Below are 120,755 nucleotides of genomic sequence, written 5' to 3' on the forward strand. Positions count from 1 at the left end.
AAGGACTGCAAAAAACCATAAAACGAACAAAATTTTAACATTCACGAAGATTTAATATTAAAAAAATACTCAAGTCTTCAAACCGTTAGATTTTGATTGAAACCATTGAACAAGTAAGTAACATGAAAGCAAGTATTGACATAGTTGATGAAACGGTTACAGTCAAAACCATAAACAATTCGAGGAAATGAATATTTTGGCATTACGTTTAGTTACTTATCCACATTGTTTTTGAGGATGCAGAAGGCAAACGTCTGAGTTTGAATGGAATTAGTTAGTTCAGCTTTAGCGATCTTAAAAATGAGTTTACTGTCGTAGTTTTTAGTCCTATTGATTAAAAGCTCTGATATTTCTAACATTCTTTATGCATAAAAACTTCTAAAACATTGAAAAATTTGCAGGTCAAGCACGTTGAATATGTTATATGTAATAGCGGGCTCTTGAAGCTTGAAGTGCAGAAACTTTTCGGGTCCAGTATAAAATGGTTGTGTAGAGCTATAGTCCTGTCTTACAAATGGGTTAGGCTGTAGTCCAGCAAAAAAACTTGGGTCGAGCTAAAGTCAAGCATGTCTTTTCATACTGTTTAATTCGAGCATGGTGCTTGCATACCACTTTTAGGTCGAGCTTTTATGCTCTTTTTATAAGTCGAGGCCTTGAAGGTGGGAGTTAAAATCACCAAATGATTTCTGATTATTTTAAAAGGAATAAGGAATGCTCTTTAAGGTAGTGCAATGTGTTTTCAGATGACTAAGCATGCTCAAGTTGAAACAGATTAAATGAACATTATATCATTGTTCTTTTCAGGTTAATTGCTTTAAATTTATAACGGAGAAGTGAGCAAGCTCTTGAATTATTTGCATTAAATTATTGTACACAAATATTTTCGAGCGCAGTTGCACTTTATGGAAACTCCGCTGTGACAGACAAGTGCGGGAAAACTTCAGTTAATCAGGGATAAGTTTATATAATATTTTTTGAAATTCTATTTAATTCAGACTTTTTAATTCGGATGAGTGATAGTCTCTTTTATGGTGATAGTTTGCACTGTTCGGGAAATAAATATTTGAGACACATTCGAGTAGCATAATAAAGGAAAAGTGATTTTTCGAAACTAATTTTGGGTTCTGAGTTTGCAATTCAGGGAAGTTCGCCTCCAATGACTCGTCTGCCAGCCGAGGGAACTCTCAACACCTCGGCAGTTACCACTTTGTTGTTGAGATTGTTGGCGTTGTTGTTGCTTGAAAGTCCTGCTGCTCCTGGTTGTTGCGGCGCTTTCTTAGGTTTCATGAACGTCTTTCTAAAATATCTCAATTTATTAAACAGATGATGTTGAATTGTGAAAATAAGTTACTTAACCGCTTGTGGGGGGAGGAACTATATACTCAAATGGATTTTTTTGTTCAGTCAATTTTGGCCGATCGATATTCATCGTAGAGAGTTGAGACTGGTATCATTAGAAAGCCCGTCCAGCTTAGAATACCGAATTAAAAAGATGTTTTTGATTTTCGTTTTTGATTTTCAATAAGACATTTTTGATTTTCGTTTTTTACAGGGAGTTATCGAGGTTTAAAATTTTGGGAAAAGTAGAGTAAATTCCGTTGTTTTTATTCACGTTTTCCAAAATTTTTGATCAAATTTCCGTCAATTTTGCTAAAATCTTTTTAATATTTTTAAATACAATGTAATTCGTTTTACGTTTAACCATAAAGAAGACTCGCCAATTTGTTTCATCCAAGTTTTTTATTAATATTTTATTAAATTTTTCGAATGTGAGACTTTTTTAAATCAAAAATCGCTTCAAACACGCTTTTGTATCCTATTTCTTTTAAATTTGCAGGAAGTCGAGACCTGGCATCTGCTGCCACAAACTTTGAGAACTCCAAAAAAGGATAGCTGTAAATTCGCTTCTTATAGGAGTTTTCTGGAAATAAATTTTTGCTGTTTTTTCGAAAAATAAATCTAAGTTACACAAAATTCTTAACTTATTCGTGGCTTATTGAAATATTTCATTTGCTAATTGATCAACTTTGCAAACAAATGGAACAAACAATTGTTCTTGTTAGACGCACAGAAAAATCAGGGCTAGATTAGGACTCATCTCGGATTCTTACAATCAATAATTATTCGGATTATATTAGGGCGCGGTCTTTTTCAAAACGTTTTCCCAATTTTAACTTTTGTTCTGTTGATTACTGTCGAGAGTGATTTCAAATCACGGCCAAGTCAATGGCAGATACTATTTACAACAAGATAAGTTTATATGAAAATAAAGTTTGTTTCCAGAGAAAAGCTCATAGTTTTTATGGCTTTCACAATGTATTTTCGTAAACTTTAAATAATTTCTTTTGCGTTGCATTCATTTAACACACGTTTTGCAGCCTGATGACTACGTCTTGTTAACGTAAAAGATTCAATTGAGTTCTAAAAGAGCTACCAGTGAGCCCATGCAAGGCCTTCAGTTGTTTGCTAATGCCTTTTATGACTTTAGAGGTTTTGAAATTTGTCATTCGTTAAAATCGTATTGCTGTACACATGTACTTTAGTATCAATATCTTCAGGGTAAAACTTATTCCAAGTAAAGAAAAAATATTCTTTATAATGGTTTAGCATTTAATCAATTGGTTTCGGTTTTCTTACTTCGAAATTTCGAAAAAGTTTTTTTGAATTTTTGAATAATTTCCTGCAGTTGAGGTTGTTATTATTTGTTACTTTTTCAAGTAATCATATCAGAGATAGCTTGAATTAGCATTGCAAGAATGGGCAGAATAGACCTTTTGAATGATTTCCGTTAATAGCTAATAGTTAACTAACGACTGCGAAGCCCTTATCTCACGAAACTTGTTGGTTTTTTGTCTTTGCCTGTAATTGTGGTTCTTTTTGTTGTCGTACGGCATATTCCTCTCAATCAAACATCCTATTTGCTTCTACTGATGTTTAATTGAATCTTTTTGCTCACTTTGGACCAAGGCTAACGGTTTTGACGACTTCCAATTAACTTTTTTTTAAAGAAAATAATTTCGTATTTCCCAATATTTGCATATTTTCCTGTTTTTGGGGTTTTTATTTGTTCTCGTTTCAACTTATCTTAATAAAGATAGCTCCAATTGGCATGGGAAGAATGCGCAAAGGAATCTTTTTAAAAATTTCATGAATAGTCTATGTTGTTAACGGCTGCGAATCCGTGCTCTCCCAAAATTTAAAGTATTTTTTGTTTTTGCCTCTAATTGTCGTTCTTTTTGTTTCCATTCGGCATATTCATGACAATCAAGGATCTTGATTGTTTTGACGGAAGTTTAATTGAATCTAATTCCTGGTTTCAGTTTTTAGCTAACGGTTTTTAAGATTTTCAATCAATTTTTTTCAAAAAAAGTAATTTTTGTTGTTCCCGTTTTTGATCTCTTTGTCGTGACCAAGTAACTAAATCTTATTATTGACACGGCTCATCAATCTTCGCTTGCTTTAAACAATATGTATGTTTGACTGATGCCTGTCATACATCATAAATTAGTTCAGTGCAGTAAATTTATACGATGTACTTAATTTATTTTAGCGTACTTATTCCTGAAGTGCATGTGTATAAGTCAATGTTATTTCACATGCTAGTCTGTTATTCCCATCTCCCATAGCGGGAAATTATTGTTCATGTTTGTTATGACTTCTGTAATACCAGTTGCCTTAATACTCACTCTTTTAGTTTTGCACTTCGCGAACAGTTGCCCAATTTAACTTATTCTTCATTAACTGTCTTTACTAATCAAGTAAAGTAGACTAATAATTACCAAGCGATTCGCTAAGCGGATTCATTTAGAAATTGTGTAAAGCGCACTCGCCGCGCAAGTTAGGATATAAAACATAATCGTCACTCTCGACTCAAGATTAAGTACGCAATCTCATATGCGTACGACATGGCGCAGTCAGCAACTCAGAAGCGGACCCCACTTGGCATTGAGCCATTTTGGGATAAACCTAGTGCAGACCCTCCGTTGAAATGGGAAAAGTGGCAGATGCAGGCCAAGTTAGCTCTTCTTGCGAAGGAAAATATTACACTAGACACTTTATTGGAACCAAAACCCGAAACAGTACAACTACCTTTTGAACCTATCTATGAGGATACGATAACAGAATCATCGGCACAATCGGAGAGGGAAAGATTGGCGAGGAAAGCTCAATCAAAAATGAACTGGGAGAATCGGTGTCAGAAACAACTGGAGATAGGAGTAATGTGTGGAGATAAACCGTGGGCACAGGCCGATCGAAAGACTCTGTCAATGCTATATCTCAGTTTGGGCACCGAAGGACGTCGAATTGTTTGTAGCCGAAACCCACACCTCAAGATGGACATTCTAACAAAAGCAGAACTTTGGACAATCATGGAATCAGCATTTATTCGTCAGCGCAATATCACATTTGCTATGTACGTACTTCTCACTACAAAACAGACAAGAGGAGAGTCTATCGAACATTTCTTTGGAAAATTGAAAGAACTTTCTGAAAATTGTGAACTCGGGAGTCAAGAAGATACTCTTATCAGAGATTTATTTATTGCGAATATGTTAGATCCGGAAATCCAACGGGAATTGTTGCGAGAAACTCTAGAACCAGCTCAAGCATTACGTTTGCCATAAATATGGAATTAGGTCAAAGAAATCAACTACAAATTACAAACTCGCAATCTGCTCCGCAGGTTAATGCAGTAATTCCTCAACGACCTTTTCGACCACCGAGTCAACGGCCGACTACATCTAGTTTTACTCGACCACCAAATCAACTCTGCAGAAACTGTGGTTTAACTTGGTCAGCAAATCATAAAGTCAAGTGTATTGCGAGAGGCAAGACTTGCAATAACTGTGGTCTACAAAATCATTTTTCGCGAGTGTGCAGAAAACCGAAGTCATCATCAAATAAACCCATCCGATCTAATGTTAACTCTGTTGAAGAAACTTCAACTGACCAAACGGTAAATGCCATACAAAGTATGAATTATAAACCGCAATGCGAATCAGATTAGGATAGCTCAGATGATAATATGGTCGCCAGCATTGCAAGTAACGCAATACATATTGAACCAAAGAACACCATCTTGCAAATTGGTAATACCCAAGTTGGACTTCTCATTGATTCAGGCAGTGTATGCAGTATTTTACCCGAGTCTCTTGCTTCGGAAATAGTGGAAAATTCTCCCCTTGCTCGATGGTTGATGATAGCGCCTCCCCAGGAACTCAAAACATTTTCAAACGAACCCATAAACGTGACGGGTATGATACAGGCACCAATTGCGAGCAATGGATGGCGATTTGAAGAAGCTGAATTTGTGGTAGTCCGTGACGGGCTAAAACCACTAATTGGTAGAGACCTATTTGACGCTCTCGGAATCTCAGTAACTCAAATCCCAAAATATGAAGGTAGTATGGTCAACACTATCACATCCCAATGTCCATTTAAAACACGTATTGCAAAACAATTTCCTCAACTTATTACAAGTATTGGTCGCTCAAAAATACACATTGTTAAATCTAAATTCCATCGAAATTTTCAACCAAAACATCAAAAGGGTAGAAGAGTACCATTAATTTACAAGAACGAGTAAATAATGAAATTAAAAAACTTCTTGAAGACGGACACATAGAAAAATTGAATAACTGTTCTGATCAATATTTTTCACCTATTGTAATCACAGTTAAACGAGATCAAACAATAAAGTTAGCATTGGATTCCAAAACTCTTAATAAAGCAATACACAAGAATAAATATCAGATGCCAAATATTGAAACTTTCATGGATTCCATATCACAAATAATAACAAACTACAAAACAGAACCAGCGGATAAAATATACTTCTCTACTATAGATCTTAAATATGCATACAGCTAACTAAATCTACACCCTGAAACTGCTAAACACTGTAAAATTTCAATATTGTAAGTGGTGACATGACAGGCACATATCGTTTCAAAACGGGATTTTATGGTCTTACAGACATGCCAGTTTCAGAAGGCAAGTGATTACACTTTGATTGGCCTTAAAAATACATTTTGTTTTCTAGACGACATCTTAATTGTAAGTAAAGGTTCTGAAGATGATCACTTCCAACTTGTATTAGATTGTCTTAAAAAATTGGACGCAGATAATCTCCGAATTAACCTTCCTAAATGCCATTTTGCGAAGCAAAAAATTTCCTGGTTAAGATATAATATAACTCAATCTGGGATATCACCACTCGAATCTAAAACATCCTCTATTATGTCATTACAACCACCTAATACACTTTAAAAATTACGCTCATTTCTCGGTTCGGTCCACTATATTAGTAAATTTATTCCCAATTTAGCTCAACTCTACCATCCTTTAAGACCTCTACTTCGTAAGTCAACTAAATACATTTGGAGTGACGCTCATACTCTACATTTTAATGCCAAAAAAACTCACATAGCAAATCATACAGAAAACATTCACTATAAACCTCAACTCGAAACACGAATCAAATGTGATGCTTCTCGCTCCGGATTGGGAGCAGCACTAGAACAACTAACAGTTGATGGTTGGAAGCCGATCTCTTTTGCATCAAGATTTTTAAATAGTAGTGAAGAACGTTATAGTATTAACGAATTGGAACTTCTTGGGGTAGTATGGTCCATAGAATATTTTAAAAATTATTTGTATGGTAAAGAGTTCACTATTATCACTGATCACCGCGCATTACTTTCTATTTTAAAAGAACATCGATCAAATAAAAGTTACAATAGTAGAATATCACGATGGGTTGATCGTCTTTTGCCTTATCAATTCCCAATAGAGCATCTGCCCGGCGCGAAGAAGGGACTAGTTGATTACATCTCTCGAAATCCATATCAACCAGCAAAAAGTGTTTCAAAATATGATGAGGAATTTTTAGTCGCAACATTATCAAGCATACACTCTGATGCTCAATTACTTCAACAAAAACACAACCTTTTAGCTCATTCACTTAATAAATTATATATTGATATTGATGGTGAAAATAAAAATTCCACCACTAATACTGAACAAGTTTTAAATATAGATTATGTCAAACCAAATCCTCAAACAAAAGTTAACGAATTGTTCGCCCCGCGAAACAATAGTTTAAAATTATTCTCAAAACAAACTTCTAACTTTGACATAAAGTCCGCCCAGCGTGTACGCTTAACAAATGTTAGTTCAAATCTCGCGGCGCCAAAATACAACTCTAATGTAACCTCCCTTAGATTCAATAATCAGTATAGTAAACACGCCTCGCGCGTACACTTAACTCATAATATTAAATCACTCGCGGATCAAAAGTATAACTCGATTTTTAATCCCACTAATAGTATTAATGTACTAGTGCACATGATCAGCGAGTACATTCAACTCAAAATGAATCAGTATTCGCACATAAATATCCTACTTCAAAAGTAAACACTTCCAAATTAATTAATACCAATTCTGATCTCGCATCGCGAGTACGCTTTTCATTTAACAAATTAACACCCGCAAGGCGTAATACTTTATTAAATACTCAAAAGACTAAATTGCATTCTTCAGATGCCTCTTTTGCAAAGCAAGTTACTAAATACCAAATTCATTCTAAATTTGCGTCACGTAGTCTACCATTTACAATTAAACCTTTACAAATTGAGTCTCAAATGCTTGTAGAAACAGGAAAAGCGTCACTCGCTTACCAAAATACTCCTAAATTTGCTTCAATAAGTTATTCTCACTTGTCAATCAATAATCAGTCTCAAATTTCTACCTTCTTTAGTAAGCCACACTCAAATACTTTAAATAACTCACGTGCTCAATTAACAAACAACAAACAAGTGCTTTTTGCCCAAACTCAACCTGAAATTCAGTTGTCTTCCTCTTTGTCAATCAATTTAATTGAAAAAACTCAACTCTCATCAACAATGAGTCAACAAGCTTCATCTCTAAAGGGAAAATCCATCTCATCCCGAACAACAGGAGCTTCGCCCCGCGTATCATTTACGGATAATGCAACAACAAGCACGCCACGCAGATCATCATCTCATTCAAATCTAAGCACCCCACTCACGGATAGCCCCCAAGTAGTGTCCTTTGAGAAAGTGGTGGGCAAGGTGTTCAACAAAGGGCTAATCGCATCCCTAACAAGCAAGGATGCAGTTCTGAAGGAGGTTCGGGACTGCATAATCAGGGGAGATGAAGAACGATTAAAGGCCCTCAACCCGTATCTCCATAGCTATTGGCGGGACCTCCATGTGACTGGCGGATCTGTTACGAGAAGGTAGCCATACCGAACGCGCTCAAAGATGCACTCATTGAAGATTTGCATGCGAGTCACCCAGGTAGCTGGGGGATAGTATGTATGGCTCAGCACTGCTGGTGGCCATACATTAATCGTGATTGGCTCGTCAAAGCAATAGAGTGCAAATCTTGCACTGCTATCGGTAAAAATTTAAAATCTGTTATTCCCGCAAAACAATTTAAAGCACATACACCATGTATAGTTCCGAACCAAGAAATACAAATAGATTTTGCAGGACCCATTAATAACGAAAAAGAACATGAAATATACATTTTAACATGTATTGATAGATTTTCAAAATATCCTTCAGCAGAATTAGTTGATAATGCAAATGCATCGAATGTAATAAAATTTTTTGATAATTATATACAAATTCATGGAGTCCCTCGTTCCTTAAGAATAGACCAAGCTCGTTGTCTTGTAGGTAACCAAGTAAAAAATTTTTGTATGAAAAAAATATCACATTAATACCAGCTCCGGCGAATGACCATCGTGCAATAGGACTAGTTGAAAGACTTATTGGTACTATTAAACAACGCTTAGCATGTATAAAAGAAGCAAATAAAGAATTAAATTCATTCACCATTAAAGCAGCATTAAAATCAATTATATACCAGCTTCGCATATGTAAACATAAAACAACTAAGCTTTCGCCATTCGAATCTCACTTTGAGCGCAAAGCCAATACAACGCTTAGTAATATAAGTACTCCAAAGTCATTATTTAGATGAATCATTATTTAGATGAAGAAACAGTAACTCCTAATGAATTGTTGCCGGAGGACCACTGGAGACACAGCCGTAGCGACGATGAAATCGAGCGCAACATGTGCAAAGCAACAAAGGACGCTACCACACGTGAACATCTAGCAACAGACAATGAATCCCGTTTCCTTCGCACCACAAAAGCGCATCGTCCACTACCTCTAAAAGAACACGCCGTACAGTTGAACATTGCTCGGAAGAAACATCTCCATAAAAGATCCAAGAAAAATCTTGATGGTTTGTATGAGGTGTTGGCTCCAGGATCGGTGGTACAAAAGACCGATCAATACACTTCTGTGATTCGCGCACCGGGGAAAATGGAAGTAACAGTGCGCAATAGTGATATTGCCAAATTTGGTACTCGGGAAGAACGGAAAACAAAATTAACCGAATATATTAACCGTTGAGGACCCCGCACGCATGAGAAGACAACTGAGGCTAAGATACTTAGCCACATAAAAGAGTCCACGCGCATACAAAAGGGAGACCGAAAAATGAAGCATCGCAAGCGAGAAACTGGAAGCGGTGTCTCATCAAATAAATCAAACATTGCTCGCGCAATGCGAGTACGTATGCCCAAAATTGCGGAAAATTTCGCTCCCCAAGTATTACCCGAAATTCACGAGGCTGCTCCCGAACAGCAAATCATAAATGGAGAAGTATTAATCGCACCGCCTCCTACAAATAACCAACCATTAATCTTATCATCTACATCGGCTCCAGCAATAGCTTTACCACAAATACCGACAAGAGCAACAAAACGGACTAAAAAAAGTCCTAAATATTATGGATACGATAAAGAAGACTCGTCTGGCGAATCTACTAATTCGTGTCCCCCAAACTTTGCTCCACCCCGCAGGAAACAACGCGTAGGAGATATTGAATCGATACAACCTTCAGTTGTACAAACAATTGTAGAAACAGCAACGCGGGTTGAACCCTTAGAAAATGACTTCCCATCGCCTATCATAGGACAGGTATCACTAACTGATCCTCGTATACGACCAGCGGATCACAGTACATCAAATGAGCTCATAATTGATGAAGAAGACTTGTGAAAACTTTGAATAATTAAAAACTTGATACATTATTATTTATGACTAGCTATGATAACCAGTAAATATATTGTTGATACTATTTAACCGGTGAATAAGTATTAATATTATCCATATTGTTATTAAAATTTTATTTTACGCAATTTTAATTTTCATTGAAGCGGGAGAAATGTCATACATCATAAATTAATTCAGTGCAGTAAATTTATTATACGATGTACTTAATTTATTTTAGCGTACTTATTCCTGAAAGGCATGTGTATAAGTCAATGTTATTTCACATGCTAGTCTGTTATTCCCATCTCCCATAGCGGGAAAATATTGTTCATGTTTGTTATGACTTCTGTAATACCAGTTGCCTTAATACTCACTCTTTTAGTTTTGCACTTCGCGAACAGTTGCCCAATTTAATTTATTCTTCATTAATTGTCTTTACTAATCAAGTAAAGTAGACTAATAATTACCAAGCGATTCGCTAAGCGGATTCATTTAGAAATTGTGTAAAGCGCACTCGCCGCGCAAGTTAGGATATAAAACATAATCGTCATTCGCGACTCAAGATTAAGTACGCAATCTCATATGCGTACGACAATGGCTATAGAACTTAAAATATGTTTTAATGGGTTTCATGAGTTTTCGATACTGGTAATTATTTTCGGTTCTTTTTCCACAAAGACCCTGTACCTAGAAGACCCAGTTAAAATCAAAAGAGAGCGAAGCAAATCATTCAGCCCTTTTGCAAGTTTAAAATTTTAAGTGTTTTTCAAAGTTTTTTAAATGAAATAAGGGCTTCAAAAGTGTAACTTCAATAAATTGTTTGAATTTTTGAGTTTTTCCATATTTGCTGTTTTTGTTGTCCTATGAATCGATCTCAATAATAACAAGCATAACTGTTTTCCTGATTAGTAGCAAATTGATATGTTTCTGTTTTAGATTGAACGCTTTTGGTTTGTTTGAGTTTTTGAAATAACTTTTAAAAAAATCAGTGGATTGTTGAGCTTTGTCACTTTTAGCTTACTTCCTTCAATTTCGCAGATTGGTCTCTGTAACGACAGGGGACAGGTTGCATGCTCTTTCCAGTAAACCAAGATCCGAATTTTATAATACTTTTGTCTCAACTAATGGTTTCTTGACTTTGGTACTGTTAAAAATTACATTTTTATTAGATGAGTGATTTTTCGATATTTGCCATTCTGAGTTTTTGTTTCCTTCCCACATTATCACATTTTTGTGCGGGCCAATTGGCATTGAAAAGTGCAAAATTAACAATTTTTTGTTTTTCTCCGTGCTTAGCTTATGGTTTTAACGGTTGCTTCACCGCGTTCTTGTTAAATTCCTTTTTTACATCGTTTTTGCCGTTATTTTTGCAGTCGTCCGACATATTACGAAAAACGTCAAGTATCAATTGCTTCCCATGACGTATAAATCGACCTCCTTACTGAGGCGAGTAGATACGAAGCAGTTGCAATCAATTTTCATAAAGAGAAACGTAGTTTTGAACTTGGCACTTTCTCCTCTTCTTTGTCGGCCTGTTGTTATTATCTATGTTTTTAAATTTAGGTATTGAGTTTTAGTCGTAATTTATGTTTGCTATTATTTGTTTTTTTTTAGTCTTATCCAGTACTCTTATTGATGGCAAGTCGGATCGGCTCTCTAATCCAGCATTATTTTTTCACCTAATTGTTTGTTGAAATATATGTGATTTGTTGAACTTTTTCTTTCTATTCGCATTTATTAGACAAATCAAAATGTCGATGAGCGGGGTCGGATCATAGTGTGCAAACAAACATTACCGAGCCTCCTTGTTTTTATAAAATGTGACTCAAATTTTAAATTAGAAGTTACCGATGGTGTTATAAGTTCTATTGTCACTTATAAATTTAAACTGATTTAAAAATGCCTTTTACTTCGTAGGCGTGTAATAGCTTTAAGGTTCGTCGACAAAATGGCATAGACTAACAAAGCAGATATAGACCTTTATCAGCTTAATGACCGTTACAGCCCATATTTCCAAGCCTTTTCGTGGTTGCCATATCCAAGCCATATATAGACCCTAAGGTAACTTGACTGACATATACCCTTCCTTGATATTTCTGACAAGAGATGCACAAATAATGCAAAGATGTCAAGGCAGATTTTTGTATAGGATATAATAATGATACATGAAAATCTGGGCAAGAGCGCGTGAGATAACTTTTTAATGACCTGTGTGGGACCATATATATTCTTCTTGGATATCATTACGTGTGAATTTACCAACAAAATTAGGCCCTTTTTACCGCATCAATTCAACAAAATGTATCTCTATACGTGTAATAATTGTTCCAATTTTTTTTAAAATGGAGGAAAATATATTTGAGGCTGGTTTTTTTTCTTCAGTCAAATTTTCACTTTTTGACTGATGTCTATAGAATTTAAAAATATGTTTTCATGAGAGTTTCGTGTGTTTTCGACACTGGTCAATATTATGGTTCTTTTTGCTGTCTTTTCCACAAAGACCCTGTACCTAGAAGACCCAGTTAAAATCAAAAGAGAGCCAAGCAAATCATGCAATCCTTTTGCCAGTTTAATATTTTAAGTGTTTTTTAAAGTATTATAAATAAACTAATGGCTTCAACAGTGTGGCTTCGATAAATTGTTTGAATTTTTGAGTTTTTCCGTGTTTGCTGTTTTTGTCGTCCTATGATTCGGTATCAATAATAACATGCATAATTGGTTTCCTGATTAGTAGCAAATTGAAATATTTCTGTTTTTGATTGAACGCTTTTGGTTTGTTTGAGTTTTTGAAATAACTTCTTTTAAAAAAATCAGTGGATTGTTGAGCTTTGTCACTTTTATCCTACGTCCTTCAATTTTTCAGCTTGGTCTCTGTAACGATAGGTTGCATGCTCTTTCCAGTAAACCAAGATCCACACTTTATAATACTTTTGTCTCAACTAATGGTTTCTTGCCTTTGGTACTAAAATTACATTTTTACTAGAAGAGTGTGATTTTTCGATATTCACCATTGTTGCTTTATGTTTCTTTCCCGCATTATCACACTCTTGGGCTGGCCAATTGGCAGTGAAAAGTGCAAAATTAACAATTTTTTTAGTTTTCTGCATGCGTAGTCTATGGTTTTAACGGTTGCTGCACCGCGTTCTTGTTAAATTCCTTTATTTCGTTTTTGCCGCTATTTTTGCAGTAGTCTTACATATTAGGAAAAACGACAAGTATCATTTGCTTCCCATGACGTATAAATCAACCTTCCTAATGAGGCGAGTTGATACGAAGCAGTTTCAATCAGTTTTCAAAAAGAGAATTGTAGTTTTTAACTTGGCCCTCTTTGCTCTTCTTTGTCGGCCTGTCACCGGGCCGCATTATTGAGGGCTGTTTTATCTTATCCAATGAATAGCTAATAAAGTACAGGTTGTTTCTTTTTCATTTTGTTATTATGTGTCTTTTTAAAAATAGATATTAAGTTTTTAGTCGTAAATTATGTTTGCTATTTTTTTTTGTATGTCTTGTCCAGTACTCTCATTGTGGGCAAGTCTGATCGGCTCTCTAATCCAGCATTATTTTTTCACCTAATTGTTTGTTGAAGGATATGTGATTTTTTGAACTTTTTCTTTTTATTCCTCATTTGGTAGAAAATTAAATCAAAACGTCGATGAGCGGGGTTGGAACATAATGTTCAAACACACATTACCGAGCCTCCTTGTTTTTAGAAAGTGTCACTCAAATTTCAAATTAGAAGTTACCGATGGTGTTATAAATTCTATTGTCACTTTTAAATTAAAACTGATTTTAAAATGCCTTTTACTTCGTAGGCGTGTAATAGCTTTAAGGTTCGTCGACAAAATGGCATAGACTAACAAAGCAGATATAGACCTTTATCAGCTTAATGACCGTTACAGCCCATATTTCCAAGCCTTTTCGTGGTTGCCATATCCAAGCCATATATAGACCCTAAGGTAACTTGACTGACATATACCCTTCCTTGATATTTCTGACAAGAGATGCACAAATAATGCAAAGATGTCAAGGCAGATTTTTGTATAGGATATAATAATGATACATGAAAATCTGGGCAAGAGCGCGTGAGATAACTTTTTAATGACCTGTGTGGGACCATATATATTCTTCTTGGATATCATTACGTGTGAATTTACCAACAAAATTAGGCCCTTTTTACCGCATCAATTCAACAAAATGTATCTCTATACGTGTAATAATTGTTCCAATTTTTTTTTAAAATGGAGGAAATTATATTTGAGGCTGGTTTTTTTTCTTCAGTCAAATTTTCACTTTTTGACTGATGTCTATAGAATTTAAAAATATGTTTTCATGAGAGTTTCGTGTGTTTTCGACACTGGTCAATATTATGGTTCTTTTTGCTGTCTTTTCCACAAAGACCCTGTACCTAGAAGACCCAGTTAAAATCAAAAGAGAGCCAAGCAAATCATGCAATCCTTTTGCCAGTTTAATATTTTAAGTGTTTTTTAAAGTATTATAAATAAACTAATGGCTTCAACAGTGTGGCTTCGATAAATTGTTTGAATTTTTGAGTTTTTCCGTGTTTGCTGTTTTTGTCGTCCTATGATTCGGTATCAATAATAACATGCATAATTGGTTTCCTGATTAGTAGCAAATTGAAATATTTCTGTTTTTGATTGAACGCTTTTGGTTTGTTTGAGTTTTTGAAATAACTTCTTTTAAAAAAATCAGTGGATTGTTGAGCTTTGTCACTTTTATCCTACGTCCTTCAATTTTTCAGCTTGGTCTCTGTAACGATAGGTTGCATGCTCTTTCCAGTAAACCAAGATCCACACTTTATAATACTTTTGTCTCAACTAATGGTTTCTTGCCTTTGGTACTAAAATTACATTTTTACTAGAAGAGTGTGATTTTTCGATATTCACCATTGTTGCTTTATGTTTCTTTCCCGCATTATCACACTCTTGGGCTGGCCAATTGGCAGTGAAAAGTGCAAAATTAACAATTTTTTTAGTTTTCTGCATGCGTAGTCTATGGTTTTAACGGTTGCTGCACCGCGTTCTTGTTAAATTCCTTTATTTCGTTTTTGCCGCTATTTTTGCAGTAGTCTTACATATTAGGAAAAACGACAAGTATCATTTGCTTCCCATGACGTATAAATCAACCTTCCTAATGAGGCGAGTTGATACGAAGCAGTTTCAATCAGTTTTCAAAAAGAGAATTGTAGTTTTTAACTTGGCCCTCTTTGCTCTTCTTTGTCGGCCTGTCACCGGGCCGCATTATTGAGGGCTGTTTTATCTTATCCAATGAATAGCTAATAAAGTACAGGTTGTTTCTTTTTCATTTTGTTATTATGTGTCTTTTTAAAAATAGATATTAAGTTTTTAGTCGTAAATTATGTTTGCTATTTTTTTTGTGTGTCTTGTCCAGTACTCTCATTGTGGGCAAGTCTGATCGGCTCTCTAATCCAGCATTATTTTTTCACCTAATTGTTTGTTGAAGGATATGTGATTTTTTGAACTTTTTCTTTTTATTCCTCATTTGGTAGAAAATTAAATCAAAACGTCGATGAGCGGGGTTGGAACATAATGTTCAAACACACATTACCGAGCCTCCTTGTTTTTAGAAAGTGTCACTCAAATTTCAAATTAGAAGTTACCGATGGTGTTATAAATTCTATTGTCACTTTTAAATTAAAACTGATTTTAAAATGCCTTTTATTTCGTAGGCGTGTAATAGCTCTAAGGTTCGTCGACAAAATGGCATAGACTAACAAAGCAGATATAGACATTTATCAGCTTAATGGCCGTTACAGCCCCAATTTCCAAGCCTTTTCGTGATTGCCATATCCAAGCCATATATAGATCCTAAGGTAACTTGACTGACACATACCCTACCTTAGGATATTTCTGACAAGGGATGCACAAATAATGCAAAGATGTCAAGGCAGATTTTTGTATAGGGTATAATAATGATACATGAAAATCTGGGCAAGAGCGCGTGAAATAACTTTTAATGGCCTGTGTGGGACCGTATATATGGTTGTTGGATATCATTACGGGTGAATTTACCAACAAAATTAGGCCCATTTTACCGCTTCAATTCCACAAATTGTATCTCTATACGTGTAATAACTGTTCCAATTGTTTTTTAAAATTGGTGAATTATATGCGAGGCTAGTTTTCTTTCTTCAGTCAATTTTTCACTTTTTGACTGATGTCTATAGAACTTAAAAATATGTTTTCATGAGAGTTTCGTGTGTTTTCGATACTGGTCAATATTATGGTTCTTTTTGCTGTCTTTTCCACAAAGACCCTGTACCTAGAAGACCCAGTTAAAATCAAAAGAGAGCCAAGCAAATCATGCAATCCTTTTGCCAGTTTAATATTTTAAGTGTTTTTTAAAGTATTATAAATAAACTAATGGCTTCAACAGTGTGGCTTCGATAAATTGTTTGAATTTTTGAGTTTTTCCGTGTTTGCTGTTTTTGTCGTTCTATGATTCGGTCTCAATAATAACATGCATAGCTGGTTTCCTGATTAGTAGCAAAATTGATATGTTTCTGTTTAAGATTGAACGCTTTTGGTTTGTTTGAGTTTTCGAAAATACTTCTTTTAAAAAAATCAGTGGATTTTTGAGCTTTGTCACTTGTATCCTACTTCCTTCAATTTTTTAGCTTGGTCTCTGTAACGACAGGTTGCATGCTCTTTCCAGTAAACCAAGATCCAAACTTTATAATACTTTTGTCTCAACTAATGGTTTCTTGCCTTTGGTACTATTAGAAATTACATTTTTACTAGAAGAGTGTGATTTTTCGATATTTACCATTCTTGCTTTTTGTTTCTTTCCCGCATTATCACATTCTTGGGCTAGCCAATTGGCAGTGAAAAGTGCAAAATTAACAATTTTTAGTTTTCTGCATGCGTAGTCTATGGTTTTAACGGTTGCTGCACCGCGTTCTTGTTAAAGCGTTCTTGTCCGCGTTTATTTCGTTTTGGCCGCTACTTTTGCAGTCGTCTGACATATTAGGAAAAACGACAAGTATCAATTGCTTCCCATGACGTATAAATCAACCTTCCTAATGAGGCGAGTTGATACGAAGCAGTTTCAATCAGTTTTCAAAAAAAGAATTGTAGTTTTGAACTTGGCCCTTTTTGCTCTTCTTTGTCGGCCTGTCACCGGGTCGCATTATTGAGAGCTGTTTTATCTTATCCAATAAATAGCTAATAAAGTACAGGTTGTTTTTTTTTCATTTTGTTATTATGTGTCTTTTTAAATATAGGTATTGAGTTTTAGTCGTAATTTATGTTTGCTATTATTTGTTTTTTTTTGTGTGTCTTGTCCAGTACTCTCATTGATGGCAAGTCTGATCGGCTTTCTAATCCAGCATTATTTTTTCACCTAATTGTTTGTTGAAAGATATGTGATTTTTTGAACTTTTTATTTTTATTCCTCATTTGGTAGAAAATTAAATCAAATTGTCGATGAGCGGGGTCGGAACATAATGTGCAAATACACATTACCGAGCCTCCTTGTTTTTAGAAAGTGTCACTCAAATTTTAAATTAGAAGTTACCGATGGTGTTATAAGTTCTATTGTCACTTATAAATTAAAACTGATTTTAAAATGCCTTTTATTTCGTAGGTGTGTAATAGCTTTAAGGTTCGTAGACAAAATGGCATAGAGTAACAAAGCAGATATAGGCCTTTATCAGCTTAGCTTAATGACCGTTACAGCCCCAATTTCCAAGCCTTGTCGTGGTTGCCATATACAAGCCATATATAGACCCTAAGGTGCCCCCTCCCATTGGTTAAGTGCGCAAGCAACACAAAACCGCCGGTCATTAGTCTCCAGACCTTCGAGGTTGGCATAGATCAAGAAGGATGACTCCCGCTAGGGGGCGTTGGAGGAACCACAATGTGGGGCCCCCATACGGGTTAGAGGTACTTCGGGCCATAGGGCCTCTAGTCCCTTTTTCACCAATCGGGCAGTTCTTGGTGTACGACCATCTGTGTTTGGTCGAGCAGTGGTTCTTAACACTTTTGATGAGCGTATATGTCCTGGGACATAGCGGGCACTGAAATTCCGCCTCATCTTCTTGTTGTCTCTGTGTGTTCCCACTCAGTTCAGTGCTCTGTGGTTCTGCTTTTGATTCCTCAGTGACATTGTTACTTTCAACTATTGTGCACTGAGGGTGCGATTTTTTCACGTGGTCAAGCCACCATCTGATTTGCTTGTATGTCATTCTGCAGCCCGTAGCTGGACATACCATTGGCGCATTTGTGGGTATATTTGCTTGGAAAGGAGTCATATCCAATCCTTCGCCACTTTCAGAGCGGTCGTTTCTCAGATGTCTTCGCATCTCTTTTATTGTTGCAAAGTGCCTTGCACAATTTCCAATCTCACAAGCAACAATTTGTTCTCTCGTGCCCACTGATTTCACTTGAGTATTTGTGTTCGACGAATACTCTATATTTGATGGATTTCTTATCCATTCTTCAGTATCTCTTACACAGAGTCTCTCTAGATCAAGTTTGAGTGCACGTATCCAATCTTTGGAGTACGTGTTTCTCCTTCGCGTTATGAACTCATCATCTTGCAGTTTCTTGAGACTCAGCCAAAGCTTCGCTCTTCTTACTGCGAGTTCTATCTTGATGTCTCTCAGAGGGACTTTCAGTGCAAGGACTTCAGATGAGTAAGTTTTCTTGCTGCATGTCTTAAGGACCATTCGACGGGCTTTGTTGAGAACAGCACCCATTTTGTCGATGTCCTTCTCTCGCGTTATGGCTGTTTCCAGCCCATACAGCAGTACTGGCTTGACGCACATTTCAATTAGCCGACATTTAGTTCTCATTGTGAGAGTAGAGCTGACTAGCGCAGGTCTCATTTTCACGATAGCTATTCTAGCTTTAGTGCAGTTACTCTTCACAGCGGCCTCATTATCAGATTGGCCATTTAGTATCGAACCCAGATACTTAAACTCAGTGACTTCTTTCAGTCTTTTGCTCTGGAGGGTGACATTACATGCTTTTTCCATGTTTAATGTCATTACTTCTGTCTTTGGAAATGAAATTTCCATGCCGGCTTTCTCCACCTCCAGACTGAGTTTATTCAATTTGCTCACTTTTTCCTAGTATCACTAGGTCATCTGCATACGCCAGATGATCTTTTTGGGCTAGACTCTTTTTGCAGACAATATCAAATATTAAGCTAAATATTTGTGGACCGATGACACATCCTTGTCTGACCCCTCTTTCTAATTTGAATTTGATCTTTGAGTCTAGCTCCCCGTGAGCATTTTCATGTATTTGCCATATTAGGCTTCTGAGGGGGTTTTCAACTTCGAAAGCTTTCAGAGATGTCATCATGGCTTCTCTATCAACCGAGTCAAAAGCTTTGACAAGGTCGATGAAGACCATCACTAATTCTTCTCCAGATTCTCTAGAGTCTTGGATGACTTCTCTCAATCCCCAGACTGCTTGCAGAGTGCTTCTTCCCTTTCTGAAGCCAAACTGAAACCTGTCCAGTTTGTGATCTGTTCTCGATTCAACTCTGCTTTTGATAATTTTGCATAGAAGCTTTCCTTCGGCTTCAAGCATAAATAAGGACCGATAGTTGTTCGGGTCTGTCTTCAGCCCTTTCTTGAACAAACGAACGACTTTCGCGTCCTTATATTCCTGGGGTACTTTCGTTCTTTCTGCCCAGATGCTTTGGAACCCTTTTGTGAGAAGAGGACTCAACTCCTTCTCAAGCGCTTTCAGCATTTCTGGGACAATGCCACTTTTCCCAGGTGCTTTCCCAGATTTCAGGGTTCTTAAGGTTGTTCTAACCTCGGCCTCATTGGGCTCTTTGCAGAAGTCTTCAGAACTATTTGGTTCCTTCGAGAGGGCTTCCAGCACCGTGGCATTTTGAGTCAGTCGTTGCTTGAACAACTTCTGATAATGATCTTGAAACTGACTTTTGCTGGGGCCGCTCATTTTCTTGTTACGCTCGAACCAGGTTACCCTGTAAGTTCGTAACGTCTCTTTCAAGATTTTATAGGCCATTCTGGTTTCATTATCATCAAGCTGTTTTTCAAACCTTTTAAGGTTTGTCTCGACTGCTCTTTCTTTGCATTCAGAGGTGATTCTTTTCACTTCTCTGTTCAATTTATCTCGTTCGATCTTTCTGCTCTCTGATCTCTCAGAAAGGTACAGCTTATGAGCTACCTTTCTCTTTCGAAGTGTTTCCACTTTGCTCGGCGTTAGCTGAGCAGCCCAGCAGTCAGTTTTTATCAACAGAGTCTCTTCAGCGAGCTCATGCTTGTTGATTACTTCTGTTAACACATTAGTTACAGTGTTAACTTTTCTAAGATTCAAGATCTTAGTTCTGAGAGCATTTTTCAGCTTTTCAAGCTCAGGAGCTGATCGAAGGATAGAATAGCATTTGCTACGCACATCATTCAGCAGCTTTTGCGCTTTCGCAGATTTCCTTGGATTCTTTTTTGGCCATTTTTCAATGCATACTATCAGCATTGCATGATCGGAGTCCAGACTATCCTCCCAAGAGCTTCTCACGTCTCTTACTCTGAGATGTTTTGCTGCCGACAACTTCGTCAGTGCATAATCTTTCAGAGACAGCTCCTTTGTTCTCGGATGTCTCCATGTGCACTTCCGCACATCAGACTTCAAGAAGAAAGTATTTTCAACTCTCAACTTCTGTTCAGTCACAAATTCAGCAAGGAGCAAACCATTCCGGCTACTCTCATCACTTGCTGCTGCCTTCCCGATCTGTCTTGGCAGATGGTCATTCAGATCTAGGCCAATCGCTGCATTAAGGTCTCCCAAAATGAGCATCTTTTCATAATAGATCTGGTCTGAACTCCGAGTGCATTCCGCCAATTCCTTTAAGTATGCTGCATACTCACTTTCATCAGCATTTTCAGTCGGGGCATAGGTAACAACCAATTTCAATCTTGCACCCGCTGTTTCAATAAATGCTTTCGCATTTCTTTCCGAAACTGGTATGAATTTAATCATCTTCACCAGTTTTGTGTCGTATATCACACCGACACCAGCTGACGTTCTTTTTGCATCATATGTTACACCACTGTTGTTCAGTGTGTAGCCACCATATGTGCTTTCATCACAACCTCGAAGGTGTGTTTCATTTAGCGCGAACAGTCTAATTCGCCGCTTTTTCATTGTTTCAGTGAGCACGGAGATGACTCTCTCATTGCAAAGTGACTTGCAATTCCACTGACCTATTTTCATAATGTCGAGTGGTGAAGGCCCTACTATCCTCTTCCGATAGTCACCATGGCCGTGAGAACTGTTTAAGGTCCTCGAATCGCTCCCTTTTGCAGTCTGAACCTCAGCCTATTGGTGATGGAGGGTAACAGTGCTTAGGGAACCTTCAAATAGTGGGGGTAACAGTGCGCGAGGGCACCCCACTAAAAGCCAATAGCCGGTCCCAAGCCCGGATAAAGAGGGAGGGCTGCCCTGGATTGGTCTAGCAAGCCACCTTGGCGAGACACCAAAGCTAAAAATGGATCAAAGACCCTAAGGTAACTTGACTGACACATACCCTACCTTAGGATATTTCTGACAAGGGATGCACAAATAATGCAAAGATGTCATGGCAAATTCTTGTGTAGGGTATAATAGTGATACATGAAAATCTTGGCAGGAGAGCGCGTGAAATAACTTTTAATGGCCTATATATGGTTCTTGGATATCATTACGGGTGAACTTACCAACAAAATTAGGCCCATTTTACCGCTTCAATTGCACAAAATGTATCTCTATACGTGTAATAATTGTTCCAATATTTTTTTTAAAATTGGTGAATTATATGCGAGGCTAGTTTTTTTTCTTCAGTCAATTTTTCACTTTTTGACTGATGTCTATAGAACTTAAAAATATGTTTTCATGAGAGTTTCGTGTGTTTTCGATACTGGTCAATATTATGGTTCTTTTTGCTGTCTTTTCCACAAAGACCCTGTACCTAGAAGACCCAGTTAAAATCAAAAGAGAGCCAAGCAAATCATGCAATCCTTTTGCCAGTTTAATATTTTAAGTGTTTTTTAAAGTATTATAAATAAACTAATGGCTTCAACAGTGTGGCTTCGATAAATTGTTTGAATTTTTGAGTTTTTCCGTGTTTGCTGTTTTTGTCGTTCTATGATTCGGTCTCAATAATAACATGCATAACTGGTTTCCTGATTAGTAGCAAAATTGATATGTTTCTGTTTAAGATTGAACGCTTTTGGTTTGTTTGAGTTTTCGAAAATACTTCTTTTAAAAAAATCAGTGGATTTTTGAGCTTTGTCACTTGTATCCTACTTCCTTCAATTTTTTAGCTTGGTCTCTGTAACGACAGGTTGCATGCTCTTTCCAGTAAACCAAGATCCAAACTTTATAATACTTTTGTCTCAACTAATGGTTTCTTGCCTTTGGTACTATTAGAAATTACATTTTTATATACGCGAGGGAATATATACGCGAGGCTGGCTTTTTTCTTCAGCCAAAACTTCACTTTTTGTTTACGAATCGTAGAGATAAAGCAAAAACACCATTTTGTAGCCCTCAAGATCTAGTTTTGATTTTCATAAAAATTTTTTTGAAAACAGAACGCTTTAAAATTCCGACGGAAAAGTCGAAAAGCAAAAATCACTCTGAGAAGGTGTGGGGGGGACAGATCGCGTTGAAACTCAAGATAAAACAAACAACGCATAGATTTATAGTGAAATTAGTTAGGTTAATGGAAGTTTTTGGTCAGGTTTTCAGGAGTAATAAAGAGGACTTCAGGCAGTTTAGATCTATCAAAATAGCAAAAATCACCATTGATAGAGTATAACCTAAGCAGAAAAAATTCTCTTCTGAATTCTAGAGTTGTTTTCGCAGGAAATTCTTATAATTTTATCACAACTAACAAATTCAGTGTTTTAAAAACTGCGGAGACGCTAAAAAATCGTTTTCACAGAGTGAACATCAAATGAACCATTTTCAGTATAACAACTTCTTTTGTTGTATTGCTTATGTTGTCGGAGCAGACAGTTTGATCTGTGTTTCTGTGTTTCAGTTCTTCAAAAAATTATTAAGATTCCCTAAAATCTCTGAGAATCTCTAAAACTACTTCTAAGAGTGAAAAAGCCGTATTGTACATTCATTCTACAGAGTTGTGTGTGGTATCATTAGAAAGTATGTGAAGCGTAGAAGATATATTTAAAAAATGAATTTCTCTTTTTTGCGAGAAGTTACGGTGGTTTTAATTTTTAAAACATTGGGCCAACTTCCGTTGATTCGTTCACTTTTTCAAAACTTTGTCTGTCTGCTTTAGAAATTGAATTAGTTTTTCATAAGTTCAAGTTTTAACAATATTCTAAATTGTTTTGATTTAGAAATAAAAGCGCAAACTTGCTTGAAACAAAAATTTAGCTAAAATTCAGCCTAAAAATTTGGCATTTTAGTATATTTTCGTTGACAACTGGCAATTAGTATGCTTATTTAGCCGTCTTTGACCCAATTGACTGGTAGTGAAGACACGAAAATTGCTAAGACAATCATTGTTTTCGCAGATGAGCGATATTTGAGCTCTAGTTCCTATGAAAGTGTTCCGGAATTAACATTTCGACGGGCTTTCGCTAATTTATGTCGGTTTTTATCTGAAATGTGCCTTTTTTTAAAATATTTAAAACATTTCTTTGGCTACAGAATTTGTTCAGTAGTTATTCGGTTAAATGACTTCTTTAATAGCCCCGAGGTAATCGCAAGGCTATTTTTGGTCTCACCGTTGATTTTTGAAACAAAAAGAAGAACTGGATTGACTTTTGACCTGGTCCGCTTTTTATTATTTTTTGCAGTTTTGCTTGTCCAAGTAGAAATATTTCTGTTTTCATTTGTTGAATTTAAATTAATGAAAACCTCCTTGTATGTTAATATGGGCCAATTGAATAATTTTTTCTCTTTTCTGTCTAAAGTTCAATGTTTTTATGGCTCACAAAAGTGTTTTTGCAAACTCCTAATAAATTCAAGAGTTTTGCCAGCACTTGTTGTTATGTTTTTAAGTCTCATGACGGTTTTTTTGGAATAAAGAGGACTTCAGGCAGTTTAGATCTATCAAAATAGCAAAAATCACCTTTGATAAAGTAAAGTTGTTTTCGCAAAAATTCTTATAATTTCATTACAACTAACACTTTCAGTGTTTTAAAAATTGCGGAGACGCTAAAAATCGTTTTCACGGAGTGAACATCAAATGAGCCATTTTCAGTATAACCACTTCTTTTGTTGTAGTGCTTATGTTGTCGGAGCAGACGCTTTGATCCAGGCTTCTCCAGTGAAATGCAATACACAAGAACTTGAGGGTCAGAGGGTGTAATAATCGCCAGGTTATAAACTTCATTCGAAATATTTCTAATTTTCATGATAAATAGAAAAGTTTTTAAATTTTCTGTACTTTGAAGTTGAACTTCGAATTGATCTTTTCCAGACTAAGGGTGTTTCTGTAAGATGACAAACTAAATAGCTTATTGATTGTGAAATTCCTCAGATAAAAAGCGATGATTGTTTGTGAAAGATGGAAAAAGCTTCTTTTGTGTTTCAGTTCTTGAAAAAATTATTAAGATTCCCCATTCTCTAAAACTACTTCTAAGAGTGAAAAGGCCGTATTGTACATTCATTCTACAGAGTTGAGTGTGGTATCATTAGAAAGTATGTGAAGCGTAGAAGATATATTTAAAAAATGAAATTCTCTTTTGCGAGAAGTTACGGTGGTTTTAATTTTTAAAACATCGGGCCAACTTCCGTTGATTCGTTCACTATTTCAAAACTTTGTCTGTCTGCTTTAGAGTTTGAATTAGTTTTTCATAAGTTCAAGTTTTAACAATATTCTAAATTGTTTTGGTTTAGACATAAAAGCGCAAACTTGCTTGAAACAAAAATTTTAGCTAAAATTCAGCCTAATATTTTGGCCTTTTAGTATATTTTCGTTGTCGGTTTTTATCTGAAATGTATCATTTATTGTTTGATATTTAAAACATTTCTTTGGCTACAGAATTTGTTCAGTAGTTATTCGGTTAAATGACTTCCTTAATAGCCCCGAGGTAATCGCAAGGCTATTTTTGGTCTCACCGTTGATTTTTGAAACAAAAAGAAGAACTGGATTGACTTTTGACCTGGTCCGCTTTTTATTATTTTTTGCAGTTTTGCTTGTCCAAGTAGAAATATTTCTGTTTTCATTTGTTGAATTTAAATTAATGAAAACCTCCTTGTATGTTAATATGGGCCAATTGAATAATTTTTTCTCTTTTCTGTCTAAAGTTCAATGTTTTTATGGCTCACAAAAGTGTTTTTGCAAACTCCTAATAAATTCAAGAGTTTTGCCAGCACTTGTTGTTATGTTTTTAAGTCTCATGACGGTTTTTTTGGAATAAAGAGGACTTCAGGCAGTTTAGATCTATCAAAATTCTTATAATTTCATTACAACTAACAATTTCAGTGGTTTAAAAACTGCGGAGACGCTAAAAAATCGTTTTCACGGAGTGAACATCAATTGAACCAATTTCAGTATACCAACTTCTTTTGTTGTATTGCTTATGTTGTCGGAGCAGACGGTTTGATCCAGGCGTCTCTAGTGAAATGCAATACAGAAGAACTTGAGGATCAGAGGTTGTGTTAATCGCCTGGTTAAAAACTTAATTCAAATTTTTTATAATTTTTTATGATAATTAGGAAAGTTTTTCATTTTTCTGTACTTTTAAGTTGGACTTCGAATTGATATTTTGCAGTCTAAGGGTGTTTCTGTAAAATGACAAACTAAATAGCTTATATTCTTCCTCAAATAAATTCCTCAAATAAAAATTCCTCAAATAAAAAGCGATGATTGTTTGTGAAAGATAGAAAAAAACTTCTTTTGTGTTTCAGTTCTCGAAAAAATTATTAAAATTCTCTTTTCTCCTTAGAGTGATTAAAAAAAGCTGTATTGTAAATATTACTGATAACAAATTTTTTTCAATTCTAAAAATTGAGATTCTTTTGGACATTTTTTAGCTATCCCTTACTTGGTAGACACAGGTAGAGGCAGAGTGCGAAAACTGTCAGAAATGTTAAAAATTACAAAATGAACTTTTTGCTACAAATTTCTGTTATAAGTTAAAAAGTATGGTTTTTTTTAAAAAAAATTATCTGGAAGCACAAGTGCGATTTGCTGGAAAAAAACGAGTTTGCCCGATATGCTTATAATTCATTGAACACCAACTTTAGAGAAAATTTTTTAAAAAATTGATTTCAAATTGTAATATTGTGATGTCTATTTTAATGTAACCGATAAAAAATACCTCAAATTGTCCACACATAGTTTTTCAAACAGAACAAAGAAGACAACAAGGAACTGTTCGAACCCTGGGAGACGATCAGTTGCAAAGCAGAAAGTTTTTTAAATTTAATTTTTTTGATGTCGTTTTCTGTATTTGAGTTTTTGTTTCTGCGTGCTCTTGTGTGAGTGTATGTATGTGTGTTCATGTATGCATTGTGAGTGTGTTTTATGTGTTTTAAGGGATAATGAGAGATTTAGTCTGAGATATTATTTCAAATGTAAGACAGTTATAGGTAGAGTGCAAGAACTGTAAGAAAAAAATCAGAAAAATTAATTAATTTTTGTTACAAATTGCGGTGTGAAATTTTTCGAAAACAAAAATGGTGTTTATTATTTAGGGCTGGTTACACAACTAAGTGTGTTTGATTTAGCCCAAACGATTTGGCCCATTATGCTCATGAGACACCAAAATGACAATATCTTTTAAACATAAACATAAAAAAGTTGATTTTAAATTTTAGTGTCAAGTTGGGTGGAAAAACTGTCAGAAAAAGGTTGAAAAAGTACGAATTGTTTCTTACAAATTGAGGCTTTAATTTTGTTCAAAGCCAAAATTTAATTTGATTTTCTAATCTCAATACGTTTGTGAGATTTTTCAAAAAGAATTTTTCTCATTATGCTCAAGAGACATCAAAAATAGCAAAATTTTTCTAATAATTTGAAAAAGTTCCATTTCAAAAAAACAGTCCAAAATTGCAATCACCGAAAAAATTATCTAAACTAATCCCTATCTAGTTATATAGAAAAAACAAGGAAAACCTAATTGTGAAATTCCTCAGATAAAAAGCGATGATTGTTTGTGAAAGATGGAACAAACTACTTTTGTGTTTCAGTTCTTGAAAAAATTATTAAGATTCCCCATTCTCTAAAACTACTTCTAAGAGTGAAAAGGCCGTATTGTACATTCATTCTACAGAGTTGAGTGTGGTATCATTAGAAAGTATGTGAAGCGTAGAAGATATATTTAAAAAATGAATTTCTCTTTTGCGAGAAGTTACGGTGGTTTTAATTTTTAAAACATCGGGCCAACTTCCGTTGATTCGTTCACTATTTCAAAACTTTGTCTGTCTGCTTTAGAGTTTGAATTAGTTTTTCATAAGTTCAAGTTTTAACAATATTCTAAATTGTTTTGGTTTAGAAATAAAAGCGCAAACTTGCTTGAAACAAAAATTTAGCTAAAATTCAGCCTAAAAATTTGGCATTTTAGTATATTTTCGTTGACAACTGGCAATTAGTATGCTTATTTAGCCGTCTTTGACCCAATTGACTGGCAGTGAAGACACGAAAATTGCTGAAACGATCATTGCTTCCGCAGATGAGCGATATTTGAGCTCTGGTTCCTATGAAAGTGTTCCGGAATTAACATTTCGGCGGGCTTTCGCTAATTTATGTCGGTTTTTATCTGAAATGTATCATTTATTTTTTGATATTTAAAACATTTCTTTGGCTACAGAATTTGTTCAGTAGTTATTCGGTTAAATGACTTGCTTAATAGCCCCGAGGTAATCGCAAGGCTATTTTTGGTCTCACCGTTGATTTTTGAAACAAAAAAAAGAACTGGATTGACTTTTGACCTGGTCCGCTTTTTATTGCTCTTTGCAGTTTTGCTTATCCAATTAGAAATATTTCTGTTTTCGTTTTTTGAATTTAAATTAAGTTATTTTTTGTTATTTTTTTAGGTCTCATGACAGTTTTTTTTGGAGTAAAGAGGAATTCAGGTAATTTAGATCTATCAAAATAGCAAAAATCACCTTTGATAAAGTATAACCTAAAGCAAAAAAAAATCTTTTCTGAAATCTAGAGTTTTTTTCGCAAAAAATATTTATAATTTCCTCACAACTAACAATTTCAGTCCATTTCAGCAACTAACAAAATCTCATGAAGGCTTCAAAAATTTTATTGTTCTGTTTTAATATCTATGGGGCTGTTTCAGAAACTATCTATTCCTTTCAGTTAATACGTAATGGTTTTTCATTACTACAACTCGATGATTTTCCAAAAAATAATTATTTTTTGATATATTGAGTTTTTGTCTATTTAGCTATTTCGGTAACCTTTGTGAGAATTAATGAATTTATTTGAGGAGCAGCAATATCAAGATTTTTTTTGTTCTTTTTGTGGATTTTCACAATTCAAAAAGTAATTGGGAGCTGTTTTTTGAAAAAAAGGATTCTGCCTAATTTTATATTCATTACAGACCAGAATCACTTCAAATTGCAGCTCAATTTTTTACTTTTTAAATTCAAGCGCTAATGAAGGTCAATGAGCGAACTTTAAGATTTCAGCGAAAAGCTCAATCTTTTTTCGTCTTAAACACTGTGTTGACGTAAAAATATGTGTCAGGCAAATTTGAGTAGTTCTTGCATTCGTTTTTAATTTGTTGTCGTTTTGAGCCTCAATAATGACTTGTCCAATAGTCAGTAAGAATGTGACCTATCTTCTGTGTTTTAGTTGAAAGCATATTGTTGTAAGTAGGTATGATTTAAAAATTTGTTTTAAAAAAATATCGTTTTTTTTCATTTTTCGCCTTTTTTGTCTAATCTGTCACCTTGTTGCGTTGTCTCTGAAGACCAAGAGATCAAAGCAAGTCAGTACGAAATTCTCTTTTATCGTTGTTTTATTCTTTAAATAAAGATTATTTGGCTTTGAAGCTGAGATCTTTTCTGATTTTTTGACATTTTCCAATTTTTGTGGTTCTTTTTCGATGTCTTGTTCGATTATCACATTAATAAAACGTCGCATATCACATCATATGAATGGCGTCGAATGAGCGCGCTATTGGTTTTATTCAAGGTTTTTAGTGAACATATTATGATTTTAAAGGATTCGTCACCGTTTTCTCGCAATAATTGACTTCACTTTTTGCCTGTATTTGTGTTTTTTATATTCCTACGAGAATCTGGATAATCAGTGTTCTGAATGATTTCATATGGAGGTATAATTGACCTCTTTGATGATTTCGGTTAAAAGCTGATGGTTTTCATGTCTATGAAATAAATTGTTTTCAAAAAGTAAAAACGTGTTTTTCAAATTTGCTTTTGTCGACATGTTATTTGTTCTCAATAAAGCCTGGTCCTGTGTCTTTTCTGTTGAATTGCAAGTCAATTTGTTTATTTTGGGTTTATTTGATACTATTCTGCCTTTGTTTTAAGCTTTTTTCAAAAAAAGAGACATTGAGTTTTGGTCCTAATTAAAGCTTGTTGTTTTTATTTGATTTTGTTGTGTGTCTTGTCTCCTAGTCTCCTTAATAGCAGGTATCATTGGCCCTCTAATTAGGCATTCTTTACTTTTTTTTAGTGGTTTGAGCTGAAATCAATTTTTAAATGGATACATCAATTGTTTTTGTACAATATATGAGTTTTGAAATTTTAGTCTAGTCCTCATTTGGTAGAGAATTAAGTCAAAATGTGATTAGGCTGGGTCGGAATATTACGTGCGAACACACAATACCAAGCCTGCTTCTTAATAATTATAAAGTATCTCTGTCCTTTGTCACTATATTCCACAAATTAGCGCATATTTATGAAAGTTAGCTGCGCTGGCTCGTAATGAAGACCCCCAAGGAAGTTCAACCCGGGAGGCTCTTATGGCTCGAAAGGCCGACAAACTATAAATACAATGATATTTACACTAACACAACATATGTCTTAGAACTTTCCATGTACACACCTGAACTTGAGCGGGTCTTTCTTGTCCTGTACAAGCATGCAGGATGGGTCGTTTTTGGGCCAGTCGTAGTATATGGCTGGCATGTAGCAGTCTGGTTTGGGTATGTCGCTGTTGAGATGGGCCACTGCTGCTGCCAGACCAGAACTCGCTCTCTGAAATCAATCTAGTCAAAGTTCCTATTTAGAATAATTTAATTGAATTAATTGTTGTTTCAGCGTAATCACAGACGAACCAGTTTCGGAAAAAACACGGAAAAAAAGCCCTCTTAATTTTAGAAAGGAAATAAACCCTACTTTATTTTTAACCAGCTGCGCATTTAGCGCGTTTAGCCATGCCTCGCGGGCCATGGCCATGCCTTAGCGGCTGGTGGAATTTGATATGAAACTATCTCAACCGAACAAATTATCACGACCAAAATTCAATTTTAAAATGGGGGTTTATTTCCTGTCTAAAATTATGTGTTTTCCCTCGGGGTTTCTTTCATAGACCCCAGAGGAACAGAATTACGCCCCAGTGGCTTGTTCTCAGCTGCATTTTTTTAAAAAATTTTCACCCCCATTTCAGTCTGTTCTTTTCATATTGAAAATATTGTTCGTAATTCATATAACTTTGCCTATATTTAACCCAATGCGCTCTCCCAGTGCGATAGTAACATATTTTAATACATTTATACTTTAATAGATCTTTCTTAGAGACAACAAACAAACGGCAGAAACGATATCATTATTCTTTTTCCGGAGAAATTACCGCGTCGACACCTGTAATCAGAGCTGGTGACCTGAAATCATGTGCTAGTGTGATGATGTTTTTTTTGACGAATCATAATCATAATACAAAAGTGTCCCTGAAAAGTTGTTATCCTACCCGTCGCTGAAAATTTCAAATACTCTTGATTCAGTGCCCCTCAGATACGGATCATATCGGCTCATTCTAACATTATTTTGTGCAAACTTGCAAAACTTTTTAATTATCCGAATAATGCTTCAAGGATCACAATCGTATTCCGTTGCCAGATTGCTTTGTAATTGATCGCATCGCAACGTATAAACGTTTTTTGCCTGTTCTGGGTGTTAAGTGAAGATATATAGGTAAATAATTAACCCTTCATCCCATTTTCACTTACTTTTCCCAGATTAGCTGTGATCTTGCATAATTTCACCCGATTCACTGCAAAATTACAAAAGAGCACGTTAATTCCTGAAATTATATACAAAATACATCATGAAGATAGTTTAGGTAATAAATAAATAATAAAGACAAATAATTATAAAAAAAAGACATTGAATTCCAAAATGTTACACACCATAAAAGTGTCAACAAAATGGCAATGTACAAATCCTAAAATACATAAAACAATAAAAATATATTTTACAACGTATGGAATATTGAAGTATTTAAGAAATATATTGGATATTAAGAAACTAAAAACAATGAAAATTTAAAAGAGTGCCTCAACAAATCTCTGTATTCCAATGCTTTTGGGTCCTTCAGATACTCCTTGAAATAGAACTCCTTCAGAAAACCTTTGATGTTTTTAACCTTATCGAGATTTTGTCTTTGTTCATATGGAACTTCATTGTACAATTTCATGGCTTGCAGCCCTCAATGATTTATTGAGGAATTCCGAACTACTTTTCATAGCCGGATAAATTTTTCCTGTTCTCGCATTCTGGTTGCAATTGGAAGTTTGCAATACATTGTTGTTGCTAAAAACTGGCAACACATTCCTAAAATATTTCAAGAAAAATACCATGCATCGGTATTTGAGAAGGAATTCAACAGTCATGACTCTACTTTTTATTTTAAATCAGTCGAGCGATCATATTTCTTTCCCCAATTAAATTGTTTTTCTAAAGTTATGAGATTTTTTCTGATACCAACGAGCATAAGAGATGAGTATTGAACGTGACTTAAAACAAGCGCGTTCAAGAGTGTTAATCTAGTTTTTACAGGAAAACGATTCCTTATATCTTTCAATATTTTGATGCTGCACGCCATTTTGGATAGTATTCTTTTGATCTCTTCTTTAAAGTTTAAATTGTTGTCAAATATTATGCCTAGATATCTTACCAACGACGATTCTCCTATGTTCACACCGTTAACTTTGAGATATGATGGAGTTCGTTCTTTTTTTAATGGAGCAAACACGATATATTCTGTCTTCTTGTTGTTCATCATTATTGATCTGATTGGAAGTAATAACACAATTCTTCAATATTTTTTTCCAACTAACTTCTGGCTACATTTTCATTAGTATGAGAAGAATAGAGGAAAGTGTCATCAGCGTACTGGATTACTTGACAATTGTCATTGTCAATAGTTCTATGAAGATAATTCACATAAATGTTCAACAATAATGGTCCTAAAACTGTGCCTTGTGGCACTCCTCTGTTAGTAAAATCCAGTCGGACTCATTTCCTGAGAAAACTACTTTTTGAGTTCTATCTTTGAAATAGGATCTAATCAATTGTGTAGATGTTCCGTCGAATCATAAACATTTCAATTTTTCTATTAGTATTTCTTGTGAGATTGAGTCAAATGCTAATCCAAATTGTTCAGGTGAAAGCAACTTATTTGAGAACAAATAGTCATTATTTTGGTTCCTTATAACTTGCTCAAAAGGTTTTGCTAATGCACCGGTTACTGATATTGGACGATAGTTAGTGGGATCTTCTGTGTTTCCTTTTTTATAAAGAGGTGAGACCAAAGCTTTTTGAGGTCAGTCGGAAACGAAGACTCAGATATAAACTCAATTAACAGAAAACAGAGAGGATCCGCAAGGACCGATTGGGCATCTTTCAACGCCCATGAGGGAGTTTTTGAAGGACCCGAAGGTTTGTTCACATTCAAACATTTTATCAAATCATGGACTTCTTTACAAGTAACATGTTTGCAAACAAACCGATTTGCATTTCCCGTATCAGCTGAGAACAATGTTTCATCAAATTTTTTTCTTTCGCCAAAGTATTTCCCCAACACAGAAAACTTGAAGTTCAAAAGGTTTGCGATGTCTTTTCCGTTCTTAATAAGCTCACCGAAGCTGTTACGCAGAGTGTCTCTTACAATTCGTTGTTTTTCCTTGTTCCCAACTTCCTGTATAAAATTGCAGCGACTTTTTTCTGTGTTCAGAGCAATGACGTCTTTTAACAAGGAAGCTTCATTTTCTGATTTGAAATTTTTTCCAGTTAGGAATTTATTTCTATCCAGAACAATTTTCGGTATCTCATTCCTCACAAAACAAAGTTTCAATGGTGCATGCACATTTATTGCTTGCTCGACTATGATACAAAATTGGAACATCATTTCGTTATTATTTGGTGACATCCAGAAAAGACTCCAATCTGAATTCCGAATATATTCCTGAAAATTTTCTGTAGAATATTTCTTTTTGAAGAAAATCCTTTTGATCGGCATTTGTTTCACGATCATTTTTTCACCTTATATAGCAACTGTTCCGTAATGATCACTATTGAAGATGCTCACTGTAATAAAACATTTTTTGAAGTCTTCTGCGATGATATAATCAATCAATGCAGTCTTGTTGATACTCTGTCTTGTCCCAATCTTTGTGTTACATGACACCAACCCGTACGGAATAAATAGCGTTTCTAATTTTTGTTTTTCGTTATTCCGAAAAAAGTCAATATTGTAACCGCCCATCAAAACTATTCGTTTGTTCTCAGCTGCAGCAGAGTCAATTCCCAGAGCCAGTTCTGACAGAAACATTTCGAAAAGTGTTTGGTCGAACAATACGAAATATTTAACAAGTACTTTTTAATGAAATAACATCCCAGACGCTTTAAACGGGATTCGGAGGTTTTGGTATGATCTCTACGTTCTTTAGGTTTGAATGATCTAGGTATATAGAGCAGCAGACAACCTCCACTTGTTTTGCTTTGTGATGAAAGATTCCTATTTTTTCTGAAATATTGGAAATTTTCACTGCGTACTTCCCAGAAACAGATATCCTCATTCTTTTAGAGCCATGTTTCTGGAAAGCCAAAAATTGTGTTTTTCCCGTATCATCCATTAATTGCTTTAAGGTGGAGTTCTGACCCACAATACTTCTACAATTGAGCGAGAAAATCTTTACATTATCCTTAAAAGACGCGCCTACTGTTTTAATGCATTCAGCATACTTCAGAACTGGCCCTGGGTTTTGTTCCACATCTCCACATTGAATCATGATAGAAGCCTTAATTATTAAGAGAAAACAAATATTTAATACACGGAAAAAACAAATTGAAATAAAAATATAAGGCGTTCCCGATTTTTATTGTATAACACGAAAAGTGGCACCTCCTGACAATTCTCATAACCCAATTCAATTGCAGATACAGTTCGCGAAGATAAAATAAGTACAATAATGAGACTAAATCTCCATTTACATGAAGTTCCTTCCCTGAACATTGATATAAAACTTGAAATTTAAAACAAGTAATACATCATCTCATGTTACTATTCGAATTATTAAAAATGATTATTTTCTGTGGTGTAGTATTACGTTTGGTTGAATGGTTTGCGTTGAAAAGGTTGAATTTTATTTCTATTATGATGGTTGAAACTGCGAGTGTATTGAGTATTTGCAATTATATTGTCTGATGTGAGAAGAAAGTGTCCTAAAACTGCATTCCTTATAAAAGGTACTCCCTGCTGGTAATTAAAATGTAAACCATTGTAAAACAGATAGTTGTAGTGGGGTAGTTTCTTCACCATTTGTTGAATGGGTAACAATTTCAAATTCATACTATTAGCAGAGTTAGCAAAATTTTCAAGATTTTTTTTGAGAGCAGATATTCGTTCACTAGCAATAGAGTTATGATTTGATGACCTGATTGGTGGGATTTCCATTAGCACTAGAGATTTGGGTTTAAATTTGTTAGACACTACTTCAACTAATTCTATGTATTCATTGAAAAGGTCGTTCACCTCACGAAGTTTTTGTTTTAAAATCGAATTGGTTCCATCTTGCAAAATAACAGTTTTAAATTCTTTCTCGGAATATTTTTCAAGAACAACGATCTTTTCTTTTGTTGCTGAACCTCTGTATGCTTGAATGCAGATGTCTTGCGGTATTGAATTATCATTGACCAAATTCTTAACCAAACTACTTCCAAGTAATAAATTCTCCGTGTTTTCTGGAAAATTGAAAGTTGGAAACGTTCTCACCTTGTATTCGTTATTTAAATTATGTGGTACTTCCTGATCTTTTTTGTATGTTGCCTGATCACCATCCTGTCTCCTTTTTTGATGTAAGTGCTGCATTGTATAACATAATTTTTTATAAGGTCATCTTTTTCTTCAACTTTTTCGAAACGGTTAACATAGTTTGATAAAGTTCGCATTTAGAGAGTTTCTCGAAGGATTGGAAGGATAGCATTGCGGTAGTAATGTACAATCTGTTTATTTACAGATGGAACAATATTAACAATAAGGGTATAATTCGTAAAAGCAAGCGAAATAATGTATCTATTCTAAGCAAAAATCATTTGATAAAGAGTACGAAATTTAAAACATGGAGGTTAAAAGAGCCATTCGAGCGAGTTAAAACGTAGAAGCAACTGTTGTTGGAAATAAAACTTAAGATAAAGATAAACTTAAGATAAAGATAATAAAAAATAAATAAAAAAAATTATTTAAGATTTTTGTTGCGGTGAAAAATAACTCATGTATTCAAAAGTTACTCGACATGAATTGGTTTCAGGACTGTTTAGAACTGAATCTGTTATGGTTCTGTTGTAAGTTTTACCTTGAGCAGTGGCAATCTGCTGATTGCATTGCGAAGGTGTTTAGCATTGCCCCCTCCTGCGCCCGGTTTGTTGTACACTGACCTCAATGAACCCTGTGGGTTGACCTCGTCCAGTCTTTTCAGATTGATCAGCTCCACGACCTCGTATCTGTTAAACACAACTCCATCTAGAGCAAGCTCCCCCCCCCCCTATAATCAATTTAAGTTGGACCACTTCGTCTGTTGCACCCAATCAGTTACACAAAATGTATCTTAACATGTTAGAAGGTTGAGAGAGAACAAACTAATGTAAATTGCGCAAAAGATATAGCTTGACATAGCTTGACAAGAAGCTCTACTTGTTCAACGTATACTTGGTTAGAGAAATGAAGCCTTGAGGAACAAGAAAGCACGTGAGAACGGGTTATAAGAGATGCCCAAGTTCGAGGGCTTCAGACCAGTTGGTATAATTGGGTAGCACACTAGGCTTGCAAGTAAGAGATGCTGGTTCGAATCCAGTACTGGTCCATTTTCAAAGTAGTTGCACCTGCTTAGACCCCCTAACATAATACTTGTCTGCGGGCTTAGATTGTTAAATTTAACAAGTTGAGGTTGATCTAATTCTTATGAGTCTTGTTACCTGAATGCCGAAATGTCCTGTTTGATCTCGTTGAGATCGTCATCTGTGATTGGAGCAATGTCCTGAGTCTTTTTCTTATTCGCAATGTACAGTTGGGACAGGTTTGTAATGACCGCCTAAAATCAACTGGTGTGAGGAATTAAGAGCTACAACCAGAAATCTAGAAGCATGTTAAATCGTTCGATATATTAAAAAAATGAAGAAACGTTTAAACGTATTAGATCTCCGCATTGCTTTTATAAACGAAGATCTTGCCAAGAGAATGAAAAAAAATTAACCAATACATGGCAATTTATAGCAAGTAAACACTGGTGAATAACTATAGCACACTACAAATCAAAATCTAATGAGAAATCATTAGATTAACCAACAATATTGGTACCGACAGCCGGAACTCTAGGCATGTCGCTTCTCTGAGTATTACTGAAATCATACGGTTGTTCCGTTTACTTCCGTTTACTCTGTCACATGTTACAGAATTGCGTACATATTACGCAAATTCAAATTTAGTAAAAATTGTAAAAAATGTTTAAAAAAAAGTGCGATATAAAATTTTAAATTCCAATAGACTGACGCCGAAAAGGCCGGCAAAGAAATAAAAATGACGACTATATAACAAGATCATCGTCAATGAAAAGGCCAATGCGTGGCCATAACCCTTGCACTCTTTTTCAAAGTTAGAGACCTCAACCATTCCCAACTTTTTCTTAGTAATACATTATTTGGGAGTTGAAGACCAATCTTTTTCCTGTAGGTTTCATTGTTTTTGCCGCATCAAATATAAATGAAGACTTTTCTCCGCAATTGGCCAGAAAATTATACCTTCGTTGCATGACTTGCTTGAGGGAAATTTTTCAATTTTTCGCAAGATCAGATAACTAAGTTGGTTTATGTAACAATAAGACGGTCATTCTTGAGGATTATGTTTAAACACTTTCAGTTTTATTAGATATCATTTGATGACAATTTATTTAGCACGAACAAAAGCTTGAATGGCGTCAAATTTCTGTTTTTATGTTAATAAATAATTGTCTTTTTGTCTAGTTTGTTGGTCCTGTTTCAAGGAATTAGTAAAATTTAGATTTAATTGGCCTGAGTTAAAAGCGACACAGATACACAGACAGGAAGAAATAGAGAGGGGAGGGGTAGGGGAATGAGAGAGTAGTTTTTTAATTTAAATAAGTGAAGAGCGATGAATGTAAGCTGGTATTCGATGTTGCCATTTTGAGTAGCAGTCGGTAACAATTTACGCGCAGGTCTGTAGAACCAGTGACTTACTCATGCTAAGTTAAATTGCGCTTGCCCGGGTCAACGATCATACAACTTTCTTTGATTTTGTACTAGGTCATATATGATTTGTATGAATTCTTGGTGGTCCTGTTGCTAGTTCCTTTGTAAATTTGAACATGAAAGCAAACTGGCTACCACTTAACATGGCATAAATAATAACCATGGTTATTATTTATGCCATGTTAAGTGGTAGCCAGTTTGCTTTCATGTTCAAATTTACAACAGGTACTTCTTATGCGCTCCCAATTTAAGAAAACTGCAAAAAGTCGGCTTTTCTGAAGGTGGACGTGAATGTAACAAGAGTCATGATGACAAAAAACGTGATGATATTTTAATTTTGCTGTACTGATTTTAATTTTGCTGTACTGATTTTAATTTTGATGTACTGATTTTATTTTTGCTGTACTGTTCAGAATTATTTGCAGACAGTCAAATTTTTGTAATAAACTTCCTATGACCTCTAAAGCTCCTCAAATTGTTTTCAATCAATTTTTAGCATCAAATTGGAGCTAGAAATTTTTACAGAAGTAACGGTCTCCCAAAATTCTTTGCAGGATTTTGAGTGACTACTGAAAGTTTTTATGGATTTCACTCGTGGATTTCACCTCTCCAAAAAGCGTTAGTATGTTCCAGACCTACTTGCTATAACATTAAACCTGGATTCAAATTTTTGCCCGCAATTTTTTTTAATTATCTTGCAAAAATATGGAACGATTTGAATTTTCTCATCACCATGACGGACAAGTATGAGTCCGCAGAACATGGATCACGTTTAAGACGGTGTCCTGATAAAACATAAAAATTCAGCAAGGGACAGTCCGAACTGACCAAAATCGATTCGTTGGGCAACTCTTGTTTTTGGGCTCTTATTGTTCTTGTGTGAGACCCAAGTCCGTGTGATCCAGGACCTTATTGGTTGTCGGACCTCATCATGAGCGTTTCTTGATTGCGGCAGTACAAATTTACGGCTTAGTTTCAGAAATCGCATCTCAATATAAAATTCATTTTTAATTTAGACTTTCATTAACTGATTCCGGTTTTGAAATAGGTTCCCGTTAAATGACCTTGACAAAAGTAATAAGACGGTTTTAAAATCTAGAAGTGCCTTGTTTTAAACAAAGTAGTTAAGAGTTTGTAACGAAAAATCGATCAAATTTTTTTTCACTGAGGGCGGGCAGTTTTAGGACAAATTTCTCAGCTCCGATCCAAATTTTTTAGACTTAGGGCGGGCAGTTTTAGGACTAATTTCTCAGCTCCGACTCTAATTCTCTCCGACTCTAATCCTACCTGATATTTCCTCTCATTTTCTCTCATCACTCTATTCAGCTTCATCGTGGTCTCCCTGGACTCCAACTCCTGCAACTCCTTGATGGCCTGCTTCCTGATCCAACCCACGAACATGATCACGTGCTTGACAGTGGGCAACATGAAGAAGGGCGCAGGCAGGGTCCCACTCCTCTGGAAGTAACTGATCCACAACTATAAACATAATAACCGACTAAAACTCGGACCTGATTGGGGTTCGAACTCGCTATCTCTAGGTTAGCAGTCAGACATCCTGAACATTAGGTTACGGTCCCCTTGTTACGTACCGCTAACAAACATAAACGGACTAATGTCGAAAGAATTGCTCTCGAACGACAGGCGGGTGGAAAACATTTGATCCCACCGGGATTCGAACCACTGACTTCACGATCCATTCAAGATCATTTACTTCAAGAATGTTCTAGAGGAAAAGCGCAAAATGGTCAAGCAAAAAATTTGCATTAAAAAAAGATCATCACGTTTATAATAATTGCTATGAACTTCGTTCAAGAGCAATTAATCAAATTTTAGTTTGAAAACATCTTTTTGATCCTATACATCACATCCGACATTTTATACAGACATTCAAATATGGTGTTTAAGCAAAGACTCTTGTCGCGGATCGAATTTTTTTCTAAGTTTAAAATTGACAACTTCTGGAGTACGTTTGGCAAGCTGTATAAGTCAAATTTTTTCTTTGTGAGGTGCAACTCCCCCCCCCCCCCCCCCCAGCTTAGTGAGCATAAATTTTTTATGACCCCCAGACGCACGTGATATTATCTTACATGGTAACGTGTTATATAACAACACATAATTTGTAACTGGGGGTCATAAAAAACACTGGGGGGACCGAAACAGAATAGATCCAAAAAATTTATCTAGGCTCTAATAATTAGTTGACCTTTGCCCGGGCAAATTTCCATTCTACATCTGCATTCTGCACAATAGTGTCATAGCTCAGATTCATCATGGCAATCAGCATGTTGAGCAGGATGACAATTGAGAATATGTGGTACACTACAAACACCACAATTGCCACTGATCGGGTGAAACCGTGCTCTTCGTTCACTGTCGGTGCAGAGAGGTCCACGATGCCCATGTTAGTCCAAAACAGGGTTATCATTGAGAACACCATGTTCATGAACTGGCTGTTCTGGATCTTGCAGACCACACCCTCACAGTTGAACGTTTTCAGACGCTGAAAAGGATCCAGCAAACATAGTTTTGGTTTCCTAATTATTTCAAACAAACATACTTTTAGTTTCCTAAAATTGAATCGAAACAGCCAATTTTTGACGAGACTCCACGCAACATTGAGACTGCGACGTGTTTGTTTTCTTTTGCTGTTTGGGACCAGAACAAATACAGCTGTACTGCAACAATAAACAAAAACTTAAACTTGCTGGAATTATCAATCTTTGCCATTATTGCCTGATGATAACTTTAGCATCCGACAGCCGCTACTTTGTTCAAGGGCACTATCTTTTAAAATGTCTCTGGCCGAGGGTCCACCAGATATGAAAACACTAATAAAGTCGAGGTGAGGGGAGTGAGGGTGATTACCCTACCTCAATTACCTGGTCAAACCCACTAATCAAGTCGACCAAAAGTCATTTCTCTTTTCAAATTCGAACCATAAGTGTCATAAGGGTCAAATAATAGGTATTTTCCCCACCCACAACCGGAAAACCGGTCGACAACGGTCTTCTCAACGAGGGGTGCCATCGGAGACTTACCGCTCCATCGGCGCCGTACTCCAGGTAGAGAAGTTGATTCAACCCACTCGCGAACGACAGCAGAACCAGGAAGAAAATGAACATGAACTTCACAACGTCAATCATCATTCTACCCAGTGTAATCTGCAGGGGTCCCAGCTCCGAGTTAGAAATGAACAACGTCAGCAACTTCAGAATACTGACGACATTCGCTGTGGCAAAGCAACTCTCTGAGATCAGCATCGGATCCGAGGAGCTCATCTGGCCTCGGTTGGTGACTGGAGGCTCCACAGGTGGCATGAGCCAGACGACAGTCCGGAGAGAGATAGCAGCCAAGTAGGCAGACACCTGGCAGAAGTCCACTATGTTCCACAGGTTCTTAGTGTACTTCTTGAACCCACTATCCATTATCTCTAAATTCACCCAAACAGTTGCTTTATTTCCTGTAAACGGCCCGTAACCGTTTACCCCCCCCCCCCCCCCCGATCCTTCCCCTTGTTATTTAGTTCAAATTTATTGAGTTCATATTCATAATCGCTGTAAAAGTCATACCACTAACTTTGATTTTTCATGACTTTCAATGCCATTTCACTCATTATCATACATGAGTTTCATCGTGCCTTACTTAGCTTTGATCATAAATGCGGGTAGAAACCACACCTTTGTAAGCTATTATTTAACAATCATACAAGCTTATAGAAGAACACACAGCAAAATAAATTCTTGAAAATCAGTCGTTGTCTCTGAAAGCAGATCAGACTAAAGAAAAGATAACATTTGTTGTAAGTTTTTCCGCAACGAAAACTGAAAGTAAAAAAACTCTTCAATTCTTCTAGAAAACTGGTTGGTGTCATGTCTTTTTTTTCAAAACTAAATAGTGGAAAATTTACTAGCAACCAATTTATTGTACTTCCCATTAGTAGTTCAAACATGTTTTTGCAATTTAATTTGATCCGAAAGTAACTATGTTTACTTTGTTCAAGCCTATGGAATTTTTAAAAATAAAATGTTGATTTCAGATTTTGAAAATGCACCCTTTCAAAATAGAGCCGGCAGATTGCCGGAAAATAGCCGCATTATATCTTCTTGACACTGGTTGGAATTCGAAATTCAAAGAATAAAGATAGATAAATTGACCACTTGTTTTTTTTAGTAATCTAAGAGTTAGATACGGAGTGTAATTGTTATATGTAAATTAAAGTAAACCTTTAAAAATAGAGCTCTGTTAAAATTGGATCTTTAGTAAGAAAAATTTAAAAAATCTAATGCTCAAGAATTAGGTCACCTAAGTTTGTGACAATATTTAGATGCACTGTACTGATATTCTATTAGTAAATATTTGTCATTAAGTGGGCACATAAGTCATTTTAGTGAGATAAGCTCAAAACTTATTACACAATTGACCTAAGAGATTACGCAAAAGCGTTACAAATGACGTCACGCACACAAATTTATTCAACTACACAACAGAGAAGTCAGTAAAAATTAGGAATTCAAACGGTTGGAAAAATCTTGGCTGGAGGTGATGAATTAAACTACGATGAGATCAATTATAGCGTGGCTACTATTGCTTTCCGGCTATTAATGATTATTGCATGCGAGGAATGGCTGCAATTTCCTGGAAATCTTGCCAAGATCTTGTTTCTTGATAGCCATGCAAAGATCATACAAGTTCGTACATATCTTGATGTTTTCTTGACATGTAACATGACAAGATTTTGGCAGGATTTATCATGTTTTATCATGTTTCTTATCATTGCTATCAAGGTTCGTTTCACTGGGTCGCGACTAAGCTGATATTAGGCTATCTTAAATGAAGGCCAAACATTATTCTGGTTAAGTATAGCACAGAAAGGGGCTATTCTCAACTTAGTACCTGTGGGGAATTGTTGAACAGATCTCAGATATTTAAGGCACAATAGTATTGGAGCTGATCAGAAGACGTGTATGCGTCTTGCGCCAAAAGGTATGGCTTGTTAGACTAAATTTGTTATAGACAAAAACTGTTAGACTAAATATGGAACCATATATGTTCTTTTATTTGTATGGTCTTGAAAAAAAGTCCTGCAGATAATAAATTGTTGATTTTTGGAGAAAATTTTTCTCTTGCCAAACGTTAAAAAACTGCATTTTTCAGCATTCTGTCCAATTGGTCAATAATAATCTTCTCGCTTTTCAGTTTTTTTCTCTTGCAAAGATGAAGAAATATACTTTCATCTTTTTGGTAAGTTTACTCTGTATATCTTCATCTGTACCAATAATCTCAGCGCTAATGCGCGCTTGCTCAGGAAATAAAACTAATTTTGATTCTGTGATTACTGAGTGACAGGGTTTACCTTGTGTCTCTGCGACGAGAAATGCGACCACGTATCCCACGATGAGTAGTTCGATGACATTTGGGTTCCTGTCCCTGTCGTAACTGTCTCCCTTCATGTCTGGGTACAACACAGTCGACAGGAAAATGAGGATGATGAAGCCAAAGTACGATGCACAGTGGTTCACGTACTAAATCAAAGCAGTGGTCTTCCCAATTACCCCCCCCCCCCTCCCCCCCCCCCATCCCTTACCGCATATATCCCATTTTAGGGGCTATAATTTCGTGGGCGAAAGACTCCAAAACAGTTTAAACATTTGTGAATATAGTTCCTTCGCGTCTTTATGGAACTACCATGAATGGCAAAGTTTTATTTTCTAGGCTTCGAATGAGCAGCTTTGAGTTTATTCTCATTACAACGTCGTACCCTCTCCTCTTATGACCTTTAATTAATATCGCTCCGATTCATTTCAAACCCACACAGAAATAAATTAATTCTGCTGCTTCTCTGAGGAGGTGGGGGGGGGGGCTTGGTCAAAATAATGTACATTTAACATGTTAATTCAAAATGCTCCCACACCTGCCATTATTACTCAACTCGGACTCTCAGCGCTAGAAATTGTATAGTCCTGGAGCATTATCAATCAAAAATGAAAATTAAGAGAATCTTCAGACAATTATTCAATTTTTCGCTTACTTTATTTTAAGAATGCAGTTCTGAGAAAGAGAAATTTATGTAGAACCTTGATGAATGGGTTTTTAAGAATGCGCAGCTCCTCCACAAAGGGTCCCACAACAATGTACACCAGAGAAGTAATTGGGAACATGATCGCGAGGGCAAGCACGAAGAACACTTTGTAGAACGCACTGCCTTGACGCCATCCAGGAATGTCTGCAACAGTCGAGCATTTTTCATTCGCAGAAAAACTTTTTTCGAGTCAAAATTTTTTCATGTTTTTCTTGTACTTTACTTCTGAACATCATTTATGAGTGTATATAATTCTTGGAGTTGCTGATGAATTCTTAATGGCTGTTTGATTATTTTTTAAAATCCAATAAGACATTTTTTTCAGTTTCGACATGCCTCATTCGACATGCTTTTTTATGACTATATAAATTTTTTAAACATGATATGTCGAAAATCCCATGACCAATAATGCAATGAATTATAAAATTCCAATTTTTGTCGAACTTAAATTCCATTTATGTTCAAGACGTTCTTTACTAGACCTGAATTTGCGGCTGAACTAATTTGTTTTTGTTCAATCCTTCTTGAATTGTTTTTTTTTTCAATGTTTTTAGGACAAGACTTTTTTTATTGAACCAGTTTTTGCCCACCAATAATTTTAATCAAATACTTCATAGTTACCAAGATAGTCAGAAAAATTAATTTTGCAGAATAAGTAGTTACTTTGTACAAAGATGAGGAACATTAGTTGCGGTATATATATCAAAATAATCTGAAAAAAATTTTGTTTTTCTGAACACAATGGTATTAAACCTTCCAAAATTTAACGCAATTTACATTAATATTAAAATTACTGTGTTCAGGAGAAATAATGCTTGTTTAATATGAGTATAATAGCTGCTCTTCGGGGGCACAAGAGAGCAGAAGATATTTTATCCTCTCGGGGGCACAAGAGAAAAAGATGCAAAAACTCAATACACTTGTCATTAAGGTTACGATAATGGCGATTTCTTAGCAAATTGCTCAAAAGAACTGATCTTTCATCCAAATTTTTTGGATTTCTAATTAGATTTTTTTAAAATTACAGACTATACTATGAAGATTGTTACATTAGTTAAACTTTATTTACTCCAGGGTCAATTATTTCTCCAAGCTCAATGTGAAGCGCAGGTTGTTTTCAACTGCATTGTATTATGCTTCCGATGCAAGATCCATCAAAAAATCACAACGGCGAAGGTATAATTTTTCTGAATTTCAGTTTTATAGCGTACGATATCAATTTCGGCTCAAAATTTGCACCTTTTTCTGATATTGGTAATAATTTTTACATAGACCATTTATTTTTTCCTCTGAAAGGCATATGATTAATGATTTACAAAGTGTGCCTTCAAGGCTGATTTGATTTTTTAAAAAAACTTATCACAAATAACATAACAAATCTGTCAGTTCGGAACTTTTTTGTAATTTTTGAGTTGAGCAAAAGATAATTTATTTTGCTGAACAAAAAATGCTCAAAATCATGCGATCATTTCATTTTCGGAAAACACTGTGCAACAGTTAGTTTTAATCAGTTTCTAATGATTGTTGAAATCTTCTATTCAAAAAAGATGAACTTTATTTAGAAAACAGCTTTATAGCTCAGCTTGTTCCCCATAGTATGTGTTGGGTGAAGTATGCGCCGAAAGTAATTGCTTTATCGAATGGAAAGTTTGTAGGCAATCAATAAAAAGGAAGTTGAAAATTCTAACAACTTGTCAGTTTTTTGCACACTTACGGAAAAAGAAGTTGGATTTTTTTGTTTCTATGCAATTTTTTCTCGAATGTAGCCGGTGTATTGTAGTATCGGACTGTAATTTTCTCCAAATGACCGTCAAAGAAAAATTATCTCTAATTTAATTTTTCATTGTTTAAGGTTTTGTTTGATTTAATTTTTAATCTCCAGAAAATGAGGATCTGTTTAAAAAAACAATTACGAAATATAATTCTAACAAGTGAATGCTAGCAAATATCAGAGAGCAATAGTTAGCAAAAATTTTCAAATCAGACCATAAGACATCAAAGTTTACGAATGATGATGAATTATCCACTAGTTTTATAACAGTAAGTATTATAGTAAGTAGTAATAAGTATAAACCGATTTAGAAAGATACAAAACGAGATGATGAAATGAGATGTATTTAAACCTGAATTTTTGATTGTTTCGACCAAAAAATTTGCAGAATTTTAAGATGAAAGAAACTGGTGGCGTTTTTTAATTGATAGATATTATATGAAAGAAACATTTTAGATAGTTTTTGCATTTATTTTTTTGGAAACAGTGATTATCAGTTTTTGATTGATGAGCACTTCCGATCCCATATTTACGCAGACAAGGTATGTTTTTTTCTGCGAAAATAATCATATTTTTAAACTTCATTTTGTTATAGCATTAGCTGCTCTGCCAAGTTTAAATACTGGCACTGATTTCGTGTGATATATAAAAGAGGTAAATAGGTAAATTCCAGATAATGATCGGCTTTGATTTCGTCAGTTATACTTTTTATAGCCTATAAATTTTAAAAAATGGTCTACTGGCAATTGGGTGTTGATATAATTGGAAACACAAATATTTGCTGTAAATACTATGGTAGGAGGACCTAAATGTTGCACATTAGTTTACAGCTCGTCCAGGAATATTCTGGCCATTCAAGTTTTTATATTTTCTATCAATTAAAAATGTGCTAATTTTTGTGTACCGATTAACTTTAAATAGTCCCTTCTGTGGTCAGTTGATTTTCCCTTCAAAAGTTAGCTCGCATTATTTTTTGTTGAGCTAACTGTTACAGTTTACTGTGTTGTTCTCCGAGAGGTGTACTGTAACCTGCTAATTTTTTGCTCAAAAATTGTTTTCAAAAGCTCTTTCCTTTGAGAGAAAATATGTTTTGAGGTACTTTAAAAACCCGACTTGCCAACGACCGTTGAAAATTGTTTGAAAATATGCTACTATTAGGATACTGATTCGCACTGAATAGTCCCTAATTTCCTTTCCCCTTCAAAAAGTGGGTCTGAATCTTTTTCGTTGAACTAACCGTCTGGTTCTCCAAGAGATGTACATTGACCCGCTAAGTTTTGGCGCAAAAAATTGTTTTCAAAAGGAGATACACGTCGGTACTTTTGGTACCCACCTTTATAGAAGAGATGGGATAGAAGTTGTTGACAGGAGGGGTGGGCCACAAACTCCTTCTGCTCCAAATCAATAGCCATTCTTAGTCTGGACAGACTCATCCTCTCTTTCTTCTCATCAGGGTCCATGTCGTTGCCTCCGAACTCAGAGGTGGTGGATTCTGCCTCTAACATCGTCAACACTTCCTCCGGATCTGTTGTCCGGTTCAAAATTATCTTCAGCTCCTGTGCAAGATACACGCAATTAACAATGCAAACATAAATCCAGCTTTAAATCACTCATGGCAAATTTGGTGTGAGGACAAAATACCCACACAAACCTGTAAACTTGATTGCAACAGGTGAAACTTTGCGGTTTTAAAAACAAAAACTTGTGGCTCTTTCCCATTATATTTCTCGCTCCATGACAAATGGGAAATACCCAAATTTGTAATTCAACTTAAACTAAATTTTAGATAATAAACCACGGATCCGCCCAACCCCCAGTATAATGTATCATTTTAAGATCATCAATACCATTAGCTATCAATTGAAATCATTAGATACATTCAATTGTGTCTCCGGAGGAAGCCACCGAGACCTGTCATTACCCAAAAAATGTGATACCACTACAAAAATAACAGCAAACACAGGCAAAAGTCAAAAATTCATTTTTATTATGCAAGAAAAAGTATAATTAGTATCTGAAAAATTAACTTGTACATTTCTCAAAGACATCTGAAGTCAGTCCTTATTGAGATTAGATATGTCGACGAAGAAAGAAAAGGGCAAAATTAAAAAAAAAACGTTAAAAATTCTAATAAAAATTAATTTCAAAATCAATAGAATTATTAGCTCCTAATTGAAGATTGTTTTATACATTATAGATCACGTGCCTTTATACATGGTGATTCATTATTTGATGATATAGCAAATTGAAGAACGCTCAATTGTATACAAGCTGACCTTTGATCCTCTGATCTGGTCGAGTAGATCGACAGCCAGTTTAGTGCACTGTTTGCTGAGAGTGACGTAATCATCTTTGAACTCGACCTCAGTGAAGCTCAGTTTCCTCAACTCGTAGCTCAAAGTGAATGCAGTCCAGATGGGATCATCGCTCGACAGAATGATCAAACTCGGACTGGCCAGAGCCTGAAAAATTTCTCGAATCGTTTCCGTTTGTACCCCCCCCCCCCCCGCTTAGTGGGTACATATTATTTGCACTCCCCAGACGCACGTGCCATGTTTTTACATTATGATTTACTATGTAATGGCACGTGCTCTGTAACTGGGGTGCATAACGTACGGGGGGGGGGGGGTGGGGGCACAAACGGAAAAGATCCAAAAAGTTCAAAAAGAACATTTAAGACTGTGGTTCAAAAACAGAAATGTTTCAGTGTCTCAATCAGTGGCTGAATTAGAAAATTTTCAGATTCTGGTCAGAGTCTGAATCAGAAGATATCAGAGCCAATTATGACATGAACAGAACCGAATCAGTACTGATCAGTTTCTGAAAACTATTAAGACTCAGTACTAAATTACTCTGAGAATAAAATTTGGGAACCTTACAGCTCAGCCTCCATATTTCTTCCTAATTTAAGCCATTCACTTTTAACGATGAATGGCTTAAATTAGACAGAAAGATCGAGGCTGAGCTGTAAACTCTCTGACATCTTTTCAGTTGTTCCAATATGATCAATTTAGCAAGTTTGCAATAGGGGAATTTTTTTTACTTCTTAAAAAAGTTTTGGGTCTTTTCCACTATAGCCCCCCAGCTTAGTGGTCAGATAGCCTATAGCCCCCCAATTATGGTAATTATACCATAATGCGGGAATATAATGTCATGGGGGCTATAATGGGAAAGACCCAAAGTTTTTTTTTACAAATGAACTGAAATGCAAACTTGAATTGCCATCAATTGAAAATTTTTTCCAATAACATTGAACAGAGCTATTGGACTTGCCTTGAAAGCATTGATGCGTGACTGTGAGTGTCGTAGACTGTCGAACTTGGCACTCTCCGTACACTCGTAACAACCACACTTGATCGGATGGGGCTTTGCAATTGTAGCCCCTCTCTGCACTAAAATAGAAAGTCATTAAAAATGGATCTGCAAAGTTTTTTAGGATCTTTTCCGTTTGTGCCCCCCCCCCCCCTCCTCCCAGTACGTTATGCTCCCCCAGTTACAGAGCACGTGCCATCTATGCACCCACTAAGCTGGGGGGGGGGAGCACAAACGGAAAAGATCCGTTTCTTTTTTAAATATTACTGTTAAAATTTCAGCGTTCCGGCATAAGTTAAGCGAAGCAAAAGGACTTGTCATTGATCTGGGGTGATTTTTTGAAGTTTATTTGAATGTAATAGATGTTAGTAGAGGAGACTTCAAACGAGAACGGAGATATTAAACTGTTCCAATCAGTTGAGAAATTTTATTTTGATTGTCGATAAATTATGCTTTGTAATTTATCTGTCTTAATAAACATTGATATATAGGAATGAAATCATTTTTTTTAAAACTTTATGGACTGATTGTATACGTTTCCAGAACTTTTCTCTTTCTCAAGACAATAATTGTGAAAACAGGCCGACATGACTGTTATCTTAGACATGCTCAGGTTGAGGTCCCAGACCGACGCGACCTCTCATCAGGACAATCTTAGAGCCCACTCCTGTGCGTCATGCGTTCCAATTAAATAGTCTAGAAAAAGTCTTCCAGCGAACGAAAATCTGGTAAATGATCTGGAATATCTGGAGGTCACTTTGCACTTTGATTTGATAGGTCTGGTCACGGGGTCACTGTAGCCTGGAACCGTCTGCTCAGAGGTTAATGTGGCTTGGAACGGTCTGATCAGAGGTCACTTTGGTCTGGCACCTCAACTTGGGCGCTGAATAATGAAGTATGACGGGTGGTGTGAGGGGGAGGGGGAGGGGGAGGGGAGGGGGAGGGGGTGTTCTAACAGAGCAGTTTGAGTATCTCGTAGTTGTTGGTATGTGCTCCTAGGATGACAGGAGTGATGTCACTGGTGTAGTTACTCTCCCTTGTTCTCTGTCCCGGCTGAAGTGCCACCATCCCTGCTTCACGCTTACGAATTTTTGGCTGTCTGAAAAAAACTAACCTCATTAAAATATTGATTAGAACTAATACTACAACCAAAACTATGCTCTAACTATCAACGATAACTGTAAAATTTGTTACCACCGGGACAGTTCAGTTTTAGATCAACACAACCCGCATTTTTGAAAGTGGCCAAATTATGCTAAATTTTGTATATTTGAGAAAAAAATTTCATACTGCAGATGATTCACGTTGAGCTGGAAGTTTATGTTGATCTATTTGGTGAACCGGAAACAGTCTGTTTAGAACAGTGGTATAAAAACAAGATGTTTGTCTATTGATTAGGGGTTACAAAAGGCTCGTACTTGGCCGAATTTTGTTCATATTGATTATAAAAGATCAACGATTATCCCAGCTAAACTTTTTGTTGATTGCGCGAATCAGTCGATGTTAATTTTGACTGTTGGAACTTGATCGAACTCGTTTCAAATAGGGAAATGCAGCAATTTGGTAGGAGACGCCCAGATTTTCCATTCACTGTTCCGAAACAAGACCTGTACACTTTTTTTCGTGGTCAATGTTCGAAAAGGCATAAAAATCCAATAATTATTGCGTTTAGTGTAATCAAGTGACAAGTCTCTGCCCTTATTTTTCACGATTCATTTACATTTTTCAACCATAGAATATTATTAAGTAAAACGTGGAACTAAGTTATTTATATCGTGGAAAACGCTTATATTTTATCACGAGTATTCACTGATAAAAATAGCCCATTTCCACAACTTTGAAGATGTAGTTGTACTAAAACTTTATTGCCCAAATTTTCTTGTTTTTACTTGAGACCAAATTCAAAGACTTCATTTTTCTTGTGAACATTGACTTGGATAACCGCTAAACTGCTAATTTAATCTTAATCCGCAAATAGTATTGAGAGAGAATTTTCTGAATTTAATCGCCAATTGGTTTTTCATTCATTTCTGTCTAACCGACAATATCTTAATTATATGGAACGAGTTACTTATGGTCTGTTAAGTAGTGAGTCATTGTATGAAAATTAGTGACAAAACATTGTCCCAAGTTCTCATGATTGCCCAAAAACAGACTATACCAAAATTGAGTACACATATATCCAATTTGGAGCAGATTTGAATAAAATTAGCCTGGTGTAATTTGTTCCCACATACACACACACAATTACTATTCGATTCTGAAAACATGGGCCGTTCAACTGCCAAGCAAAATTTTGTATTTGTTCTTTATTTTTTGGACTTGGGCAACGTAATGTCGATTCGTTTAAATACCAGATAATGATAAAGTTCGTACCGAAAATTCGTAAATTGGAAAAAATACCAAAAATTCGTAATAATTTGATAATTCTAGGCGTCGGAGGTGCTTGTTATATTTTCTGCTGAAATTAAAGAAAATTTTTTGAAATAATAATTGAATTTTTTTTTCGTTTACGTCTTAACTGTTTTACGGCTTAGGTTCTAAAAGTTTTTTTATCTCTGTATGAGTCCTGGAATATGAGTAAAATGAACTTTTTCACCGTTTCAAGATCAATATCAATGCATCAATATCAATATCAATCAATATCAGTCCAACGCAGTCTTTGAAGTCTTTTTGGATGCCTCTTTATATTATTGTTTCAATCCTTTGAAGTTAAGTTACAGTTTTCTAATAGTTGAAGCACGATCATGGTCTTTTCACAGCCAATTGGGTCAATCTATAGATTTATTTATTAGTCCTTTTTACAAATATTTTTTGCAATGTTTTTTTGGTATATATTTAAGCTTTTTATGCTTCTGGATAGTTGTTATCCATAATCAATCTCTTCGACTACTTTTTAAAACGCTTGTATATTGGTAAGAAAAATTAGGAAAGCGCTATGATAAGCTATTTTTTGGTCATATAATATGACTTTTATATAGAAATCTTGTTTTGTTTTTTGGCCTACCAATTCTCGGTAACTATGGCACTAAAATTGTTGAATTGAGGTATTGAGGTTACGTGGAAATTTTGTGAATTTGTGTGTCCGCAAGCACGCGATGATTAATCGATAAAATCCACTAATATAGTTAGTAGTAGTCAATACGTTTGAATATGAATTGGTTTTTCAATATATTTTTAGGGAAACTTGAAAAAGTTGTCTGATCAATTTTAGCTCATCAGACTACAAGTACCCTGTAACCAGCTTGGATCTTTTCCGTTTGTGCCCCCCCCCCCCTCCAGCTTAGTGGGTGCATATTATTTGCACCCTCAGACGCACGTACTATATTATTGCATGATGATTTACTATGTAATAGCGCGTGCTCTGTAACTGGGGGGGCATAACGTACTGGGGGGGGGGGGGGGGCATAACGTACTGGGGGGGGGCATAACGTACTGGGGGGGGGGGCACAAACGGAAACGATCCGCCGACTTTTTCTTTCTCACCTGTAATTGAGGAGTTTCTCCACAGCCAGAGTGACCTCCTCCTCAATGGCGAATAGAAGGGCATCTCCGATCTCCACTTTGTGAGACAACAGCAAGTCAATCAGATCCATGTTTTCGTTCTCAATTGCTAAAAACAGTATTTAGATCTTTTCCGTTTGTGCCCATCCCACCACATGCTTAGTGGGCGCATATTATTTGCAACCCCAAGACGCACGTGCAATATTTTTACATATTGATTTATTATGTAATGACACGTGCTATATAACTGGGGGGCGCCTATCGTACTGGGGGGGGGGGGCACAAACGGAAAAGATCCCATTAATTTTGAAAGATTTCTTTGATCTATTTTTCGTTCCTCCCCCACCCCGTTATTTTTTATGACCCCAGCAGTAAGTTATGAGTCGCTAAGAAAGTACTCCCTTATTTGGGACCTAGAATTTGTTTCCTGAAATTGGCATGTCAGAGTCGGTGGTTCTATTCTGTTAACAATTCCAAATGAGCGGGGAAACATTTCTTACATATTATTGCGGACGTGCTATTGTTGTATATAATCCAATGGGTGATACATTACTTCAGTAACGGCAACAAATGGGGGACACTACATCAGTAAAATCAACAGGTTGTGTGGGTGGGTTGGCTGAGGGTGGGATGTCATGAAAAAAACATAACGCCGCAGAGGCATACCCAAATCTTCACAGGCAAACCTGTGTATCTCTTGTTCGTTTTTCTTCTGTAAATACATTGAAATCGTAACATTTTTGCAAAAAATAGATACTTTAACAAAATCTATCAGAATTGAAGGGAATTGCGCTACCCGTGTTCGCAAAATATCCAAATTTTAACCGCGGAATTGAACTACAAGCTATGTATCCTATTTTTTTGCGCGCAATATAAAACTTTCTTGCCCGATTTAGCTATTGTAGTATTACGAGAGCCGTTACAAATGAACGGATAATTAATCCCGCATTAGAGCGAACGTATTTAGGCGCTAATTAACCATTCTTTCGCCGCGCGCTAAATAAACTAACGCTTGTTAAGACTACCAGTACACAAGTATTTAAACAACTCAGTTCGACTTCTTTAAATAACACAACTTTAGACCTGGATCTCCCCGATTATATCCAGGATAGAAAACGTACATTCTTGAACGTAGGCGGCCTGTAAAACCACAGTTTCTTTTGATTTAAATTACTTCTGCTTTTGACAGTTGCAATTCAGATCTTTTCCACCAAGTTCAATAAAGATGAAGCAGATTGCTTCAGGGGAAAAGACAATAGAGTCTCATAAAAAGCCCCCAAGAAAACCATAATTGTTGCGGTTTTAGAAGAGGGAGAAAGCAGAAAACAGGCGCCTACGAAATCAATAATTTATGCTCTCAGCTTTTTAGAATTTATTATTTTTTGGAGTTTCAATAATTTTTCCATGAGATAAAAAGAGTTAATTCTCTTGCCTTCTCGGCCAATAGGAAAATTAAGAAGCACCTCACTATGAACGTGAGTTTGTGATTCGCTCCCTATCGGCCCAAACGGAGCTGAAGGGGATTTATTGTTTCTCTCAGCGAAGTGGGACGGAATAACATTAGAGAGACAGAAACAACTTCCAGAAGTCAGCAGCAGACAACTGCTCTCATTTTTTCGAGAAAAAACTTAAAATTTTGACAAGAAAACAATCGAACAACATTGTTTAAAAACCTAAACAAATATTTCTAGATTCAACTTTATAAAATTTTTTCCCGTCAAAACTGAAGAACTACCCAACTGAACAATCGCCTTGCAGCTCATCTCGATTTCACCACAACGTAACGGGTAATTAGTAAGCTGTAACTTTATATTTACTCTTTTATAAATTAAACACTTTCAGCCCCCAACTATTTTAAATTGAGACTTATAGCACAGACAGGTCTTAGGCATATATCCTTGCCTTCGATTTGTTAAATCTTTTGTGAAGTTTGACTGGCATACATAAAGAGATCCCGTATTGTGAGATCTGTAGCAGCCCAGCCAAATTTTTTAACTGGTGCGACCAGAGGAAAGAATCACGCCTGAATTTTTATTTTTCTGTCCGATCGGATTAAAATATTAAAATAACCACCACCACAGAAATGACAGCACACTAATAGACAAACAAATAGAGTAATTTATATCAAATTTACGGCCGAAATACAGTAAATTTACATTAAAATAGTAACAGGCAACAGATTCTTTGCTCTTGTAAAATTGTTCTGACCTGGGTGGGGGTAGTTTTTGTCCAGTTCTTAGTTTATTTATAAAACAATTGAAATACTTTCATATTTTATAGTCGAAATTTAACCAAAAATCACCCCTCCCCCCAAAAACCCATTTAGCCTAGTTTTCACCCAATTTTCATCAAATTTATGGCTAATTTTTAGTATTTACACTTTAAACAACCAAAATTCAACCAAATTTTATCCCCCCAAAACACATTTAATTTAATTTAAACCCAATTTTCACCAAATTTATGGTTGAATTTTAGTATTTTCACTCTATATAATCAAAATTTATACAGAATTCATCCCCCCGAAACCTGTTTAATCTATTTCTGACCCGATTTGACCAAATTTATGGTTAAATTTTAGCATCTACATCCCAAATAACCAAAAATTTTCCAAATTTCGCCGCCCCAACACCTAATTATCCTAAACTTTAGCCGATTTTCATCAAATTCAATGTTGAATTTTAGTATTTTCACACTAAATAGCCGAATTTTAACCTAAATTCACCCCCCCAAATCATATTTAGAGTAACATATGTCTAGTTTTTACAAAAATTTTGCCCAAAATATAGCATTTTCAAACAATCTAACGTAAATTTAACCAGAATTCATCCCCCCAATACGTGTTTAATGTAGTTTATATCTAATTTCTACACATTTAAGGACACATTGTTGCATTTTCACATTAACTAACCCAATTTTGGTTAAATATAAGCCTTCCTCAGTTGATTATTCACACTGTTTTTTCCATTTCTTGACCCAGGTGGGGTAATATTAATCAAATTTTAACCAAATAAACATCATTTTGACCTAAATCCTCAAATATTAACCAGAATTTAACAAAATTAGCGTCACTTTTATCATAATTTAAGGAAAACTAATCAGATTTAAGCTGTTAAAACATCTTTTTTAGCCAAGTTTAATCAATCTTACACAAAATTTAGCCAATTTAGCGTCATTTTTACATTATATCATCCCCCCAACATAGATTTGTAGCTTGGAAATAACATAAATTGATGAGAATTTCCCCAGTTTAGCCGGTTTCACACAAACATTTTCACCAATAGAGGTTTTAAACAGTGCATGGACCAAACTGGATTAGTTATTGTAGAACATCTTAATCTAACAGCATTTGAAAACACTAGAAGGGGTAAAATAACACGATTTATTACTGATGGAATTACCTTTGTGGCTATTTTCTACGTGGTTGATAATTCCCCTGCTAATTTTTATATAACTTATGCACCTGAGAACCCTAATTTTCAGAATTTACTAACTTTGTTAAAAATTAAAAACAGTGTGATCGAGATTCCTGCGAATAATTTAGCCAATAATTAATTAAAAGAGCGTAAATTAGCCTTTTTAAACCAATTTGTACACAAATTCATCATAGAAAAGTTGTTGTTTCATGCTAAATTACGGTCATTAACAGGCTCAACCACTTTAGAAACATTATATATACACATTTTTACATAATAATAGCTACTAAGATACTACTACTGATGTACTAAACAACCCGTATTAAACGTTTTATACTGTTTTCTGTGTAATTTCATCCAAAAATACAATAATAAAATAGCAAAAAACAATAGTTCTATGTTATTTATATGTCATATATTAATGTAAATGTTCAGAACTTAAACATAAGTATTAAAGTACAGAACAAAATAGGCAAAGTTTCATATTATTTAACAGATCAGAACAGAAACTTTTTATGCATTTACCATCATCATTTTCCTAACGAAACACAGACCGAAATCTATATTACTTATAAGTGGACAAACCCAAACTTTAATGGACTTTTGGTTGCTCTAAGAAATCAAAACAGTGTGATAGAATTAGCATAAGCGTCATCATCTTGCGTGTGGATGAGCCACCAAAATATAACTTCCCCGTTTGGTTTACAAATTATAAAAATCATTAAACCCAAATACATCAACGTTTCATCCGAGTTTACCAAATAGAGTTAAACTACTCATAAAAACAGAATTAGTCACACAAATTAGATTTTCAAAAATAAACAGATTCCACCAATACTATGTTGAATTTAAACACTCTGAAAATACTTATCCTTGGTTATTAAATTTTACCGTTGAGCAAACTGATATTTACTCTTGGATTGAAATTTTTAGCACTGATAACGGCAAAAACTTTGAAATTAAAATACAATTATTAAATGGTCCTAAACAAAAAAAATTCATAATACAAAACAAACAGTTGAATTTTTTACTTTAGTATTAGTGTTTTTTTTTACTTAATTGTTATAAGAAAAAAATTTTCTACACTAATTACCCAAACTAATAGTAATTTCGTATAAAATATTCTTTTCACATACTAAAATAAAACATAGCAGCCAACGTTGTTGCGTACCTTGACATAGCGTTAGAAATTTACAGGTTTAGATCCATCTGAAGATGCCCAGGAATTCTTCATTTTAATACAAAGAAAAATCCAATTCTCGCTAGGAACCAGAGATCCTGCGGATGCTGATTTGCAAGCAGCATACGACGCTAGACAAAAAGCGTTGTTTGGTTCGGTTTTGCGTGGGCCAGCAGCCCAATGGTTTGAAACCTTAGCTCCAGCATTAGCATGGAACGAAGTTAGGAATTAGTTCATTACTCGTTTCACTGATGCAAAAGATAAGTATAGAAAAAGAATTGAAGTCGAGAGTATTAAAAGGCCACCAGATGAGTTGATAAAAAGCTATACACACCGAGTAACAAAAGCAGTTGAAAAAGGATGGCCAGATCCGATCCAGATTTTAACAACAACCAGCGTAACGCTAAGTGTATGGAGTACTTTGTAAGAGGGTTAACGCCACTTGCACTCAAGCAAAAAGCACATCAGTTGTTAATAGAAACCCCAACTACAACTTGGCAACAATTACAGGATCATGTAGCAACTCAGGACTTAAGTTTTTCTGTTAGCAGTGAGTTCACGGGTAGTGCCTCAAGTAGTATCGACAATAAAGTAGAAATATAAGGGTTAAAGAACCAACTTACAGAAATTGCAAATCCATGAAAGATCATAAAATAAACGCCACATACAACAACGACAATCCAAGATTCAAACAAACCAGACTAGATTCTGCAAGTTTTGCAAACGTTCAGGTCACACAATAGCATTCTGCTTTAAGTACAAGGACTTTAAAAACTAAAATCGAAACCCACCTCAGCAACGAGAAAAGCTCACAGATGATTATAAACGTAGTAGGAGCCATTCACCAGGTCAACAAAATTACGAATCAAACAATTATGGTAATCAAAATACTAGGGACAGACACAGAAATAGTTTTAACCAATATCAATCCAATTATCAAAACAACTCTAGAACAGACTACCGACATCGATCACCGTACCCATCAAACTCTTCAAACAATTACCGATCATCTTCTTACAATAACCGATCACAGGAACGACAAAGTAACTATAAAAACAACTCTTACAGAGATAGCAATAGGCAAAACAGTAGGGATAGACAAAGCAACGCTCCGCCAAGATCAGATAACCGATATCGTGATAGGAGTATAGATCAGGATCGTGATAGGACAACTACTAGACAAAGCAATGCTAATCATTCAAGAGATAGCAGTGATGGACGAAGCCCCCGAGTCCACTTTACCAGCGAAACTCCCGGAGGCTATTACAATGAAGAAAACTACAACGACGAGTATTTAAACTAGACAGGGCTCCGTTCAAAAACACTACTCATAGCAAGGCAAGTTATTCACATATTTAATTAATTTATATCAATCCGCCGGAGACAAAAATAAAAATAACGGTTTAGAAACACAAATCTTATTGGACACATGAGCATCTAGCTCTATAATTAATTACCACACTTACATTGAATTGTGCAAAACCCAACACATTGAGATGAAAGCTTCAAAAATTCACTCTTTAGCGGTTAAGGGTGAGAAACTAAAACTGCTAGGTCAAATAACTTTTAAAACTTCTTTCGACATTGAAGGAAAGTATCAAGTGGAAGTTACCGCATGGGTTTCAGCCAAAGATGGGTGCAAGCCGAACTTGGTGGGAATGGATTTCCTTGAATCCACAGTAAAATCAATTGACATAAGCACTCCAAAAAATGATTTATAAACTTACCCTGAAGTAGCCGTCAAACTATTTAGATACCAAACCAAAAGCTACCCGTATGTTAGTTCCTACAAAATTGTAACTCTTGATCAGCAGCTACCATTAGCACCAAAATCAACTCGCGTAATATCAATTAGACCACCAAACAAATTTTTCAGAAAAGGAACCTCCTTTGTAATTGGAAGTGAACTGCAAGCTCAAGGTATTTATACTTACAATGTTCAATGTTTTAGAAAAGAAAAAGATTTACCAATAATGCTAAACAATCCTCAAAACACCAAGGTTGTCATTCAAAAGGGTCCTATTGGGCACACTTTGGAGGACATTGTTTTTGAAACCAACAAAACCCCTGAAAAACAAAAGAAAACAGAAAAGCGCAAAAGACAGCAAGATTTTACCAACAACTACGAATTGGAAACAGACTTTAGGGACGACCTTAAGGATCTTAAGCCACAATTGGAAACAACTGATGAGAACATCAGACCCGTTGAGCTTCCCAAAGAAAAACTTAACAGATTTGACAAAACCGATCAAACGTTTCTCGAAAAATTTGATTTCAGTCAAGCTGACATCAATGAAGAAAACTTAGACAAATTGTAGAAAACTCTGACTAAAAATAGGGACGTTTATTCTCAACGCAAATACGATGTTGGAAAGATAAAGCAAAGATTTCATGTCAAACTTTTACCAAATTCAACTTTAACAAAACAGAGACTTTCCAAAGTACCATTACATTATCAAGAAAAACTAGAAAACCTTTTAGAACAACTGTGTAAAACAGGTATAATTCGGGAAATGGGTAATGATAAAGAAATGGGTTCAGAATTTATTAATCCAATCGTTATCATACCCAAGGGGAACACAGTAAAAGTGGTTTTAGATGCCCGATATTTGAATTCAATAACAGATCTTGGCCGATATTCATGGCCACTCGAGCCAATCGGAAGCCTATTAACTTAAAGGTAATTTCTTCACAACCAGTGATCTTTGTTCAGCTTATCAACTGGTAAGTTTTGTAATTGGTCCAAATACACATTTGAACGCGGACTTTATGGACGATGTGGTCTACCTAATTTCTTCAGCCCTATAATGACTATTCATTTTGCACCATTAATCAGAAAAAAACAAGCTATAACGTACATTGCTGACACCATCATGCAAGCACAATATAAAACCGAAATGTTTGAAATAATTGACAAGTATCATGAAGGAAATCAGGCTCAAAAGCTCAACCTGAAAAGACTAAATTTTTCCTTAGGAAAGTACAGTTCTTAGGACACGTAGTAGGTAAAGATGGAAAACAAACTGTCAAGAAGCGAGTAGCAGAATTAAAAACACTTAAGTCGCCTGAAAACAAACGTGATGTCATGAGAATTCTAGGTTGTTTATGATTCTACAGCATGTACATCAAAAATTTGCATGTTGACTGCAAACCATTCTATGACCTAACCCGCACAGAAACTAAGTTTGTCTGGACAACGGAACACGAAAAAATTTTTAATGACATTAAAAACAGGATTAGCGAAGATACTATCTAAGCAATACCTGATACTAAACACCCATTCCACGTGCATGTAGACGCTTCTTCTATAGGAGTAGGCTCAATTCTCGTTCAGGAATTTCCAGAAGGGAAACGAATAGTGTCTTTTAACTCTAGAATCTACACTAAAGAGGAACAAAAAATGAGTACCACAGCACGCGAACTTTGCGGTGTAATATCTGCATTACAAACTTATGAGCGTTACCTAATTGGTTCTCTCCATCCCGTATATGTGTACACAGACCAAAAGCCTTCTCACAGGTTTTTCAGATACCAGCTAGTAATTTCTCAATTCCAGAACTTGAAAATTATCTGGACCGAAGGAAAAACTTAGCTTTTGCCGACATCCTAAGCCGTAATGTAAAAATTAAAGACCTTGACAAGTATCAACTTAAACACAAAAAGATGCCAAAAGACATTAGTTTTCACGACAAGCATGGTAACGAGGAAAAATACTTCATTTTGCGTGATAATAAAAAGGGAGCAGCAGATAATTTTTTTCCAATCTTAAAACAAAGCGTAACAGGTATCGACAAATTTATTTTCAAAACCGACAAAATGGTAAAGCAAAAGTACGACAACCATCAAAACAGACTCTGTTCAATAAATAATATTTTGGAAGATTTCTCGTATGGTTCATCAATTAACCACTACAGACGTCACCGCGAGCATGAAATAACCCCTGTATCAGAACAGGAGGAGGACGAAATGTCTGACCACTATACAGAAATCCCTTCCTACCAGGAAGGAAGAGGAGACGTCCCTTCCATCCCCTCCTACCGGAACAATATTTTGACACAAATTCGGAATTTGAGCTGTTCAATGAGAACCAGCCGTCGGATATAAATTTTGATGAACTCTACATCGATCAAAATAATACAACTGACTCGGAGTATGGGTTCCCATTAGAATACGATAAAGTTTTTCTCGTGAAAAATAGTACATGTATAGATAAAACCGAATTAGCTAAAAAAAATTTCCAGAAAACCCAAAAATTAAAGTTGCAAGGAACTCATCAATAAACTCACGGCCTTCTCTAAAGAAGTTGATCTAAATATTTCAGTAATTTGTCAGGAACAATTAAAAGACCCAGTGTTACAACAAATTCGCCAATTAAGGGCTACCAATACCAAAGATGAAAAGAAAATTGAATTCCGACAATCTAAAGCCATAATGTCGTACATTAATAATCTTGAAAAGTTGAGTTTTGTAGGGAATATCTTATGTATTCAACAACAAACAGACGAACCAGATATTGAATATTTAATAATTTGTGTACCATTGTCATTGTTCTTTAAAGCATTTCAGTTAGCTCATCGTGAATTGTCAGGTAATATGGGATTAAATAAAACACTTGCTAACGTAAAAAGATTTTTTTGTTGGCCCGGAATGTATAAATGGATTGAAAACTTGATTGCTGATTGTCTTGATTGTCAAAAAATAAACCAAAACGGAGAGACATCCACGAAGCACCCCTTGAAAAATGGACTGATACAGTCCCATTCCCCTTTCATACTGTCCACATTGATCACAAGGGACCTTTAAATCCTCCATCTAACGGTAAACATCATTGCCTAGGTATTGTTGATTCATTCTCACGTTTCATTCAGGTATACCCGGTACGTTCCACAGATGCTGTAGATACCATAAACGCTTTAGAAAAATTTATTTTTTCTTTTGGAATACCACAAAAACTTGTGTTTGATAAAGGTTCGGCATTCATGAACCAAGATTTTACAAACTATATTCATGAACCAGGCATAACACCTGCACCTCGAATTGCTTATTCACCTTGGACTAATGGTAAGGTCGAGATCGAAAACAAACATCTAGGAGCACATTTCCGAATTTTTCTAGAACAAGCTCGAGGTAAATGGGATAAATTGGCACCAGAATTTGCCTTTTCTCATAACACTATTCCAAATGCTAGTACAGGATTTTCACCTTATGAAATTGTGTTTGGACAAAAACCACAGATACCTTTGTCACTTAAGTTGGGACTACTACGAAATTCACAACTCACCTGCTCCTCCGAATTTTGTAAAGACCTGCCCCTTCACAGGCATACCCAGCAAACTTCGAAAAACAAAGAGATTGACAGACTCCTAAAACCAACTATAAACAATTCATTGCTCATGCGAGAAAACCAATTTAAACAAATATACAATAACGCCTATAAAAAGAGCTTAGAAAATAACAACTGCGCACATAAAAGCAGAAACAAACACAAGTTAGGTAAGCCACTGGAAAATGGACAAAAAGTTTTAATGGAAAATCATCAAATTGAGTTAGGAACGTCAAAAAAACTACACGAACTAAGATCAGGCCCTTACAATGTAGCTAAAAAATTAACCAATGTCAACTATGAAATAACTTTAGATAACAACCCGGCTACCAGAAAGGTTGCTCATAGAAATCACCTAGTCGAGTACCACCCAGCTACGGAAACTATACCAGAGTTAACCCTAGAGTATGGTATAGATAAAAATAATTGCGACACATTTTATAATAACTTGATGACTAGCCAAATGAATAAACTCAACTGTCCTTTGACTAAATTCTCTTTTCAAGGCCCAACTAACACCGAATTTTTCCCAGTGGAGAAATTCGTAAGATGAGATCCACCTGTGCAGAACCTTGACCCTAATCGAACTCCTACCAATTTTGACTCTGGATTTAACGAAGAAAGCTCAGCTGGCCGTGACAACCACCCCCCAGTTCCATCTGTTTTGCCCAGTGACAGTAGAAAAAGGAGCTCACCTTCTTGCCCGCTGAACAATTCTAGAATACCTCTAGACCCGAATTTAAGTCATCTCCGCCCTAATAGATCGGAACAAGGACCTTCTAATTTACAAAATTCAGAAAATAATAATAATAGGCGAACTTCTAGTCGCTCGACTAAGCCGCCATCACGTTATCAAGCCGGATTTACTTAACTTTGTTTTAGGTACCAAAAACCCAGTCAAAATTTTTTTGGAGGTGCCTATTACTACAACTCTTAGCCTTAACCCCGGCTTGAAGCGCTAAAAAAAGAACAGGATGAAAAGATGATATCCTTGTTATTAAAAACTCTATTTTTCTTATTTACTTATAAGTCTTTTCTTCTTTTGTACTCCTTTTATAGTTATTAACTCTACTGAAACCCTCCTTGACGATGTTAATGATGTATCTAATAAAATTAGGGTCATTCATTATGACTGTTCTAAAATGAAAGAAAACAAAATGTATGCTCTAACACAAGTTTCTCCTCGCAAAATCACACCCGAAAACATTCAGATGGTTGATACACATGTAACTCTTTACCAACGGTCTTATCGGACCTTTGTCAAAGCTCTTATGTGCAAAGTCACTGCAATGCTCATTCGTTATATTTTTGGTATGTTTTCCCATTCATCAATTGTACACAACACTCCAAAAATAACATACGATATTATTGTTTCGCCTGAACAATCTTTAAATGCTAACAAAACTGGAAAAATTACTGTTACAGAATTTGATGATGATGACATGGAAATTGACATAAAACTTGGAATAAAAAGCTATAAAACCTATAAAAGTCTCCTATAAAAGCCAGGGAGTTGATCTTGAGGGTGATTCATCAAGATCTTGTGATAATCGTGGTAAAATTAAACATTTTTCTTTTGAAACCTTGATGCAAGAAACCGTACTCGATATTGATCTTAATGACAGAACTGTATATAACAGTCAAGGACTAAAACTTCATTGTGCTCTCTCAGAAGGAGGTTGCCGTTCGACATCACTCGACCCCTTTGCATACAATTGGGAGGCAGCGGAAAATTGTATAGTTACTAAAAGATTTTCACAAAACGCTAAAATGCTTAAACATGAAAACGAACTTGGTAACGTACAGTATTTCATAGTGAGTGATGAAAAACCGGAGACGCCCTATGAAGGACCAGGAACGTATTCTCCTGATGAAATGGATATGAAAGTTAGAGTAGTTGATGAAAAACAAAAAATGTGTAGAAAACCTGAGTTTATTTACAGAACAAATTTAGATTCTTTATATGTTTCTTATACAGGCGGATTTAATATGAAGACTGGCAAACCTTATAAGTCAAGAACTCAACAATTTTTTTATAAACTTCGTATTGATTCTGACAACAGCCGAAGTGTAAATCGGTTTAATAGGAAGCCTTCAGATGACCAGATTCGAACATCCGACAATGGTTTTGTTGCATGGGAACACTTAGACAAAGACAAGTTAGACTACGATCTTAACCTATCGGTAAAAATGGATTTTGTCATATATCATAATTACATGCAAATGAAACAAGCATGGAAAGGTTTGGTCATGGAACAATGCGAACTTGATCGAACTCAAAAACAAATAATACTTATGCAGGCTATCCAAAATAATCATTCAGCTGGATATATGTTAACTGGCAACAGCTCGATGTTCTTAGAAACAGATGGTAGCATAGGTTGGCTGTACCACTAACCAAAACGAAACTCACCACTTAAGGCTCTTGATCAGTGTTTTGATAGGATCCCTATTCACTATGATGATAGGACAATGTCCGTCGATCCAATTACTCGACAAACCTATCCATTTGCTAACGAAGTAAATTGTATTGGACGCTACAAAAATGCCTACCAATTAGATATTGATAATGATAATTCATGGTACCATTTGATGCCATCACCTGTTCCTTTCCAACCGCCAAAAATATTCTCTTCAAGAGTTGTTAGTTCTGTTCCAAAATTTACCGGTTACGAATCACAACGTGCCGGAATTTACACACCAAATCAACTAAAATCTTTTTGGGACAATATCTTGCATTCGGAAGCATCAAATCCAGTTTTAACAAAAATTTCAAGAGAAATTCTAGAAGGAAGAAGTATAAACTACTCTCATAAAGATATTTATGCGTCCGCGATGGGCATAAATAGACAAATTTATCTAGACTCTCTACTCTCACCTACATTTTTTACCGAGCAGTTCAAAGGCACTTTTGGAACTATCACTTTCTGTTTGGAAAAAATTGGAGTTTATTTTGCTTGTTTCTAGTGTATAAAATTCCTTGCTGATGTAATTGTAATGACATTATTGATCTGGATGTACCGCATTCAAATCTTCAGTACTTCTCATTGTTAAGAGCCTTGATTGATAACACGATTACTTTTGTAAATATTGGAATCGAATACAAAATTGTTTCAAAGCGCCTGAGGAAAAATATTACTAGATTTTGAATTCTCTTGTAAGTTCAACATTGAGAGACATGTATGGATTTCTATCTTTCTTTTTATTTCTCCATGCTAGTCCTAATGCTCTAAATTTAATGTTATCTTCTCAATCTTCAAATGGTTTCAATGTGATATTTGCAAACAAACACGTTTCATCACAGTGATCATAAGCCCGTCAACTTTTGTATATTTTGCGTAGAAGATTATAAGTTATGCCCTCGTTGCGAAAGAACAATCACATAATCTAAAATGCGTCCAAGAACTTCCAAAAATTTACTTCTTTCCCTGGTTTTATTTTTAATCCACTCGATATCTCTAATTCCATTCAATTTTGACCAGGAGCAAGTCACCGCCTTCACCCTAGTACTACACTAATCATTGAATTGAGAAAAGGCACCCCATAACATTGTTTATTTTTCAATTTGTTCTCTTATTCGCATTGGCAATATCCCTTTTTTTTAATCACTACCTTCTTTCCGCGACTGGCCAAACTTTTTCCCGATACTGAAAATGACCAATCCAGACCTATCCAAAAAAAAATAGTTATCCTAATCCTAATTACCTTGCTTGCCATATCGTTCCTCATTAATCTCATCCTACCGCAGTTTCTCAAAGGTTTTCCTGTTTTTGTCTAAGGAAAATAAAAGAACAGTCGCTCGATGGGTCTTTCACAATCCCTATTCGGCGGTTTCCGTTGGCTCTATCCCCATAAGGACATTATCTGCCCCATATGTCCACAAAAAACCGTTATTGTAGAAAAACTACACAAGCAATTCCCCAAAGAAAATCCTCACTATGTATGTATTCCTTGCAGAAAGGCACTTTTTAAAAGATACCCAAACCTTAATTGTCCCATCTGTCTTCGACCATGTCTTCCCGTCCTGATCACATCCTACTTTCGCTGCAATTTATGCAAAAAAATGAAAACAGAATTAGGAGTAACAAAACAGCCACATTTTTCCCAACATGAGGATCATCGATTCTGTCGAGTATGTTTAAATAAGCAGACAAAATTTCCCATTTGCAAAAATTTTTTAGACGACGTTGTCTAATAAACCAAAAAAACAACTTAAGTCCACACGATCTTTTCACCTTTTTCACTGTTTCCTCGGGAAGGGGTTACCCCAGCTTTCTCCAACTTGCTCTCCTTAGCTTTTGAAATTGAAATTTTCAGCTCAGCACGGTTGTCTCCCCAGCTGCACGGGTCGTTGCAGCCGTGTTAGTGTGACACACGCCCCAAGACTCACACCACCGGGCAGCGAAGAAAGACGTACTTGTGCCAGGGCTGCCCGCCTGGCATAAGTATAAATTTTTTTTTATTATTGCCCCCTTCCTTTATTAAAGTTAACTTTGCATTTAGAAAAACAAAAAAACTTTTCTACTAAACTTTAATAACAAATGCATTTAGCATTATAATTTTTAAAATAAAGCAGTTAGCAACAAAACCTTACAAAAACATTTTTACAATTGAATACTTTTTTATATTAGCAATGCATTTGCAAACATGAAAAGAAGCCATAATGTGTGATATTGATGACGCAGGCCAACCAAAATCAAAACATTTTAGATCATTAACATGGAAACACTACCAGACCCACACTCGCAAGCGTGGTAATCCCCAATCAACATCAATCACCTCCTATTTTCGCAAGACCACCATTCAAACCTCGAAACACAGAATCCCCAACAACCCAAAACAGCTCAGAATATCACCCACAATACAACTGGCAAGTTAGCAGAAAGGGATCAATCACAACCCAACAAATTAGTAGTCACAAAAACAAAATTCTTAAGATGAACAACCTTGAAGATCCCGTTCCCGACGCTATCAGGAAAATACCTTCAGAATGCCTGAAATTGCGAAAACCGAGAGAGGAGAACATGAACAAAGAGAACACGAGATACGTTAAAACCCTCCTCTATTTCCTAAAACCAAACTACAACAAATTTGAGGTTGCTAATAAACTAAACATCATCCAGTTAAACGAACATCAAAAACTATTAGTCAACAGCGAAAAGCTTCCAGTCCTGAAAACTTTCTCGCTTCCCGCAGAAAACAACAAATGGAGAATTGAAATTCGCGACCCTAAGAAGGGCACTTATACCCTTAGGAATAACATGCTCGACGCATATATTGAATTCCCCTACGATGCAATTTCCGCTTTTCCTGTCGAGATGCCAGGACTATCAAATATCAATACCAGTAGTTTAATAGAGGAAAACACCACATTTAGGCAGGAACTATTCCAAAAGGAAACAGAGTTGCAAGAATTGCAACTGAAACTCGAACAACTAAAAATGGAGTTACAGAAACCACCTGAGGAGAAGCAACTACCTAACGACTATTGGCGGCGCCAATATTTCGTTGCCCATCAACTCCAAAAAACCAAAGAATCGAACGCGCAAACTATGTTAAAAACGTTCTCCTTGAAACATTTAGAAATAACAAATGCCAACAAAAAACTTGGAGAAAAGAATCTGGAGCTAGGAAAGAAAATAACACAATTAATGAAGGAAAACGAAGAACAAAAAGCCAAATTTCCGAGCTCAAAAGAAAGGTAAAAAAACACAAAAAACGACAGTCAATGGATAAGGACGAACCAACTGAGGACGATATACAAGAGGTTCTTTTAATCGAAGACGATGAGAGCCCGGTTACGAGCCCAGTCATTTTGCCTCCAGAATTTTTAAACTTATATAGCACAACATTATCGCCCTTTGCGATTGATTTTATAGCATACCATTATCGCTCTTTGCGATTGATTTTATAGCACAACATTATCGCCCTTTGCGATTGATTTTATATTACGACGCCATCAAACCTCGTCACTAACTGACTTACAACCTTTCCAAAACAACCAACATTTGCCACCTCCAACTCAAGTGATTGCCGCCATCTCAACTCAATCAATGAAAACTTGAACAGAACTCAAAACTTACCTGACTTCATTTAATCCTTTTGTTTGATGTAGATAAATTTATTTCTTGCTAAAAATCGGGGTGAGCTGTAGTACTACGATAGCCGTTACAAATGAACGAATAAATAATCCCGCATTAGAGCGAACGTATTTAGGCGCTAATTAACCATTCTTTCGCTAAATAAACTAACGCTTGTTAAGACTACCAGTACACAAGTATTTAAACAACTCAGTTCGACTTATTTAAATAACACAACTTTCGGCCTGGATCTCCCCGCTTATATCCAGGATAGAAAACGTACATTGTTGAACGTAGGCGGCCTGTAAAACCACAGTTTCTTTTGATTCAAATTACTTCTGCTTTTGACAGTTGCAATGCAGATCTTTTCCCCCAAGTTCAATAAAGATGAAGCAGATTGCTTCAGGGGAAAAGCCAATAGAGTCTCATAAAAGCCTCCAAGAAAACCATAAATGTTGCGGTTTTAGAAGAGGGGGAAAGCAGAAAACAGGCGCCTACGAAATCAATAATTTATGCTCCCAGCTTTTTAGATTTTTATTATTCATTGAAGTTTCAATAATTTTTCCGTGAGATAAAAAAGAGTTAATTCTCTTGCCTTCTCGGCCAATAGGAAATTTAAGAAACACCTCACTATGAACGTGAGTTTGTGATTCGCTCCCTATCGGCCCAAACGGAGCTGAAGGGGATTTATTGTTTCTCTCAGCGAAGTGGGACGGAATAACATTAGAGAGACAGAAACAACTTCCAGAAGTCAGCAGCAGACAACTGCTCTCATTTTTTCGAGAAAAAACTTAAAATTTTGACAAGAAAACAATCGAACAACATTGTTTAAAAACCTAAACAAATATTTCTAGATTCAACTTTATAAAATTTTTTCCCGTCAAAACTGAAGAACTACCCAACTGAACAATCGCCTTGCAGCTCATCTCGATTTCACCACAACGTAACGGGTAATTAGTAAGCTGTAACTTTATATTTACTCTTTTATAAATTAAACACTTTCAGCCCCCAACTATTTTAAATTGAGACTTATAGCACAGACAGGTCTTAGGCATATATCTTTGCCTTCGATTTGTTATATCTTTTGATAAGTTTCACTGGCATGCATAAAGAGATCCCGTATTGTGAGATCTGTAGCAGCCCAGCCAAATTTGTTACTATCCCTTTTCGCACTCAGCGTAACTCTATTCCGCATTAAATTTGTCTTATTTTTGCTCTGGTTTTATCTATAATCCGCGGTAAGTGTATTTATAATCAGCAAAGACGTTTTAACTGATAGCAATTAGGTTCATAATACAAACAGTCATTTCGCTGACTTGATTAAAAGTGGTTTAAAGTGTAATAATATACCAAATAGTGCTTAGATAATTGAACCATAATGTTTTTTTATTTGCTACGAATTGAAAGACGAAGATTTTCTTATTTTTTAACTCCTCCTGTTCGTCCATAATCACTAAGGCTCAATAGAGGATTTTTTCGGTTAAAAAAACACATATTATTTGATTTTTGCACTTCTTTGCTAATTTCAATTAATGAGTGGTTTTTAATTGAATTTAATAAATTTTTTTTCAATCAATTTGTTTCAATTTTTTTGCGTTTTTTGACATTCGCCTATAGCCAGATAAACGTTAAGATAACACAGAGGGATCTTTTGGTAAAAAACCATATCTGAAATGATTTTTGTTTTTCTTGTTCATGTCGTTATATTGTAAAAGTTTTCTGCGTCTGTTTAAAGATATTTTTGACAATTTTCTGTTAGCAGTTCACGTGACTGATGTGTACTGCTTTTTACGAGTCGTAGTCTTATTGTCAAAAAATGTGCAATAGCTGTCACTAAACTCATCTCAGTTGTAACAAATGATGATATCAACTCTCATTTGTAGCCTCCCACTGCTACATAGGATTCAAAGTTTCTCACATTTAAGGGGGAGCGTTTCCGTTTTAAATTTGATATTGCTAAAACATAAGCGAGGATCTTTTTTATGCTGTTGTATCTTATATTGCTCATCAAAACGTATCTTTTATTAGTTCTATGATTTTCTCTGCATTGGTGTTCAGATTGGTAAATTTATCTACTTCCTATAAGTTAAGTTAATATGCTTTGAACTACTGATACATGCTCGACTAATAAAGCTTTACACCTTTTTAACGAGCTCAGTTTATAAATTTTTACGGCACCTTTACTTGGTCAAATGCCCGCATTTAACTAGGCACTATTGCGGTTTATAGATACATTCAGTGCAAAAAAGATATATCTAAAGAGTGCGATAAAGTATTCCAGGACTTGTCACCACATTTTCAGCTTAAGAGTATCTCAGTTCCGCAAAAACGGCGGTACGATTTTTGGGAAAAGTAGATTCCAAGCTTGTCTCCTAGTTTTTCTAAGCGATTTTTACTACGCAGAAATTTTGGGATATACCTCTGCGGCGTTGTGAACTGTGATGAGAATCAAAGAAAAAGTTCAGTATGATTATACTGGAACCAATTTTGCGGAATAGGTTTCTTCACTCAACTTTTAATGCGAGTTTTGCATTAAAGCGTGTTTGGCAATCAACAATTCCTGTTATACCATTGTATATTCAGTTGAGGAATCAATTAACTCCTCATTATCAATTGGAAGTAAGAAAAATGAAATGTTTGGCTAAATAAATTATGTCGTGGACAATTGCCTCGAGCTATTTCTCGAGCTATTTATGACAATTTCCCGAGCTACTTGATATTTTAAGACTTGCTCAGTCCTGACCAATACTGAGATTTAGAATGGCAAGTAACGGCCATGACGTACAATAGACTGATAAGTTTAAAAAGTGACATAATCGTAGTTCTGAATCGGCACTAATATTAGACTTGCAATTTGACTTCCTGAAAACTCAAATTAAATTGGCACATTTGATCCCGGATCAAATTGGTCGGGGATAGCAAACCCGCTCTTCACTCATCTTTGAAAATTCTTGAATCTTTTTAGTAGTGATTGTAATGTTTAAAATTGTTGAGAAATAATACCGACATTTTCTGTCAGTTTTAATCGTCCTCAATGCGGTTTTAAACTACGGAGCTACCTAGGATTATTAAACGAAGGAATACTTGAATATTCTACGAAATCTGCTTTAAAAAAACTCTAAAGAACTCACCTGAATGTGCGCAGAGTAAAAGTTACTTCTCTCTGGCATCCTTAGCTAGAATGGGATCGTAACTAAAGGTCGAGATCAGTTAATGTTGGTCAAATTCAGGGTAGAAATTTTACCTCCCTCGCCGGAATACCAAAAAACAAATTATGGGTCAAAAAATTTCGGCAATTGTACAAATTCTGTCTGGACTGTGATTAAAGATGACGTACGGAAGAGTTCTTATGTATAAAAACCAAACATACCGACGATACCAAGGAAAAAACGTAAGAGCTTTTGTCGTTTTTGTCTAACTCAAACAGAACAGGCCGACAAAAAATGACATTCTCAAGTAACGTTGTCGCTATAAATGACATGACTGAGAGCGTTTCTTGTTGAAACAAACTCAAAGCTGAAATCAGCTTCATCATTGGAATACCAAAAAAAAGTTAGGGTCAAAGGTCAAATATAATTCGGCCATTGTACAAGTTTTGCCCGACTGTAATTAACGACGTACCGATGTGCAGTGCCGTCCGGCCCAATGCATCAATGCAGTTCATGTCCATGTTGAAGTAGATGGCCGCGTCCTCTAGGAAGAACTTGACAGAGGTGAAGTCTCCCTTCTCCACAGCCATCAAATACTGTCTTTCCTTCGTAGAGGTCGTAGTGTCACCCCGCAATATCTTCAGGTGGACCCTGTCCGGGTCCGAGATCTGGTTGTACTGCGGCATACCTCCACTTTTTGTGGTAATAGTAAGATTTTAGCTGAGATAGACGAACTGCTACGTTTTGATAACCAGTTGCATACAAAAAGCAGATGTCACTCAAAAGTGCGTCTGTTAATTAATTGCCCATTATGAGCGCTCTTCAGGCGTGACTATGTCGACGAGTCTTCAAACCCGGAAGTAAATTGTTTACCATGTTTAGCGGAGCAAAAAATATGCCAAAAGTAACCACCAGCAGTGCCGAAATTTACACAGACCATTTTGACTATTTTTAAAGTGGAGCAAAGATTTCCAAATGAATGTTTTCATTAAAAAAACTGGTTTAATATACTTTTTAGACCCCCCTACCCCCTACATTATAGCCCACCATAATGGTATAAATACGGTAATTGGGGTGGACTATACGTTTACGTTGCATTCCCACTAAGCTATGAACTCGGGGGGTATACTGGGAAAAACCCCGAGAAACTTAGGGACACTTTTGCTACTAGTTTAATCTCGATTTCCCCCCTCAGTTTCAACCTCAAAAATCGTAGCAAAAGATATGTCTGTAACCTCAAATTTTTTCAATATCTTATTGTTTCACGACTTTAACGGAATAATTTTATCATCCTCTCGGAAGCTGATCAGAACTTCTTTTGCTCGTAAATTTACTAAGAAGAATGTGCTTTCTAAAACAACAAAATTGTTAGTAACTTCCGGATTTGGAAACACAAGCTTATATTACAGTATCAAATAGCAATCAGTATTGTTAAACTGCTAAACAAGTAAGTTGTAACGTCAAACAGTAATTTCCATTCTTTTTTCTCCAATTTCAAACCAATTAAAGCTATGAAAGTGTAATGGTAATGTTAGTAAGTTAGCATACAATTTATCAGCAGTTTAACACACACCACTTTCAGCTCAACAAAACAGACAAACTGGTGCAGAAACGGAGGCTGTTTGTTTTTGATTGATGTTTACCGGTGGAAGGTAAACAATTTGTTGTTGTTGTTTACAGATGACAATTTTTCGATAGTTACTGTAGCAACAAGTAGTTAAACGTTTAATTGTTAAAATCAGAGGAAAAAAATGTGAGTGTATAATTGATTTTCAATAAAGTTCCCTCAAATGAGATCCAATTAGCGACTGAAAACATGATAATGCTTATTACTTTTCTTTGAACGTGTTGTTGCGTTTTGAAAACGGAAGCAAGTTGAGCTGCTATACTGCTCATTTGGATGACATCTATTCAAAAAATCGGCAACCGTAATAATGCTGATATTTGTTTGGAACAACCATCGTTTGGTGAAACATTGCATATATTTCTAAAAAAGTTAGGAGGCTTCTGGTTGAAAAAAAAATGTCGGTGGACAATTGAACTTATAGTTTCTGACAGATTTTGTAATGATGCATTGCTGAAAAAAGATAATAATACTTCAGAAAACAATCAGGATAGTACCTGCCTGCATATTTTTTGGAAAGCGCCAGAAACATCGAATAAAGCAACAATGCTGTGCCAAAAAAGTTCTCTAGTAATGCGTCGTTTGTCACTTGTTTTTTAGTTTTTTGGCAAGGTCAACCGGAAGCGATGTATAATTTTCATGCAAATTTCTAACGACAGCTACGCCAATTTCGTGTCAGACTTCATACTTCAGATTTCCACGCTTTATCCTCTCTAAATTTTTCCCGGCAGCTTAGTTTACGCACTTAAGATCTTAGGCAAATAAGGTCCTTATGTTGCATTTTTTGACTCTTTTTAAAAGTTCTTAAATAACCTATAACATTTTCTAGACATCTAATAAACCTCTTCCCGCCATCTGATCGTAACTCACCCCATATTAGTAATTGCTTGTCTGCTTTTTTGTTTTTGTTCCTCAAGAAATTCGGTTCCATTTCTTCAAAAACTCTTGCCATTCCACCGTTGTAGACATGCGCTCCAGATTCATCAAAAGAAGCGACCTTCTTTGAATTTTTTTATTATAATAAAATCTTTATAATCAAAGAGGCTTGCTTTTGTCTTCCAGTTTTTTTGTTGCATTTTCTCAAACCTCTTGAATTTGGTTTTCTTGAAATTGTATCGTACCAATAAGAAGAGTTATGTGTCACTCTCTTGCGTGTCTGTGAAATATATGATTCTCTTAAAACATCATTTATATATCTTTTTTCCATCTTTTCAATGTTTTAAGGATCTTCGTCTTGACTCCATGACCTCGGAATTGTTATTTTCTTGGTCATGCTTGTATGAACACTCTGGCCAGATCTTGATTATGTCTTTTATTTTTATCTAAGAGAATCCGATTTTTTTGTCGCATAACAACTTGTCAACAGTAAAATAATCAAGGACGGTTTCTTTTGTACTCAAACTTCACTTTCGTCAGCGTCTTATCGCAAATCAACTTTACTGATCACAAATATGCCTAAAAACCCGAACGAAGATGCAATTTTTTGGTGCATAGTACATTTAGAAAAACCGACCCTATTTTTTATTGATTTTGATTTGGTTGCAAGATCTAAATTCGAATGCCCTATTTTTTTTAAAAAAAAAATAGAATTCTTTCCTCCTATACCAAAGTTTTCTGAAAGGCCTTGAAACGGCTGATAAAAAGCCTTAGTTAATATAAAATGAAAGTTTCGTTTTCATTAACCAGATTTCGCAGACAAATTTGTATTTGAGTTTGAAATGATCTAATCTAGATTTATCTCCACGGTCAACTAGATTAATAAAATCACTTGAAGAAAGCGGCAATCACCGTTTAATTTTGGGACCAACTCATACTTTGAAGACCTCGCATAATCAGTTCAATAGCATGCATTTTCACTCTAGCTTCATAATTGCGTGAAGTCTATTGCAGCCAAACCCTTGCTTCGATTTTCAACCGTAGTGAAATCTCTTGATAACAGCATAGGAGCTGGTCCACTCAGTAATGTTACTATTGTTTATGAAAGCAGCAAAACTTCATATTTAATTATTTCAAAGGCCGAATTCCTGATTAGTTAAGACTTCTTTTGCCAAAACGTACACCCTTCGTGAATAACTTTTACTCAATTTTCACAATGTTTTTGAATATTGCTCTAAACAACGTACCCATTGGTCATAAAAGCAAGAAATCCTAATTTGTAAAAGCGTGCATTAATTGCGCCCTCGCATTACTAATTTAAAATTAATAACATCAATTGTAATTTAGCTTATATCGATAAAAATAACTCTTGAAAAAAAATCAGTTTTCAAACATGATCCCGGAGTTGACCCACTGTGTATTTCAACACTATATCCGTTAAAGTTCATTGTAAACATGAATGATTTATTGCAAACGAAGTAGGAAAATTTAATTCCGATTGCTCAGAACTATATTCGCCAGCTTGACTTCTGGCCAGAATTTTCAGCCGGCAGCCATGACTCTGGACAGACTTTTCCACCGAGTGCTGTGACTCTTGAGAGTTCACGTCATACTTATCTGAAATCAGAAGTGAAAAATTTTGAAAAGAGGCCAAGATGCTCATCGTAAAGATAGGGACCACATCACATCCTAACATGCATGAATCATGCATTCCCAGTTAGGGCAACAGTCGTGGCAGAGTTGAGGGCAGCAGTCGATGGAATGAGATTAAGGGTCGGGGCGACAATCGGGGATCTGAGAGGCGGGATGGTGTCAGAATTATTTGTTTTATTGACTAAATACACTCCAGGTTCATCAAAAAGTTCACGAATTGCGTTCGTGAATTTTTGCTGAGTTCGAGCAGTTTGATAATGGCAAACAAATGATTAATCAATTTGGAGGTGACTGCAGGTCTTTTTGATTCTGATTGTCCTGTTATATTTTCGGTGACGCTTTTGCCAGCCTCCTTGGTCCATGGGATCATTAAATGTAAACTTTCTGTTTCTGTGGACTCAGAGCCGGCAGAAATGTTTGAAAACAGAAATGTTTGAAAACATGTCCCGAAGTGACTGGAACATGACTGGAAAAGAATAGTCGGGAAATGAGTTTTAGGCTTATTGAAACTCTTGAAACTGTTGTTCACAAAAGCACTGAGTGGTCGTTTTGCCGCAAAATGTACGTTTTGCGTAGTAGATTCAGCCGATCGCTACTTAACAAGAAATTGGCAATTTGAGAGTTGAAACGTTCGTTTGAGTTCCTAATCAATAATGAAGGACTATCACAGTAATAGCATTGGGTATGTATAAAGCAAAAATAGAACGAAAACACAAGTTCCCTGAACCAGCGAGTACTAATTGTTTGATAAAACAACAGATGGGCACTGAAAAGCACATCCATTTTATTTGTTTCGGGGAAAATGGTGCCTTGGTTTTCCTGCTGTGTAGCTCTCCTACCCAAACAGGCTCACACGTTTTAGGAGCTTTGTACACAATTATTCATTGATCTGCGGCTTGCGACATGAGACAGTTTGGTAGTGCTAAAGAGTGAATATCAATAGTTCTTGGTAGTTGGTTTGACCAAAATGAGGTCAGCACACAGGTTGAGGTCCTAGACGGAAGCAAGTATGTCCAGACCGAAGATGAACACACACGGGGGGGGGGGTTTGGGGGGGGGTTGGCGTCGTGCGTTCAAAATTACATAGTCTGAAAACATCGAAAAACGCACAAAAGTCTGGACACGAACGCACGAAAATCTGGTGAACGCATGAAAGTATGGACACGAACGCACGAAAATCTGGTGAACGCATGAAAGTCTGGACACGAACGCACGAAAATCTGGTGAACGCATGAAAGTATGGAAATGAACGCACGAAAGTCTGGTGAACGCATGAAAGTCTAGAAGTAGGCACTTTCCGTCTGGGACGGCCTGGACATAGGCACTTTCAGTCTGGGACTTCTTGACGTAGGCACTTTCCGTGTGGGACGGTCCGGATGATGAAACAACCTACCGTTTAAAGTTTCAATTCATCATAAACGACATACGGCATTAGTAATGTACAATACAACAACGTATAAGCATTATAAATTTCAGAGTGACAAGCGAGAGTTTAGACGGCAAGGTTTTTCTGATGCTCTTTTACTGGTTTTTTGTCTGATGTTACTGTTGTCAGAATGGGTTCATAATCAGTCAACAATTGTCTAGAAAACCTAAAAATGTTAAGCCGAAAACCAGTTTAATCGATACATATCGTGATTATCTTTACTTGAAATTAGGTTAATTAAACTTTTTTTGATATTTTCTACGTTTATTAGAACGTTTTATACGCATTTAAATTCGAATATAAATACTCAATTCTGATTGTCTAATAATTCGTTCATTTATTACGTAATATCCTTCAGCCCTGAAGATGTTGGGAAAACTGGTACAAGTTTTACAAGCGGGCGGACGAGTGAACCGGTCGACGTACGCAAGACGGCAGAGCGCGCTACGCTATTGGAGCCGTAACGGAGCTCCACAAACCAAGCATTAGGGTAGTAACCCTTAGGTTTGGTTTCCTCAACTGTCCAAACCAAGTCACCGGTCTTAAGGTATTGCTCGGCGGGCGTCTGCCCCTTAGAGCGTCGGTTCAGCGTCGGCACATACTCTCTGGTCCAACGGGACCAGATCGCATTAGCGTACGGCTGCGCACGGGCGTAACGTTTACGATGGTCAAATTCATTATTGATGACAACAGACGAAATACCGGTAGAGTATTCTGCTAAAAGAAGGTGGTTGGGTGTTATAGCGTTCAAAGCGCATGGATCACCGGTTACGGGTGTTAAAGGACGAGAAATGAGAGCATGCTCCACGAGAAAAAGGTAGTATGCAGCACCTCATCCGTGAGGCCACACGTGCCAAGAATAGTATACAACACGCGCTTGAAGCTGCGTACCAAACTCCCCAGATAACACCCTGATGTGGTGCGCTGGATGGATTGAACCTCCACTTTATACCTTGGTGAGCGAGCTCAGCTGCAATATTGACAATGTTCCACTTTTCGACACTTTCTCGGGGTTCTTTCTCCTTTCCAATGAAGTTAGTGCCATTGTCCGATCAAATAATTTTAGGTGTACCTCTATGTGACACAAATCGCTCAACTCCCATAACACAAGAACTGGTGTCCATGGATGTAACGACCTCGACATGGACAGCGCGAGTAGTGAGAGAGGTGAAGAGGAAGCCCCATCTTTTCTCAGTACTACGGCGGACAGTAACATAGAACGGCCCAAAGTAGTCAAAACCGGTGTTCATGAAGGGAGGAGATTGGTAAGCAAGTCTCTCCTTAGGTAAATTAGGTAAGTCAGACAAGATTGGTTGCATAGACACAGCTTGGAATTCTCGGCATCTCAGGCAGTGTGCTTTGATGGAACGCAAAGATGATCTTAGTTTCAGTACTGTATAGTGTTCCTGCACAATCCACTTTAGTTATTCAACGCACTGATGATAATGCTTTACGTGGGTGTGTTCAAGGAACAGTTTTACAAACAGATGACGTGCATCTAAGATGGTTGCGTAATTTACGTTAATTCGGACTCCCCTTAAACGCTTTGGACTAAGGAAGGGGGAAGTTGGAGCGATTCGGCTGCTCCGTTTATCAGATTTATTGTCAAGAAGAACTTTCTTTTCGGTTTCAATAGATTCTCCTTGTACCAAGTACTGCAGATGACGCTCGGCTTCGTCAAGCTCAGTAGGGTCGATAATGCTACCATCGAGGTAACGGCAGCCGGCATTTCTCGGCAAAAATCGGTGAACGTATGCGGCATGCGCAAGTTTTTTTGATAAGAACTAAACATATCAAACGGAATTTTTGAAGGAACGCGAGTTGTCTTTTTTTGACAAATGTAGACAGAGATACAGTGTCTTCTATAATGACTGCTTGTATGACGCCAAGCTCGATGTTATTAATGACGTCTTTTCTCGGTACGAACAGGAAACGTGAATTAGTTATGAAATGTGGACGTTTGACCCAACTGCTTAGTTGCAAAACATCAGCGGACATTCCTTCAGCGGGATTATTTTTAGTTGGGACGTGGTTCTTTTTGTCAACGCTGATATACTCCAAAATTTTCCACTGAAGAACGGTCGTGCTGTCTGTCCACATGAATGCATGGTTAACAGTTACAGTAAGTGCCTGAATATTTTCGTTTTTCAGCCCAGCGGCAAGTAGAGCTGAATGCAATTCCAGTTTTGGGACAGTCATTACTTTCAATGGCCCACGCGCGCTTTCCCCAAAACAAACGCAAGCTCTGTTTTTACTTTGCCGTAGGAGTTGTTACTCGGGATCGTAAGAAGGCGATGGCACTAAAAATATCCTGGGAACTGTCACCGAACATATGCAGATCTATATTATCAAAGGCTCCAGTAAAATAACTTCGACGTTTTCAAGCTTCGGTAAGTCCGCACTCCACACCAAAAATTTTTGGTCCATTTACTGGTAAAGCACGTCATATCATTGTTGTCCTGTGACACGCCAGGTGTCTTTTAAGAGCAGTCACGCCCCAGCAGTAAATGGTGCGACAAGACGGATGGGGTCCAAAACTTTCGAGACAAGACTTATGACTAAGCGCTGCGTGAGTGACTTGGTGATAGCGCAGCTTGTACCCTTACTCACAACTAAATTGTCATTAGTTTGGTCCCACTTTAGCTCGACCAAATGCAATGAATCCTTCTGACATGATAAAATAACCTTGGGCTCAGCGGATTGAGGAGAACCATTTTTTCGAGCAGCCAGATTTGGCACATTGCTTACAAACTTTGTAAGCTTGAACCCACCGAGATGGAAAAGATGTACCAATTCCTTCAACCCATTGATGGCTTTCTCAGGAGACTCCACTGAGTCAAGGTAATCGTCCATGTAAAAGTTTTCAAGGACGGCTTTTGCAGCTTCGGGGAAAAACTTGGCATTGTCTCTTGCTGTGCGTTATAATGCATAGTTGGCGCAGTTGGGCAAGTCTTTAGCCCCAAAAACACGGCGTGTATTTTCATGCACTACAACATTAGTTGTGGAGTCCTCCCGCCAGAGAAAGCGAAGTGATGGTTGATATCATGGTAATAGATCAACCTGTAGAAACATTCCCTCGATGCGGCAGAGACGGTATATGGTTGTTGTCGGAAGCGAAGAAGTACATACACAAGGTTTTGGAGCAGATTACGGCCGGTGAGCAAAGACTTATTCGCTATTCGGTGAGGCACCATGAAATTCTGCTGCTCCATTGAGGCAACCTACGCACCATGCCCGGTTTACTCGGTTTTAAAACCGGGTGGTGAAGTAGGTACAACTGTTTATCAGACCAGCTCCCAGCCTTGTGAGCGTCTGGAACCTCAATTACTTACCATTTATTTATATCTTCCTTAATGGTACTAGTATACTTATCTCTAAAATCTTCATCCTTGGCCAACCGTTTTTCCAGAGATTTTAGCTTCACAAGGTAGGAGAGGTAATTATTTGGGAGCTTGGTGTTGTCTGCTGGCCATAGCATTGCGACATCATATCTCAGGCCAATGTGTATGGTGGTACGCTCAATGAATTTGTGAGCCCTTGCGTCTGCTGCAGACCTTGAGTTGACCTGCTTGTTTGCCCCGAATGATTCAATGTCCTACCATGACTTTACTTGACTTGCTAGCCCATTGTCATGTTTGATATTCATTTTAATGCACGTTGAGGTTAAACACGAACTTGATGTTAACGGACCGCTTAAGACCCAACTTATTGGTAAGCGTACGGCAACAGATAAACGCTTCTCATTGGCAGAGAAGTATTCTAACGGGCGGATGGCATGATAAACATCTTGTCCAAGTATCATTTCAATGTCTATTTAGGAATATATCACGGGAACAATGACAACTAAGAGTGAAAAAATCTCCGGCAGGGTCTGTACATTTATTATATCTGAGCCGACGTTCAGGCTCTCCTTAACGAAAGAGTTGACGGTAAATGATTCGAAAACCTGATGTTCTGTTGGTTTCACGGTAAATTCAACAATCCTAGTATCAACTGCTTCTTCGGTATTAATACCCTTGACAGTTAGCTTTAGTGCTTTGCCGTGCAAATCGAGTCTATCTGCGAGAATACCAGCCACCCAAGAGTTGTACCAGGCGGTATCACACAAAACTAAAGCCTTGGTATCTAAACCAGACGAGTTGACCAACTGCATTTCAGTCACTTGATAGAGCCCCTTAACGTCAGTAACTGATGACATCGTTGTGATCTCATTAGACGACTGTTGAGTAGTAGTTGCTTTACTATGACCCGTGTTGCCAGAAGACTGGATATTGTTGGAATTTAATGACTGTTTCGTTCCGAAAACTCTATCTGCTACATACAATAGTGTTTTATGCAAACTATTGCACCCTTCTGCCCAACACTTTCGTGGTTGAGGGCACTGGCGGAATGTGTGCTTGTCGCGTAAGCACGAAAAGCAAAGTTTATTATCCGCCACCAACTTAGCTCTCTGGGTTGCAGTCTTTCAATTGAAAACGCGACATTCCCGAAACCGGTGGTTACCTTTGCATACAATGCAGCAGGAGTAAGTGTTTGTGGAAGAAGTTGGCATATGATTCCTTGTTTCCCTTTGTTGTGAATTTGATGCAAACACTTTTGAGGCTGTTTTGGTCTTGGTTACTGAAGTGCAGTCATCTTCAGGTCTTGCCTTGGTTGCGCTTTGTTTCATAAGATCGTGGGCCTCAGCCTTTTTTTAGAGCCAATTGTTAAAATCAAGGAGGGTAGTCTTAACCCAGTGCTTTTTAACCGAGAAAAGCAACCATGACTCTTTCATATTTGATGGTAACTTCTGCACCGCTTGGCTAAAGGGAAGCGCTCTTCAAGTCAGCATTATATGATAGTGACTTGAAATCCCCAAAGAAGCTGGAAATGGTTGCAGAATAGTTGATGATGTTCTCACTAATGTGCATTCTAAGAGGCGGAAAATTGCTCAATATATCCAAGTGTGCAATTACGACAGCCTGTGGCTGGCCAAATTTACATTCTAAAGTCTTTTTTGCATCCTTTTACATTAAACCACAGTAAGAAAACGCGGCAATTGCAATCGTTGCTTTACCGGTGACGAGTGTTTTAAGGTAGGTCAATTTAACTTCATCATTGAGCGACTGCAAGTCAATGTTTAAATTGACCATACCAGTCATGCCACCGTAATGGATCGCCATTATACTGAGCAAGTTTCCATTCGGGCAAGGGGTAATTTTTCTCGCTGGCTATTGTATCAGTCAGTTCCCTAATCAATGACGCATTGTCCGGTATCGGAGGGGCAGTTGAAGACACCTGCGGACTACTCCAATTCAACGGAGTGGGCCCAACATAAGGATATGTTGGCCAAAAAACAGAAGTGGCCTGACCAGCTACGACGTTACTAGCCTGTTGTATGCCTCATGGTGAATGCATATCAATCAAAAAGGGTGAATTCAAAAATATTTGTTGTGGAATATTGGTATTTGATGTCACTATATGAGCTTGTATATTTGGAGGTACTCTATTCACGGTATTAATGTCTTGGTTGACTATTAACGGTCTGTGCTTTGGAAAACGCCAATGACTCATATTTGGCACAAATTGTTGGCCAAGAGGGATATTGGTCATACTTGGGACAGTAGCAGCAACGGGATGTAGGACTTTGTGTACTTGGTTATTATTATTCTGAAAGGTGTTGTGGTTGGAGGCTAATTGATCAAAGGGACGTGTGGAATGGGAGCAGTGAGGTTAGGTGCAAATACTGGGTTCGGAATAGGAAGGGCATTAGGATGAGTGGGTTCGGAGTTGTGCTGTTAAGTGTTTGGACTTGCTGGGGTGCTTGGGTGAAAGGGAACATTTATTGCGGGGGCTGGATTTTTAATTGTCGGAAAAGGAGGAAGAGTAGCGTTTGGACCTCGGGGACCAAAATCAATTTGTTGTCGGGAGCATATACGCTGCGCCGAATTGTTTTCAGGCAGATTTTATTTTTCAGGTCCCCTTGTTGATGAAATGTGAAGTTGTGCTTGTGGAAAAAGCTCGGACGAATTATTTTGATTTATTTGCTGTGTGAACGGCTTTAGTAAAACGGACGGTTTAATGGGCAATGAAGAAGCCCCTGGGGCGTGTACAAAAGGCGGGTAACTATGTGCGATTCCTTGGTTAATTATGCTTGGAAGCGCCATGCCTTGTTGGCCTGTTTGATTCAGTTGCGCCCGCAGGTGCGCCTGGTACAACGCAGTACAAGGCTTGTGTGTTAGCAGCAGTCAAAAAGTTTTTACGTGGGGTATAATAAGGATCGAGTTGCTGCAGGGTCTCACTGCTTAGAATGTAACTGCCTCGTTCGCCGTTTTTTGTCTATGGCCTTCTGGAGGGTCTTTTGTAACCTCTGGTTCACCAGTTTTGTCCTCATTGTTAAAACTTAAAGCAATTGAGGCGTTGATCCAGTCCTGGACAGCCTTTTAAATTCTCATTGAGCTCCTGGCACTTGCAGTTGTTTTAGACTGGCTACCTTTAGAAACGGCGTCCAGCAAATCAAATTCTTGCAGAGTTGCCTCTGCCAAATGTTTCCTGTTGTTCTCCTCCAGTTAATCTCATTTCAATTGCTTTTTCTGTTTAGCGAGGCGATTGAATGGCTGTCTCATTTTGTTTTTCACTTTTTTCCGCTTCATTTTAGTGACCACATGTTTACGCTGACTAGATGTTTTTGACGAGGCCATCAGTGAGGAAACTCTAGAACGAATGGAAGCCCTTGGTCCCTGAAACTCACTCACTTTATCATCAGCAGAGTAGATGTAGTATCATGCTGAAATGAAAATCCTGTCGTTTTTAGTGGTCATTGCCTCCAAATAAGACTCTAATGAAGGAACAAGTGCATTTTGATCCTCCGTTTTTCCAGAAACAAATTAGGTCCTCATTTTTTTCGAAAACCGTCATAAAGACTTCGTGCCACTTTGTTACTAGGCGTTCAACTTTCAGTCGCCTACTTTGACTATTAATACAATGAAGGATATCTTCATGTATACCATGCAAATCAGCCTCACGCTTTGACCTGGCAGCGTACAACTTTTTGACTTTCTGATCAAGACGATTGGACATCAGGATGGACTTATTTCCAATAACCAGCAAAGCTACCACTGCAGACGGTTATCAATTATATGGACACTCAAAATCCACGCAAAAAAACCCAACGAAAAAGGTAACTAAACACAGCACACTGTAGACAGTCTGTAAAACAAACGGCCCTAAGAGCAGAAAAATCGTAAAGCACACAGTGCCCGACGAAAACAGAAGTGGAGCGCTGGACGCTATGCGCTCAACGCGGCGGGAGACGAAGGACACACGGGAAGTCGAGCGAGCAACACGCGACGAAGCGGAAACGTTACGGACGGGAAGTTGAGGGAGCAACGCGCAACGCAACGAAACGGCACGGTGGGAATAAAAACAGGCGGGAGATGAGGTTGGAAAGAACTATTTTACCAGACACCCGCAAAAACTCAACCAAACAACCTAGCCGTAACTCCAGAACAAACTTAATTCACATCCTAGGAAGAAGGAGACAAGCTACTGCAAGACAATCTAGCATAATTCATTAGGGGGCTTAGTATAACAACAAATTAATTTACGGCAAAAGAATGAAAGGTCAAGAAATTTATTAGCCTTAACTCCAGAATAAACTTAAGTCACACCCCAGCAATACCCAAAGCAAAACTATCAATCAGCAAAGTAACAATGTTAAAAAAGCTACAGATAATTTAAATAAACTACAAAAGTGTGTTTGTGGACTATGACAGTTGGAGAGGTCAAGAAACAATCCAGCCGTAACTCGAGAATAAATCTGAGTAACACCCTAGTAGGAAAAAAGATCAAACCAAGTAGCAATCATACAGTTACACACAAACATACAGCAGCAAAACAATATACTACAACAGGAGCAAAACATACTTCATCACATATGACAACAAACCTCATCGAAGGAAAAAATGAAGCGGAGAAATATGACGTTGAACGCAGAAAAACGAAACAATCGGAGACAAACGAAAAACGAAATTTTGGGAGAGCGATGTTATTAAAAGATAAACGGCTCATGGAGATTTGAAATCTTAAAGGACGAAATAGACGGGGATGGTACGATAATAAATCCAGCGACGAGAAAAAAATATGGCAATTCAATTTTTTTAGTTGTTTGTATGTATTGAGTTTCACTCATTTAACGAACTTTCTTGTTGGAGAAATTGATTTTTGACAACTTTGCCGAAATTTTATGGTTTTGTCCAAATTTTCTCTATTTTTGTTCATTATTTTTGCAACTTCTTGAATACAGAACGGTAATCCACTAAACTGGACAGTTTTATGTTCGAAAATGCGGTTCATCAGTATTCGGTAAAATTTTCTATTTTTTTTAATTGCATCAAAATTGACCAAAAATTTTTGAACTGAAAATTTTAGCATTATGCTCTCTCAAATTTCTCTATATCGGAGGTTATTGTTTGTTTTTGACGAGGCCATCAGTGAGGAAACTCTAGAACGAATGGAAGCCCTTGGTCCCTGAAACTCACTCACTTTATCATCAGCAGAGTAGATGTAGTATCATGCTGAAATGAAAATCCTGTCGTTTTTAGTGGTCATTGCCTCCAAATAAGACTCTAATGAAGGAACAAGTGCATTTTGATCCTCCGTTTTTCCAGAAACAAATTAGGTCCTCATTTTTTTCGAAAACCGTCATAAAGACTTCGTGCCACTTTGTTACTAGGCGTTCAACTTTCAGTCGCCTACTTTGACTATTAATACAATGAAGGATATCTTCATGTATACCATGCAAATCAGCCTCACGCTTTGACCTGGCAGCGTACAACTTTTTGACTTTCTGATCAAGACGATTGGACATCAGGATGGACTTATTTCCAATAACCAGCAAAGCTACCACTGCAGACGGTTATCAATTATATGGACACTCAAAATCCACGCAAAAAAACCCAACGAAAAAGATAACTAAACACAGCACACTGTAGACAGTCTGTAAAACAAACGGCCCTAAGAGCAGAAAAGATCGTAAAGCACACAGTGCCCGACGAAAACAGAAGTGGAGCGCTGGACGCTATGCGCTCAACGCGGCGGGAGACGAAGGACACACGGGAAGTCGAGCGAGCAACACGCGACGAAGCGGAAACGTTACGGACGGGAAGTTGAGCGAGCAACGCGCAACGCAACGAAACGGCACGGTGGGAATAAAAACAGGCGGGAGATGAGGTTGGAAAGAACTATTTTACCAGACACCCGCAAAAACTCAACCAAACAACCTAGCCGTAACTCCAGAACAAACTTAATTCACATCCTAGGAAGAAGGAGACAAGCTACTGCAAGACAATCTAGCATAATTCATTAGGGGGCTTAGTATAACAACAAATTAATTTACGGCAAAAGAATGAAAAGGTCAAGAAATTTATTAGCCTTAACTCCAGAATAAACTTAGGTCACACCCCAGCAATACCCAAAGCAAAACTATCAATCAGCAAAGTAACAATGTTAAAAAAGCTACAGATAATTTAAATAAACTACAAAAGTGTGTTTGTGGACTATGACAGTTGGAGAGGTCAAGAAACAATCCAGCCGTAACTCGAGAATAAATCTGAGTAACACCCTAGTAGGAAAAAAGATCAAACCAAGTAGCAATCATACAGTTACACACAAACATACAGCAGCAAAACAATATACTACAACAGGAGCAAAACATACTTCATCACATATGACAACAAACCTCATCGAAGGAAAAAATGAAGCGGAGAAATATGACGTTGAACGCAGAAAAACGAAACAATCGGAGACAAACGAAAAACGAAATTTTGGGAGAGCGATGTTATTAAAAGATAAACGGCTCATGGAGATTTGAAATCTTAAAGGACGAAATAGACGGGGATGGTACGATAATAAATCCAGCGACGAGAAAAAAATATGGCAATTCAATTTTTTTAGTTGTTTGTATGTATTGAGTTTCACTCATTTAACGAACTTTCTTGTTGGAGAAATTGATTTTTGACAACTTTGCCGAAATTTTATGGTTTTGTCCAAATTTTCTCTATTTTTGTTCATTATTTTTGCAACTTCTTGAATACAGAACGGTAATCCACTAAACTGGACAGTTTTATGTTCGAAAATGCGGTTCATCAGTATTCGGTAAAATTTTCTATTTTTTTTAATTGCATCAAAATTGACCAAAAATTTTTGAACTGAAAATTTTAGCATTATGCTCTCTCAAATTTCTCTATATCGGAGGTTATTGTTTGATATACGAACCGACCATATCAATTTATCCTAATTTTTGGTAAACCTAACAAAAATTTTCAAAATCGATGTTTTTTTCGTCCCGAAAATTATGTTTGCGGGGGTCCCTTTACCTAATTTTTCTATAAAGAACAGTTTGATTTTTTTAACCCTATGCGATATTGAAATATGATGGGTTGAGAAGCTTGTCGTTTTATTTTGTATTTGAATTATGAGTTTATTGCGTGGCAATTAGAGTTGTTGTGTCTTTTTTTGACCACAGTAAAATATGACTCAGGAAAAGTGGCGTTGAATGAAAGGATTGCTGTAAAATTGAACGAGTCTTTGAATCGCTGGTTAACCATAAAGTCCCCCTAGATGCTGTTGGCTCCATCCCTCGCGCGATCCACAATTCTCGGGTCTCTACTAGTTGCATGTTTGACCAGGTTTTGGGTCCTATGGGGCGCAACTCTCCCTGAAATCATCAGGTCCGAAAATTCCTTCCATCGATCTGCGCCCGGAACCCGTCTTGTGTGACAATGCAGTCGAAATCCAGGTTACATTTTGGTGTGTAATTACTCTTTGTAGGCTGTCATATGAGAAGTACAGAACAGTTACTGGATCTGGTTTCACTTTCTCTGGTCCAACTGGATATGATACTAGTTGAGGAATTGGTATCACTGGGCACTTGATTGTCTTGGCAATCTTCGCATAAGCATAGTCGTTACCCGTATTAAAAACTAGGCTAAAAAGGATTAAGAAAATGTGTCTTGGCTAGCCGGAGCAGCACCAATAATGTAGTTGATGAAACAGTCTGCCGTTTAAAGTTTCAATTCATCATAAACGACATACGGCATAAGTAACGTACAATCCAACAACGTATAAGCATTATAAAGTTCAGAGTGACAAGCGAGAGTTTAGACGGCAAGGTTTCTTTGATGGTCTTTCAGTAGTGGATAAAACAGGGCTTCCAGCCACCAGCCAACTTGATCCATTTCCCCTCGTAAAAACTCGGAGAAATGAACCAACCCGTCTGCTAACTGGAAGCCCTGTTTTATCCAATACTATTAGCAAAACTATATACACAGTTTGCGCTCACTTTGCTTAGTCTAAACACAGTTCAATAAATGATGGAAAGGAAAAGTGCGCGTCATGCTAAAATGGCCGCCACCATTAACAGAAATGACCATCAACATTAGCAGAATGATATTAAACGAGTGAAAATTTCGAAAATAAGACATATTTAAATATTAGCATGCAACTTGAGTATTTACTAAAATTTTTTATTTAATTCTTAATAGATAATACAAAGCATTCAATTTAATAGAAGGATTTAATTAATGTTTTACTTTAAAACAGGTAATTTTTTGGGAAATGATAACTAATTTATGTTAAAAATCATGTCAGAATATTCTAAAAAAAGTATGTTCTAGAATAATTCTCCAAGAGTAGACCTTTTTCTCCACGGCACTTTTTGGCTATTCATCATGGCTTTCACTTCTCTACAAAAACAAGCAAAAAATTTATGATGAACAAATGTATACCCGGTGAAACACCGGAAGTTAATTCAAAATTAAATCTGATCCGTGAACAGACTCCGTCTGTGGTTTACCAAAGGACTACGTCCGTGGCACACCAAAGGAGCTTTGCCCTTGGTTCCCCAACGGCTTCGCGGATCAGGTGGAACCTGCATCGCAGATACTATATTTAAAAACATGCTCTCTGAACTGATTTCTAGTATGACCGAATCTATATCTATTAAAATAGATGCACAATCGGTATCTTTCATTTCTAAAACTAAAGAAAGAAATATGCTTCTAAACTTTACAGATTTTAAACTCTAGATGATGATTTGGATTGGCACAATAGTCACCCAAATGTTTAACATAATCTTTTACTTTAACTATATCTTTGCATATATAACAACAATATTCTAATTCTTTGCAATCATAACAACAATCTTTCCAATGCTTATTTTTACAATTATCACACTTCATTTTTCATTTTCGAAAAATTATTCTTTCCAAAATTTTCCCCAATAAAATACACCATGTCTCAATCAACTAACAGTAATGTAAACTTCTGCGACGTCTGTGATTTTTCCTTTGAAACAAAGAAGGATTTTTACAGGCATCAATCATATGATTCTAAACATAAAGAATTGCTAGAGACAGTGTTTGGCTCTGATGGTGACGCCCAAATACCTGAAAACATGGAGAGAGTGTATGACTCAGAAGAAGAATATTATTATCTCAGACCTAAGCTTAAAACTGAGAGTAAGCCCAAAGGGGCTTCGCCCTTGATGGGTCATCGACCAGCTGCTCCGCGGGTTCCTCAAACTGAGAGTAAATCTAAAACTGAGAGTATACCTAAAGAAAACACCAAAGATATTTTTAGAACTAAACCCATCACCAGGCCTAAAACTAAAACCGAAGACAGCATCTACTCTAGAATTAGGTATGATTGTAAAGAATGCTAAACAAAATTTAAAAAAAACCGCCCTGACTACTCACTCATATAGCCATAATCGCAAGTATCTAGAAAACACAGAATATTTCGATATAAACTCTAGCCAGAAATTGAGAGAGTTATATATTACTGATAAAGCTGGAAACTACATCGAAGATATAGATGAAGCTGTTAAAAATTCTTTAGATGAAATTAAAAGCTGTTACCAGTTTAGAAAATTTAAGAGTTTTAAATATAAGATCACAGCGAGTGTGAGTACAAGAAGATAACCAAAGAAGAAGTTAAAACAACTAAACTATTTTTCAACACTGACTATATTATTAATAACGCAATATATGAAAATGGAGACTTCACACAATGGCCAAACTTTCAAAAGGAAATATATGAAGGCTATGGCTATGACTTTGGGTTTTCCGGATTAAGAAGTATTCAGATAAATATTGAACCAACTAAAGCAGGTATTGGTAGTTATATAGATTTACATCCCGATCTCAAAAACTCTAAATCAATTTTAAATATACGCAATTCCAAATGCAATTGCTTGCAACTAACTATTACTGCTTGGCTACATCTTGCCATGGACCACGTAACACGTGAAAGTAAATATGAGAATAAACTAATTATACCAAGACAACAGCTTGACGATGACTTCGGCTATATTTTAAGAATAAAAAAATTGTACAAAATTATTAATTGGATATACGCACCTTGTGGTGATGGTAAAGTAGAATTGTTTCAACCGGTGGATGATTTCAATAAAGACAGAAAAGATGTAAGAATATTTGTTCGGGGCAATGGACAAACAGAACACTGCGCTCTATTTAGAAACATAGAAAACTTGTTAGATCGACCGAATAAATTGAATCATAAATTCTATTACTGTGATAGATGTACATATTGGTTTAAATCTCAAATTAAATACGACAATCATGTATGTAGCCAATCTTTCAAACCAGAGATTGTTAGTCTTAATAAAACCTATTACTTTTCTAAATGAACACAAACGCCAGAAAATAAAAAATATTATAACCGCTGATATAGAATGTTGCATTGTTAACGTCTCATCTAATTACTGCAAATATGTAATAGCTGAACATATTCCAATAACTGTGGGTCACATCTGGCAGGGCAATTTCAAACACTACTTTGGTCTTGACTGTATCAAAAGAATTAGAAATAGAATAAGAGAATAATTTCAAGCATAATGAAAAGATGATATTTAATAAAGAAGGCAAACTATATCATTAAACCAATAACATCTGTCATATATGCATCAACACATGTATTAATAAAGAAAGAGATCACTGTCATGAAACTGGTAAATATAGAGGACCAGCATGTAGAATGTGTAATCTAAGATACAAACAACAAAACTTCATTCCCTTAATATTCCATAATGGCTCTGGTTATGATTTCAATCTACTATACAGTGAACTCTTCAAACAGATTAACGATAAAAGAAAAGTATATAAAATACCACCAGCGGCCGGTAAGTCTAAGATGTTTAGCATTGGTTGTCTTAAGTTCTTAGATAGTTATAACTGCTTAGCTATGCCTCTAGATCAAATGGCAAAGATATACGGGAGTAAAACTGAAACATTATATCCAGTCTATAATCTTAAAGGTAATCTAAATATAGAAGACTTCAAATCCTCACTATCTGATAAATTACCAACACAAGAAGAAGTCGCTAACTTTAATAAAGACAACAGTCTTAAAACTGGTAAAGATCTAACTGTAGAGTATTTACAGAATGATGTGGAAGTTTTAGAATACTGCATGAATGAATGTCAAATTAAGTATGAAAGAACTCGGACTCAAGCCACTACATTACGTTAGTCTCCCGGGCTATAGATTTGATTGTTGATTAATGTCAAGCGGAGTTACATTAGATACATTACAAAATAAACAAATGCTAGATCTTTTTGTTGAAGCAAAGGGAGGTTGGTATATGTGGTATAATGGGTGATAGATATATTAATAATGGTAATGGTAATCATAAAGGTAATGGTAACTGTAATGAAAATGACAATGGCAAGACAATGGCGCATGATCAAAGATCCATATGGTACATAGACGCAAACAACCTATACTCTGACACATCTATAAAAGTTATACTAAATACACCAGATGATAGTGATCATGGTTACTATATAGTTTGTGATATTAATTATACTAATAGTTGTAAAGAAAGAACAGAGCAGCTTGCACTAGAGCCTAATAAAAGAAAGATAAATGATAATTTGTTAGGCTATAGAGAAAGAGATGGAGGCAAGGTAAGATCAGAGAAATTATTCTTAGACCAAAACAACAAGACAGAAAATATAGTTCATTGTAGAATGTTAAAGTTCTATGTTAAGATGGGTGTAAAAGTAACTAAAAATCATAGAATAATTCAATTTAAACAAGATTACATATGTAGAGACTATATTCAAAACAAAGTTCTTACATGATGAAGAAAAGATAAGGAAAAGTATAAGTAAACTAACATTTAAAAATATAACTAGATATAAGGATTATAGCCAAATTTAATATATAAAGGAAAAAATAAAATATGATTCTCCAGTATATGTAGTTGTTACTATATTAGAATTAAGTAAACTACACATGTCTGATGTATTCTATAATATTCTTCAACCATCTCTCAAAGATCTACAACTCCATTATATGGATACTGATAGTTTTGTATCAAACTTTAGCGAGGGAATGTTGACAATGAACATATGGACTGAAGTAATCTAGACCCACCAATCAAAACTAATAAAAAAATTCCAGGTAAATTCAAACATGAATTGGGAAGTAGAATAATAGAAGTGTTTATAGCCTTATCAGCAAAGACACATAGCTTTAAAGATTATCGTAAGAACGCTAAAGAAAAATGAATAAAGAATTGTAACAATGCTAAACATGAAGAGTATTATAACGCATTATCGTATAACACACAGAGAACTGTAGATGAATGTAGAATAGAAAAAGTTGGTGATAACATGACAACAACAAAAACAAGTAAGATTAGTCTGAACAGATTTGATGATAAAAGATTTTATGTAAATAATATTAAAAGCTATCTTCATGATGAGAATCTATATCTATTCAAAAGAGATTTAATAAAAATGATTTATACTACTCCAATAGAACTATTAATAAAATTAGGGTTAGATGTAAGTAAAGAATCATTAGAATCGTTAATAAATAATATTTTAGAACTAACTATTAATGATGATAGAAAATTAATTGAAGCTGCTATTAGATTATATAATAATCTGCGAAGCGGTTTCCATAAGATAGGTCTTTGGCGTTGTTTCACCATCTGCGAAGCAGGTTCCCAATTGATAATCCTAATAAAAAAACAATCTGGTTAATAATTATTTATAACCACCTATTAATAAAATGATCAATGGCTTCCTTTGGTTTCGTAGTTAGTACATCGTAGATCATCAACTCCCCCCAAGATATTCACATATCACTATTTCCACTAGTTAAATTGTTTTTATTATATTCTATAAATTTTACTATTTTACTGGTTTCCTTTTCATCCATATATTTAGAATAACTTGAAATTATTAATTCATCATGCCAGGGATCCATAGCATGCTTGATAAACTTTTTCATAGTCCAATATTGTTTTCCACAAGCTAAACATTTTTTTAACTCAGAGTAGTTTTCACCAAGAGAATTTTAATTATCCATTTTCTCCTATTATAATTTTTCAATATATAAAAAATGACTGAGCTAGATAAACTCATTGAATTAAATAAACTAGAAAAAAAACAGAAAGAATAGATTAGAAGATAAATTAAGACAACAAGAATATTATGGTGACATAGAAGAGTTATTTGATCCTCAAACTAAAACACTAAATGCAAACAATGAACAGAATCTAGCATTAGGTGAAAAAACATTAAGAGCAATAGATTGGCAAAATCAAGAGTTAGCTAAACAAACTAAGATGATAGAGCAAACTAGAAACGAGACATTAAAGAAACCCAATTTGTAAAATGAAACCGTAGAGAGAACTCAAGATATAGCACCAGTTTATTTTGATACCAAGACAACCAAAAATCTTCATTTAAAGGGGGCTCAAACTAATCCTCAATTAAAATTAAATCTTGTAGATTTGCCTACTAGAAGATATAAAATGAATGATTGTAATATAACCCTAGAGGTGGGTGCATTTTTATTTAAGGAAAATGTATATGAATTTTCAGATGGATTTATTAACTTTCTTACTAAATCAAATGTAACACATAATGATAATATTGAGCAAGATGAAAACAAAATTAAAAGGTTTTTAAAGGATATAAGATATGATGTAGGAAAAAGTATTAGAAAAGCGCTAGATATAGAACAATAAAACGTATAATGGGGGTAAAAGATGATGTATTTGGCAGGGGTTTAATTAACAACCCTAACCAAAATAGCCTTACTAAGAAAAAAAATCCACGCCACCACATAGTTGATTCTCGTATTGAAGAAACTGTTTACGAAAATGTTGAAGAAGTTGAAGCTAGTGGTCTTAGCAAAGCCGACCCCAACAACTTAATAGAAAGATTAGAATTACTTATACTAGAAACAAAAGCTGGTCATGATGGATTATATGATGAAATGTTAAATATATCTAAACAACTATTATCTATAAATATTAAAAATAAAGAACAACTAGATATTTTTGTTTTTATTTATGGTAAATGAACAAAAATGAGTAAGTCTATGACTATGTCCACGAGTAAACAAGACACAATTAAAGCTAAACAACAACTCCTAGCTAATGAAGTATTCAGTCCTCAAATAACAAAGTTTAGAAGAGAAAGACTAATACCATTATATAAATACGAAACATAGTCAGCTGATTTGATAGACAAATCATCTCTAAGTAATTACAATAATAATTATAAGTTTATATTAACAGTTATAGATATATTCACAAAATATGCTTGGGCTATTGCATTGATGAATAAATCTGGTTTATCTATAACTAATTTCTTTAAAATAGTATTAGGTGAACATCCACAAGATGGCTCTGAAAGTAGAAAACTAGAAAAATTATGGGTAGATATAGGTAGTGAGTTTTACAAAAAAACATTTAAATCTTTACTTAGAGAATATGAGACAGAACTATATTCTACTTATAGTGATTTAAAGGCTGTATTTATAGAGATATTTAACAGAACACTATTACACATAATTAATAAAACCAATGTTCATCAATGGTGATGGTAATTAGTTAAATTTATTAAATGATGCAGTAATAACTTATAACAATAACATTCACTCTACTATTTATATGACACCCTTTGAAGCTTCTAATAATCCCGGCAAGGTTAAATACTATGTTAATTCTATCAAAGCAACACCCAAACTTAAAGTCGGTTATAATATTAGGAATGCTGACCAACGTAACATTTTCTCTAAAGGATACAATTCTAATTGGAATAGAGAGTTGTTTGAAGTTAACGAATTTCGAAAAACCCAAAAACCAACATATAAAATGGAGAATAATAATGGAGAGATAATAGAAGGTAAATGTTGTGAACAGAAACTATTAAAATCAGGATTTGATTTTGAATCTAATAATAAGGTTTTGGAATCATTGAATATTTACCTTAGGTCATAAGTCTAAGTCTAAGTCTAATTGTAAGTCTAAGTCGAAGTTTAATTACAAAGGTAATTATAAGTCTATGTCTAATTATAAGACTAATTATAATTCTAATTATAGGTCTAATTATAAGACTAATTATAAGTCTAATTATAAGTCTAAGACTAAGTCTAATTATAAAACTAATCATAAGTCTATTTATAAGTCTAATTATATGTAAAAAAATACAAAGATGACAAGAAATAGATTTAACCAAGCAAAACAGCAATTAGTAGAAAATAACTTAACACCAAATAAGGCTCGTCAATTATTCTTCGAAGATAACCATAAAATTGACATGAAAGACACCTCTAAAATTACAAATGTGCACCCACTAATAGATGAGAAAGATGTTGTTAATAAAGAGTATTGCGACAATAACTTATTATCCTCTTCTAATAAAATAGACATTTAAGTAAAAATATAACTGAACTAAGAAAGGGTGACTTTGATGAAGTTACAACTAAAACATTACAACTAAACAAAATACAACTTAATGAAGAACTAATTAATGAGTATTAAATCAACAAATTAAGTTACAAATACTGTTAACTTTTGTAAGGAATTTGCTAGTGATACCATCTCCAAATACAATCAATTAAAACTAGTTGTTGATAATAATAAGTTAAATCAGATTATCACTAACATACAACTAGATGATATGTTTACTTCGGTTCTAAAAAAATTTAAAGAATTTAATAAAAAAGACTAATTCTGCTGTTGATGAAGCCCTTATAAGGAATAAAAAACAATAGTACAATATATAATAGCTATATTATTTGAAAGTAAGTTAGTAGACAACAAAGAAAAAGCAAGACTAGAGATGCACTATGATTTCAATCATGAAGATATAATGAATGAGATTGAGAGTTGTTTTATATAGTTAAGATTATATCTGTATCTATAATTATTTTTTTTATTTATAATTTTAATTGTATCTATGATTATGATTACAATTTTAACTATATCTATGACCATAATTTTATCTATATCTATATCTATGACGATGACTAAGACTATGACTAGGACTAGAACAAAATATTTTAGTTAATTCAAATGGAAGAAACTAAACCAAGTGCACCTTTACTTTACCCCAATATCAGCGAAGCCCCTTCGCGGATTACCTCCTTCTCAAAACAATACATAAATGATAAAATCTTAGCTAATAATAATTTTAATAACATTAACTTTTTAAAAAGATAGTAGAAATCATCATGAAACTGAATCTAACAACTATGATAAGAAGTTAAGTAGACATAAAAATTACATTAACATTGCTGAGATAACAAAAATAGTATTATCATCAATAGCAACAACTGCGACATCAACATCAGTTGCATTAACAGTTATAGGCCTGCCTTATTCTATACCCGCAGCTTTTGATACAGCAACTATTTGTGGTTCATTGTCAAAACAATTAATACTAAAATAAGAAACAAAGTTTTAAAGTATTCACAATTGTTTGTTTTAAGTAAACAGTTTAGTGACAAGTTTAGTAGACTATATACAAAATCAATGACTGATAATAAAATAGATAATGATGAGTATAATGAATTAGTTAAGGTATATGAAGATTATAAGAAGAACAAGAAAACCAAGCTGAGTGTTTTTTAAACTAAAATTAATAGTGTTTAGTTATAATAACGTATTTAGTAATAATAATACTGGTTTTATTATTAACCACTTGATTGATATATATATATATATATATATATATATATATATATATATATATATATAGTCATCTGCGAATGCGAAACAGTTCCTGATAGATTTACATTTACACTTGAACTTGCACTTGCACTTACACTCTGACACTTACACTTATAACTAGCCACAGTTATAGTCATAGTCATAGTCATAGTCATAGTCATAGTCATAGTAATAGTTATATTTAAACTCTAAATTTTAAACTCTAATCTTTAAACTCTAATATAATTATTTACCTTTTCTTAGTACCTATATATAACCCTCTACCTTTCTGTACTGCTCTTATACCTTCACCAGTAGTTGCAAATTTAATTAAATCAGGTGTAGCTGCTAGAGCTGCTTTAGGGTTTCTACTTGCAGCTGCACTTCCTATTTTACTTGCTATTTCTAATGCTCTTACTGGGTTATAAGCAACTTTTTTTCCAAAGTTAACTGTTGCTCTACCAACACTTCTGAAGAAATCCTTCAATCCTTCTGCTTCTATTGTCGCATCAGATACTGTCATTGACTTTTTCCTTCTGTATTTAACACAATTACCCTTTAACATCTTAGTTCATTTGACCCACACAACCCCTCTTATTTTATTAGTACCACTATAATGCCTAACACCAACACAATAAGAATTAGTTTTAAAGTATAATCCCTTTGTTATTGTTAAACTCAAAAGGGCTTCGCCCGTGGTTCCCCAACTCAAACCCAAGTCATTAACTAAGGCTAAGATTAAGCCTAAGCCTAAAACTAAATTTGAAGCTAAGGGACTGACTCTAGAGGATAAAAAGAAATTAGATATTAAATATGCTAATGGTTTTGTTAAGACTAGTAGGAAATAGTTTGATTGTCATTGGTTAAGTCATTTGGTTTAGTCATTGGTTAAGTCATTGGTTAAGTCATTGGTTTAGTCATTGGTTAAGTCATTGGTGTATTCATTGGTTAAGTCATTAACTATCAGGGAACCTGCTTCGATGAGGGAACCTCCGCCAGAAAACTATAATTATGAAACTATAGACCTTCGGTCATCTGCGAGGCAATTTTAGTGATCCACGAAGTGGCTTTACCCATTAGTCTCTACAAGACTATATCATTCATCTTTTTACCGTCACTATTAACACTAAAAACCTTTCTAGTTAAGACCAATGCATGACATATAACATCTGCAACTGCTGCACTAAATTTAAAATTAAGTTGTATCGGTTGTGGACCTATATGATCTTTTTGATGTCTAGTATCAAATACATATATTCTATAACTACTTTTGAGTTTTCTATGATTTATATATGGTTTAATATTTTGAGGTAATCCATTGTAATCTCTATTAGAATTTAAAAGCCTCATTATAATTCTTAGCGCCATAATTTATATTCATTCTATCCTCAGGATAAAACTCACTACCAACCTTACAATAACATTCAGTAACATTCACTAAATGAAATGTACTTGAATCATGAGTGTGTTCATTAACATTATTATTCTCAAAACCAATTATTATGTATTGGGGTCTTTCCATACCCCTTTCCATACCAAGATCAAATAAGAAGTTCGTAGCATTAGGTACATTCTTGTAAAATGTTTTTCTTTCATACTAAGGGGTAACTAAAATCAATATTGTTATTTTTTTAATCCTTTCTGTACAATAATTCTATTATCATTACTAGAAATTCTATATTAGCATCATTAGCTACTGCATCAGCACCAGCATTAATTCTATATAGAGCTCTATCAATATTCTTTCTTTTAAATATTAGTTTAAATCCTAGTCCATATACAATCTTTTCTAAATCATTTACAAAACCAAATAGATCTCTCATCTTAACCATCATATACATATGACCTCTTTCTACAGCAGCATGATCACCTTTGAGTTAACTATCTCTATTACCTTGATTTCTAACAAAACCACTCTCATATTCATCATCGGTACTTGTTAATAGCTTATAAATCAATAGATTAGGATAAAAAAGATCTATATATTCAATAGTCTTTCCACCACTAGTTTCAAGTTTAATTGAACTAAAGAATGCCGTCATACCATAATTAACTAATCTGATATTAGTATCATCAGCAAATACACCACCAGCATCATCTGATACAACAAATTCTATCTCTAGATATGAATCATGTATATTTAAAGGATTCTCTTCTCTATTAGGACTGATATTAATGTTAGTATTAACTGCATTCATTGTTGCCAGATTATTTGGTTTTTATTTTATAATCTTACTTTTGTGTATATCATTATTATAACCATAAATTTTATTCAAATTAAAATCCATTTTTTATAAGTCAAAAATTGACAGAAAACTTAATCTTATGCGAACTACAAACGATACATGAAGAAACTTTAACTAAAACTAAAGAAGAACATACACTTTACTTTAGAATGATAAATCCAACAGAAAAGTTTAACTTTAATCAACCTATTCTTAATACAACAAAATTAGCTTTAATAAGATTATCAGTTTATAACTCGGTGTTTATTGTGAATAGGAGAAATAATCAATTCTTATATGCTAGTAGTACTGTTATAGAAGGCGAAGCAATCCAGGAACTGGCTTCGCCAATCCACGAAGTGGCTTCGCCAATCCGGAAACCAGCTTCGCCGATAGCAGAAGCTCTTAGCTCTAACAATAACAGTAAAATTGACTCGAACATTACATCTGTCCTTAATAAAAATTATAAAGGAATCCCATTGCTATATTCAACTATTACACCAGGAGCATATGAGTTAGCTGACATAGCAGAATTAATAAAAGAAGAAACTGATGGTAATGTTATAATAGAACCTTATAAGATTAAGATGGAATTTTTAATGGAAATAAAACAAGGAGTAATTAGCTGTGATGTAGAAAACTAAATAGCCTCATTACTAGGATTTAGAAAAATAGTTTATAAAAAATGTAAATATGCATCTCAAAAGATTATTGATATTATGGGTTTTAGTACTATTAATATTCACTGTAATCTTATATCTGGTGTTAAAGATAATGGTAATAACACAGATATACTATATACTTTTACTCCAACTGAACCTCCAGGTTACCCAATGAATATATTATACCAACTAATATCTTATATCAAAATGTAACAAAGGATAAAATAGAAAATACTGAATTTCATATTAAAAATGAGCTTGGAAAACCTATAGGCTTCAATGCGGGTGAGTTGAGTTTTACTTTGCATCTGATATAGACTTAGACTTAGACTTATATTTATACTTATACTTAGACTTAGACATAAATAAAGACTTATACTCAGACTTACTCTTAGACTTAGTCATAAATAAAAACTTATACTTATACTTAGCCATAAATTAAGAATTATACTTAGGTTTCTTCATAAATAAAGACTTATACTTAGAGTCATACTTAGACTTATACTCATAATTATACTTAAACTTTTTCATAAAAATCTCAAATCCCAATTAATTCTTAGTTTTACCGCAATCATATCTCTTTTTAAATACATCAATGACAATGTATTTATAAGGAATAGACCATACCTTTTCACATAAATAACTAATATCATTATAACTAAGTTGAGATCCAGTAAAGTGATCATTATATATAGCAGTGATGGCTTTGCCCGTTTGTTCAAAGAAAATAAACAGATTTCAGTTCTCTCTAACAGTCTGTCTATCTGCTGAGAATATATTTTTTATAAGATATATCATATCACAATTTTCATGTCTAGATCTACAAAAGTATTCATTAATAATTGGTTCCTTAGCTTTACTATCATCAAATATCATGAGTTTATTTATATCTTTCGGTAGTTTATCAGGGTGGGGTAATTATTTTATATCTTTAATAATTATAATCTGCTTCGCGGGTTCCTTACCATCTTTATACTCTAAATCATTATATTGACTACCAGTAGGACTAATGATATATAACCTATCGAATTGTAAGCCAGGTATAAATAGATTCTTTAATAAGACTGTCTTTCCACCTTCACTAGGACCAGATATTATACATCTGAGATTTTCTGGGATTGGGGCATAGACTCTTATATTACTATCAGTTAACCTTGATTGAAGACTTCCATTAACATCGATTAATAATTTATTTACACTATTTTTTTGGAATACGACTCACCAACGTTCTTACACCAACAATTCCAGAGCTATTACCTTATCCACATCCACATCCACATTGTGAACAAGCTTTTTCTCTTTGCTTGGTTCTAGTAAATATTATATAATTATCATGGGTCTCCGACCACACTTCGCCATCTGATGATAAAAGGGATTCTTGTTTACTATTTCCATCTGCGAAGCATGTTCCCTGATTGACATTACCTTTATCATTATCTTTATTTTTATCATTTTCATTATATTTATCATTGTTATTGACATTACCATTATCATCTGCGAAGCAGGTTCCCTGATTACCGTTACCATTACCATTATCATTATCATTATTATTATCATCCGCGAAGCAGCTTCGCTGATTACAATTACTTTTAGTTTTACAACCCAAACGCAGACACTTTTTATATCCTTCAGGAAATTTAAGTTGATTTTATAGAACATCCAAAGCACCCTCTATAATAAATCTTCTCTCGATAAAATAGATCCTATATAAACAATAAGCCCACAATAAGATTCATCATACTCTTGTATTCTTTCATTAGATTCTAGATAAACATATTCTTCTAAGAATAATGGTGGGGTCTCAACACCAAAACTGTCAAAGTAATAAACTTTTCCACCTCCCCTTCTTATAACTAAAACCCAGTGAGTCCCATCAGTTGGATGTAAATTAACAATAATGTTGAAGTTGTTGTCATTAATGTTATCTGGTTTCTCATCTCTCATTATTATTTCTATTGGATTTAGACTTATATCTTTACCTATATCCTTTATTGTGATATTACTCATTGGTTCATTTATAATACAAAATTCATTTATTGAATTCTTCATAAGTTAGAATAAGCATTCTTTATATAATAAATATTAATGTTTAATTGTAATTATAATTATAAATCTAATTCTAATTATAATTCTAATTATAATTCTAATTATAATTCTAATTATAAATCTAATTCTAATTATAAGTCTAATTCTAATTATATTTCTAACTATAAACATATATTTTATTTATAAAATGGAGGAAGGATCTTTAATTTTTATACTGTTGTTAGTGGCAGCGGTTTGTTATATAATATAAGATTCGATGCCAAGTAAATATACAAAACTAGACAAAACTTTGATGGGTTTGTACATAGAAGAGTATTTAGATTTGAATTTGAAAAGTCGCCATTACATACTATTTTTTATGGTGCTACTGGTACGGGGAAGACTTATTTTGTTAGACAAGATTTAAAGTTATACTTAAATGGCAATTCATCGGAGAAGCCTGATCAGAATCAGGAACAAGATCAAGGAACGTGCTTCGCAGATGACCAAAAGATTATAGAGCAATGTCAAGTTGACAAAGCATTATAGAGCAAGATCAAGTTGACAAAAATATGGCAGAGCATGGCGAAGCATCGGTGAAGCCGTTTCACGGATGGACAAAGTCCCATCAGGGAGCCTGCTTCTTAGATGGGCAAAGAACCATAATAATAGTATGTAAAGATGAAAGGGATTGGATTAAACCCGAGACAGGTGTTCCCTATGTTGGATTTGAAATGGGTGATATAACTTTGATTACAATTAAAAATATAGAAAATTTCAAAAATAGTATAATTGCTCTTGATGATATGGGTAGTGAGTTTAGTCGCCAAATAAAATATTATTTTACAGAAGGAAGACATAATAATACTCAAATGATTGTAATGTGCCATAAACCAGCTCAGATAGATAATATGTCCAGAATGAATTGTGATACTCTTTGTATAACAACTTATAATGGAACAGATCTATTTCAAAATCCTAATACAACATTTAAGTGTGATCATAACTTCCATGAAATAATTAGTGAATTAAATAGTTCCTATTATAATTGTACAAATGGAATGGCTGATGAACTTCGTTATGGTATGATTAAGTATAGTATTAAAGAGCGTTATTTTATTTTTATTAATAAAAATAGAACTATGATATATGACTCGAAAATTGGTTTTATGGACTTGAAAGCTCTTAGTTTGAAAGATGAACTAGATAGTTAAGAGATAGATAAACTTATAACATATATGAAACCACTAATGCATAAACCTTCAGATAGAAACACTAATAATGCAGAAAACTATCAGTTCTATTTTAATAAACTTCTTGCTTCAAGAGATATTAAAATTCAGAATGATGTTCTAACTATAGAATCAGTTAAAGCTGATGGTATAGAGACATTATCGACCATAAGTGGAATTATAGCTTCATTTTTTATGATATATAATTGTATTAAACCCGATCCAACAGTAAGAACGGCAGCACAAGTGACAGCACATGCAAGTCATATGATAAATAGCACGGGCGCATTATTGAACTATGGATTGGGGGAAGAAAGGTCGCGACCTTCATATCAAGAGTGTAAACAAGATAGTTTATCTAGTAAATCAATCCAACTAGACGAATGTGAATACATAGATGAAGAGATGAAGATATTGAAGCTCTAAACAAAAGGGGTAGAGATAATTTAAATAATCTATATAATGATAATCAAAAATTTAAAGATGAAATTATAAATTCTATTAGTGATGAAACTGAATTGAGTAATGAAAAGATTGTAGATAAAAGATATAAATATAATACTCCTAATAGGTTAGGTAAGAAAACTCTAGCTAAGTTTGCCTTCTCTAAAGATCAAGCTAGAAGTTTAATTGGAATTATGGCTAGTTATAAGTGATTATATGAGTTTATTATTATAATTTTAGGTTTGATTAGATATAGAGTTTATAATTATAATATTAAGTTTGATTTGATATATAAGTTTATTAATATATTATAATTTAATTCCTTATAAATAATGCATATAAAATGTTTATATTGTAATTATGGATGTGGCACCCACACAATTTGCTTTTTCATTATAAAATAGAACATAAAAATAAAGTTAGTAAGTGTACATGTGGAAATCAAACAATAAGAGGTAATTGCGTGGAAGAAACTTTGTGGAAGAGGTACTGCTTCAAAGTGTTCTAGCTCTAGCTCTAGCTCTAGCTCTAGCTCTTGCTCTAGCTCTAGCTCTATCTCTATCTTTAGCTCTAGCTCCAGCTCTATTTCTAATCTGCGAAGCAGTTTCACTGATTCTATTTCTAATGCTAATTCTGATTTTAATTCTAATTCTACTTCTAATTCTAATTCTAATTCTAATTCTAATTCTAATTCTAATTCTAAATATAATTCTAATTCTAATTCTAATTCTAATTCTAATTTTAATTCTAATTCTAATTCTAATTCTAATTCTAATTCTAATTCCAATTCTAATTCTAATTCTAATTCTAATTCTAATTCTAATTCTAATTCTAATTCTAATTCTAATTCTAATTCTAATTCTAATTCTAATTCTAATTCTAATTCTAATTCTAATTCTAATTCTAATTCTAATTCTAATTCTAATTCTAATTCTAATTCTAATTCTAATTCTAATTCTAATTCTAATTCTAATTCTAATTCTAATTCTAATTCTAATTCTAATTCTAATTCTAATTCTAATTCTAATTCTAATTCTAATTCTAATTCTAATTCTAATTCTAATTCTAATTCTAATTCTAATTCTAATTCTAATTCTAATTCTAATTCTAATTCTAATTCTAATTATAATTCTAATTCTATTTCTAATTCTAATTCTAATTCTAATTCTAATTCTAATTCTAATTCTAATTCTAATTCTATTTCTAATTCTAATTCTAATTCTAATTCTAATTCTAATTCTAATTCTACTTCTAATTCTAATTCTAATTCTAATTCTAATTCTAATTCTAATTCTAATTCTAATTCTAATTCTAATTCTAATTCTAATTCTAATTCTAATTCTAATTCTAATTCTAATTCTAATTCTAATTCTAATTCTAATTCTAATTCTAATTCTAATTCTAATTCTAATTCTAATACTAATTCTAATTCTAATTCTAATTCTAATTCTAATTCTAATTCTAATTCTAATTCTAATTCTAATTCTAATTCTAATTCTAATTCTAATTCTAATTCTAATTCTAATTCTAATTCTAATTCTAATTCTAATTCTAATTCTAATTCTAATTCTAATTCTAATTCTAATTCTAATTCTAATTCTAATTCTAATTCTAATTCTAATTATAATTCTAATTCTATTTCTAATTCTAATTCTAATTCTAATTCTAATTCTAATTCTAATTCTAATTCTAATTCTAATTCTAATTCTAATTCTAATTCTAATTCTAATTCTAATTCTAATTCTAATTCTAATTCTAATTCTAATTCTAATTCTAATTCTAATTCTAATTCTAATTCTAATTCTAATTCTAATTCTAATTCTAATTCTAATTCTAATTCTAATTCTAATTCTAATTCTAATTCTAATTCTAATCTAATTCTAATTCTAATTCTAATTCCTAATTCTAATTCTAATTCTAATTCTAATTCTAATTCTAATTCTAATTCTAATTCTAATTCTAATTCTAATTCTAATTCTAATTCTAATTCTAATTCTAATTCTAATTCTAATTCTAATTCTAATCTAATTCTAATTCTAATTCTAATTCTAATTCTAATTCTAATTCTAATTCTAATTCTAATTCTAATTCTAATTCTAATTCTAATTCTAATTCTAATTCTAATTCTAATTCTAATTCTAATTCTAATTCTAATTCTAATTCTAATTCTAATTCTAATTCTAATTCTAATTCTAATTCTAATTCTAATTCTAATTCTAATTCTAATTCTATTTCTAATTCTAATTCTAATTCTAATTCTAATTCTAATTCTAATTCTAATTCTAATTCTAATTCTAATTCTAATTCTAATTCTAATTCTAATTCTAATTCTAATTCTAATTCTAATTCTAATTCTAATTCTAATTCTAATCTTTCTAATTCTAATTCTAATTCTAATTCTAATTCTAAATTCTAATTCTAATTCTAATTCTAATTCTAATTCTAATTCTAATTCTAATTCTAATTCTAATTCTAATTCTAATTCTAATTCTAATTCTAATTCTAATTCTAATTCTAATTCTAATTCTAATTCTAATTCTAATTCTAATTCTAATTCTAATTCTAATTCTAATTCTAATTCTAATTCTAATTCTAATTCTAATTCTAATTCTAATTCTAATTCTAATTCTAATTCTAATTCTAATTCTAATTCTAATTCTAATTCTAATTCTAATTCTAATTCTAATTCTAATTCTAATTCTAATTCTAATTCTAATCCTAATTCTAATTCTAATTCTAATTCTAATTCTAATTCTAATTCTAATTCTAATTCTAATTCTAATTCCTAATTCTAATTCTAATTCTAATTCTAATTCTAATTCTAATTCTAATTCTAATTCTAATTCTAATTCTAATTCTAATTCTAATTCTAATTCTAATTCTAATTCTAATTCTAATTCTAATTCTATTTCTAATTCTAATTCTAATTCTAATTCTAATTCTAATTCTAATTCTAATTCTAATTCTAATTCTAATTCTAATTCTAATTCTAATTCAAATTCTAATTCTAATTTCCATTAATTCTAATTCTAATTCTAATTCTAATTCTAATTCTAATTCTAATTCTAATTCTAATTCAATTCTAATTCTAATTCTAATTCTAATTCTAATTCTAATTCTAATTCTAATTCTAATTCTAATTCTAATTCTAATTCTAATTCTAATTCTAATTTCTAATTCTAATTCTAATTCTAATTCTAATTCTAATTCTAATTCTAATTCTAATTCTAATTCTAATTCTAATTCTAATTCTAATTCTAATTCTAATTCTAATTCTAATTCTAATTCTAATTCTAATTCTAATTCTAATTCTAATTCTAATTCTAATTCTAATTCTAATCTAATTCTAATTCTAATTCTAATTCTAATTCTAATTCTAATTCTAATTCTAATTCTAATTCTAATTCTAATTCTAATTCTAATTCTAATTCTAATTCTAATTCTAATTCTAATTCTAATTCTAATTCTAATTCTAATTCTAATTCTAATTCTAATTCTAATTCTAATTCTAATTCTAATTTCTAATTCTAATTCTAATTCTAATTCTAATTCTAATTCTAATTCTAATTCTAATTCTAATTCTAATTCTAATTCTAATTCTAATTCTAATTCTAATTCTAATTCTAATTCTAATTCTAATTCTAATTCTAATTCTAATTCTAATTCTAATTCTAATTTCTAATTCTAATTCTAATTCTAATTCTAATTCTAATTCTAATTCTAATTCTAATTCTAATTCTAATTCTAATTCTAATTCTAATTCTAATTCTAATTCTAATTCTAATTCTAATTCTAATTCTAATTTTAATTCTAATTCTAATTCTAATTCTATTTCTGATTCTAATTCCTGTTCTAATTCTAATTCTAATTCTAATTCTAATTCTAATTCTAATTCTATTTCTAATTCTAATTCTAGTTCTAATTCTAATTCTTATTCTAATTCTGATTCTAATTCCTATTCTAATTCTAATTCTAATTCTACTCTTAATTCTAATTCTAATTCTAATTCTAATTCTAATTCTAATTCTAATTCTAATTCTAAATATAATTCTAATTCTAATTCTAATTCTAATTCTAATTCTAATTTTAATTCTAATTCTAATTCTAATTCTAATTCTAATTCTAATTCAAATTCTAATTCTAATTCTAATTCTAATTCTAATTCTAATTCTAATTCTAATTCTAATTCTAATTCTAATTCTAATTCTAATTCTAATTCTAATTCTAATTCTAATTCTAATTTCTAATTCTAATTCTAATTCTAATTCTAATTCTAATTCTAATTCTAATTCTAATTCTAATTCTAATTCTAATTCTAATTCTAATTCTAATTCTAATTCTAATTCTAATTCTAATTCTAATTCTAATTCTAATTCTAATTCTAATTCTAATTCTAATTCTAATTCTAATTCTAATTCTATTTCTAATTCTAATTCTAATCTAATTCTAATTCTAATTCTAATTCTAATTCTAATTCTAATTCTAATTCTAATTCTAATTCTAATTCTAATTCTAATTCTAATTCTAATTCTAATTCTAATTCTAATTCTAATTCTAATTCTAATTCTAATTCTATTTCTAATTCTAATTCTAATTCTAATTCTAATTCTAATTCTAATTCTAATTCTAATTCTAATTCTAATTCTAATTCTAATTCTAATTCTAATTCTAATTCTAATTCTAATTCTAATTCTATTCTAATTCTAATTCTAATTCTAATTCTAATTCTATAATTCTAATTCTAATTCTAATTCTAATTCTAATTCTATTTCTAATTCTAATTCTAATTCTAATTCTAATTCTAATTCTAATTCTAATTCTAATTCTAATTCTAATTCTAATTCTAATTCTAATTCTAATTCTAATTCTAATTCTAATTCTAATTCTAATTCTAATTCTATTTCTAATTCTAATTCTAATTCTAATTCTAATTCTAATTCTAATTCTAATTCTAATTCTAATTCTAATTCTAATTCTAATTCTAATTCTAATTCTAATTCTAATTCTAATTCTAATTCTAATTCTAATTCTAATTCTAATTCTAATTCTAATTCTAATTCTAATTCTAATTCTAATTCTAATTCTAATTCTAATTCTAATTCTAATTCTAATTCTAATTCTAATTCTAATTCTAATTCTAATTCTAATTCTAATTCTAATTCTAATTTTAATTCTAATTCTAATTCTAATTCTAATTCTGATTCTAATTCCTATTCTAATTCTAATTCTAATTCTAATTCTAATTCTAATATTATTTCTAATTCTAATTCTAGTTCTAATTCTAATTCTTATTCTAATTCTGATTCTAATTCCTATTCTAATTCTAATTCTAATTCTACTCTTAATTCTAATTCTAATTCTAATTCTAATTCTAATTCTAATTCTAATTCTAATTCTAATTCTAATTCTAATTCTTATTCTAATTCTTATTCTAGTTCTAATTCTAATTCTAATTCTAATTCTAATTCCAATTCTTATTCTAATTCTAATTCTATTTCTAATATGCAAAGCAATTTAAGGGCCAATGGCGAGAGTCCTCATATAGAAATTGATATAACAAATAAACTTTGTAATAGTTGTAGAGTTATAAAACAAATAACATGTATTGATAAAAAGAAGTCAATATGTAAAGAATGTAATTCACCTAAAGTTAAGTGTGAATATTGTCCTTCGATTATTAGCTTTAGTGGGTTAAGGAGCCATATAAAAATTTCTCATAAGTATATAAATCTAACTAAGGTTATTCACCCTGTTAAAGAAGAATCAGAGTATTATAAATATTTTTTAATATATTGTAATTTAATAGCCAAAGGTGTAGATATAGATAAATTATTAGAAGAGTAAATTATCAATCTCTAGCCCTCCCTATCTCAAGCCTTAACTATAGCCTTATCTATAGCGTTATCTCAAGCCTTATCCATAGCCTTATCTATGGCCTTATTTCAAACCTCATCTATAATTTCATCTCTAGCCTTATCTCTAGCCTTTTCTATAGCCTTATTTTAAACAAAATTTATAGCCAAAAATATAACTATAAAATTTTTGAAAAAATTAAGTGATAAGCGCATATCCGCATGCTAGCGCATTATTCTGAGTAGGGAGACAATGCGCAACAATGCGGTGCGCATCTTATACTTCAAAGTTAAGAGGTACTGCTTCAAATTGTTCTAGCTTTAGCTCTAGTTCTAGCTCTACCAGCTCATGCTCTAGCTCTAGCTCTAGCTCTATCTTTAGCTCTAGCTCTAGCTCTATTTCTAATCTGCGAAGCAGTTTCAGTGATTCTATTTCTAATTCTAATTCTGATTCTAATTCTGATTCTGATTCTAATTCTAATTCTAATTCTAATTCTAATTCTAATTCTAATTCTAATTCTAATTCTAATTCTAATTCTAATTCTAATTCTAATTCTAATTCTAATTCTAATTCTAATTCTAATTCGAATTCTAATTCTAATTCTGATTCGGATTCTAATTCTAATTCTAATTCTAATTCTGATTCTAATTCCCATTCTATTTCTAATTCTAATTCTAATTCTAATTCTAATTCTAATTCTAATTCTAATTCTAATTCTAATTCTAATTCGAATTCTAATTCTAATTCTAATTCTAATTCTAATTCTAATTCTAATTCTTGTTTTAATTCTAACTCTAATTCTAATTCTAATTCTAAATCTAATATGTGAAGCAATTGAAGGGCCAATGGCGAGAGTCCTCATATAGAATTTGATATAACAAATAAACTTTGTAATAGTTGTAGAGTTATAAAACAAATAACAAGTATTGATAAAAAGAAGCCAATATGTAAAGAATGTAATTCAACTAAAATTAAGTGTGAATATTGTCCTTCGATTATTAGCTGTAGTGGGTTAAGGAGCCATATAAAAATTTCTCATAAGAAAATAAATCTAACTAAGGTTATTCACTCTGTTAAAGAAGAATCAGAGTATTATAAATATTATTTATTAAATTGTAATTTAATAGCCAAAGGTGTAGATATAGATAAATTATTAGAAGAGTAAATTATCAATCTCTAGCCCTATCTCAAGCCTTAACTATAGCCTTATCCATAGCCTTATCTCAAGCCTTATCCATAGCCTTATCTATAGCCTTATTTCAAACCTTATCTATAATTTTATCTCTAGCCTTATCTCTAGCCTTATCTATAGCCTTATTTTTGATAAAATTATAAGCCAAAAGTATAATTATAATAAAATTTTCAAAAAAAATTGAGTGATAAGCGCATATCCGCATGCTAGCGCATTAGTCTGAGTAGGGAGACAATGCGCAACAATGCGGTGCGCATGGTATGCCCGAGTATGCGGGTTTTGGCTTATTTTTGGTTAATTTTCATTTTTTAATTGTGTCTATTGCAGACGGCTTGGTTCATTTCCCCGAGCTTTACGAGGGGAAATGGATCAAGTTGGCTGGTGGCTGGAAGCCCTGTTTTATCCACTACTTCTTTCACTGGTTTTTTGTCTGATGTTATTGACGTCAAAATTGTTATATAATCAGTTAATAATTGTCTAGAAAACCTAAAAATATTAAGCCGAAAACCAGCTTAATCGATACACATCGTGGTTATATTTACTTGAAATAAGGTTAATTTAACTTTTTCGGAACTTTCTACGTTTATTACAACGTTTTATACGCATTTAAATTCAAATATAAATACTCAATTCTGATTGGCTAATAATTCGTTCATTTACTGCGTAACAATACGTCCATCTGGGACCTCAACCTGGGCAGCCGTAATTTTCAGAGACGTTCTGAAATTTTCATATTATTTTTATTTATTGGTGTTCGCCCAGATATGTATTGGTCTGGAAAATCTGATCAGAGGTAACTTCGGTCTGGATAGTCTGATCATAGCTCAATTTGGGTCTGGACCTAAACCTGGGTAATATGTATGAAGATTCCCCCAGAGCAGCGTCACAAATCAAATCTATACACGTTATACTCTCAAAAAACAGTTCTGTGAGGTGTCAGAAATTCAGTCGGAAAAGTGGAACCAGTATCTATTCCAATGCGAGGTTGCTTGCATTATTCCTGCACAGTTTTAAATTCCCTCATAACAGTGGTTGTTTTGGGGTATGTGCATTCAATAATTGTGCCACAGAGGAATGCAGGTTCAGATCCCAGAAATAAGTGACCTCTGATCTGAGACCCAGGTCGAGCCGAGCGCACAGGGTGTTCCTAGACCAAAATAATTACAGCCCAGTTCGAGGGTCGAGGGTCTCCAAATGGGTCTGAGCTCACGAAAGTCTGCACAGAGGTCTGATTTTGGTCTGATCTGAGGTCATTTCTGTCGGGGTGGGGGGAGGGTCTGGGATGGTCTGATCTTGCTCCACCTCCATTACCCCAAACTTCAGATAAATTTGAGTCTCAATAATTCCCGCTCCAAGCCTATTCGTTATTTTTTGTCTAAATGTTGCGCAATGTAGGAATATACTAAATTTGCATTCACAGACAATTATAATCATTATTGACGCACATTGCCTCTCAAGAATTCTTCCAACATTGGACTCATGACTAACTTTGTTATTGTAGATTTATAATTGCTAAGCTATCAAACAATTCTCTACAGAACAAATCTGCGTGATGTTTATCAAAATGATGAACATATTTCATTGATCTAATTGCTGGACTTGTTTATATTACACCTTCATTTACTACATAGCATTATGTTCCATCTTAAGCCATGGGCTGTTTTCGAGGTTCCCGCTGGAGTCTCGTCCGAGTGGAGACACGTGAACAACGATGCCGAAGAGCAGTTCACCTCGTTTGCAATGAACGACGACTACTTCGCAGTCGGGTCCAAATACGGAGTGGTTGAAATACTGCACAGGTAGTTACCCGGTTTGAAGTCCCGCAGTTTTCTATCGATTGATCTCTGTAACTTCATAGATCCAAAAACCTATTGATGGTTCATGATGAAGTTCAAGAGAAGTAAAATCCCATCGATGATGCAAAATGATTTCATAAAAGCTAAAAATCTAATCGATATATCATTATATAATTTTAGGAAAGATTCCTTTTGGCTTAAATTTAACAGTTCGTTTGCTGCTTTTACACATTGCGCACTTGTAATGTATTTCCTCAAAATTGAATACCTGTACCTTAAATTCTGTGAGCATCGGTACTAGATCAGAACACTATCCGAGAAAAGTTTTGGTTTGAGAACTGAACCAAAAAACAGTTTTAGAACAGACTCTGCATTAAAACTGAATTCCTTCGAATCAGAAGACAATTCAGAAAGAGATTCTGACTTGACTCTGAATCAGAAGATTTATCAAAAAAAAGTTTCGCTCAAAGAACAGCTGAGAACAGGCTACTAATAATGCTTACTAATAGCCTAATGCTGACCAGCTGCGAAATAAAATAATTATTAATTATTACTGATCTAATTAAAACAAGAAAACGAACAAAAATTGACTGAATTTTAACTTTTTTTGAGATTTTAGAGAACTTGTTAGAGCTGGCAACATGGCGTAAGAGTCACATTTCTGCTTATGAATCTTAACATACTGAAAAATAGTTATCAGAATTAAAGTCAGTTATTGTAGTTGGAGTAGTAATGCCTCCGGCCAGTTGCAGAAGATAACCTAGAGAAATTTTAAAAATGTAGCTTTTCAATTAATTTTACCGTTAGTTTATCACAAATAGTTTTTGTCACAAATAGTAGAAGTTGTTTAGCGATCTATTCCTGTTTTTTCTTTAGCATTCGCGTCGTTTCGTCTGGTCGAACTAACATTGGTTTGTGCTAACTCGACAATTTTTGGAACTAATCAATATTGTTTGATGCTTTTTAATCAGAACGCATATAACAACATCAACATTGCCTCTATGACAGGTGACCAATCCACTACTCCACATTGCAAAGTTCGGGAACAGCCAGCCAGAGTCTTCTTGGCCGTTTACTATGTCCCAGGGGAAAAAATTAGGCGTTCATTTTAAACATTCAGGCACATATCTTGAAGTGATTGGGCAAGAACAGGAAACTTAAATCCATCTGTTGACCTTAAATGCATTTGATTTGCACATTTCAGTTGGTTCCCTATGTTGGCTCTGATAGAAAGGATAGAACGAGACGTCAAATGAAGTGTTTTTAACTTGGTCTTTTTGGACGTTTTCTTTCTGTTTCTATGTTTTCTGAGCAATGACACTATCAATAGGTTGCTTGGTTTCTCATCTGTTCCAATTTTCTCAATATTTTGTTGCGTTTATTTTTTACTTGTAACTTGTATCAAATCAAAAGTAATTTAAAACTATTCTCTCATTTTGAGAGTACCATATTTTCAAACAAAACGTTGCATTTTCAGAACGCAAATTCAGCATAATTAAATAATTTTTTGTGATTTTTTTGTGAATAAGTTCATTTTACTCAGAAAATGCTTGGATTCAGCTCTGATGCTGGCTGTGACATGCGAGGTCAGGGATAAACAGAAAATTAAGCAGGTTTTGAAAATTTGTATTTTTCAGTTCCCGGTTTTTAGTCTTTCATATTTTTCACCAATGATCATTACATATCACGTTGGAAAATATAAGATGAAACCTGTTAAGCGGCTTTCTATTTTTTCTTCATGTTACAAAAATAGATGGTGCTTCGTTGTTCTTTTGCACTTGCTTTTGATGTCTTCCAATTGAACCATTTGACAAAATCATTCTTTAATATCAATAAGGAGCAGAGATTTTTGGAATTGTGCTAGTAGTTCCAATCAAACGAAAAATTTCATAAAAACTGTAGAGTTGCTGTGTTAGTTACGTGACAAACAATGAAGACAGATTGGATGCTCTGCCTATCCTACAAATTTTTGTGATTACAAAACATATGATTACTCACAGTCAGGCTTCATTACTGCCAAAAGAATTCTTACTTTGCCCAGCTCAAAAAATTTCACTAAACATTGCGCTTGTCAAGTACGAGGCGAGTACTTGTTTATTACGACACAAAACTTAATTTTCATTGCATATTTACATTAGAAGAGCTACACCAATGGATAGTTTCAACAAATTCCCCCTTTTGCAAAGAGGCAATTTCTATTCTATTCTTGAATAAAATTGAAGTGGGCAATTTTTTAACCAATCAGAGACAACTAATAATTTTCCAGGTCGGTGGGCGCGCTTGACGCGCGTCGCGGCTTTGCCCGGATAACGGATCCGCGATTTCCAGATTACATCCAATAGCACATGAGAGGCATGTCGGTGAATTGCGGTCCGCAATTGCGCTTGAACTGATATTTGGGTATCTAAACTGTAGGTTACGTAATATTGTGGTAAAATATAGCACAGAAGGGGGATATTCTACTAGGTACCAAAGAAGGGGCAATTGTAGAAAAGATCCTCACCAATTTTTGCCAGTAATGTTTACTCAAAAAGGATGAAAAAATAGTACATAGGTTTTTAATGGTGAAATGCTAAAAAAAAATACTAAAATTTTTAAAGAAAATTAACTCCAAACGAACTCTTTGTAGTTGCTAATGATAAGCAAGTCAGCTCCTCTAATCAGAAGAGTATCCCAGTACATAAAAACGTATCTGAAGATATCAAATGTCATTACGTGGCCAGTTTCCAAGTAATCGTTTTTACACCCACGTTTACGACCCACGTTTTAAGAGAAGATCTGTGAGCGTGCGTGGAAACGAGTAAAACTGGGTTAAAATAGTTCAAATTTGCCTAAAATTATGCCTTCCCCTTGGACACAGTATCTAACTACCGAAATGAAAGAAAGCCTAATGGATGCTTTGTTTCAGAAATATCCCTCTCGATTCTAAGCGTGGACTAAGAAGACAAATAGTGGGTTTTGAAAACATCCATAGCACTGTTCACAAGAACAAGTCTTTGGGTTTGTTACCAAGTAGTTGCCAATAAATTGGGGGCAATAATATTTTAGGCTAATTACATATTCCAAATGGTTTTGTTCCCTCAAAACGCAAAATTTGTTTTTTCATTGGCCACATAATGAGAAAAAGGGCCTTGTTTTCGTATTCTTGAAATTTGACGGGTTAGCACTTCGAGAACGAGCGCCTATAACTTCTTTTCTTCAGTTTTTCAACACGAGTATTCTTAAATTTTCGCAAAGAGCATGAAGTTTATAGTTGTATCACAAGGTCAGTAGTAACACAATTGAAAATAGTTACGCTTTTGAAATTTTGGATCAAGCTGCGCATAACCGTTTCGCTTTATGTTTGCGTCATATTAATTATTGAGCTAGAACCAACCTGGAAAACTTCTCTAATCTCAGAAAGGACGTAAAATTGTAATTTTAATTAGGTAGATAACGTCATTTCCAAGATTGCAAGATTGTCGAGCGTATTGCCAAGAGTTGGATTTCAAAATTAACTTGTATGGAGTTACATGTCCCCATTTTCAGAAATATTGTTCAATGTTTAAATATCAACTTTAGGACGAGTCACAGAATCAGAACTGTTTTTGTTTATTCTATCCATTTTTGTTTCTTAATTGGCTAAATATTTATTTTTTCTGTTGACGTCATTTTTAATTTGAACACTTGGGCGATAACTTTAATGTCATAAATTTAATCTGGACACCTATATTAAATTTTATAAAATATACAATGACAGAAATAATAAAATTTTGTGGCAATTAAAATGGTAATTAAGTAACCAATAACGATTAATTATCGCCAATAACAATTTCACAGAAATGAGTACTCATACTATCTTCAGAGCTGAGTTCTAGCGATTTATCCCATATACCACACCCCTTTTAGTTTGGCAGTCCTTTTGGGCTTAATTACCAGCCGGTGGTTTATAACCCCAACAAATAAATCTTACAAGTCCAGCTGTTACAAGTAAATTAAAAACCGACCTCAATGCGAAAAGGTTTCAAACCTCATTTTGCACCGTTTTCAGAGTCTCCCTGGACCAAATTGCAACATTCAAGATCTCATCTCCGGCTCCAATAACCAAAATCCGATTCTCAGAGGTTGACAAGCAGGCACTTTCCTTAAATGGTACCAAAATCCAGGACAACTTGATTGCAAGGAACGCCAGCACGAGGCAGAATGACTCATCTAAGAACGTTTTCATTGGGGTGGTCATTGCAGGGTGGAAGGTGGAAGTGTGGCGGTTAATCCACCCAGCTGTTTCTGATCCAAAGGGAAAGATTTTAGTTGAGATGAAGCGACAGAATTCCCTGCACGCGGTAGGCGTACTCAATGTTTGTGATCTTGAACAAAGAAGTTTTTATGTTTATTTTATTTGCTATTCCACTTTAGTACTGCACATCAGACATTTCTGTGATGTTTACGTTAAGGTGAAAAAACTGTGAAAATCATGAATTTCACCGGGGAAACAATCAGGAATGGGTCCTAAGTTTGCAAGAAAGAATAGTCTCTTAATGGATTTCAATCCGTAGCGAAGAACTTAATTTTGTTTTGTTAATTATTTAGATTTTAGTTAATTCTTAAATAATTACTTAAAATTGCCTGACTTGATTACCAGAATGTTTATGACTGCATTCATGCTAGTTTATCAATAGTAATTAATGAGATGAGAGATCCCAAAAAGTTGATAAAGTTTGTTTGAAAAGAATGCAGAGAGATCCGGCGTGTTGTGTGATCTGTACCCCCCCCCCCCCAATTTGATAGAACTAGATCTTACACCACTGGGGTTATTTAATTACAAGAATATGATTCAGGGTTCGGTAATCACGGCAATCAGTTGGGCTTCGGACAGGGACTTGTTCACGGGAGACGAGAGTGGAGTTGTCACTGTAACTAGAGTCCAGAGCAGGAACCTACTCACTGGTTCATGCCAGCAACTGTTCAAACTCAGATCACCTGTAGTCCAGATCGACTTCTGCGGTTCGTTATCACAACAGTACACCATTAAAACTACCGATAACAAGACATGAAAAAATTGAAACTCACAACCTCGGCACATCAAATTGATAAGGTTGATGGTCAGAAAGTTGATTACTTAAAGTAATTTTTATACTCTATCATTGTTGGGGGGTCTATCAAGGTGCAACTACTGTGAAAATGCAACTGTGCTGGATTAGAACCGACATCTCTTACTTGCAAGCCTAGTGTGCTACCCACACTTTACACCAACTGGTCTTAAGCTCTCGAACTTGGGCATCTCTTATAACCCGTTCTCACGTTCTTTCTTGTTCCTCAGGGCTTCATTTCTCTAACCAAGTATACGTTGAACAAGTAGAGCTTCTTGTCAAGCTATGTCAACCTTATTTTATCCACAATTTACATTAGTTTGTTCTCTCTCAACCTTCTAACAATCATGTTATCACCGATATTAAAAACACCTGATTTTGTTAAATGTCGGCAAGGCTGATTTTGTTAAATGGAATCTTGGTAAGGCTGGAAAGGGGATATTTTCATTTCCCCCTTTCCAGTAGATCCCCCCCCCCCCCCGGATAAATCCTTGGCTCACAAAGATTTGCCTTTTCTAGTAAAGTGAAACTCACTTCAATAATTCATTACATATTTATTTGCTAAAATGCGCTGACACGATCAATTAATAAACACGATCGCTGAAACAAGCGTCAGCCTGTAATTAATACACTGAATTGAAGTTCTGCATGCTTTTATATGAAAATAAAAAAAAAACAGTTTTTCACCTGTAAGAACTCTTGGAAAAGGATGACAGTACCGTCAAAAATATAGCCAACATCAGCAAGAGGCAGCCAATTTTTTGCGATCTGATGACGTCACCATAACTGCTGTGTGGCTATATTTATTTCACGCCTATTTTAGCCCCGATTCTGCTAGTCTCCACCCACACAACCATAGCCCTATCCAATATCAGTCGACAAGTATTCCGAGAGGTTCCCCTGGAGAAGGATGGTCCATTCGGGGCAGTGCTCAAAGTGGTCGACAAAAATGCCACCTTCTTAGCCGAGTCTGTAAGGGAGAGCTACTTGAAGGTACAGATGTCTGATTTAATGGTTATGTGACTCTGCTTGAAGTCACTGAGAACTTCTGGAGTTTATCGAGAATCGATTAAATCAGAATTTCGAAGTGACTTCCGCAGAGTCACGTAACCATGCTTAAAACACGAAAGGTGCACGTTTTAAAATGACGAAAGTCAAGGAATTCAATTTTTGGCTAAGTAACAACTTCTGGCATTTTAACTTCTGACACTGCAAACTTTCGGCATTTTAAAATGTGCACGTGAGTGTTTTAGTTGAACTCTGAAAAATTTTGTACATAACATGCGAAAAACTCTCAATTGCGACTATAAGCATTGATTTTTCAGGCAGTGTGTGCTGGTCCAGATGCCATGATCTGGATTGTGAATGTTGAATCTTATGAGACAGAGAGAGCATACTGCTTCAAAGGACTCGTTCTGGAACGCATGAAGGCCTCCTCTAACATGGAAATGCCAGTAGTCGAAAAACAGTAAGACACAAACTATTACTGCTCTATGGTTTTATCAGTTTCAATGAAACATTGGGACAAAAATTGTTCTAACTTTGGTCGTATTTCTCCTTTTGCAAAGATGTAAAAACTGGTTTGTGACGAAAACTTCCAACAGGAAAATGGAAAACAAAATAGCTTCATTTTTTTTATAAAGATAATATTAATAATAACTTTTTTGGATCAAAAAAGATAATGATAACTCATTTAATTGATAATGAAATGTTCTCAAGTAGAAAAGATATCTGTTTGAAAATCGTATAGTATAAATAATGTAGCATAATACGAAATCTACTCGACAAAACATTAATAGGTCCCAGGGTCCTAGTCTAGCGATGACAGTATCAGGACTATGATGTGTGTTATAAACTAAGTGGCTTATCATAACGTGGGAAAACAGGGGGAGGACCTCGAAACGCAATTTTATGTTTTGTGAAACCTATATGATTTTGGTAATGAAGCGGAGCAAACCGTTCCGCCTTCACAAAAAATATCACTGAAACTATTTAAAAAGTGCTGCAGTTTTCTTGCATCCATCTGCTTCACTTCAAAAAACAATAGGATCACAAACTAAAATGAAGTTCGATAGTTTTCGCATTCTTAGTCATAAACATTTAGGACTTAGGCCACTGCTTTTATTTGGACTGTTCAGTTGCCTTGATTGGGATCTTATTGCTTGAATTGTATATATTTCTTGCTATTAATTAGCCTTTTCAAAACAATCATTTTGGCATTCTACCGGTAACATTTCAGTTAAATGTTAATAATTTCACAAAAATGCTTTCCTTCTTATCTTTTTTTGAGCCAATAGGGTTAGATTCATGTTCAAGGCAACCGAACACTGATTATGGCTGATTAAATATAGTTTTGTTTTAGTTTTTACTCTAATTGAAGAATTAGGTTTTTCTTGCTTGTTCCATAGAATAGAACACCATAACTCACAACTGGCTAGACATCCACTTTGTATTTCAGTAAAAAACGCTTGAAAATTAAAACCGATCTGATTGGTCAAAATAATAATAAAGATTTAATGAGATTTGCACAAAGTTTTCAACATGGTCGACAATATCTGGATCGTCGTTCAATTCAGTCCCTCAACACCTAAATGTTGTCTTATGTGTTAAGATTTTGTCTTATGAGATTAGTTGTTGATATGATGCCTTTTGTTTTGTTTTCATAATCATAGAGCATGAATTTTCGTAGTTCTTAGTTATTTCGTTTTCTGTGAAGTAATCAACAACCATTTTCAAAGATTGGTTGAAAGCTTGACTTGTTGATACCCAATTTAACGTTAATTACAAACGTATCTTGCGCTTATAATGTTTAAACTTTCGTTTAATACATCAACCTTCTATATGTTTTTTATTAACAGGAAAATTAAGGGGCTACACAATACTCAACATTTGCCAAATTGGTGCTTAAATTTCTCGACTTTACGCACAGATTGGTACATTTCGGTACGATTGCAAATATGTCCCTTAATTTCTATGGTGTTTAGACGATCTCAAGCTATTATGTGTTATTGCATCAAACTGTTATTGGAGATAGGAACTGTTTCAGTTTCTTTAATCTTGCTTGACTCCCTCAAAAAGTTTACGCAGACTT

The 120,755-nt window shown here is 34.7% G+C and overlaps 2 protein-coding genes across 3 annotated transcripts in view; one reads left to right on the forward strand and one right to left on the reverse strand.

Moving 5' to 3' along the window:
- Positions 1-817: 817 nt before the first annotated feature.
- LOC142357385 (short transient receptor potential channel 5-like) lies at positions 818-73,146 on the reverse strand. Of its 2 annotated transcripts, none has more exons than XM_075409112.1 (16): positions 72,978-73,146; positions 72,043-72,402; positions 52,408-52,534; positions 49,878-50,020; positions 48,883-49,001; positions 47,886-48,071; positions 46,943-47,165; positions 43,834-43,982; positions 43,113-43,281; positions 40,798-41,189; positions 39,963-40,259; positions 39,044-39,235; positions 36,467-36,582; positions 35,848-35,995; positions 30,099-30,250; positions 818-1,297 (listed from the first exon to the last, which is right to left on the reverse strand). In XM_075409112.1, the coding sequence occupies exons 2-16, from the start codon at positions 72,254-72,256 to the stop codon at positions 1,138-1,140; spliced, it is 2,787 nt and encodes a 928-aa protein (XP_075265227.1). In that variant the 5' UTR covers positions 72,257-72,402; positions 72,978-73,146; the 3' UTR covers positions 818-1,137. The 2 variants fall into 2 exon arrangements, with proteins under 2 accessions (XP_075265227.1, XP_075265176.1); XM_075409061.1 differs by having other exon boundaries at positions 72,043-72,416.
- A 39,268-nt stretch (positions 73,147-112,414) lies between these two features.
- The window catches only part of LOC142344400 (uncharacterized), a 51,965-nt gene continuing 43,624 nt past the window's right edge, over positions 112,415-120,755 (forward strand). The window contains exons 1-5 of the mRNA XM_075396015.1: positions 112,415-112,598; positions 116,626-116,917; positions 117,413-117,578; positions 118,488-118,657; positions 118,990-119,132. Coding sequence (XP_075252130.1) covers positions 112,435-112,598; positions 116,626-116,917; positions 117,413-117,578; positions 118,488-118,657; positions 118,990-119,132 — 935 coding nt within the window. The 5' untranslated portion in view covers positions 112,415-112,434. The remainder of the gene's footprint in view (positions 112,599-116,625; positions 116,918-117,412; positions 117,579-118,487; positions 118,658-118,989; positions 119,133-120,755) is intronic.

Source organism: Convolutriloba macropyga, chromosome 1, assembly GCF_964194025.1.
Source record: "Convolutriloba macropyga chromosome 1, txConMacr16.3, whole genome shotgun sequence".
NCBI lineage: Eukaryota > Metazoa > Xenacoelomorpha > Acoela > Convolutidae > Convolutriloba > Convolutriloba macropyga.

Excerpts from the sequence above, each read along its gene's own strand:
- LOC142357385 (XM_075409112.1), bottom strand. The coding sequence starts at position 72,256 with ATGCCGCAGTACAACCAGATCTCGGACCCGGACAGGGTCCACCTGAAG. Across the intron at positions 43,282-43,833 it reads TTAAAAACCCATTCATCAAG|TACGTGAACCACTGTGCATC; the intron begins GTTCTACATAAA and ends GCTTTGATTTAG. Across the intron at positions 35,996-36,466 it reads CAGGACATTTCGGCATTCAG|ATACGAGGTCGTGGAGCTGA; the intron begins GTAACAAGACTC and ends TGTGTTTAACAG.